Source organism: Podarcis filfolensis (genome assembly GCF_964270895.1).
Source record: "Podarcis filfolensis genome assembly, chromosome: 6".
NCBI classification, from domain to species: domain Eukaryota; kingdom Metazoa; phylum Chordata; class Lepidosauria; order Squamata; family Lacertidae; genus Podarcis; species Podarcis filfolensis.
In genome coordinates this window covers 4,276,442-4,398,337 of record NC_139609.1, presented here as the reverse complement: position 1 = coordinate 4,398,337, position 121,896 = coordinate 4,276,442, and the positions used below count along the sequence as shown (strand labels likewise).

Below are 121,896 nucleotides of genomic sequence, written 5' to 3'. Positions count from 1 at the left end.
TTGTTTGCAAGTCTGCCCTGATGTATGGACCCAGTACAGTAATGTTAAGTTACTTTAAAAACAGTGTTCTTTTTAATGTTCAAATGTGCAGATTTTCTGTTGTAGCCTTTGGCCTTTATAGGTACCAATTATATGAGGCTGGTGGGGATCTCCTGTTACACTGAAGTACCCATCTTGTGGCCAGTTTATGCAGTGGGCAGAATCAAATGGTAAAGCTTTTCCTGGACTGCACCACTAATATTCTCTGCCCATAAGGAAAAACAAATAGAATGTCAAGGAGAAGGGGGGGCTGTGTGGGGCTGGAGGGGGCCTTCAAACATGCACCAGAAAAACAACAACAACAACGTTACTACTTGACTCTGCCGTTCACATAAACCAGAAATCCTTCTGCGTCTGGAAATCCCTCTGCATCTGACACCAAGTTTTCTGATGTCCCACACTTCACAGCAGCACGTTTTAGCTTAATGATCAGCAAATAAAAATATAATATAGATTTGTAATAAAATTATGCTTAAATATTTGCAGACAAATCACTTTCCCCTCTCTTCCCACCCCCACCCCCCGCATTTGCAAAAAAATCAAGCCCTAGACAGTGAATGAGGGTAGCTGGGCAGACTGACAAAATTCAGAGCAAAGGCAGTTGTGGGTGGCAAACCATTTATACAGTAATGCACTGAAGGCAGCCTCGGGGGCCTGATCCAGAGCCGGCTTGCCGGCAGAGCTGACAAGGCTGTGGAACAGGCCCTTGGCCAGCACCTTGATTTCGATGGGAAAGAAGCTGAACGGGTGTTGTAAGGCTTCCTCTCTGGCACTCCTTCCCCTTGCTTGCTCTCTGCCTCCTTGTCATTGCTTGCTTTCTTCCATACGCACTTATGCCTCCCATAGCACCAGGTCTCTGTGCCCCCGTGTTCCACTGGAGTCCTTCCCATCAGCCCTGCGTCCCGCTCCTCCTCAAGCCTGTGTCGTATCCTCCACTCGCTTCCCAGACGGCACAAGCGGCCCTGGCTGCTGTCACTGGTTCTCTTCTGCGGCTGGGTCTCGACAGGTGCACTCGTCCCGGTCACAGCCGATAGGAAATACGACCACCTGGGGAGAGTGGGCAAGAAGCTTGCTTAGGGAGCAGAGTGCATCCACCTGAAAGCAGGTCCCTCACTTGGTATTGAAAAAAGCCAGAATGAAAAAAGCAGGCAAAATTAGTGGAGATCTGGCATGCCTTCTCTGGCCTAGAGCCTTACACAAACCAGATTCAGTGCACTGTTTGCTGTTCTCTTGAAAGCTTTTCAGATTTTGTCATTCTGACCTGATGAAAGGGCTATTTGAGCTATTTGACCTTTGAGACCAAACTCTTTGCCTGACCTGAATCAGTTCAAATAAAACAAAAAAAGAGGGATTGACTGGGTATTTTGCAGTGATGCACGATGTCTCACTCCAGCCCTACAGAGTCAACCCTTCTCAGCTGTTTTGTTTGGCTGCTGCTCAGAGGAAGCTTCACCACCACTGTGTTTCCTCAAGCCATTGACCTCTGCCATCCAGCAAAACTCTTCCCTCCATCACCAAGATGTCAAGAGGGGAATGGGCTCTGCTCTGGGCACAAGATCCCAAGAGCTACCGGTATACTCCCAAACCCTTCTCTTCTTCCTGAGTGATGGAACAAAAAATGATTCAAGATGCACAACAAAAAAGGATGGAAGAGAAGAACCAGACTTGCACATATCTGGAGCGAGGACTGACTCGAGATCTTTTGTACAGATAACATGCAAGTGGCAAGAGAATATGATCAAGAAGAAGGAACTAAGCTGAGTCCCAACCCAAAGGAGGATGGCCATATATGATTTACAGGACTGCAGAATAACAAAAGATCCCGGCCAACATTTAAAACCAACCTGGTGTTAAAAGCCAACAGGCTGGGGTTCCCATTAGAACTCCTATAATTCCTCTTTTAAAATAGCTGCACGGGTTGCCAGTTTGTTTCTCGGTCCGATTTAAGGTACTCACACCAATGTTTAAAGCCCTAAATGTATTGGGTACCAATATCTTCTCTACAGACTTTGGTGTTAAGATCAGCAGAGAAGGCCCTCTTGGTAGCACCCTCAGATGTATTGGGGGGGCAGGGGGAGACCTGGGAGAGGTCATTTTCTGTGGGGTTAACAGCAGCTTAGGGAGGTGGTTGGGAGAATACAGACTGGCAGGGCAAGGGTTAAGCACTCTCCAAAACTAACGGACCCCCAACATCCCACCTACCTTCCTGGAGGAGACAGTGGAGGAGCAACAGTCCCCTCCATCGTACTGGCAGTAGGCCCGGTTGTTGGCAGTGTCGCACCAGCCATCAGCTTCAAAAGGCTGGAAAAAAGAAAAGGGCATTGAGTGAGCAGGAAGACAGAAGAGGAGACTGCTCTGGGGTCAAAAACAATGAAAATACTACTGACAATGAGAATAACTAGATATAATAATATATGAACATACTGCATTAATTTGACTACAAATTACATCTGATACTTCCCAGAGTCACAAAGTTTCTTGTAACTTAAGTGAATAAGCTGAGCAGTAGTCTAAGACAGACTTCTTCAACCTGATGTCTCCCAAATGTTTTGGACCAACTCCCATCATCCCTCACCACTGGACCATGCTGGCCAGGGCTGATGAGAATTGCCACAAGGAAGGTCATTTCAATAGAAAGATTAAAGAAGCTCCAAGGTCCACCAGGCAATTCCTTGAAACATTGTACAATGGCATTTGCAACCTTTACGGTCCCAAATAATCCTGGGAATCAAAGTTACCGCACACATGCCAGGATTTTATGCAAACAGAAAAGGAAACTGAACACAAAATTCAGTTTCCTAAGAGTCTTGGCATTATTGCTTTTTAAGCTGTTGGCACTTATGGCTGCAAATATGTTTGTAATGCATGGGCAACTAAGCAGAATAAGCTACGTTGTAAAATATGCTGAATTTTCAAAGTTCTGCATGTTGTAGAATTCAGTTTCGCTTGGCACAGAATTTTTGTTTGTTATATATTTCTTTAACCACAGACTAGCCCTCATGATTCTTTACCAGAGACGTCTTAGCACTTTTGTCAAAGAGTATTGGGTGATTGCTTTAGACTGATGGAGCAGGTTTAAGGTAATAGTTTTAGGGCCAATGATAAGAAAACAGCGGTTCTCATATAAGTTTACACGCTTTTTGGTTAAAAGGAAAGCCAGAGTGACACACAGATAGACAGACAGATAACAATCTACATTTTACACACATTACTGAAGTAATCCTCACAAAAGCCCTGTAAGGTGACTATTATCCCTGTACTGCAAGCATTGAGAGTGAAGGGATCTGACACTAAGTGATCATGGTTTGTCCAAGGCTACCTCATACGCTCATGGCAGAGACAAGATTTAAACCATCAACCTCCCAGCACCCTCTCTCACAGAGCAATCCTACACTTGCCTACTCAGAAGTAAGCCCTTTTGATGAGGCTTCCTACCAGGAAAGTGAACACAGGGCCGCAGCCTCATTATTACACCAGCTGGGCAGCATTCTGCCTCCAACAGCAGCTGATCAGATGCCCCTGGCCAGCTTCCAAGGAGACGTATGAGACAAAGAAAATCCCCTGTGTTACAACACAAAACAATCTGATCAACCAAAGGCAACACATGGGCCAATAATGCATTGGCAATATTTGTGAAACACTATCAATTGTTTCTTAATTCATAAACAAAAGCCATATAATATGTGCAAGAAGTCACGGACTAACAGAAGTCAAATGAATATTCCATCAACAGGAATGCTTAGAATGGTGTGTAACCACAAAGAAACACTGAAGTTGAGGCACAAAGCCTTTCCACAGTTGATATCTATATCAAAGTTTGCTTGAGAATGAAGTGGGGCCGGGTGGTGCTGTAAGCACAGCAGCAACAAACAGCAAACAGAACAGTTCTTCCAGGATAATGAACTGCTTCAATGATATTTCTCCATCAGCAAGTTAATAGTCCTCAAAGGTACATAAAGTGATCGTGGATCAGCTCTCACGCAAAAGTTGCTGTTTGTTGCTGCTGTGCTAACAGCACCACCCAGCTCCAGTTCATTCTCAAACAAACAAACTTTGATATACCGTATTTTTCGCCCCATAGGAGGCACCGGCCCATAAGGCACACCTAGTTTTTTTAGGGGGGGAAATAAAGGGGAAAAATTCCCCCCCCCCGACCCCAGCCCCCAGAACAGGCAGCTCTCTGCAAGCCGTGGGAGCCCAGTGCCGGGCTCCCACAGCTTGCGGAGAGCTGCGCAAAGTTTGAAGCCTGGGCGTGCTGAGCTCAGCGCGCCCAGGCTTCTGCATGCAGGCAACTCTCCGCAAGCCATGGGAGCCCAGCGCCGGGCTCCCACCACTTGCGGAGAGCTGTGGGAAGCCTGGAGAGCGAGAGGGGTCGGTGCGCACCGACCCCTCTCGCTCTCCAGGCTTCAGCAAAAGCCTGCATTCGCCCCATAGGACGCACACACATTTCCCCTTCATTTTTGGAGGGGAAAAAGTGCGTCCTATAGGGCGAAAAATACGGTAGATATCAACTGTGGAAAGGCTTTCTGGTTACATAAATATTTTCAATACATTATTAGCCCACCTGTTGCCTTTTGTTGATCAGGAAGCTTGCATGTAGAGCAAGATTAAGACAGCCGGCTGCCTCTGCCGCTTGACCTCCAGGTAAATGTGGCCTCTAGTAAGTGTCATAAATGTTTGCAGTTAAGCTGCCCTGACTACCACTGATGTGAGTTTGCTGAATCCTTTTTAACAGCCATATAAGCAGGAGGCCAGGCTTGTCCTAATGGAGTCCATATGTTAAAAGTGTGTATTGTGTGTAGCACTTTCTTTTGTGAAGAAGACTTCAAAAAGTCAAGACTCAATACAGGTAAATACCATCAAACAAACAAAGAAATGTTAATAAATCTTACAATTAAGAGTGTGTCCCTTCGAATCTACCCTATGATCTTGGATATCTGTAGAGCATCGTATACCTGTGCATACATTCAATGTACATTAGGAGGAAGAGCCAAACACAGATGCTGTCTAGCTCCTCACATTTCTTTCTAGGAATACACGATTAGATGGTCACTGAAATAAACATTCCAGAAGGATTATTCAACTCCCAACAGCTTGTACAAAATATCTGGCACCCAGGCACAATTTTCCCTTTCCAGCTAGCCCTTGCAAGAATTCCTGACAATGCTTGTCTCCCGCTTATTGAAAATGACAGAATCAGGCACACAGAGTGCTTGGGATAATTGTCAGCACCAGGATAGCAGGCAAAGAAGAAAACAGCATAACTAGAGAGAGGGATAATCTGGGGACCATCTCCATATTCCCCCCCACACACTTTTTTGCAGAGTTCAACGTGGCAAGGATTTTTCCTCTATCCGTATCATGACTCATTGGCAAAACCAAAAATGCACTTTTTATCAAGTTTCCATATAATTATTGCAAACAATTGCCTGTTGCCCCGGATGCTAGTCCAAAATGACTTCCAGATTAACATCTGTGGAGAGGAGGTGCTGGGTTGGGGCGAAGATGGTTTGTCCTCATAGTATATACATATGACCACTAATTGCTCCCCTCCCAACCACTTCAAGCCACCAAAAACATATCCAAGCTGGAACAAACACGGACTCATAAGACAGCTCTGGAGAAATATGACAAGTCATGTTAAAAATTATTTGGGGTGGGGGTGGTTGGTAAAATATGAGAGAGGCTGGCAATTTGGGCTGAAGCATCCAGAGAGAGAATGGATTCCAGTCAGTTTGCAATGCAAGATGTCTGCATTCTTGGGTGGTTCCTCCCCCCCTCCAATTGCAGCCCCATAGAAAAACAGCCCACAATATTCAGTGGGTCCAGACTAAACCTCTCTGGAGAGGCTTTTGGTGCTTTTCATGTACAGCAGGGGTGTGCTGGTGGAGGGTAGGGGAATGATCCATTGCAGGAGATGGCCTTCAGCTCACATAAGATTTGGTAAAAGTTATTGTGCTCTTTCATTATTTCACTGCTGGATGATCTAGGGAGAGTTTTAGTATAGCATCCTAGCTGGATAGGTATGAATTCAGAGAGCATCCCCCCCCCTATTTTCTCCTCTCATACATGCACCATCTTCTGAAACTACTAATCCCAACCCTTGCCAGAAGACCTCATAACCAACAGCCACGCATCTTGCTACCATATGTGAGAACCTGTTGCTCAGAGCAGACAGATGGAACAAATTGTTCTAGAATAAAGACCAGTTTCTTCTCTCACCCTTCACCTCCTGTGTCTTGCTTAAAAACAGGACCTACTTCTTCCACCAAGTGCTTGTAGAGTTTCGATTCAGAACTGCAGAGAAAAAGAGGACCTCCAAGCTTCCAGCAGAAGCGAATCCCAGCTTTCATGCCCAATCCCACATCAAGCAGAGGAAGTCCTGAACTGTCTTTACCAAACACAGCAGCCTGCCAGACCTCCTGCATGTATCCTTCTAGACTTCCTTCATGCCATGGTCACCTGCTCATCTGTAGGTTGAAGCAGGTAATGAAACTCTTGGAAACTGTATAGGAATTAGATTCCTGTTTTTCATGCTGCTGGTGTGCCACATGGTATTTGTGAACTTTTTTGTGGGCTACCAACTTTTGTGGACTTATCCGAATGGCTATAATTGTTTGCAGCCTGTAGTATGAAAAGGGAAGAAACAGTTCAAGAGGTCTACAAAATATTCTGAAGTCTCATTATTACAAGTCACTAAGAAGTTATGGTTTTTTTGATTTGGAGCCAGGCCTAGCACAGTCTGGCAAGTGTGAATGACTGAGCACCAGAGGAAGGAAATCTATCTGGCTCAAATACCCTGGAAAAAAGTTCTGATAAGCACAGACTGGGAACATCTAGATTTCAACTCCTGGCACTTTGTAGGTGAGACAGGCCCTCAGAAAGAAGCAAACATATGCTCTCTTGTAGTGAGTACCACATGGTGGTACTTTCAAGCAATGCACTGGCAGCACCAAACTGATGTGGCAAAAACTACAGATGGCTTTAGCAACAAGATCTCACTTCTGTTTCATGCTGAGATATGATAATGCAAACCCAATAACTGGATTTCCATATTTGAGTTCACACTACAAAAAGCAACACAAGTGGCCTACGAATGGCAGGAGCAAGAAATCATGCAACTTTTCATGACCAAATGCACATGGAGCAGCTCACCAGCTGACACACTTTGGAAGTTTGGAGTTGCCTAAGGCCCATGGCATAAAACAGCTGAGGCAAGTTTGCGGCTATGGGCTTCCAGCCTTACATCATTGCACTAGGCCTCTCTGTGTACACCATTCTCTTTCTTACTCTGACAAACACACACACACACACACACACACACACACACACACACACACACGTGTGCCCATGCAAGTTGATGAGGCAATGAGCCCAAGATTTCTTGGCTGCTTCTGACTCCCCACTGGAAGATGACTAGGGAATGCAGCCTGTGAGACAAAATTGCCATGTTCATTGTTTGGATTCAGTATTTTTCTTGGCCATCTGATGGCTGCAGAATTCCTTTCATTTTATCCTCTGCTTCTCACCTCCCTGCTGTCTTTTTTCACTCTTCTGTGTTGAGATGCACAGGAGAAAAGTAAACTTGGGGACAACACAGAAGAAAATGAGAAGAGAAGATTACTGGGTGTTGCACCAAGGCTGCTGCACTGGGTGTTTGTTGTGAGGGAGGAAGGGAAAGGAGAATGTGAGCCGCTTTGAGATTCCTTCAGGTAGTGATAAAGCGGGATATCAAATCCAGACTCCTCTTCTTCTTCACCAAGGCTGCTGTACTGGGCACACAACTTGGGAGGCAACTGGAGATGGTGGAAGCACCTCTATAAATCTGCGTATCAAGATTAACACCAGGCTTACAGTAACAATCTGCAAGAAGCCTGTTCAGTGCCTGTTATGCAGTGGGACGTTTCAAGGTAGCCCCATCAGTAGATGTCTTCCCAATACCACACTCTTTGAGAAACGCTGAGGGCCTCAGAGCAGGAAGTATTGGCCTCATCGTGAGGCACCTGTCATTAAGGCTGGCAAACTGGAAGAGAGGCTCAAGTGGCTTCATTCACCAGTAGGAGATGTTCTCTGCACAAACCACATTGGAATGAATGGGTCTACTTCACCAGGGTTTCTGCAAGGGAACTTCCCGGTGTTAATGCTAATTATGTAAGATGGTGATGGACTTTATGCCTTTGGAAACCAGAATGCTTTGGGCAATCTCTGGCAGTACCCACTGGGTCAAGTTTCCTTCAGAAGCAATTTGTCAAAATTCAAATGCCAATATGAGAATGTAAGGGCTTGTCCACACTTGCGCTTGCCCCGTGTCTAGGAAGCATGGGTCCAAGTGGTTTTCTGCTTGCCCCATTCCTTCCCCAGGGAAAACCTGCTCTTTAGCTCTAAATCGGAACAGACAGCAATCTGCGGGAAACCTGAACTGCCCTTTGCTCTGATTGAGCACTAAAGCAGCAAGAGAAGAGGAAGTGTGGCTAAACCCTGACAGTATCCCTATACTGGCTCAGACCAAAGGCCCACTTAATGACTCTGGGAGACTCACCAGTGTGGCATGAAGGCAACAGCTCGCTCCCCCCCCCCCATATGCCTTCCTAAGATATTCAGAGGTATTTTGCCTCTGGACATGGAAATTCCACTTCACTATCATGGTGATAACTTTTTTAAAAAAAGCAATTAAACCATTTCATCGAAGATCTGCCTGTCAACAGCTATCTAACCAAGCAGTTTTCCTTCCATGCATTAGTTAATAATGTGCAATGTGAAAAAAGTATCTTGCTTTCCTTGAACTTAGCACCAACCTAGTTAATTGGGATAACCCTGAGTTCTGGCATTATGAAAAAGGGAGAACAGTTTCCTTCCATGTGTTCGCTCAGTACCATGAATATTTCTATTCACTTGCACTAATTTTAAATTGGAAGGCACAGGCTCTCTCCTTACAGATTGTAGGACAACTACTACTCTGGATCCAGGACCTTCCTAAAAGGTAAAGGTAAAGGGACCCCTGGCCATTAGGTCCAGTCGTGACCGGCTCTGGGGCTGCAGCGCTCATCTCGCTTTACTGGCCAAGGGAGCCGGCGTTTGTCCACAGACAGTTTTTCCGGGTCATGTGGCCAGCATGACTAAGCCGCTTCTGGCAAACCAGAGCAGCACACGGAAACACCGTTTACCTTCCCGCTGGAGCGGTACCTTTTTATCTACTTGCACTTTGACGTGCTTTTGAACTGCTAGGTTGGAAGGAGCAGGGACTGAGCAACGGGAGCTCACCCTGTCGCGGGGATTAGAACCGCCGACCTTCTGATCGGCAAGTTCTAGGCTCTGTGGTTTAACCCACAGCGCCACCTGTGTCCCAGGACCTTCCTAGCTGGCCTCTAATCCAAGAAAAAAAAGAACTCCAACTTAATAACAAGAACTCCAACTTATTTAACGTTAGTATCATGGCCTCTAATCCAGGCATGACACTTTCAGCAACTACATTAAGTCAACAGCAGCCAATTCAGCAACAGAAATGCCGCCACTCGCGGCTCATATTTTTTGATGCAGCTCTCATTTGGTGAACAAATTGCCAGCCGAGTTGCCAATAATTTAACTTTATCTGTGACACTAAGACACAAGATTTCAGCCCTGTGCTGCTTTTAAGAGAAAGCTTTCCTCCTCCTCAATCTGCCTTTTGCTCAAAAATGTCAAAAGTAGACGCACTTCCATGCAAGGAAACAGCCTCTGCCAAAAGCCAGGCAAACAAAACTATCCGTAATCTTTTATGCCATTTTTACTTCGAAGCTTAGATCATTTTTTTAAAACACTCCCCCCTCCCCAAATTAATCTGCAGTGAAAACAGTTATTAAAACACTGATTTATAACACTTTCCTGGTTATTTATTTTGAAGGTAGCATAGATGAAGTTGCAACACTTAACCAGCTTGAACAACCTAGAGCCAGCAGAGAGCAGCACTGGCAAAGCTTTTCGAAAAAGCGCCAGTCCTTTCCTAATAGGGTTTTCACACAATTAGACTTAAATCACCCATGAACCTCTCTTGAAGTATTTGTATGGCTTTGTGATTCTCATTAACAGAGAACAGAGAACCAAGTGGAAGCATTTGTAATTAAAATGTGCTTTCCGGTCAATGCAGTCCTAAAGTAAGGTAGTTTTATTGCAAGTGGAGAAGTAGGGGGAAGGGCCTCCACCTTCATGGTAGAGATATGATTCTGACTAGAGCCAGCCTGGTGTAATGGTCAGAGTGTTGGACCAGGACCTGGGAGAACAGGGTTCGAATCTCCACTCAGCCATGAAGCTCCCTGGGTGACCTTGGGCCAGTCACCATCTCTTAGAGACTGAGTCTAACCTTCCTCACAAGCTTGTTGTGATGATGACATGGGGAGGGGGAGAACCATGTCTGCCACCTTGAGATGCCTGTGAGATAAAGGTGGTATATAAACGTGATTAATAATAAAATAAATAAATAAAAACCAGCAATGTTTTGAGTCTTAGGCAATAGGCTGCTATTCTACCTCAGTTCTCTTTGGAAATTATTAGGTAGCCACAGTGGGGACCAGCCATCATTTATACCTTTACAAGACCTCTGTGGGACGGGTGAGTTCCAGTAGCTCAGGATTTTGAAACTGAATCACCGACATTCAAACACAAATGTCATCAAGGAAGGAAGGAAGGAAGGAAGGAAAGGGCGCTTTCTCATGGATTACTTCTGCAGATTTCTTTTCATTCTCATTCTGCTTCTATCAGAATATGCAATAACACAGCCCAGCTCACATCTTTGCAACTTTGCAAATGTTCACATCCTTAGTATCCCATCCACACCAGTGGGCAGTGCATGCCAAGTACCTATTGTGTTCATGCTCCTCACCACACGCTACCTGTCACACCTCACTGAGCATGCGGACAAAGTTAGAAGCAGGGTGTGGTTTTCGCAGTTGTCCAGCCACAGGAAGTATCTGATGGGACACTTGTTGTGCATTTGTTGTGCATCACACTTGCTGCATCTGCACTTGGGTTGTTTGTTTGTTTGTTTGTGTGTGTGCATGCAAAAATTTTATTAGCTCATTAACGAATATACCAGAACATCATACAGAATATAAAGGAAAAGGAAAACAAAGTTAAAGCTATACTTTTAAAAAACCATTAGAATTAGTTTATTACTCTTGTACCTTGTTGCACCATTTTTCAACCAAAAAGATCAGCAGGTTGTTTCCCCCCACTAATTCTCACAATATTTGTCCATTTTTACATCTTTACAACATCCCACCTATCCTTTCTTCCAAGGTGTTCTGATCAGTGGCAGAGTTTCATGCTCCGGTACAGCACAGGGGGATGGAGAGCAGGTGGGGCTGCCGCACGTCCTAGGGGCGTGACACGCATCCTGGGGGCATGGCATGCTGCCTGCAGGGGTGTGACACCCAGCGCGGGCAGGGGGGCAGCTGCGATGGCACCCCACTGGGATTGCGCTCCCGTGGGCGGTGCACTCCCCCCGCACTCCTCTTCCTCCTCCAGTGCTTCTGACCCCCCCCCCCCCCCGCCATTACAATAAACAGTTCCCTAGTAGCTAGCTGTCAGGAACTGCTGAACTAATGACCTGTCTTCTAATAATATTTGATCCTTTGTTAGCCCAAACAAAACGTTAAAAGATCCATTGGCACTATATATACTGCTATTATTTCAACATTTTTCCCCCACTATACCAATCCAATTTTAATTGTTATTCTGAGACATGCGTAGAATCCCAGCATCAGACGCCTTGCACCTCCAGCATAAATCACTCACTAAGCTGCTGTGGTGTTCAACGCCAACGGAAGAGAAATTCATAAAAGCTTTCTTTGAGACTCAAACTACCCAGGCTTTCTGATGGTGAGCAAGCCCCACAATAGTATTAAGATTAAAAATAAACAAACCCTATGCATAGTAAGATAAGCACCCCTCTTTTCATGAAAACAAAAGGAACACCCTCCCCGTATTTCCTGGAAATGAAACGGCTAAGGCAGTAAAGGACTCTTGGACAGTTAAGTCCAGTCGAATTCGAATTTGGGGTGCGGCGCTCATCTCCGCTTTCGGGCCAAGGGAGCCGGCGTTTGTCCGCAGACAGCTTTTCCAAGTCGTGTGGCCAGCAGGACTAAACTGCTAATGGCTCAGGCATCCCCAGCTGAGTCAAACTGAAACTGAGGAGGCATGGAAATAGCTCATCCCCACTCCCCACCAAAGAAATACCACATGTTGCATCACAAACAAACAAACGAAACATAAATGGTTCCGCTACACCTTTAGAGTTTTCACATCTTTACAGGACTCAGTGGATATTTTTTTTCTGGCAAGGAAAAATCTGCATTAACCGGGGAGGTGGGTGGGTGCATTGAATGCAGAGCTCAAGCATGGTGCCATATGGACTCCCATCCTCCTGCCCTCAAATGAGTGCCTGGGACACAGCAAAAGAAAGAAAGAAAGAAAGAAAGAAAGAAAGAAAGAAAGAAAGAAAGAAAGAAAGAAAGAAAGAAAGAAAGAATCCGTCTTGGTCTTTGTAATATTAAATGAATCGGAGTGCAAACAAGAGAGGAAACCAGAATGGGGAAGTTTTGGCCAGTTTCCTTTTGCCAAGGCTATTGTGAATGCAGTGGCTGGTACTGCTGACTCCCTAAAATAAACCCCATCTGCCTCCAGTCAAGTGGTTTTGTTTTTTTTACATGTGTGTGTTCGTGCGTGTAAGGAAACACCAAAGCTTTCTATCTGGATAACAAAACAAAGCTGTAATTTGGCCTCTGATGAAGGATTTGTGGAAACAGGTCCAATGACCAGGAATGTTGTGGACTTCCAGATATAGCCATTATATGGCAGCGTATCAGATTAACCAGGGAATTTCATTTGGGAATTTTGTAACTTTGCAATGCCGTTGTTTGTTTAAAACCAGCTAACCAACCAACCTTGTGTAGTGGGGACGTTAGGAACATTGATTGCTCCATTTTCGTACCTCGCTTGAGTAATCCCTTACATTGGTTGTTGTCTCTGGTGTTTTTCACCTTTGGGGTAATGGTTTCATCTTGACAACACCAGGCTGGGTTGCTACCCACAGCAGTCGGCCTTTTTAAACCTCTGCCCAAGCCAACACTTGCTTAAATATGCGACAGGATAGAATGGGTTATGGAAAACAAGCCTCAAAGCCACAGGGCCCTCCTGGCCCATTTCGCATCTGGTTTCTGCCAAGTTTATATTGCAGGACTTAAAAAGGGAGGAAAAACCGTGCTGGATGGTAGATGGTGGAGGGGCTACGGCGCTTCTGACTGCTCCCTTCAGCTGAGGGGCTTATTTCAGCAGGAGGCATTCTTGGAGCTTGGCTCCCATTCAGATCAAAGCTTTAAAAAATGTCTACCTGTTTCTTCTGCCTACTTGATATTTGCCAGGAGAAGACACAAAAGGCTGCACAAATGCAAAGCAGCTAATGTAAATACAGGGGGAGTCAGAAGAAGCACTGCGGCAAAGAGTAAGAAAGAGGAGGGGGCCCTCAAGCTAAGCAAACACACTGAATGACTCTGGGCTCCTCCACTCTTCCACTTACTGGGTAGGTTTTCTGTTCGCCCTGATGCTTCCCCCGGGAGTCCTGGTCTTTAGTGCCAAAACCAGAGCAAACATCAATCTGCATAAAACCCAGTTGATGTTTGCTCCGATTCAGCAGTAGAGATCTGGTTTTCCTGGGGGAAGCAGCAGGGCAAGTGCAAGCCCAGATGATCCATCAGACAGCAGTAAGTACTGTGACTCTGTGAGCTTGTTGCTGATCCTCCGCTGGTGGATGATTTGCAGGAGAAGAGGACCGAGTGGCAGGTTTGTAACTCGTCCTCTGCAACCCCTCTCCCCAAAGCAGTTTCATGCTTGGTGGTGTCTAAGAAGTGCAGGGGTGGGGGTGGTTGCATTGTGGAAAGTGGCCGGCTGAGAGAAGATTAAGGAATTCCCTCCCACTGCTTCTGCACTGAAGATCTGTGTTGCAGCAGAAAGGCAGCAACCCAATTCCCCCCAGGGCCATGTTTGCCACTGTCAGTGTGATGACCAGTGCCAGATTTACATATAAGCTAAACAAGCTATAGCTTAGGGACCCACTCTCTTGGGGACCCCCCAAAATTCACTATTAATATCTTCTTCTTAATTGTATTTCAGTTCAACAATTACTTTGATAAAATACATATTTTGTTATCTGCAAATGGCTTTAGATACCTATTAGGTCCATAAATTACCATGTAACATATATTCAACACACAAAAACAGTGACAATTTATTGTTGACAAAGGACAGCTGGATGTATAAAGGGCCCCATTACCTTCAGCAGCTTAGGGCCTCATCAAACCTAAATCCAGCCCTGGTGATGACACCTCCTGCCCTCTGTAGCTCTTTATTTCCTTTTTAGCAGAAGCGTTATTCTACCACTCACAGAATCATAGAGTCATAGAACTGTAGAGTTGGACCCCAAGAGTCATTTAGTCCAACCCCCTGAGGAATCTCAACTAAAGCATCCATGACAGAAGGCCATCCAACTTCTGATAATCACCTCCAAGGAAGGAGAGTCCCAAAAGAGACCATTCCACTACTGACAGCTCTTACTGTCAGAAAGGTTTTCTGAATGTTTAGTTGGAATCTCCTTTCTTGCAACTTAGAGCCATTGGTTCAAGTCCTACATTCCAGAGCAGGAGAAAACAAGCATGCTCCCTTCTCCATGTGGCAGCTGAGATATTTGAAGATGGCTATCATATCTCCTCTCAGTCTCCTCTTTTCCAGGCTAAACATACCCAGCTCCTTCAAGTGCTCCTGTAAGGCTTAGTTTCTAGACCCCTGATCATCCTGGTTGCTCTCTTCTTAAATTGTGGTGCCCAGAAACAGACACAGTATTCCAGGTGTGGAAGGCAGAATTGAGTGGTACTATTACTTCCCTTGATCTGGACTTCTGTTGATGCAGCCTAGAATAGCATGCACTTTTTTGCTGCTTCTGCTGCTGTTGAATCATATTAAGCTTGTGGTCCACCAAGACCCCTAGATCCTTTTCACATGTACTGCTAGTAAGCCAGGTGTCTCCCATCTTGTATTTGTGCATCTGGTTCTTCCTGCCTAAATGCAGAAACTTACATTTGCCCCTATTGAAATTCATTTTGTTAGCTTGTGCCCAGTTCTCCAATCTGTTAAGGTCATTCTGAATTCTGAATCTGTCCTCTGTGGCATTAGCTACCCCTCCCAGTTTGGTGCCATCTGCAAATTTGATGAGCATCCCTCAATTCCTTCATCCAAGTCATTTAATGAAGACATTGGACAACTACAGGCCCGGGACAAAACCCTGTATATGCTTTGCAGCTGAGAGTTGGCACAATCTTTGTCTCTCTTCGTTACTTTTTGACCGGGTTGATGACAGTTGGAAAAGGTTCAGAAAAAGACAACCAGAATGATCAAGTGTGTGGAAGGACTCCCCTATGAAGAAAGGCTGCAGTGTCTGAGACTTTTTGGTGTGGAGAAGCAAAAGGCGACATGATAGAAGTTAATAACATTATGCGTGGTGTGGAGAAAGTGGCTAGAAAAAAGCTTTGCTCTTTCTGTCTTAACACTGGAGCCCATGAACATCAAATGCAACTGGAAGATTCAGGACAAATAAAATAAAGGACCTCACCATGCAGCACCCATAAGAGTCAGTGATGGCCACCAACCTTGGGTGGCTTTAAAAGAGGATTAGATAAATTCATGGAGGAGGAGAGGGCTATGGATGGCTATTAGCCACAATGGCTCTGCTCTGCCTCCACAGTTGGAGGCAGCCGTGCTTCTGAAAACCACAAGAGGGGAGAACGCTCTTGTGCTTGTGTCCCGCTTGCTGTTTTCCCACAGGCATCTGGCTGGCCACTGACAGAACAGGATGCTGGACTAGATGGGCCCTTGGCTTGATCCAGAAGACTCTTATGACAGATGCTTGGCTTTAAAGCTCTCCAAAAGCCCCACGCCCGATGCCAAACCCACATACTGTCTGAAACCTATATCTCCCCATTGCCAGCCCCCTGCTAGCCTGCCCACAATTATAATCCAAAAGCCTCTTCCCTGTGAGTAGCTGGCTTCAACTTTCTATGCTGCACTCAGGGTGGCTTCAGGTTTCCCATAGAATTTGGTAAGAATTTGGAGCATTTGGGTAAGAAATGGAGATGGCCAGTGAAAGGGGAAGGTCTATGGTCCAGTGGCACAAGCTTTGCATGCAAAAGGTCACAGAACCATAGAATTGTAGAGCTGGGAGATACCCCAAGGGTCATTGAGTCCAACCCTCTGCAATGCAGGAATCTCAACTAGTTCAACTAGTCCAGGCTTCCTCAACCTCGGCCCCTCCAGATGTTTTGAGACTACAATTCCCAGCATCCCTGACCACTGGTCCTGCTAGCTAGGGATCATGGGAGTTGTAGGCCGTAAGAAAACCCAGAGGGCCGAGGTTGAGGAAGCCTGAACTAGTCTCAGGTTCAATTCCCGGCATCTCCTGGTAGGGCTGGGCCTGTCCCCTGCCTGAAACCCTCAAGAGCCTCTGCCAGCGTAGGTAATACTGGGCAAGGTCAGGCCGAGGGCCCATCAAGTTCAGCATCCTGTTTTCACAGTGACCAACTAGATGCCCACAGACAGGACCCGAGAAGAAGAGCCCTCTCCCCTCCTCTGGTTTCCAGCAACTGGTAACAGATTGGAAACAGAGCACAGCCATTATGGCTAGGATTCATCAATAGCCCTCACCTCCATTAATTTGTCCAATCTTTCTCCATTAATCCTTTCTGGAAGCGAGTTCCAGGGTTTAACTATGTGCTGTGGGAATTAAGTCCTTTCTTTTACTTGCCTTTTTATCATCTGTCCACCATATGTCCCCAAGAATCCTGGAAAGCATAAATTACTCCTCACAAAGCTACAATTCCCAGCATCCCTAGCAAATTACAGTTCCCAGGATTCATTGTGGGAAATCATGGGCTCTAAATGTGTTTTAAATGTATGGTATGTATACAGCATTGATCTATTCTGGCAGTTGTACACATTCATGTCACCCATTCAGTTGTGCTTATGTATCCCCCTCTTAAGGGATGTGGGTGGTGCTGTGGTCTAAACCACAGAGCCTCTTGGGCTTGCTGATCAGAAGGTCAGCGGTTCGAATCCCCATGCAGAGTGAGCTCCCGTTGCTCTGTCCCTGCTCCTGCCAACCTAGCAGTTTGAAAGCACACCAGTGCAAGTAGATAAATAGGTACCGCTCCAGCGGGAAGGTAAACAGCATTTCTGTGCACTGCTCTGGTTCACCAGAAGTGGCTTAGTCTGGAAGCTGTACACAGGCTCCCTTGGCCTATAGAGCGAGATGAGCACCACAACCCCAGAGTCATCAACGACTTGGCCTAACGGTCAGGGGTCCCTTTACTTTTATCCTCCTCTTAAAGAAAATCCATAATGATCTGTATCATCTGCTTAATAATGAACTATAACCATAGAGAGTATACGGATTGTTCCAAGGGATCCACACAATTGTCAGTTACTCAAGTGACAGAATTGAGCTATGCCAGCTTGTTTCATGAGAACCTAATGAAAACCGGCCTCCTCTTGAGCTGTGACAGTTGATGCAAGCAGAGTATTATCACTTCTGGGTGTGCATCTTTCAGAATAATCTGCCTGAACTTAATTGTTAAAGGAAGATGGTGCTGCTGCTGCATCCTAGACAATTTTGTATTTTGAGGATGACATTTGTGTAACAAATATGGCAAGGCATTTGAAATGTATTTGTTAATCACTAACTTTATTCCTTCATTAATCTTTTCTGCCTCGAGACCTTCATTGTCTATTGCTATCCTCATCCTTCACTTAGTTGCTGCATGCCAGTTTCTTCTCCACCTGCTGTTTTCCCACATAGATATCACTACTCGAGTGTAGAAATGTCACCACACATGGAGCAGCCCTCAGGCCTCTTGACTGCAAAGAGAGGATGCTGCCACAGAAAGGAAGAGCCAGTTGGAAGACCACCAGCTGTCAAATTCTGTCATAAACCCAACCCTCCAGAGCCAAAGACAGCGTCAACCGCAGTGGGATTAAAAGGAGACACCACCATGCTCTGAAACAACTGGTACCAACCACCGCTGGAGACCAGAGCATGGGGGAAGATCAACCACAGGATCCTGATGTGGCCTGGCAATTGCTCTCCTGTTAAGCTTCCAGGCATGAGGAAGGGAGTCTTCTGTGTGGCATCATTCTCCCCCATTCCCAGCTCTGGTCATTTTATTGAGAATCTCATCCTTGCTTTTGCATGACAATGCCAGAGCAACTCACTTTACATGTGCTCTTCATAAACAGAACACACTGAAGTTGCCAATAGAGGAAGCTTACATTCTGAAAGCACAGACCCGTGCCTTTGGGCACTAGTGAAAGCCTTCCAAGGGCTGATTCAAGCGTGACGGCTGAAGGGCGAATGGAATTCCCACAACCCAACCAAGAGCACATTCACATCACGTATTTGCAGCATCATGAATACCACTTTAAACAGCCATGGGAGCTGCATTTTGCTAAGGGTGCTGAGCACTGCGACGAAACCCCTATTCCCCTCACAAAGCTACAATTCCCAGAGTGCTTTATCAGTCTATCCCTTTTTCTAGGGACATCTGTGAATTGCAGCTGGGGCTGCTACTAATTCTGAATACACATGCTATAACATCAAATGCAGCCCTATACAAGTTGCACGCTTTGGGTTTCTTTGGAAATAAGCCTTCATATCTGACAAGACCAGTGTCCTCCCCAAAAATCTTACTTACATTTTGGCCACAAAAGAAAACAGAGCAGGGGATGACAATGACCCAGTGTGTGATCTCTTCAAGGTAAGTGGCAGGGCAGGAAACTTTGTTTGTTTTGCAGTAGAGAAAGAAGAAAAGACTGGGGAAAGATACATTCGAAAGGATGGGGAGGAAAGAAGCACAGCAGTTGACAGTAAAATGCAGAGGATCAAAAAGGACTTCTGCTCAGGTTGAGACATGATCAAAACTGGAAGTATATAGAGGAGTGGAAGAAGTGATGAAAAAGTTTCCTGGGCAAAGTGGAAGGGGACGATTAACCCACAGTAGGCTGGCTTGCATTCTGCTAGGAAAACAGCAGTTGGGTCCAGTTGCATTAAAGGCCTCCAGTGTGTAGAAGTGAAACAAAAGTTCTCAAATGCAAAAGCAATTTTTCAAAATAGAGATTTCAAGGCCGAGGCTTTGTATGTGGAGATATGGAATGTGAATACCTTAGGACTAATTGTGATACCACTGCTCTCCCCTAAATTAATCATCCTCATTAGGAACTTGGCACACTCTTTTTTGTGTTAAAAATATTTTAATGCATCTGTGCCACCTTCAGCAGCAGCAGAAATTCAAATTGAAGCGGCATCTGTTTACCATTAACATTGGGGTGAATAACTCTTGTATTCTTAGAGGGCTTTCTTCTTGCATAATACAGCCCCTTCAAAGGCAAGCTCTATAGAAAGACTGGTATGACCAGGGGCTGAAGGCTTCATAATTATACAGAGTGCACAGCTCCATGAATACAAAAGCCCAAACAAAGACAGAAACTTGAATATCTCTGCAATTTCCTTTCTGTACAAGTAAAACACTGCAGTGTTTGTACTTAAGTGATGGAGTGGATAGTGGATCCAAGTGTGCAATAGCAGACTGAGAAGACATGGACATGAATGCCACCCTGAGTGACTTGGAGGATGGGTGAGATAGCAATGTAAATAACAATAAAGAATACTCTCGTGCTTGGAGGGACCCTGGGGAGGGGCAAATAAAATGCATTTTTAAGCTGGCTTTTGCTCATGCCAGTTGACTACCCTTTGTCTAGTTGCCAGGCCCAAGAGCAGGCTACAAATCTCTCCATTCACCCAATCAATAGCTATCCAGGCAAAATCCAGGGACTCAAGCTACTAGACTATATCAGGAACTGTCAACAGCTCTAAAATTGATCACTGGTTTCACCTCATACTTCCCCAGCCGATTGCTTCCAAGTCACTCTGTGCTCTGGCTATCCATCCCTCATCCAGCCATTTTAGCATTTTTGTCATCTGTTTTTCTCATGATAGTACTAGGATGAACTTTGCGGGTAGCTTCAGTAATTCACAGTCCATTCCACCACCAGCTGACATCCCTGATGAGCTTTCCAAATGCCTTTCCCTTTCCCCACTTTTTTCACCCTTCTTTTTGGGTTTCCAAATGCCTCATCCCTCACTACCCCCAACTCCTGGCAAAAAGGGACTGAAACGGACAGAAGATTGATAGGCCAAGGACAAGAGGGAAGCTGGGAAGTTAAGCTGTTCAAGCACCAGACACAGGAGAGAGAGAAAGAAATCTAGATGACATAACTAAATAGCCTGAGGTATATGTTTCCCCACCCCCTTTACAGCCCAGGGTCTTCTGTGGAACACAACTCAAACTGTCATGGCAACCCCTCCCTCCAAAGAATTCTCAAAATGGTAGCTGGGTAACAATTCACAGCCTTGGTCAGACCACACCTGTGTCCAGTTCTGGGCACTACAATTTAAGAAAGATATTGACAAGCTAGGACATGTGCAGAAGAAGGCTGCAAGATGACCAAGGGTCTGGAAACCAAGCCTTATGAGGAATGGTTGGGGGAGCTGGGTATGTTTAGCCTGGGAAAGAGGAGACTAGATCAGAGAATTTTAGAGTTGGGAGGGACCCTGAGGGTCATCTAGTCTAACCCCCTGCAATGCAGGAATCTCAGCTAAAGCATCCAGGACAGATGGCCATCCAACCTCTGCTTAAAAACCTCCAAGGAAGGAGAGCCCACCACCTTCCAAGGGAGACCGTTCCACTGTCAAACAGCTCCTCCTGTCAGAGATATGATAGCCTTCTTCAAATATCTAATGGGCTGTCACATGGAAGAACGAGGAAGCTTGTTTTCCACAGCTCTGGAAGGTAGGACTCAATCCAATGGATTCAGGTTACAAGAAGGGAGATTCCGACTCAACATCAGAAAGACCTTCCTGACAGTAAGAGTTGTTTGACAGTGGAATGGACTCTCCCAGGAGATGATGGATGCTCCTTCCTTGGAGGTTTTTAAGCAGAGATTGGATGGCCATCTGTCATGGATGCTTTAGCTGAGCCAGTGTGGTGTAGTGATTAAGAGTGGTGGACTCGTAAACTGGTGAACCAGGTTCGTGTCCCCGCTCCTCCACATGCAGCTGCTGGGTGACCTTGGGCTAGTCACACTTCTCTGAAGTCTCTCAGCCTCACTCACCTCATAGAGGGTTTGTTGTGGGGGAGGAAGGGAAAGGAGATTGTTAGCTGCTTTGAGACTCCTTCGGGTAGTGATAAAGCGGGATATCAAATCCAAACTCCTCCTCCTCCTCTTCTGTCAAGGGTGCTTTCAACTAAAGCGTGCATTGCAGGGGGTATGACTAGATGAATTTTTGGTGGTGGTCTCTACTTTGCAAAAACATAAACATTCAAACCTCTGCATTTCAGAAAATGGGATCTTTAATTTTGTCAGCCTGGTGTGTCACAAGAGAAGATGCAAAGACACTAGAATGTGGCACCAAACATCCATTCTGTATAAACGTCCCCCCCCCCTTACCTCGCATGAAGAAATACAATGAATGGCTTTCGGATCTGGATGCCACTCCAGTCTTCCAGTGCACACGATACTCTGAAGAAAGGAAAAAGCAGAAAGTTTCATGTGGTGCAGGAAGTAAGGTGTGCCTCTCTACAGTATCACTGAATGTCAGAAATTAGGAACCTTTGGCCTTTCAGATATTGTTGAATTTGCAGCTCCTTGGCTGGTGGTCAGGAAAATGGGAGATATAGTCTGGAGGGCTGCAGGTTCTTCATTCCTGCTTTAAGTAGTAAAGATTAAGTATTACCAGAATGACCAATGATCTGCAATGTTTGCATTCAAAGATTCCACCTGTGAAGTGCTACAGATTTCACATGCAGTCTTGCACTTGGGACAAAGCTTTGCAGACAGTCAGGTCCAGGAGGAAGAGAAGTGAATCAGAAATGTACAAAGCGTTCAAGGAATTGAGAAAATAAACAAAGGATATGTGTCTTAGCAACTGGTGTTGGAGAACTCCAACTCAAGGCCTTCTTTCCAGTTCAGAATGACAGACCCTGCAGAGCAGGGCCACAAAACAACCCCCTCCCTGCTGCAACATATCCCATATGGCTGATTCAACCTAACACACAGCAGTGTCCAAATGAATGAAACCCTGAGCATTCCCACACTTCCTGAAAATTCTTCGGAGGAACAGGGTAATCTTGGTTTGAAACGCTGGCTCTTGAAAGTACTCTCTGCTTTTATTTTCCCTTCCACTGTGCTTTCAGTATGCTTCAGTTTTACTTTCAGAAATATCATTCTTGATAGACCCAATTAAGGGAAAACAAAGAAGTTATAATATCTGAGGCATTTTAGCCATTCCATGGAGGGGAAACAGGGCAATATTTCCTAAGTCAGCCATTAGCAAGAAGTTGGAAATCCTAGCCAAATATTCAGACCAAAACCAGCTTGGATCAAGACAGCTTGGAATGGAACCACAGCTGAAGAGAAAAGAGGGAATCTGCAGTTGTTTTCAGACTAACGCTCTTGCCACATTTAATTTACCCCTTCCTGATAGAGTACTCATGTCCATCTTTTCTGTACATCCTCTTCCCAGAATCACGTGAACTTTGGAGGATGTCAGAGAGTTGCAACATCTGCACCACCTGTTAAGCTTCATTCAAGTGAAACCCCTGTAGAATACTCTTTACATTCATTCAATCCCCTCCTTCAAAACAGTGGTTCTGGGAGGACAGAATGAGAATTCATTAATCCCTTATTTTTTGTGATTGTTTGCAGCCAATAATACCCCAGTGCTGACACTCTTTGTTGCTACTTTAGTGGTCATTCCTCTGTGCTCTTGTAACTTTTTGACTGATCTTGGCTATTCAGGGACCATGTACTAGAAGTGATGACATCAAAATGGTATGGAGTCGGTGATGTTTAGGTACGTGCTGACATTACTATGAGCAAACGAAGCTAATTCAAGTAAAGTGAATGGCTTCCTGACCAAACATATGGATGACCCTAAGTGTAGCCAGCCAAGGATCACTCAATGTATGACCTGAATTTTCAAAAATCATCCAAGGTGGGAGGGGGGGTAGAGAATTAGAGCCTGGCAGAGCTTTTTAACAAAAATCTCTCCCATTTTGGTTCTGCATAGCAACTACCCAGATCACCAGGGAAGCTTCTTGCATAGCAACAAGCCAGAACACATAAGGTGGGAATGGCTGGTGGTAATACTTCTAGCACAGGTTTACTTTACTTTACTTTTGCTAATTTATATACTGCCTTCCACATCACCTGGGCCACTTTACCTGGACTCTAGCAGGCTTCAATCTGTGGTCCATGGTATCTGCAGTGACATTTTCAGGCAGTGTTACCGGATCCTTCGGGAGAATTAGACAGGAAGGTGTGCACACAGCACCTGGAGGGTAAAAGAGCAGGTAATTACCTTTTGCTCCTGAAGCCACTGAGATCTCTTGGGCATTGTGAAGCTCTACCTAAGCTCTTCATGTTGCTCCCACTTTGAGACTCTAAGAGGCTACATTGCATTCATGATACCTGTGATCCAAAAGCCACAGAAAGTCATGTGCAAAGATATGAATAGTTCTAAAGTTTGAACTGTTCTGCATTTAAGATACACAGCCCAAACTTCTAGGCTGTTCAATAGCCTTTGAATGAAGGCTGTGAGGTCCAAAATTCTTCTCCAGCTCAGATGAAAACCCAAATCCAATAAAAATTGCTGGCTTCCATGCCCTGCTTCTCTCTGGGCTCATCCACAATGGAGTTTAATGTGAAGCTGCATCCATCAATATTTGATTTATGTATTTATTTTTGTAGCATCCAGATGATATCCTCCTCACTGAAAAGGCACTTAACTCCCCCCATCTCAAGACAATTTTGGGTTCCTCCAGTCCTCCAATAATGAGACAAATCAATTAGAATTAAAATAACATTGTTGAATTAATCCATAGACCATTATAGCAGCAATTAATCTGAAATGTACCATTAATTAAATCACTGCTGACTCATGAACTCTTTCCTAATTTTTGAAGAAATTGAGAGACTTGGCTTTTTGCAGGGAAGGGGGGAAGCTTTCTTCCAAGAACCTGAAAAAAGGTGGCTGCAGAAGATAAGGGGAGAAGTTCTTACCAATTCCATAGCCTTCCTCACACTTGTACTCCACTGAGTTCAGCTCTTCAGGTGGTGAACATTCCCCCTGCAGATCTTCACACAATTTAAATTCCTCTGTCCACAAGCCATCTTTAGTGCAAAGGATTGGGACCTGAAAGTACACAGGATGCAGAACTCATCACCCAGAAGACCTTCTTAAGTTTGTCTGTGGGTTGTTAACAACAACAACAAAATTTTTATTATTTATATGCTGCCCATCTGACTGGGTCGGCCCAGTTAACACCTTCCCTCAGCTAATACAGCTCTGGACCCCTCAGTCACCCACTGTGACTGTTTTGCAACTTTGATGCTAAAAAATTTTCTTCTGCAGACATTGCGATGCTGTCTTGAGCAAAAATCCAGATGAGGTGCCCAATCTAGTTCTATTCTATGGGATCAGTTTCAGTTGAAGTGGTCTGGTGATGTGGATGAATGTTTTGTAATAATGTGGCCAACCACTTGCCCTCTGGACCTTTATTACCCTTCTTGGCTGCTTAAAGTGAACATTCTCTCTCTCACACTGTGTGTGTGTGTGTGCATGAGAGAGAGAGAGAGAGAGAGAGAGAGAGAGAGAGAGAGCGCAGATGGGTTCAGGAGGGGATGAGCGTTCCAATGAGAGTCTGTCAAGGCTGAGAACAGTGAGACTGTTGTGGCATCCAGTCCGCTTCCACTGTGCCAACCTGCTTCTCCCGGCTACAACAGAGTATCTTGCACAGCGGTGTGCCTGTGTGGAAGGAATCTCAGCCATGCAGTAAAACCCTCGTACAGCAGCTTCCTATTCTACAAAGCTTTATTGTACAGCACCAAAACAAACAGCCAGGAGAGAGCGAAGACATGCTTCTCCTGTCGCAGCCAAAACAGAAAGTAAAAACGTTCACATATCAAAGATGCAAACACCCCCCCAGTGACAGGACGTCATTGCCCTCGAGCTGTTAACTCTGTAACTCTGAGTGCAGCTTTACACAGGGTGTTGTCCTTGATGCCCTTAAAGGGGTATATGACCACTCCTGGGGGGCAGGGCAGACAACCTGGATCAGAAGTTGTGAAAGAAATACTCATCTAGTCACTAAAATCCACAAAACTGCAAAGCAATTTTGGAAGATACTGATTATTTAGACTCATTTTAGTCTGGATTCCAACATGGATTTGGGATTTGATTGGATTTTGTCACCCTGGAGGATGACTCTTATAGATACCCCATTTCCCATCTTGCAGAGCTGTTCCAGGAAGATACATTCTCTGAAGAAACAGGTAGCTCAGTGTGCCAGATACAGCGATTCCTGGACAGGGATAGCCTGCCTACTGTGGCTCATGCAATGGTAACCCTAGAGCCAAATTACTGAAATGAACTCTGTATGAGGACGGCCTCACATTTGGTCTGGAGGTTGTGGTCAGTGCAGAATGAAGTGGTCATGGTTGCCGTCTGACAACACCTAGCACCAGCACTGAGAAATGCACTGCCAATGCACTGGCTTAAGGTCTTACTGTTAATGTCAGAGCCCTAAACAACTTGGGACCAGAGGAAGATCACCTGACCCCCCTTATATATCTCCCCATACACTGCAGCCATCCATGGAGTCCTTTTTGTGGTGCCACATACATTGTAAGTCCTATTTGTAGCCTCTCAGACTTGCTCCAGTGGCTCCTTCCTTGTGGAACAAACGCTGGCCATTGGACTTAGCCAAGCTCCAACATAATATACTTTTCTTTTTTCTTTTTAAAATGCTTTATTAGTTTTAAAGCATTTATATAGATAGATAGATAGATAACTGCTTTTTATCCATTTATATATTTTTTGTATTGTTGTTCACCACTATGATGTTTAGTTACGCTAAGCTGCCTACAAATATTTCAAGTAAGCAAACAAACAAACACACACACACCTCGATCTTATCCAGATTCCTTATCAGTGATTATGAGCATAAAACTAGGGACAGAAGTATTCTAGGTTAATTAATAAGCAGTTCAATGATCTGAATTTGGACATGCAGTGCAATAAATCCATTCCAGGGGAAGCAGGAACTACAGTATTTTTCGCTTTATAAGACTCACTTTTTCCCTCCTAAAAAGTAAGGGGAAATGTGTGTGCGTCTTATGGTGTGAATGCAGGCTGCGCAGCTATCCCAGAAGCCAGAACAGCAAGAGGGATCGCTGCGCAGCGATAGCAGCGTGAAGCCTCTTCAACAACATTTGATTCAGAATAATTTTTTTTCTGGTTTTCCTCCCTGCTCCTGTTTCCACAGGCTGAACTGCCCTTCTCTATGTTTCTCTATCTAGAGCAAAATAAAACCAAACTCAACAGCAGGGGTCGCCAAGGTTTACCTCACTTGGGCTGGTTCACTCCAGCAGAGATCCTTCCATGGGCTGAAGCGCGCGCCTGCAATTTCTGGCATCTGTGTCTGTGCAGACCCAATTTCTGGCACCGCAGAAGCGAGTGTCAGCACCGCGCTGTGCTGATTTAGTGCAGCATGCGAGGACTCGTTGAGCGGGTGGCTCGGTTCAGGGGTGGCTCATGGGCCAGTTAAATGACCCCATGGGCCGCTTGTGGCCCATGGGCCTTAGGTTGCCGACCTCTGCTCAAGAGATAGCAGCAAGCAAGGCAAAAAGAGGCAGCCAAAATGCTGAACTGTCAATTTTGCTATTTCTGCCCTTCCATTGAAATCTTAGATGCTCTGGGCTATTTAGTAAATCAGCCACTATACTGAACGATCCTTACCTTCTTATTCTGTGGGCTGCAGCTGAGAACACATTGGCTGTCAAGCTCAAAGCCATTTGTGCAGTTGTATATTCCCTCAAAGACGGGTGGGGGTGGCTTGCACAGCACTGGAACACAGCTGCCTTCTTCCCAAAAGCCACTTTCGAGACACTGAATATTCAGGAACTTTCTAGGAGGGGAATTAAAAACAGAGGAAAAGGCTGGTTATGTCACTGCATAGTATAGCACTGTTTGGAGGGGGGTGTCTTTGTTTTAACCTTTGCAATAGAGAGTGGTGATCAACTGGCCAGCTGCTTAAAAACTGATTGCAAAGTACTTTACTTTGGGGGGAGGGAATTGAATTTGCCATTATATTTATAGCTGTTTGACTACAGAACAGGAAGCATGAAGTGTGAGCTAAGGGAGAATAAAGCCAGAATATGTTTGAAAAGTGAGAAGCAGGTGTTGCTTTTAAGTAAATGGCAACAAAAGGACGAGTCAACAGAGCAGAGGGGCAAAGCAATGGCACATATCTAAAGCACATGACTTCCCCCAAAAGAAACCTAGGAGCTGTAGTTTCTTCCCCACAGAGCTACAATTCCCAGCAGCCTTAATGAACTACAGTTCCCACTATTCTTTAGGAGAAGTTGTAGGCTCATTTCCTCAGGCTCCCTTCCTGTGGAAGCTTGTTCAGGAACATGAATTTGCCCTGTATCTTCCCCTGTGAGGACAGGTGCAAATAACTCATTCTGTGATCTCTTTAAGCATCCTTTGACTCTCTTTTCATCCAAAGGCACAACCACCTCCCTTGCTAATCTCTTGCTACTGAGGTACGTCGGTTTGTCTTTTTATTGCTGGTCTTCATGTTTTTAGCAACGTGTTCCTCAAATTTAGCCTTTCTTATTGTCCACTTGCATTTCTCATGCCAAAGTTTTTGTTTCTTTTTGTTCTCACTTGGACAAGACTTCCATTCTCCAAAGGAAGCCTTCTTAAATCACTTACTTGATTGCTTTTTAAGCACACAGGCACCCTCTTGGCCTTGGTGGTGCCTGCCTTGGTCTGTGACCTACATTCTAGCTGAGCTTCTAATATTGTGGTTTTAAACAACTCCCAAGCATTTTGGAGAGATTTGACCCTCTTGACCAGGGGTCAGCAAACTTTTTCAGCAGGGGGCCGGTCCACTGTCCCTCAGAACTTGTGGGGGGCCGGACTATATTTTGGGGGAAAAAATATGAATGAATTCCTACACCCCACAAATAACCCAGAGATGCATTTTAAATAAAAGCACGCATTCTACTCATGTAAAAACATGCTGATTCCCGGACCGTCCGCGGGCCGGATTGAAAAGGTGATTGGGCCAGATCCGGCCCCTGGGCCTTAGTTTGCCTACCCCTGCTCTTGACTTTGCTTTTCAGCTTTCCTTTTAACAATACCCTCATTTTACAGAAGTTTCTTCTTTTGAAGTCAAAAGCAACTTTATTTATTTATTTATTTATTTATTTTCCAGCTGTCAATCTGCGCACATATTGAACTTGATTACACTATGTTCGCTGTTCCAAATCAAATCAACAACACTTGCTTCAGGTCCCAAGTGCCACTTAAGATTATGTGGCATGTGATCCAATGCCGTCTGAAAATAGCAACAGTCTGAAAAAGCCCTGGGATTCCCATATCTCAACTCAAATTCTTAGGAACTACAGTATTTTTCCATGTATAAGAAGCCCCCATGTATAAGACGATCCCTGGTGTTTTTTTTAACCCTAAATTAGGAAATCAATATTCCCTTGCTGCCGCTGAGGGAGGCTGGCACGTTCTTGTTTGTTAACTGTATTCAGGTATGAAAACCACTGAAGGGAAGATGATATGCATCACATATTTTACTCAGAATATGTTAACATTTGAGGACATATGTGCCTTTCAAGCTGAATCGTTTTCCTTTAACTTGATTGTTTGGATTTTGGAAAATCTGGATAATTTTATTTTTATTTTAAATAAGCTGTCTGCAGTAAGTAATATATCAGAACAGGCTGAAAAAGTGCTGCTGAACATTTGCAGATACAAGCTGCATAGCTCATCACCCCTTCCCAAGGCTCGGGATGAGCAGATCAGTTTATTTCCACTTCATGCCAATTCTACATATGTTCATTCATTAAGTCCATTCTATATTGTTTCCACCATCTGTGATGTTTTAAAAATCCATTCAAAAAAGCATGTATTTTGTTCTAACATATTTCTCATATTTCCTTAACTCAACATATTTTATCCTAAAATGCACATTTAATTGCATTCTGGCACGTTTTTTGAGCAGTGTATTACAAGATTCAGAGACATACACAATCCAAAAGATAGTTATGTTCTGATCTGCACTTTAATCTGAGCAGTACAGATTAGGTCGGTTTACATAGAAATCCCCATAAATCCAAGACCAAAAAACCTCAGAATTAATGAAAAGTAGATATATATAAATTCAAGACATCTTGGCAAATCTGCTTGTCTTGCATAATTTATACCAGTCACAGAATTCAGCTTTTGTTGTTCAGAATTTGAATTTGCACAGGTGCAGAATTCTTTAGCGTGGGGTGCATTGTTTATGTCCCTAGACATTCCAGTGGAGATGGTTCCTTGCCTGCTTGAGCCTCGTGCTTCCTGAGAATATCACATTCCCACAAAGAAGCCACTCCTCTTTGCATCCTTCCCTACAAGGCCCCCTCTCGTATTTCTCTTCAAATCCCTTGAAATCATGCAGCCAGTTACTGTGTCCCTTTCCCTCCATCAACCTAAAACTCTACAGCTTTGAGTCTTACAACAGAGCCTCAATCAAGTCAGTCTCTCCAGGCCTTTTGTCATTTCTGTGGCTCATCTCTGAATTCTGTCCAGCTTGTCAAATACTTCTGGTAAAGAAAAGTGAAATTTCTGCCAGAAAATACACCAAGGGCATCAAGCAGTAATAAAATAATGCTGCTTAAGTTTGAACACTTTTCAAGAAGAAGTATGTGTTGATTTTATCCTTGTCAATGACTAAAAGCAACTCAAAAACTTTCTGACCAGTTGGTTATGTTGGCCATCATCACTGATGATCAGCGACAACCCATGAGAGAGAAGCTAATAATAAAAGTATCCACTCACTGAGCCAATGATAATGCACAGTTGATCATTTTTAAGAGCAATGAGAGGCACTCTCCAGTACCATAAAATTAGCTTTAATCAATCATTGGTAGCCGTATAACTACAAATGTAACAGGATAGGAAGAGGTGGGAGAAGCTTCTCCAGAGGAAAAAAGCCTTCCTGCTTTCCTCTTAATTCTTAATAAGGCAGCTATTCCACCTAGTCTAGGCTGAGTAACTTATGAGCCACCAAGTCTATCACTGTCTATGAGTCATGTCTATGAGGCAGGAGATCCCTTGTGTTCCTTCTGGGTTGCCATACAAGGATGATAGGTCACAGGTTCAGAAGTCTGCTTCAGCCCCAGACATTTCAAATGAGATGTAAATTGACTAGACCAGAAAACCAAACAGCTTCTGTTCTAGCCAATCAAGTAAAACCATACACATTTTCCACTTTGCAAAGGGGAAAAGGCTTACTTCAGTCCACCCAGAGATGTGCAAAGACCCTTTCAAGTTCTACAGTTTTTAAAGATTTTCAGGTATGATTCTTGTAGTCACAGGCACTATTCAACAGGCAGCCACAACAGCAACTGCAACACATAGGGATGCGTCTTACAACGCTGTTGGCCATAGGTATGAGACTTGGCTTTTTGTAAATTCTGACTGAAGCGTTATAAAAATTCACCAAACTCTTTTGGCGTAAGAGACTGAAAGAACACGAACAATGAGAATATGTACTGCAAGCAGTGGAAATTTGAAGGTACTCTCTCCAAGATTCGGTTCCTTTCTGTGGGACCAGACTAGCCCCTCCCCCCACCGCTTTTTTAAGAAAAAAAGATGCCAGTGCTCACCATGAAGTTGCCACACTTCTGAAAACTGGGAGGAAAGGTACTGATACAGTGTACTCTTGAGTACCCCCAGAAAAAAAGCACTGGCCCCAACAACTGGATCTAAGTTGGATCATTGGTACATTTACCAGATAGCATCCTTTCCATGCCCTCATAAACTTCAGGTATCTGAAGAAGTGTGCATGCACACGAAAGGTCATACCAATAACAAACTTAGTTGGTCTCTAAGGTGCTACTGGAAGGAATTTTTTTTTATTTTGTTTCTCATAAACTTAGAAACTAATAAGAACATATTCAAATCCTTTCTTACACTGTGTTCTTATTCTCTACCCCCAACCCATCAAGCACATCAAGGGGCATGGGCATAGTCAGGATTTGTTTAATGGGGGCAAGCTTTATGTTGGGGGGGGGGCGAACTGAGTTATCTGAGATTACTTGATTGGGGGGCAGCTTCCCTCCCCCCCCCGCTATGCCCATGTCAAGGGGGGGAGGAATCATTCTGAGTCAGGAAACTCAACTGTGGTTTGTTTTCTTGAACCAGGGCTTCTGGGAGTACTGGAGTGAAACCAGCTGCCACCTAAGCTACCTAGTTGCAAGTATTGCGGACTCATCAGACACAGAAAGTAGAGTTAGAGAAGTTCAAAACGTTCATTTTAAAACTTCTAAAACATGGGTCGGCAAACTAAGGCCCGCGGACCAGATCCGGCCCAATCACCTTCTAAATCTGGCCAGCAGACGATCTGGAAATCAGCATGTTTTTACATGAGTAGAATGCGTGCTTTTATTTAAAATGCATCTCTGGGTTATTTGTGGGGTATAGGAATTCATTCATCCCTCCCAAAAAAATATAGTCTGGGGGGGCCACTAGGTGGCGCATCAGAAGATGGCTGACAATAACATCTCTCCGACCCACACGAGGTAATTTGGAGGCTATGATGGGGGTAATTAGCCTCCTTAACCCCCCCCCCCAGGATTGTGGGGGGGCGGCCCTTGCCTGCTGTGCCCTATACCACCCCCGAATTTGTGGGGGTGGGGGCACCAGGCACAAAGCCCTCCTGTGGGATTCCGGCACTCCTGGACGCCGTCCCTGATTCGCGCCGCTAGTTGCAAGCATCTTCAAAAGAAACAATTTGGACGAGATAAATTGCACATGCTTCAAGGAAAAAGGGGAGTAAAGACTAGACTGCTGACAGAAGAGATCTCTGATAACAAGACAAGAATAAAATATGAGAAGATACGTCAAGATACGTTAAATGACTGAGGGGGGAGGGGGGAAAAACCTGCCTTCCTTTTTCTTATGTGATTTAACAAGAATCCCCTCCCCTAATGACTCAGAAACTAAGGACTTAAGCTGTGGATTTAAGGCTGTGTGGAGATAAACTTTCGAACCAAAGCAATGTTTCAAGATGAAGCTGGAAAGCTAAGAGTTTTGGAATGACGCAGTTAAAAATGCCGTCGCCATTTTGGGAGGCATTGTTGGAGCTCTTGGGTCTGGGAGGAGAAAGAGAGAAATAGAGTTGTTTACATATCGTGGACCAACTTCTCGGTGGGACTTAAGAGCGACAAATGCCAAATTTATGATGGAAAGAGCGATGCTATCTACGAAGGAGATATATGGAAACCATCTGGACTTAGTGGAGGAACGGGAAATCCACACAGGATTATTATTTTGCTTATCGGCTTAAGGAGACTAACAGAAGAGATCGTAAAGGAAAAATAGAAATTATATGAACAAGATATGATGTGGAAACACCAAGATAAGACTGGATAGAATTATGAACTTTGTCTGGACTGATTGGGACTGATTTGGACATTAACGCAGTAATAAGAAGATGATCTGAATCCCCCTTTGGATCTTGAAGTATGGGTTCCCCCAACAAAATTTAAAAAATTGGCTTTGTAATTTGGAATTATGTGATGTGATTTAATTTGATGTGATTGGCCAGTTAATAAAAATTATATATATATATATATATATATATATATATATATATATATATAGTCTGGCCCCCCACAAGTTCTGAGGGACAGTGGACCGGCCCCCTGCTGAAAAAGTTTGCTGACTCCTTTTCTAAACAGTTCCCCCCCCCACACACACCACAGGAATCTGATGCAGCCACTGGTTGGCACTATTGTTCCTTCCCAGAGCTGCTTCCATACGAATGGAAACAGTCAACGGAAACCTAGCTCCCTAAGAAACTAGAAACGTGTTTCTACAGTGGCTGATTTTAATGTACCGTTGGATTTATTTTGGGTTTAAAATGTTCACAGCCTTACATGAATGCATCCTTATGCTTGTATTTTGTTTGCAGACTTGGTCCAGAAAAGCAGCTTAGAAATATTTCAACATAAATTAAAATAATATAATGAACTCCATTATATCTGAGATCCTAGCTGAATGTTACAAACATCATTAGAAAAATAAAAGGTAAGTAAAGATGCACTCATTGGCCGATTTCCAGGATGTGTCACTTTCTAATGTGTTCGCTCTTTGTCCCATTAACAACCCACCCACCCCACACACACAGAGGGAGGGAGGGAGGGAGAATACTGCAATTAAGTGTTTATTTTGGAACATACTTTCTCTGAAAATAGGCATTGTAAATGCATTGTGATACTTATCTGTGCCAAGAACTGGATTACAACATTCAGAGAAAGGTGAATTCCAAAGGATAGCTGAATTGTGGTCTGCACAGTAGTCTGAGCGGACAGATCAGGTAGTTTTCATTAGGCTTTGGGACAGCATGGCATGAATTTTAGCTTATTTTTATAATTTTATTGTTCATCTTTTAATAATGTTTTATGGTATTTTGTGTAAAGGCATGGACCTCACAAATCTAATAATAAACTTGTAAACTTGATTTGCAAGGATTGGATTCTTCAAGCATTCCTACATACCCTGCCACTGCCCCGTTTAAAATGGATCCTGGAATGTCTCAATTAAGGCTGGCACCCTGTCTTCTGGGATCGCTTTGGCAATCATCAAAGGGGCGCAGCAAAGCACCTCTGCTCTGGCACAACCTTTTCATGACCGCCTTCCAGGAAGGCACTTTGGCGACCGACAAAGGCTCACAGAAAAGCACCTCTCGGAGGCTGCAGAGGAGGAAGAGGCAGAGATCCTGCCTACAAGTGGTGCTCATCATATAGAAAGTATCTACATGTAAGCCACGCTCTGACTCTCAAGTATTCTGAAGCTCCGGAGCCCTAGAGCTGGAAAAATCTGGAGAGGGGTGGAGCACACAAGCCTCACATATAGGGAGGAAGAAGAAGAAGAGTTTGGATTTGATATCCCGCCTTTCACTCCCTTTAAGGAGTCTCAAAGCGGCTAACATTCTCCTTTCCCTTCCTCCCCCACAACAAACACTCTGTGAGGTGAGTGGGGCTGAGAGACTTCAGAGAAGTGTGACTGGCCCAAGGTCATCCAGCAGCTGCATGTGGAGGAGCGGAGACGCGAACCCAGTTTCCCAGATTACGAGACTACCGCTCTTAACCACTACACCACACTGGCTCTCCAGGGATTCTCCAGTTCAATCACACTTGTAGCCTTCTGAGTTCAACCTTCAGGAGAAAGTTGTTTTCTGCTGCTCCAGAGAAGCGGACACGGAGCAATGGATCCAAACTACAAGAAAGAAGATTCCACCTAAACATTAGGAAGAACTTCCTGACAGTAAGAGCTGTTCGACAGTGGAATTTGCTGCCAAGGAGTGTGGTGGAGTCTCCTTCTTTGGAGGTCTTTAAGCAGAGGCTTGACAACCATATGTCAGGAGTGCTCTGATGGTGTTTCCTGCTTGGCAGGGGGTTGGACTCGATGGCCCTTGTGGTCTCTTCCAACTCTATGATTCTATGATTCTATGATTCTAGGTGCCTGCAAAATATACTTGTCCTTACCTAACCCTGAAACAGAGTGTTTGTGTCTGGGGAGAAGGGAGGGGAGTTAAGTACCTGTTCACATAGCCAGCTAAGCAGCCAGTTTACTGAGAGGTACTGGGAAAGGATGAAGCAAGGGGTGGGGGGAAGAGAGAGACTTAAAAAACTTTGCTCTTAACCCTCCTTTGTAACAGAGCCACGACCACTTCTTCTGATCCTACAAAACTGACATTTATTTAGGATTAGCAGTGGAGCCAAAGCAAAAAAATAATAATCAAGGGTTTTAAAAAAAATTTCCAACATTTAAAGGGCAAAATTTGAAAGCCTCAGGAAGACATGTGAGGCACTGCAAGAGGTGTGTTTGATGTGAAGGCCTCAACATCAATCTTGAAAACATCACAATCCATACAGCAGGGGGACTGGCCCTCCCCCAAGTGTGTATTAGCAGTAGCCAGCTTTAGGTGCCAAGGAAGATGGCAATAAATTAGTCCAAAAGCTTCACATTATCTGCCAATGGCAGGAGATTCAAGGATTCCAAGTAGCAAAGCAGGAAAGAGGAGAGGTATTTACTGGTAAACTGGATGGAAACAAAACTGTAGCCTTAAGGGTTAGTATCCTTGTTTTCTCAGTGAACAGCAAAAGCATCAAAACAGACACCTCTCGCTCTTCACTACGAGACAGATAAACACCTCTAGTCTACAGCAATATTCCCTTCCTTCATGGTAGACTATGGGCCGAACTAGATAATGTATGAAATGCATGCAGAGCTGACCCAAGACATTTTGGCACCTGAGGCGAAGCACAAAATGGTACCCTCATACCCACCAGGAAAGAAGGGGTGAATAAAGATCTACATCAGGAATAAGGGGTGAATCCCCATGAATCCTGCCGCCTGAAGCAGTCACCTCACTTTGCATGCTGGGTGGGTGGGCCAGCCCGGAATGCATGAATAAATTTCAGCATCTGTGGATCAGGATTGGGGTTGTGCTGTGAGGGTTTTTTAAAAAAACCTTTCCTCCATGCAATAGTTCTGGAGTAAATCCCCCTCCCTTTTTATGCCAGGGCTTCAACACAGGGTGAGTTAACTCATATTAATACAGATTAGTTACCCTTAGAGTATATTTTTTTAACCTCTATTTTGGTACTTTCAATGAAGGTAGCTAAGAGTATACAACTGCTAGACTATTCTCAATGTTTGCTAATGACCAAATTATGATTATCAAGGGTATAATTGTGTGTGTGTGTGTTTCTGAAGTAAACTGTTCCACATAAAAAAAATCTGACAAATTGTTTTGATGTCTGAATCTTAACTGACAAACCATAGTTTTTGCTTCATTTTAGATTTCGGCATTACCCTTCTGTAGAGCTGCTCCCAGGGCAGCTAACAGATGAGTAGAACCATGAAGATGTCCTGGGTTTGTACAATTTTTCAGCAGGGTGGGATCTCTGCCCATAAGCTTTGCTTACTATCCCTTCCTCCCTGAAGTTTTCTATCATTTTGGCTAGGAAGCAGGATATAAAAGTTTTATACTGCTGTGTTTGTGGGAGTAGAGGGCCCAAACTCCGCTCAGTTTCAAACATTTTACATTTAGGTTTCTCTTACTGTGGAGTAAAGTGGAGTCTTGCCTGCTGCAACAGGAGAAGGGCTGGGGCAAGGGGAGCAGTGGCTGAATCTTCTCTTACAGCCTTGTTCATTTTTAAAGGTTTTCTGGGTGGCGCAGGATCCACCAACCCTTTCATGTGTTCAAAATAAATCATGCAAACTGAGCAGACTTACTCTGCAAGCGCAAACATACACGAAGAAGATGATTTTCATAATTTAGCTGGAGTGCAGCCGGTTGAGTTTACAGGGCAAAGAATTTGGGTTTAGTTGGCACGGACACTGGAATTATTTTGGTGCAAAAATATGAACAGGGCTGCATACATTTCCAGTTAATGTTAGGTGGCCTGCGGCCAAGCTACACTCTTGATCATCCTAGCTCTATCCTCATTCACCCACAGTGGCCTTTCTGAAGAATTTCCAGGTCCCACCCTGCTGATTTCCATTTCCATTTCCCTTCCCCACATCCACCTCTCTCTACACTTTTTATGATCTAACTTCAAATCAACTGCAATGTTTGGATAATGTGGGACCTACTGGCGGGAGAGGGATATACCAAGAAAGGAAAACAGAGGGTGAGGATAAGATCAGCCTTTGGTGCAAAGGCACGGGGGCCTGTAGCTTGCTCATGTTCTTGTTCTTATTCAGAATGACCACTGCTCTGGGCTGGCATTTTGTTCACTAGAATAAGTTCACCAATGGCAAATAACAGCTGGTATAAAGGATCCTCAAGTGACAATTTGTTTACCTACTTCCAGATTCTCCTGCCTCTGGCTCTGAAAGATGAATGAACCTTGAATAGGATGTGATCCTGCAAACAATTTTTTTTTTTTATTTGGTACATCTGAGTAGGAATCAAGATGGGGGGAGGGGGGATTATTACTATGTTTTTCTTTCTATTTTTATTACATAGTTTGTCTTTTTTATATTGTGATTTTATGTTGTGAGCCCATCAGGGTGCCATCTTCCTGGTTCATCCTCTCTCCTGGACAGAGGTCAGTCTAGCCAGTTCTCCATGCCCTGGCAACTTCCTGATTGGATTACTATGGTATGTTATATGTGAGGCACTGTCTGAAGACGGTCCAAAAGCTTTAGTTGGTTAAGAACACAGCTGCCAGGATTTTGACAGGTGTAGCAAAATCAGATCATATCTTGTTAGTGTCAAAAGAGCTCCACTGGCTGGCTGCCTACTTCTGAATCTAATTCCAAATACTATTGACTTATTAAATCTCTCTAAACAACTTGGGACCCAGGTATATTCTACACATTAATGTGCATACAGAAAAATCACATCTGAAGTCTTCATTTGCTATATAAGGTCACCATCTGGAAACATCCTTGCAGTGCAATCCAATGTCTACTAAGAAATAGGGTCAATTGAGTTTAATAGAGCTTATAAAGTAAGTGTAGAATTGCAGACATAAAAGGCGGAGAATGAAGCAGGCTTACTGTGAACAGAAACTCAAATTTATGCCACAATGAAAGCCAAATTCTGCAAACTTGTCAAGATAGCAAGTAATGCAATTTTTACTCATGCACACACTATTTTGTAATTGTGAGCATTTTTTCTATCCAGAAACAATATTGTTAGGGGAAAAAATAAATGTTGTTGAGAGGGTAGAGTTCTACATTAAAAAAAGAAGCTGGAGAGGTACAGTTTTGACATTTAAAAATGATGAAGGTTAGCATAAATTCACTTATGTACTATTTTAACTGTTTTCTTACCAAATGCAGATTTTTCATTTGGTTTAGAAAAAGGGGGTGGAGAGGGAAGGACTGGATTTTCATAGCACTGGAGGATAACAAAGCTGTTTCCATGAGGTAGGACAGAAAACTCAAGACTCGAGGGAAAGGATGAGAGGATCTGTCTGTTTTGGCTTTGCGTGGTGAGGCCCCGTGACCACCCTGTTCCCTAAGGTGCAAATAACTAGACAACACACAGCATATTTAAAAAACTTGATTATTCAGAAAACTGAAAGGAATTAAATAATTGTGGAGTTGGAAGGGACCCTGTGGACCATCTAGTCCAACCCCCTGAAATTCAGGAATAGGCAGCTGTCCCATGCAGGGATTGAACCTGCAGCCTTGGCATTATCAGCACCATGCTCTAACCAACAGAGCTATCCAGGCTGACATGCCTCACTAGAGTTACAGATGTGAAGGTTTGGCCATAGGCACTGAGGTAAGCAACTGCACATTTCACTCCTGCCCACCCGCTGGGAGCCAGCAAGTAGGGGCTGCCCTATGACCTAGGTCAAATTGGGGCATCCCCCAAGCGGTCCCCATTGATGGAGTGGCATGGCCCTAGCCCTATAACCTTCCCATGAAGGGGCAGGCAGAGGCTACAACCTCCCCTCCAACCAAGACTAGGCTTACCCAATGGCCATCCACCTTACAAAGTTACAAAAAATACACCCTGTTTAATTTGTATGCAGCCCTTCATCCGAAGAGCCCAGGGTGGTTCACAACAGAAAAACGCAAAATAAGAATACAAAATACACAATGAAACAAAAATTAAAGCAAACGAATAACGTGCGCCCCCTCACACAAACACATTTAAAAGGGAAGCCATGGAATGTTAATCAGCCTGATTGAAGAGAGACATTTTTGCCTGCCACCTAAAGATATGCAGTGAAGGTACCAGGGGAGCCTCTCTGAGGAGGGCATTCCACAAATGGGGGGGCCACTGCAGGAAAGGCCCGTTCTCTAGACCTCCCCTGGAGATTATGCCATAACGTTTTACTGGAAGTAAGGTAAAGGTAAAGGTAAAGGTACCCGTGCCCGTACGGGCCAGTCGTGTCCGACTCTAGGGTTGTGCGCCCATCTCACTCTAGAGGCCGGGAGCCAGCGCTGTCCGAAGACACTTCCGGGTCACGTGGCCAGCGTGACAAGCTGCATCTGGCGAGCCAGCGCTGCACACGGAACGCCATTTACCTTCCCGCTAGTAAGCGGTCCCTATTTATCTACTTGCACCCGGGGGTGCTTTCGAACTGCTAGGTTGGCAGGCGCTGGGACCGAGGAACGGGAGCGCACCCCGCCGCGGGGATTCGAACCACCGACCTGGCGATCGGCAAGTCCTAGGCGCTGAGGTTTTACCCACAGCGCCACCCGCGTCCCTTACTGGAAGTAAGTCTTGTTAATTAAAAGTCCTCTGCAACCTTAAAGCTGCAAAATACTATGGACAAGTCCAAGAACAGCAATTCATTCATATATATATATATATATATATATATATATATATATATATATATATATAAAAAAAATCTCACTTCCTTACCTTTTCTGGAAGACCAGAAGTGACCCTGGGTTGTGTCAGTGTTAGCCATACTCAAGAGTAAAAGCAATGAAGTTTATTTATTTCTTGTATTTATATCCCATCTTTCCTCCAAGCAGCTCACGGTTCTCTTCCCCCCCATCACAACATTGCTATGAGCTAAGTTAGACTGAGCCCATTGTGACTGGACCAAGAACATCCAGCAAGTTTCATGGCTGAACAGGGATTTGAACCCTGCCCTCCCAGATCCTAGTCCAACACTCTAGCCACTACACCACAGTGGCTCGCTGGCTACCACCCATTAATTTGAATGCATCCACTCTAAGTAGAACTTAGCTGGCTATGCACTGACTCACGAGACATCATCCCATAACTCTGGCTCTAAAGGACAGCCTTTTGGATTCTATCAGCTTTTAACTCCAATCTCTTGCAAGTCAAACAGCCTTATGGTGATTTCAATTACCGTACCAGCCATTCTAAACCTTCTCTGGGCTAAGTCATGGCTTATATTACCTTCCACCTCACTCTCTAGAGAAGGTCAGAGGCTGACCTTACTTTCTCCTGCTTCCACTCCTCCACCTTGCCTTCTGCACCTGTTCCTGGACGCCAACGTTGAATGACCTTTTAGCCACAAAAGCTGACATTCACAACACACTAGTATGCTTGGGGGAAATGCCAGATCTCCCAGCAGGAGCGGGACTGGCCACCATCAAACCCACTGGCCAAGTGCAAATACTCCAGTGGCAACATCAAATCCAGCCAGTGCTCTAATAAGACTGAAGTGCATATGCTAAGGTGGAAGAGGCAACAGGGAAAATAGCAAAGGGAGATAATATATTTCCTTTACTCACTTCCTGGGCTTCTCCTCTGTGGTTTCCGCCACGTGGTATCCAGGCTTACACTTGTAGCGGCAGACAGAGCCCACATCGTGATTCCCTTGTAAGCATCGGGGCACCAGCAGCTTAGCATTGGGAACTGGGCGTGGAGTGTCACATTCAAGTTTGCAGTAAGCTTCCGGGAGTGACCAGAGGCCATCGTCCAGGCAGGTCAGCCACTGACTCATTCCTGACTCCAAGTAAGAGAGGGAGAGGGAGGTGAAGAGAGCGAGAGAGAGAAGGGAAGGGAAGGGAAGGGAAGGGAAGGGAAGGGAAGGGAAGGGAAGGGAAGGGAAGGGAAGGGAAGGGAAGGGAAGGGAAGGGAAGGGAGGGAGAAGAAGCACCCACTCAGAAAATTAGACAGAATTATTTGCAAAGACAAGAGCATAACTTTCTGAAGCTCCAGTGCATAATCACAGCTGCCTAAGGGAGAAGGGTCATCAAGTAAAGCTCATCGGCATACCTTGCAGCTTTGCTGGCTTGATACAGGAGAAGAAGCATCGCTTCATATAGGTGGTCCCTTTAGGGCAAGAGAACTCTGCATACAGGACATGTGACTGGTCTGGAAACTGGCAGTCGATGGGGTCGCAAGTCACAGACCTGTCCCAACGCCCATAGTTACAGGTCAAGAGAATTTCTTTCTGAAGGGGAAAGAGGGGAAAGGTTGCTGTGAATTTCTACTGATTGTCGCAAGATTGATACAGCAACCTAAGAGCTGTCCTTGGCTCAGGAATCAAGCCAGAGTCCAGATGGGAACAGCCAGGAGGTTGGCCTCTGCCTCTGGGCTGGCAGGTGCCTGGTCTTGGTTTACAGCACTGACAATTGGCAGATCATGAGAACTGTTTCCCCAAACTGACTCACATCAGTCAAAACTCCAACGCAGTGCTGGTGGCAGGCGGAAGTGAGAATCATGCCCTGACCTCAGGCTTGCAAATGATGGGAAGCGAAAAAGTGGTTGTCAGCTAATGATGTGTTGTTGTTGTTTTACAAAATGAGTTAAACTAGGATAATTCCCTCATTTCATACAACTGTGATTTTGCGTAATTCATGTCAATTTCAGTTGTGGAAAACCCTGCCTCCCCAACCTCCCCTCTGACTCCCAAGACATCAGAATGCTGTACACTCTCAGCATATTATGACATTCAAGAGGTTCACATTAGAAACATTTTCTTGTTAAAATAGAATCATAACTGAAAGCTGAGATTTTACAAAGCCAGCTCTTCTCCCCACTTGCTGCTATCTGGTAACAACCAGGAGTCTCCCTGCACCAGGCATTTAATTGGAGGGGGGGGGAATGAGACATATGTCAAGAGTGCCAATCCCATTGTGCACTTCTGCCCTAACTTGCCTCACTTGTGATGCTAGCAGTGCCTCCTCCACAGCAAGGCACAAGAGCAGGAGCCCTCAGGCAGTCTTTTCTGCCAAGATGTTTCCTGCTTGAGTGCCAAACATGGAAATGTTAAACGAGGCAGGTTTATTTTGCTGGTGTGTGTGTGTGTGTAAAATTAAAGCAAAAAGGATACTTTGTTTCACCCGAGAACACAGTGTGTGCAAGAGAGGACCCAGGGCCCAATCCAAATTGCATCTGCCCACATCTGGATTAACTGGAGAGTCATATGATTAACCATTAGAGAAGATGGAAGAGAGACCGAGCCACCCGGGTAGAACCACCTAACGCATGGCTCTTTCCAAGCCACTGACAGGCCTTCATAAATTTTGATCAAGTATCCTTTTAATTCTTTTCAGACTGGCTTCCTTTCCTAGTGATATCCGGACTGCCCTTTCAGTGGCAGGGACTAATTCAAAAGCCTTTAACAGCCTGAATAACAACTATTTTGGTCAAAAGGCTATGCTAAAAGCAGCAGGCTTAGGCCACTGGTCGGCTGTATCTGTTACCCAAACCACACGCCATTCTTGCCTCTGGGTTGGAGATTTGGGGGTTAGTCACCCCCGCTTTCAGGGGCTGCATGTATCACCCCAGGGGGCTCTCAGTTGCTGAAACCAACAACAAATTGTAAATAAAATGGTAAGTTTTTCACATATGGGCAGCCACTTTTCCTGATGATGAACGAATGGCATGTGATGGCACAATTCCCAGTTTAGATGCTTGGGACACCGAGTTGAATTTGTGCATCTATCAGTCTTGTGACTTGATCTGAATGAAAATCAGTCAAAGAAGAAGGCAGCATCCATCACCGGTCATTTCCTGCTGGACCATATTAATGATAGTAATACTTAGTATCTACCTAACCCTTTAAAAGTATTTCATATGTTTTATCTCTATTAATCTGTTGACATGTCATTTTATTATCATCATCCCATTAATGCAAATTGGATAGCACCGTGGATAACAGAAAGTAGCTTGCCAAACCTATCTGGCAAGTTCACGAGAGAAGCAAAATATGAACCAGACACTTCCTTCCTAGCTCCCAGCAAGGTTTCTTAGCTATTGTACTATAATGGGTCTATTAAACTCCTCAGAAAGCCCACTAGCTGACTCAGTGTTACATCAGAGATCAATTTGGCCTAAAACACAAGTAGATTATGTGGCAAAGGAACCATAGTCTGGCACAAAGGAAACTGAAGTTTCTGCATTCAAAGTAAATTCTGCAAATAGTTATCATTTGCAGGAAGTTCTTTTCTTTCCACCCCAATATTTCGGTCTCGCCTTTTTTTCTTTTCTTTTCTTTGCCAAACATTAAAATATTTTTGGCAGGGAGCAATGTGGTAACTGGAGAAAAAGAATGGGAAAATGAGGGAGAACAGGGGTCACTCAAAGGCAGCAATCATAACTGGAGACCATTCGAAAAAGCACATGAAGCTACGATGATAAGCTTCATGTAGGTCTTCAAGCTTATCTTTACAACCATAAAGTCCACACATTTTTGTTTCCTTCATCACAGCCACCACCTGTGAATCATTGCCACAAGACTCCTTAGTACTGTACAATGTATCTACTGAGTACACTGGGAAAGATAAATAAGTGGTGGGACTGCAGTGGCAAGGCCTGTCTGGAAGCCCCATCTACCCTCTTGCTGACGCATGCGTGCAATAACATCACAACCCCATGTACCCACCTGTCCTGGGCGCAGCAGCTGCCCATGGCTGGCATGGAGGACAAAGCCCTTTTCACAGGTAACAGCACACTCCATATGCCCCTGGCTGCTGGGACTGCAGTTGACAGCAGCAGCATGATGGATAAATGGCTGCACACAGCTGCCATCCTCTCCACAGGTGTGTTGGGTGCAGCTGTGGAGAGAAAGGGAGGAGAATCAAAATGCAGCTTCTTGTATTGCAAGGTGGGACTGCATTCTCCTTTTAGCACTGTGACAAAACAAGCTTGACACAAGGGAATGCAGAGTGTCACCCATACACCCTACTGTCAACCTTATTTTTAATCCAAACATCCAGAACCCCCTTGGTGTGGTATCAAAGAAGGAGGAGAAGTGAGAACATGAGGCTTTTCTCCCCTTGGAGCAGCCTGGCAGAATGAATAGATCCGGAATCCTTAACTATGTTGTTCAGTCTTTTGGCAAGAAACAGCTGAAGATTCTGTTACACACAGGGAGGGGTTACTTGAGACAAAAGGTGATCGAGGCTCTGCCTGCCACTGGTAGGAAGTGATAATGGGATAAAGCTGATTCCAGAGGGCAGAAGCAGATGTCCAAGATGCTCACAGAAGTTCCTTGTCGCAAGTTAGAGAGGGATGTCTTAGGAAACATGGGTGAATATGCCACAGAACCATCACCACAGAGTATTTTAAGTCCATACCATATTTGCATAATAGATGAAAGGTGCCCCAGGTGGAGAGGAGGACATTATCCTGATGGAATGCAAAAGGCTATTGATTAAAGTTACTGGCAGATGTGTAGGTTTGGCCAGCCAAGCAGAAGGAAGTTCCACATCATCAAGTCTAATTAATGACAGGATAGAGTTGTGTACTTGTGTTAGCAGCTGGCAAATGCCTTAGGTCCCAGGATACAACTAAATTTATGGCCTCCCCTTCCACTGACAGCAGACCCCTTTCAGATCCCTTTCACTGACAACAATCAGCCTGCACCAAAATACATTTTCTCTTTGTGCTTGCAAAGACCCCACACTCATTGCAGTGTCACCTGTAGAGCAGAGCTAAGAGTCAATGAGTTCTGGAGCATGTGCTGAGTGCCAGCTGAACTGAGCACCTCAGTAAACACTAACTTCATTTCAGAATTTAATGAACCGCTGCTCAAGCGCCAATAATGTATGTCTCTCCCAGCTCCCTCAAACTCCACATCTCTTCCTAATGTTTAGTACAAGTTGTATACAAGTTATATGTGACACAGGGCATTCTTTCAGTGGTTTAGTTTTGGTTGGTGGGTTCACAGTGCTTTTTTATATCAAATGTGCTGTTGTTGTGCCCTCCCTCCACCAATACCCCATGCCCTGCTTGCAAGTTATTCCCTGAGGGCGCTGGCCATGAGAGACTATCATTACTAGTATCCTTTAACAATAAATCAATGTGTTTTAAAGAAATTTCATCTGCAAAGCTGATTTCTGAATGGAAAGCACGAGAACAAATTATTCCCACTGTTGTTTTAGAAAACCTTCATTAATAACAGTTGTCAGGGGGCCAAGCTATGCACCACTGATTCTAAGAAAGAGTCATAACAAATTAGTGCTGCAAAATGCTTGTGCCTCAAAATTCAAAAGTAGGCCTTTTTATACTGCTCTTCATTAAGAAAAACGCCAGAGCAGTTTACAGATAACGTAATCAAATCATTACAAAGATCAGCACATTATAATATATATAATATCCACAGTAGCTAAAACAAACACTACAAGCTTGATATTAAAAACCAGCCAAATGTTTTAATACACACTTAGAACCAGTCAAGGTTGGCAAGGGACTGTCTTATGTCAAGGGGCGTTTCATTCCGTACGCTGGGCTCACGGTGCACAACCAGGAGGGCCTGATCTCAATGAGCGAGCAAGTCTATACAGGCAAGTCTACACAGGTAACCTGGTCCTAAGTTGTTGTAGGAAAGGACTTAAATTTTGATGGACCAAGCCTGTATTACTTTACGTTAAACCACTTATCATAACTTACTGATTTAAGCCAGAGATGCCAACTTCTAAATACCAGGGGGTCAGGTGGAAGGATGATTCTGTTCTTTCAAATCACGGAATTGTATTTTGCTACATAAATTTACAAGATGGTGGCATGAAGCCCTTTCTCTAAGTCGGGGGTAGTCAACCTTTTATACCTACCACCCCCAATGCATCTTTCTTGACGGTAAAATTTCCTTACCGCCCACCGGTGCTCGGTGGAAGGAGGAGTCAGCTAGTGCCGTAGAACCACCTACCGCCCACCTAGAATCCTGAAACACCCACTAGCGGGCAATAGGGACCAGGTTGACAACCCTTACTCTAAGTGGTATTGAAGATGTACAATATATTCTATACCACTCACAGTCAGTGATCAGTCAGTATTCCCTGCAAAAAGGGCTATACGAGAGGAACATGATCATGCTGGAGACAAAAACACATAACGAAATATGAAAGCATGGAATATGTCACGGCTCAATTGAATTGTTATTTTGGAAGCTTAACTATAGTTTGGAGACAAACCATGGTTTGCAACTGGCCAGAATTGTAATTGCGGTTTGATGTGCATTTGCAAACGGTTGATTGTGCAGACTAGTTTTGAGTGATGACTCATTTAACAATTACCAAAATGGCCACCACAAAGATGAGAGGATGTAGTTCTAAACCGTGGTGTGCCTGCTGCACACCTGATAACTGAAAGAACAGGTGTGTTGTTTTTTTAAAAAAAGTTAATTTTAATACAAATTATTATAAAAGTAAAGAACACTATCTCAGAAGCAATATTCTTTCTTCTCTGTCACACGGGAAGGAATACAGCTTCTAATATGCTAGTTATGATGTTTGCATAATCTAAAAGTAATTGATCTTGACTTGCTGTCATGAGGGACAATGGAGAGCACCACCACCCGGAAAAGAGAAGAAGAGGAAGTTCTGCAGGAGGGAAGCAGCCAGAGGACCTGCCCAGCATCAGCTTAGCAATGGACAGCCAGGATGGAGCCCCCCTGGATCCAAACCATATGTGTAGAAAGAGCATTGCCAAGACTAGTAGTCCAACACTGAAAAGGAACAGACTGTTTTGAAAGGGTTTCCTTTTGGGGGAGGGGGAGAGGCAAGGACAAGTGAAAATGGCAAGAAAAGGGACCGCAAGACAAAATATTTCTTTTCTCCCTACACGCAGACATGTTTATGAAGTGAGAAATGGTTTTAGGGCAGCTGCTAAAAATTCTTTCACTAGCTTAGATTTCCATTTGCTTCTTTTTAATATATATTTTACAAGCACATGTGTTTGTCAAATCGTTGAGCTTCTGGGGACTTCAACAAGGATCAAATGCAACACAGATCTCCCCCTCCCACCCACACTTCCTCAAGACTCCATTACTGCAATGAGCTCTTCGTGAGGCTACACTTGGGCCTAGTCTGGAGGCTGCAGCTGGACGGTGGATGGGGGACAGACTATTGCCAGCACAGAACTCCAGCGCTCAAAAGCATGCACTGGCTGCTCATATGCTACTGGGCCATGTTCAAGGTCTTGTATTAATTTACAAGGAGCCAGTGTGGTGTAGTGGTTAAGAGCAGTAGACTCGTAATCTGGTGAACCGGGTTCGCTTCCCCGCTCCTCCACATGCAGCTGCTGGGTGACCTTCGGCTAGTCACACTTCTTTGAAGTATCTCAGCCCCACTCACCTCACAGAGTGTTTGTTGTGGGGGAGGAAGGGAAAGGAGATTTTTAGCCGCTTTGAGACTCCTTCGGGTAGTGATAAAGCAGGATATCAAATCCAAACTCTTCTTCTTCTTCTTCTTAACTAACCCCTTCTCTCGCTGACCAATCCCTGATGTATTCAGGGGAGTCCCTGTTGGTTCCATGGCTCGGGTGCCCAGCTTGTATCCACCAGGACCCATGCATTTAGGCCCAGCAAGAGAGGGGAGAATTGCATCTGGGAACCTGAAAAGCTTAAGCTGACAGACCAATGGTCATAGCAGTACACTGGCTTCCTCTCCAGGTGTGGGGCAGGAGAAGGATGTGGCTCCGTGCCAAAAGCAGGGTTTGAGGGCACTGCTAATCAGCTGAGCCTGCAAAGTCCTGTGCCTTTGCCTAGATGGTTTAATTTCAAGGCCAAGGAAGTGGGGTTTGAAAGTGCTGCCAGTAAGTGGCACTTGCAGTGCCCTGTACCTTTGCCTGTGCCATTTGACTTCAAGCACAGGTCTAAACCACTGAGCCTCTTGGGCTTGCCAATCAGAAGGTCGGTGGTTTGAATCCCCATGACGGGGTGAGCTCCAGTTGCTCTGTCCCAGCTCCTGCCAACCTAGCAGTTCGAAAGTACACCAGTGCAAGTAGATAAATAGGTACTGCTGTGGTGGGAAGGTAGATGGCATTTCCGTGCGCTCTGGCACTTGTCATGGTGGCGCATTGGGCCAGAAGTGGTTCAGTCATGCTGGCCATGTGACCTGGATGTTTGTGGATAAATGCCGGCTCGCTTGGCCTCAAAAGCAAAATGAACACTACACCCCATAGTCACCTTTGACTGGACTTTACCATCCAGGGGTCCTTTACCTTTACCTAGATTTCAGGGTAGTTCACAACATAAAATCACAATATAAAAAACAGAAAATACAGAATAAAAAGAAAAACAAAGCAAACCCCTCTTTCACAATACATTTTAAAAGGGCATAGGATGTCAACCAGTCAAAGGCCTGGTTAAAGAGGAATGTTTTTGCCTAAAGGTGTATCATGAAGGTGCCAGCCAAACCTTCTTGAGGAGAGCATTCTACAAATGTACTGCACACTTTCTTTTACCATACCTGCTCTGATTATATGTGTCTGGAATTTTGAATACCCCATAAACACTGGGGTTCTTTTATATGGGACATATATACATGCTGTGGCAGTGACAAAGAGGTTTTCTTTCAAGTAAGTGCTGGCAGCGGCGTAGCGTGGGTTGTCAGCACCCGGGGCAAGGCAAGTAATTTGCGCCCCCTAACCCGGGGCAAGGCAAGTAATTTGCGCCCCCTAACCCTACAAATCTATGCCTATGAATGATGGTCCCTCTCTCTCTTTCTCATATTCCAATTGATTCCCATTTCCGCCGATCGATCCCCGAAGCTCTCACCCAGCGAAATTCGTGCGTAATTACGCTTCGCCATCCCTAATTCTGCCGCTTCCACCAGGAAATCATGACGGTGCGTTTCTCCTCTCCAAACTTTCCCCGGCCCTTTGCCGGCCGGCGCAGCCCTTTTGGCTACGAGCTCCCCTCCTTCTCTGCCCGCTTCCGACCCCACCTCCCCGTCCAGCCTCCCTACCTCCTGAAAAAAGGCGCCGGCGCCGAGCAGGACACCCCCGTGGCCATCGGAGAGAGGCGGGGCCGAGGGAGGCAAGCCAATGGGCGAGGCGGGGGTAGGTGGCCACGGGGGCGGGCGCTGCCGCAGTCCTCGGGTGGGCAAGGTAGGAGCAGGCGGAGGCTGGCCGGCCGCTCTGACAATAGGGGCGGGCCGAGGGCACGACGCGGCTGGGCCCTCTGGACTCGCGCCCCCCCCAGATGTTGCGCCCGGTGCGGCCGGCACCCCTGGCACCCCCCACGCTACGCCACTGAGTGCTGGTCTCCACAGCTCCAATTTTTTAAAAAAAGCTTTTAAACTCCCACTGAGCATGTCCAAGCACTGGACACTCCCAAAGTGGCTCTATAGTTCCCCTTGTTTACATTTTTGATTTACTTACAGCATCTTAGGCATGTGCCTGAAATACATAATGACCAAAGAGTCTCCAAATTCTGTTTTGCAAGCTAAGTGAGTTCTTTTATACAAATTTTAAAGTGTAAGCTGCAGCCCTCCATGAGCGCCCGCTGTTCTCCGAGTGAAACTGAACCTAGTTGGGCTTCATGGAATTTTCCATGTATCAGAGAAGAGGGGACACAAAGGCTATTTATTTTTCATTCCAAGCATCTGTTCCCACTTCTGCTTTGGGAGTATGGGCTTCTACTGCCCCATTCCAGAGTGACTTCCTCTGCAACAAGCTTTACAAAAAGGGTTGTGTGGTACGAAGAAGCCATGAATGGGTAAAGGGGAATAAGCACTGACCAAGAAAGCATGCAGTGAAAAGAAATCCCCTTTACTCCAGTTGCAGAGCAGCCTGCAACTGAACCACAACCCGTGTGATCTCGCCCCAAATGGATTGCGATCTTGCCCAAAAATAGCACCAATGGCAGCGCTGCTTCTCTGCAGAGGGGGTGGGGCAGGTGGGGCACCTGTGGAAGTGCCGCCTAAGGGGCTTCTGCCGTTCCCTCCCTCATCATTCACATGGTGCAGTTTTCCTCTTGTCTTCTGTACCCAGCACAAACTCTAAAGCTCTTGATGGCCTGATTGCACCATGCTTTTCTGCTATTGTATTCCAATATGCTCCTGGTGGTTCCCCTCACACCTTTATCAACTCAAGTTGCCCCAAAGTTTCCTGCTCTCTTAAAAACACTCTGCTGTTGTCTCTTGTGCCTTCTGGAACATGAAGTCAGTACTTCTCCCTCACCTCTGACTTCATCCCTCAGCCCCTTCTTACACACTTACCCTGGATTTGCCCACAGGACAGAGCAGCTCCTGATGGTTACTCTCCACTTTCTCAGCAAGGGAATAAAGTAGCAGACTTAACAGTGCAATCCTAACCATGTCTACTTGGAAGAAAGTCTTACTGAATTCAGAGAAGCTTGCTTCTTGCCAATCCAAGGCAAGGAGCGACGTCAGGATGACACCCTTAAGCAACTGTCTCTTTGCAGGGGTTTGAAGTGACAATACCAAATCCTGAGGAGTTACCTGAGTCTCTGGTGGCCATGCCCCTCGTGCTCTGGGAGGCAGTTGCTCGGGTTGGGAGGGTCTGGTGGCGAACGTGTCCGCAAGGCCACCGCAGAGATGCCCACGGAGAGGGAGGAGAAGTTGAGCAGGGCGGATGTGATTTGGCGGAAGGAAACGTTGTCACTTAAGTTGATGACCAGTGGATTCTGCTGGCACGACAGCTCGTACGTTGCTAAAGGTGATTAAGGAACAAAGTAACTTTGGGTCCCTGTGAAGTCCCTCTAAATTAGAGAAGGTAAGCCCTCTGAGTCTCTCCTCCTCAATCTGGATTGAGATTTGTCTCTATTTCCCAGGAAAAAAGGCGAAACCTGGAAACACCTCAAAGCCAAGCCAAGGGCTCAGAGTGATGCCACACACACTCTGCCATTCTCCTTGGCCAATGTCCACTGTCTCACAGTGGCCAAACACTTACCCCTTCCCCTTCATTCAATGGTGAAGGGAACAGTGATAAAAGCACACGAGGTGGAAAGAGAAGGAAGCAGCATGCAGAGAGGTCCCTAAAGAAATCCAGCACAGTACCAATCTCTCTCTACAGCATGTAGCTGCAAGGGAGTTCAGTATGTTTTGTGTCACACATGGGCAACAGTAAGGCCCAAAGGCCACGCCAGCGCCCCGCAAGAAACTAGTGTGTGTTTTTAGAAAGCACACCAGGATCTTCTGCTGTGAAACAGGGCTTGGGCATCAGAGCTTCACAGCTTCCTCAGTCAACACGCAACTGCGGAAAGAGTTCCAAGGCAAGTAGGAAGTCTGAAAACCACTGTTCTGAAGGAATGCAATGCCCTGTCAACAGAGTAGCAAGTGATATAGCGCATTTGTGAAAACCCTTCTTCTCTATGAAGCAATTTAGACAGGCAGGGGCACAGTGAGGGCTATGCTGTTTCCGACTACAGGTAGGGCTCCAATGTTTCAATGCTCCCCTCCCTACACACATTTTTAAAACTCCATAACTCTACAAAGCTATCAAGAAAAAGGTTCTAGGCAAGACTCTTCCCAGGCAAGCTAGTTGTTTATGTGCAAGGGGTCTCGGTGGGAAGCAGCCAGACATTCAAGCCACCACAGGTGGTCTGAAAGGAGCCAGCACAGCAACAGACACATCTGACTCGTGGTTTTGCTTTCCACTGAATTGTACACACATATTTCTTTCTTCCCAGCTCCATTGTGGTCTCTGGTCAAACAGGTTTTGCAGGTCTTATAAAAAACACTTTAAAAACTTTTTAACAGAGGCAAAAACAGAATTAACGTATACATCATAAGCAATGATTCTGCTGCCAAACCACCTACAGCTCCCAGGGAGTGAGGGGAGGTTGGAAAGAAACAACACTCCTGTCTGCCTGAAGTCCACTAAAATAACCTTGCTCTTTACAAGAAGCAAATGGTAAAAACAGCAAATAAATGTTAGAACCTAATGACACACAAGAACCTGGATGAAAACCAAACTCACTGATTGCGCACTCACCAAGGAAGTGGCTGTGCCCACTGATGTCACCCAGCTGAACTGTCACAGTAGACTTGGGCTGGTCATCCATGGAAGTGCCATCGGACACCAGGAAAACAAAGAGTGAGGTAGCTATGCTGGGTCTGTTGAAGCACACCTGGGCGCCAGGATACCGCAAAGGAGGAGTGCATTATGGAGTGTGAAAAAGAAACAGGTACATTACATAGATAGGCAGACAAGCAGAAACCCTCCCCTACTGTATTCCTCACCCCAATTGACACTGGCCAGCAGCCCTGAAGTTCTTCTTCATTCCACTTGGCTCATTTGCTCCCTGGATTGTCTTCTGAAAGATCCCTTAAGCAGGGCTGGTACTCTTCCATGGGGAACTTGGCACATACTCTGCTACTACATGGCAACCCCATCTCTTCCTCAAGAAAGCCCAACTAATAAAGGACCGTATACAGTACAGTGCTACGTAGTCAATTAGATTTTAAGGTAAGTGATGCATCGTTTCAGGCAACTGAAACTTATTACAGGGCAACACTTCCTGTATTGGTAAATGGACAAACCCAGCTGGTCACAGATCATTCTAAGAATCCCCTAAATTTTAAACATCAACAAGCTATAGTGCCTTCTTCTGATGCTCACAAAACTGTTTGCCAAAATCCATCTTTTCCAGTTTAACTCTGCAGTAGTATCAGTGAACACTTCAGGGTTATCAAGACCCCCATCTCTGAACCAAAGAGGAAAGGAAATGGGCCTCGTGTCCACAGAATCACCTTCACCTTTGGGGGAGGGGAGGAACTGAATCCCTATTTTATCTCATGCAGGTGGTTGAGCACCTGTGCTCTTCTTGCCATCTCTTGGTCATTTTTTAAAAGAAATGCACCATTGTTGTTGTTGTTGCTGCTGTTGTTGTTGTTTAGTTCAACAACAAATTCCACAATCCAGAAATTCTGCTGGTTCTCAGTAAACAAGGTAACAAGGGCATTCACACCAGTTAGTGTAACTTAGCTATTCTCTTAATAAATTTATCCGACTGCTTTATTAGATTTTAAGCATAAATATCATCAACAGAACTGGTAACAGTTATTTGACAGTTATTTGAGAAAGGTTGTTTTCTGCTGCTCCAGAGAAGCGGACACGGAGCAATGGATCCAAACTACAAGAAAGAAGATTCCACCTAAACATTAGGAAGAACTTCCTGACAGTAAGAGCTGTTTGACAGTGGAATTTGCTGCCAAGGAGTGTGGTGGAGTCTCCTTCTTTGGAGGTCTTTAAGCAGAGGCTTGACAACCATATGTCAGGAGTGCTCTGATGGTGTTCCTGCTTGGCAGGGAGTTGGACTCGATGGCCCTTGTGGTCTCTTCCAACTCTATGATTCTATGATTCTATGACACTTCGCTACACAATGGTAACGATTCTATATTCATTGCGGAATAGTCCAATGGTAGAACAGGAAATGATCTATTGACTTATTGCAAGACAGAGGGCAGAAGAAGAGACACATAAACTTTGAGAAGTTCTGTTCCATAAGCCTTGCCAGGTCCTGCCTGATTCACCCCTTCCATCCTTAGGGCCCTTGCTGCCTTCACTTGTTTCAACTTACTGTCCCAACAGAGAAAAATGGGACAAATCTGCGGAACACTTCCTCCCTACGAGGCCACAATGACCAACCATTCTGAATAATTTGGGGGTCTCCGGAACCTCAACTATATCCAAGCTCATGCATTCGTGAGGGTTCAGTAGGAACCCTTGCGGAGGTCCAGCCTCTTTCTGGGCAAGCAACAGGATGGCCATGAACCCTAGTCAGAACCTGCCAAGATCCTGTCAGAGGTTGCTCAAATGAGTAGGTTCACAGCACTCTAATCTTCCTCAGATGTAACAGCAAACCATAGTTTTGTCAAATTAGGAAATAATTAATTATTATGCTGTTTATGTCAGAGGGAGAGGGAGAATGCAAGCACATTCCTGATCCTGTAAATCAGCCTTTCCCAACCTTGGGTTTCCAGATGTTGTTGAACTACCACACCCATCATCCACAGCCAACAGGGGAAGCAGTCAGGGATGGTGAAAGTGGTGGTCCAATAACATCTGGGAACCCAAGGTTGGGAGAGGTTGCCTGTTGTCAAAATGCAGCCCACCTCTGTCTTCTCTACCGAATCTACTTCCCCCACTTCTCAAAATTCAGCATCACAGCCCAAAGCCATTTTCTTTTAGATTTACCTAGGCATTTCAATAGATTTTACTGATTCACAGCACAGTCCTATCCACATGCCCAATGAATGTTCTACTGGCTTCAACACAGACTAAGCTGCAAGCCCTGCTGAGTTCAACAGAACCTACTTCCAGTTAAATATCTGCAGGGTTCTGCTGTTAACAGAACAAGTTTTAATCCATTTGAAGAGTTTTATCTGCTGTTTTCTTGTTTCAGTTTGCATTTGTTTTATGTTGCAGCACCCTGGAATCTAATATGACGGAAGGGTGATATAAAGGGTTTTAACATAAAATAAAGGGAGGTGAGGCGAGGGGGAGAAACAGACATTTTTATTGCTTGGCCATAAATTTATGGATGGAAAATAATAAAGTATGCAAGCAGTGCCAAAAGTGAGAGTTTTTAATATAAACATCCATGGATGAAGGGAACCGACCATGAAATGTCATAAAACTAGAACGTGCTTTAATCTCTGGTGAAGAGTGGAACGCAAACCTCCCGCAAATTCTGCAGAAAGGGAGCATTCTCCTTTGTTTCTGCCCCGAAGGAGCGAATGCCGGGAAGCTGCTCCATCACGTTCACAGCTGAGACGAGCAGGAGAGTTTGGGGTGCGGGTGGGCAGGTCATGGCATAAGGAAAGAGAAACAAGCAAAGAGGCAAGATGTGTTGGCAGTCAGCAACTTTGACCATTTGGGCCTCATTTGAATATTTTTAAATATTTTGGTGGCATAATCATAATGCTGCCTTTTTTGCTTTTAATACCATTATGATATAGTTTTGCTGCTTTGTAAGGGTTAAACCACTGAGCCTAGGACTTGCTGATCAGAAGGTCGGTGGTTCAAATCCCTGCGACGGGGTAAGGTCCCGTTGCTCGGTCCCTGCTCCTGCCAACCTAGTAGTTCGAAAGCACGTCAAAGTGCAAGTAGATAAATAGGTGCCACTCCGGCAGGAAGGTAAACGGCGTTTCCGTGCACTGCTCTGGTTCGCCAGAAGCGGCTCTGTCATGCTGGCCACATGACCCGGAAGCTGTACGCCGGCTCCCTTGGCCAATAAAGCGAGATGAGCGCCGCAACCCCAGAGTCGGCCACGACTGGACCTAATGGTCAGGGGTCCCTTTACCTTTACCTTTAAGGGTTTTTAAACAAGTTTATTTTATTGTATGCTGTGGTTGCAAATTGCTTTAGGAAGACTTGTCCTGAAAAGCAGTACACAAATGTATTAAATAAATCAGGGGAAAAAATAAACAGATATCACTCTTTTTAATGGTTTGGACACATTTACAGAAGGGTGGATTTATTAATGGTCATTAGATATAACAGCTGACTAGAAAGACAGCTTGCCTATCTGTACCAAATGTGCTTCCCGTGGTCATATATTTGGGTACTGCACTGTGAAGTCCATAAAACTCAGGTGTAAATATGTGCAAATAAACCACATTTCTTAAAGGCACTACAGTCTCTGTCATGCCTCATTCCAAAGGAACACAAATGCTGCTTAGGTACCAGACCCCTGGAATCTTCCTACTGCTCAGCAGAGACTGGGGTGTCTGGTAACAGCACCGTTCCATCTCCAAAACTTTTTAGAGCTCCTCACTTTGTGTAGCGAGAGAGCTAGTCTCACTTGCATGTGGCCTAGGAGAGACTGCCTTCCCACCCAGTGCCTTCTGCCTAAATGTAAAAAGGCCCACAGGGTGGCTTCCCAAGAAAAAAAGAAAACAATAAAAACTGAAACCAAGTGAAAACAGCAGCGCCTGGTGAAGTCAGTAATGAAGGCACCCGAAGAACATGTCTAGGTAGGGCATTCTACAGTAGGGGAATCAGATCCTCCACTGGTTGTCTTACCATGTGGGCAAGTGTTTGCAGGAAAAGCAGGCCATCCCAAGATCCTGATCTCAGACTCTTATAGGTCAAAAAATTGTGCCTGACCATGAACTAGAAGCAAGAAGATCTTTTGTAACTGGTACAATATGCTCACCATAGTGAAGCCCAGTGAATGACCTGGTTACCATGTTCTGAATCAGCTGAAGTTTCTGAATGGATTTCATAACCTGAATGTTACTAGAGCATGGATAACTGTGACATGATTGTGTTTATGCAGAGAAGGTCCCAGTAGGTGGGCTACTGAGAAGACGCTAGATGTTATTTAGCAAAGATAGGTGTGTGCCAAGCCTTCAGGATGTCAACACCACACTGCAACAACTGAAACTCATATGAGAAAAAAGAACAGGTCTAGTACATCCTGTACTTTATCCAAAGTTACATCCAAGTTGGAGCAGATTTGAGTGGTTTTATCCCTGGAGCTCCCACTGCATAGAATTTGTGCAGACACAACTGTAGTGGTGAAGTAAGCTTTCTTTACCGCCATTGTCAATACAAGACTAGGCCCCAAAGGAGACTCAAGTATGCATTTGACAGACTCATCCTGGTTCTTTCCCCACTTGTGTTCCAGCCACTGTCCCTGTTCTGTCCATCATGCCACAGAGAACATAACTGTGGGAAAGAGTGCCTAGAGGTAACTTTGTTTACTGCATGGGTCATCAGTCAGAACTTTGGCAAACTTCTAGCCATGCCAGCAAGAAAATCCCCTAGGGCTATCTGGAAATTTCAAACTTCCTCAAGCCACATGGCATGCCACATGAGAGAGGTTCTTGCTTCAAACACCACAGGGCCTGATACCAGTTGTGTGAAAATTGGGATCTGAAGGCACTAAGTCTAACCTCCAAGATTCACTTCTGGGAACTGCTACGGAAAGGAAAATCTAAAGTAAATCTGGAAGGTCCTGCTCAGACAAAACATCTGTAGGATTTTTGAGTTTCTGTGAGACTGGCAAAATGTGCAGATAACTAGAATAAAACCTTGTGAGGGTTCAGCAAATCCCTACTTTTGGAAAACTGTACGTATTACCTGCCACATCCTCTCAATGTACCCTTGATACTCTGAGTGCCCAAAGCACTTACTTTTAGCCAAACTCTATCGTCCAAGAGCATTTTCTCCCTGTCCACATCTTGAAGGGCGCCATGACTGGTACAAGGGAACCAAGCCGCATGGGGGTGATGCTCCAGTGTGTCCTGAGGATGAGGCTTGCACACCTGGAAAGGAGGGGTTTTCAGAGCAGGGAGAGGGGGGTTGGGAAAGGAAAATAAATTTCAGTCACATTAGAAGAAGGGAAATCAGAAACACACAAGTGAAGCTCAGCACAAAACAGTCCCTTAATTGTACCACCAAGTTTGTCAGCAGTGGAAAGGGGTGAGGGCATAAAATTCTCCAGTCGTTTCAGTTCTCCTACCACCATTTTTGGTAGTAGCTGTCACTTTCCCCACATGGTCTCTTGGAACAATGCATCGTGTGAGATGGCAGCTGGACTACCAACACAGAACCTGTGCTAAGCCGTCATGTGGTGGAAGCTTCAGCAGTGAAAGTTACAACACACAGAATTAAAAAAAATTAAGAGGGGGGGAGCCTATTAAGAGAAATCCTGCTTAGCCCACATCCAGCTTCCCAGAATTCCCTTTGAATGTTTTCATTTTCTGATAGCCATGGCTGCAACTAACTGGGGTCCAGAGACCTCCCACTTGTGCATACGAAGCCATATTTTATTCAATCAAACTTCAGTTCCAGTACTATCAGCCTGGTGGTAGCTTTCTGTGGCTCAGCCCTCACTGAGATGGTAAACCCACACCTGGGCTATACCACTTTGGAATGCTAAAAAAGGGGGGGGGCTCACATCATTGAATGTTCCACCATACAAAAACCTTCACAGAGGACATAAGCCTATCAGGAAGAAAATGAGAGTAGAACCTGGCTGCCTAACATCTAGTTTTCCGGGTGGCAGGAATGTTGTTTTTTATGGCATGCAAGTCTCCACCTGGTCTCTGAAGCAATAATGGCAAGACACAGGTTGCCCAGGACAAAGTTCATTGCCAGCATTTTGACCTTTCTGAGATCCTTTAACTGGGGATGCCTGCAAATTGTGTGCTCTGCCACTGGCTCTATAAGCCTTACCCTCACTTCTAAGAGAGAAACGAGGAAGATCTTCACGATTGCCAAGAAACAGACACAGAGGTAGAAGTTCAGGAATGGCTGAAGTTAACCGGCCTCTCCATAGACCTCAGTATCTATGGAGAAGTACTCTATAGTTGAAAGGTATGCATGAGGGGTGGGAACTTATCCACTGATGTTGCCAGTAAAGTTCAGTTCATCCCAGTTCAGAGCAGAATCAATAGCTGGCAGACTTGGGAAGATCACAGAGGTTTGGGACATGTTCTTCTTCCAGGAATAACATAAGGGCTTGAATATGAAATAAAAATTCCCCTCACCCTCACAAGAGGTTCTCCTGTCACCAGGGAAACTGGGCATGCCTTCTGGTCCTGGAGGGAGGCATAAGCCTCTGATGCCCACTGATCCACGTACTCTTTGGGGGTGTAGAGACCACAATCCACAATGCTGCTGCTTTTCTCAAACGGCTCACAAATGCCATCGCCATCAGATACATAGCACAGGCTTGGCTCTCCTGCAGATTTAAAAGAACAGCTAAGATGGTGCATTTGTAAATTTATTTTGTGTTATAAAAACACTCGTGATACTTTTGGATTCAACATAAGAACAATTCACTAACATATATGCATTTGCCTGCTCTCTTTCACTTCTCCCTATAACAGAAATTAGTATCTCCTGGTTTATAAAACCAATTCACTCTTTCTTCCTTTTAAAAGATAATTCAGAGCATGATAATTAAGTTATGTTATATTAGGCTTAGTATATGTTGGATATTTGATTGTTCCCTTTTCCATTTACCTCCCCCCGCCCTGCTGCCATTTTTAGAATTTCCTCTGAATGATTCTATGAATGTTTGTGTAACACCCCTTCCAGTGTTCCTCTATTACGCTTTACGGCCTGGGTGGCCAATTTGGGGCACTCGGGCTGATGTTGACTTCAGCTTCCATCATCCCTGACAGTTGGACATGCTGATGGGAGTTGTTACCCACATTGGCTATCCATACTCTAAGACCCATGGGCAGCTAGACCCATGTGTGTTCTCCAAATCAAGTGTCCCTGAGGTACACTGATGAAGGCCTATAGTCGATGAGGCAGAAGATACTGGTTTTCTGATATGGAACAAGGCAAGGACAAGGTTTTGAGTATTTATACCAAGCCTGGCCAGTCCAGAAGCTTGACACTGCTTCTCAATTACAGGGACTGATTTTGCGCCCTTGTTGCCTCCCATACAGGAAGAGAGGTCTGAGACCAAAACTCAGGTAGCCCATGTGACTAATCCCCTGTCTCAGGCTACGCAATTTGTGATTGATGTCCCTGGCACACTTTTTCCTTCTTTCCTCTCCTTCCATAACTTTGTTATCCCTTCATAATGCATTTCTATATACTTATGGGCAGTTGCAGACTAGGCTTAGGAATAAAGTGGGCATTTTTAAAAAGAAGGAAGCTCTGTTGGAATACCAGACTTTCAAGTATTTCTATACATTTTTCTATAAAACAATTAAAAAAACTTGTTTTTATATAAAAACAGAGAACAAAAACTAGAAGTGGATATTCTGTAAACATGCTGTCTGGAGAGAAGAATGTCAGCCTGCTGTTTCTCGGATGCTATTATATATGTGGTAAGCAGTCCTGAATCCCTGACTTTTCAGTGTCTAAAGTGATTTTTAAGTCTGCCAACTGCAACCGTGTGAGGTAGGACCTGAACAGAGGCTGAGAGAAACTACCTTCTCAAGGCCACCAAGAGAGTTCATGGCATCTGTACAGCATCTGAAGCCAAGGAGACCCTGGTCCAAGTCCAACACACTCTCGACTACTTCATACACTGGTCAATGGGAATGTTGCCACTGATTTTAATGGAATGTGGCTTTTACCCAAAATGCTTTACAGACCCATGCCAAACGCTTGACAAATGCTCCAGTGGTTCCAATATTTTGAAAATTGCTTCTTTTTTAAAAGAAGAAGAAGAAGAAGAAGGAGGAGGAGGAGGAGGAGGAGGAGGAGGAGGAGGAGGAGGAGGAGGAAAGAAATGGCACACACACCCCTTCCTCCAACATTTCCTGATATATAAAGGTAAAGGTAAGGTAAAGGACCCCTGTATGGTTAAGTCCAGTCAAAGGTGACTATGGGGTGCTGGCCACATGACCCAGAATGTTGTCTGTGGACAAACTCTGGCTCCCTTGGCCTGATATATAAAATGCAATGCCTGCTTTAAGGAAAAGGTTTGCAACACCTTAATCAACTGGCTTCTGAGCTAGAATCTTTCTCAGAACCTGAAGTACCTGCAATGACTTAGAATCTGACAGGGAGGTGGGGACCACCCACAGAAAGCAGCACCACCTGCAGAAGTACGAGCTCTGGGCCCTGAAACTGAACCCAGATTTAAAAAAACTGGGGGCTACTGGAATTCAAGACTCCCAACAACTGAGGTAGAACCCCCAGAGACTGTAGCCCCTAATTCAGGCCACACCGAGAAAGCAATATCATTGTCCCCAATAGACTAGCATACCAGAACAGTATTTTTATGTGATGAGCCACCCCGAGATCTATGGACGGATGAATGAATGAATGAATGAATGAATGAAATAAAAACTCCCCACCAATGCCCACAGTGTGCTCAGCAAGAAATGATAGAGAGATAATGGAGTGCAAAGATCCAAGCCAGAGTCCTGTCCCTGTAGGGGTCTAAATTTTTCATAAAGGGGAAGAGCCTGGGAAGATATGAAATTACTAAAAACAAGGCAGGTACATAAACCAGTCAACCCAAACACCAATACTGGCATTAAATTCCACTAAAAGCCTGGACAAACAGCCTAGTCTTCAGCTAGGTGCCGAAATAAAGAACAATAAAAGGCAACCACGTCATAATTGGGAAAAGAATTCCAAACTGGGGTGCCACCACCAAGACAGCTCTCTGAAAGGGCCTCTGTTAAAGATTGTACAGTAGGAGAATGCTCCCAGCAGATCTTAACAAAATGGAAATCCATTTTTTACATTTCTCCAGTAGGAGAACTATCTGTCCATTTTCATGACATTTCTCTCACTGTTAATTTCCACATTTTATTTGAGCTTTCACACAATGTAAGAGCCATTTCCAGAACTATAGTGGAACTACAGTAGAATACAGCACAAGTTTAGCACTCATTTCTGTATTATTTGCAAACAGATTGTACCTAGAAGCAAATAACATGGAAATGAAATCAAGGAGGCATCCAAATGTGGAAATTAATTTCATAATTTTATTTCATAAAGTTTATATACCACTTGATTGTAAGAAACCTGAAAGTGGTTTACAATAAAATAATTTAAAAAAAACAGGAAATTTTTGTATTAAAACATACAAGAAGTTAAAATACTGCTATGATAATTTCAGTTACCCTTACATAGGCTGGGTACATACATGTTCCAGTCATGACAAAAAGGCAAGCTTTTTAGGTACCCTAAATGACTGTGTCTTAGAAGAGTTGGTCATAGAACCAAGCAGAAAGGCTGTGACCCTGGACTTCATATTAATGGGGCCCTGGACGTGGTATGAGATTTAAGTGCTGAACCATTTGGAAGAAGTTACCATAGTGCTATCAAATTCAATGTACACACAAGTCAATAATTGCCAAGAATATCCAGTGCAATCACATTTGACTTCAAAAGAGGAATATGCTGCTCATTCTCTATTTCCTTAGCTGATTACTTTTCAGTCAGTAAATTCTGAAACAGATATATAATCTTCTGTAAAAACATCATCTTTATAACAGAGATGTGGCCCAGCCAAACAAGACTAAGGATCCTCCAAAAGCAAATATCCCTCTTTAATTTAGCAAGGGGGTTATATAATTATGCTTCCTGAACTAGCAAAATATCTCTTGAGAGTAGGTTCCTTAAGCACTTAAAGCATGCATATGGCAATCACAGGTTAGTTTTTGTAATGCTCTTTGGTCTTCTCATGTTACATTAAAACATATCATGTGGGCTTTGGCATAGTGAATCTCTGCTTTATCCCCCTTGCCAGTTCAAGCAAGGGCAAGTCCATTGCATTAACTCTGGTGCTTGCTCTTAATCTGGAGTATAACTGATGAAAGTCAGAAACCATTGCCTGAATTTCAGTTTAGTAAGTACTTTCAGCAAAAAAGAAAAAGAAAAAGAAAGGCCATTCAAGACTGTCAAATGCCTTTCAAGCATCAAAACAGAGGAACGTTTCTGTATTTGTCCACGATGTAGAACCTTTAAGTCCCTTTACATCTTGGTTTACCTGGGAAATCTGCTGATACCAGCTAAGATCTGTTGGATCCTTGCCTAGCTTGTCTCCATAAGGCTGATATGCCTCCCACATCAAGAATCTTGTTAAGCAATAATTTTAGACGTGGGACTAAGATGTCAGAATGGACTTTAGAAAAGTCCCCTGTGAATCTGTCCATCTCTAGAGCATTCCCCTTGTTCAGTCTGTCATTTACGGACCACATTTCCTTACCAATTATGAATTGGTTCAGAAACACCCTGTTGTTTTCAGATAAAGCTAGAATGGAAAGGTCCTGCAAATATTTGTTTATAGTAGTCAGATATCGATCACTGGATATTTATAACTTCTCATAAAAAGTGAATAAACTGTTAATTGTTTTAGTGCCACATTTCATCTATCCTCCCTTAATTTTAATTCCTAACAAATGTTCCTCTCTGCTTTTTTTCTTAAATGCCTCAGTTAAATTTCAAACTTTTGTTGTGAAATTCATAGTAATATCTATTTACAGACCATCATTGCATTTTTATTTCCCATCTCTAATATCTTCCGTTCATTACATCTGCTGTTCTTTAAACAAATGAATTTTCTTGAGAATCTTTTTTCTCTCTCTTTGTGTTCATTTATGCATGGTACTCAATTCATAAATGCACTGACCACCCTACCCCCCAAGTACTGTCTTCATGGAGTCTTACAAAGAGCCCTCCATAGTAATACTGGCACAATATTGTTATGTTTGGGATGTGTTTTTGCATTTTTATAGTGCAAGCTGCCCTGTGATCTCCAGATGATGGGCAATATAGAAATTAATCAATTGATTGAACTCACACTTCTGGCCTGCCATTATGTTTGAGTAATGCTTTGACCTCCTCAACTGAGTCCATCCACCGTCTCTTACTTGTTTTTATACTGTCAAACACAGTCACCAGGTGCAATTGTGCTGGTGACTGTCACTAAGTATTATGTCACCAGTTACTGGAGCGTCCTCAGATATCTCCAATGTCTAAATCCCTGGCTATTTCCACCAACTGTTTAGGAGTCAAGGTCTTTCCTAGGTTTCTCAGCACAAAAAATGTAATGTCCTCTAGCATCTGCAAGAGTCTGTAAAACAATAAACTGACATTTACACAGCAAATTGGCTGAACCTCTCAAGGGGTCTGTGCCCCATTCTGCTCTCTAAGCATGGATTCCTAAGACGTTCTTGCACCCTCAAAATACTACTTTAAAATAGACTGGCAAATCTCAATTTCTCCCCCAGTTCTGCTGTCCTATCGATAGAGATCCAGCCTCAATCATACGGATTCAGAGGTACAAATAGCTAGCAGGGCCTTGAGGTAGTCCCTGGGACAAATGAAGCCCTGCCCCACAGTTCCCAAGCTTCTTCACCTGCAGAAATAAATTTCCAGGTTCTGTCAAACCTCAAATACTGGATTCGGAAGAGTGTAGACAAATAAGGCAAAGATACGACAATGTGATTCTGTGTTTTAATTTTTTGTCCTCTCCATCCACCCACCCCACAAAGAAATTGAACAAAATGAACAGTCATTTTTTAAAAACAAACAAACAACAACAACAAAGAACAGACTAGCGTTTCTAAACTCACCAACACAGTGGAATCCCTTTTCTTTTTTGCAGGTTCGAGAGCAACCATCTCCTTCTATTAGATCTCCATCATCACATTCCTCTGCAAGACTTCTAAGAAAATAATAATACTTTGCACTTGTAAAGCATTTTAACATGGACCAAGAGCTTCATATACTTTAATGTTTTCTAATCCTTTACAACAGCTCCTCCATTATGAGTTCCCACATGTTGTGCAGCCACTGATGAAATCTTATCAGCTTGCATTATATTTTTGCTGCCACGAGAAGGAATGTAAAAAAAATAAAATAACGGTGCAACTTTTTTACTTCTGCTTATTTGTTTTACAGTTAGGATCTTTTTATTTTTAAAAATCTGTTAAAACTCGTTTTTTCTCTTATTTTTATCTAGGCATTAATTTTGTTAGGCCTTTCTGGTTGGTCTTTCTTTATTCCAAAATGGGTGTCTATTTTCCACTCCACAGCTCATCTTTCTTGTTAATATATAGGACCATGTTCCTTCTCATCTGCTCTCTTTGAACTGGCTAGCATTCCCTTATCACGTTCAATTTAAAATTCTACTGCATACTTTTATATGCTTGCACTTCATTATTCCTGTTTATCTCTCTCCTTTCCATTTGTGCTTCTTCCAGAGCTTTACATTCTCCTGACCCCTATGAAACTAGGTCTTTTGGTGGGACGAAAACACTCACAATAGAAAAATGGGATATAAATGGTAGTGAATTGATTGATTGATTGATTGATTGATTGAAAGGGGTCAGCCCACAAACCTGAAAGCTGCAGGGCAAGTACATAAATGAACAAAACTATTATTAATTTGAAATATTAAAGGGGAAGGAAAGTGAGCTCATCCTCACAAGGGGACCCCCGAGATAAGATTATTCTTGAGGGGTTTGGGATTTTAGGTTTCACACACCCTCCCATTCCCCACTCCAGGAAGGTCCTTCAGAGCAGCCCCACAAAGAAGTTATTCTCCACTGATGCAGACAATTTCATAGAATCCACTTCCACAGAAACGATTTAGGTTTGATCTAATCTAATTTCTCTGGCTATGCAAACTCTTCCACAAGCTATCTAGGCATATAAGAATGAGGATGAAAGTAATAAGTGACAGGTGGCAGCAGTATCCCTAAAAGCAACTGATGGCATCTTCATTTGGAGATGCATTCAGGTGTGCATCTGAACGCTCATCCACCTCCTGTCTGCAATTCCTAAAAGCAAGGCTATCCAAGACAAAACCATGAGTTGCTGTGGGTGTCTAGGAAAATGGAATATGAAAGCAGAAAGCTTTGTGGAATTAAGAGAAGAGGTTCTGCATATCACTTGACAATACAGATCCCACCCCCACCCCCTATACTCACATGAATGAATGGAAAGCAGGAACACTTTGATATATGAGGCTGCAATTGCTGGCTCAGTTAAAATGGGGTGAGTAAAAGAAAGAAAGCTCAGCATTTTCAGATCTCAGGGCTCCTCACCTGCTTACTTTCCCATCCCCGCAATAGGGAGAGCCATGGATGTGGAACAGAGGAGGGGAGGCTTCACCTACAGCAGCTCCAGACACAGCCTGCACTTGGTAGCGATACAGCTGGCCTGCCATGACTTCCCTGCAGAAGCAAACAGAAGTCAAAACTTAAGACAGAATACTTTCCTGCCTCTTCCTAAGCTGAATTTCCCATGTATGCTAGGGATGGGCAACTAACGTCCGAAAGGCTCAAAAGCCGCCCCCCCCCCCGATTTCCAGCTGATCCCCAAATGCAGCACCAGGTTCCAGGAACTTGATTCTTATTATCCGACAGGGGCTCTTTAATTTACAGCAGTGGTTCCCAAAGGTTGTAGCACACCAAACTGGTGTGGCAGGAAAGGGTGGCAAGGGGGGGGGGGGAGTTCAAGGACAATTAAATAAACATTTAAACATTTCAGTGTAGTGTAGTATAGTATCTTCTTCTCTTTTTTTGTAAAATACTGATAAATATATTTTCAAAATCAAGCACTGCTATGAGTTGTTGTTTTTAGTTTGCTAATGTATTTCTTTACAATGTAAAATTTGGTGTGGCGCCAGCAAATTGTTACTCTCAAAGTGTGGCCCAGAGAAGAAAGCTTGAGAACTACTTCTTAACAGGGTGAACACTAAGGTAAAGGGACCCCTGACCATTAGGTCCAGTCTTGACCGACTCTGGGGTTGCGGCGCTCATCTCGCTTTATTGGCCGAGGGAGCTGGCATACAGCTTCTGGGTCATGTGGCCAGCATGACTAAGCCGCTTCTGGCAAACCAAAGCAGTGCACGGAAATGCCGTTTACCTTCCCGCCGGAGCGGTACCGATTTATCTACTTGCACTTTGACGTGCTTTTGAACTGCTAGGTTGGCAGGAGCAGGGACCAAGCAACGGGAGCTCACCCCGTTGCGGGGATTTGAACCGCCGACCTTCTGATCGGCAAGTCCTAGGCTCTGTGGTTTAACCCACAGCGCCACCCACGTCCCTCGAACACTAGCATACAGCTATTTTTGAAACACCACTTGCTTGTCAATCATCCCATTGCTTTTGTATTCACTGGTTAAGACACCAAAACCAGAAGTGGCTTCAGCTTAGCAACTGGGCAGAATACTTCCCACATGTTTCCCCTCATAGCTGAGAAAGCTAGTCTAATTTAAGCTTTTAAAAGGGAAAGGGGCCTGGTATGTCCCTGAAGAACCAGCAGCTATGACAGCGTTCCTGAACACTAACACCTTCACTCACATGTCAGTAAACTTTCGTCCCGGCTGCGTCACCATCGCTGGGGATCCATCCAGAAACGGCGGGTCCCGGAGAACCCTGTACCTTACAGGTTTGCAGTTGGAACAAAGCGGGCTCTGTGGCATGGATATCAGAAGGGCAGCATCTATCTCCATCTGCTCATCAAATGTGTAGATCTTTACGCCAGACACCTTCTTGTTAAGGTTGAGTTTAACCGTGAGGGGGATGTCACAAAAAGTGTCCATGGGCCCCAGGTGCACAGAGTCCCCGTGCTCTGTCAGGATCTCAATGTCTGACAGAGCCTTGGGCGAGTCCGTAGAGAAGTAGGTTGTCCATACCATTAGAGACTCCGGGTAAACAGGATGCAGAAAATGCAGCTCCAAGATGCAACCGAGCGGCTGAGGGCAAGGGGTGGTCATGCTCACGTTGAACAGATTGAACTCAGGGCTCCAAGCTTGCAAGCTGGGCTCACAGGGCTGGTCCACATCTGGAGGCCCTTAAAGAAAAACAGAACAGGGGAGAATTGGGTGAACTGGGCAGCTCACAACCTTAGGGGTAGGACTGCATACAAGGACCAGGGCTGGACGAAAATGAGGAGGCAAAAACCAAATATCTGTGCCAGCATTAGAGGGTGTGTCCATGACTACAGAAGCAGATACAAACATCAAAAGGCTTCTGCCTATATGAAGAGGCGAGATTTATGTTTGTGTGTATTTAGGGCTGCAAAACTATCTGAAATGAATGTTTGAAACACGGAGGGTAGACCTTTTTTAAAAAAAAAAAGAAAGAAAAATGAAACAGACAAGGTTATCTCTAGCTCCCATCTGACAATCCCTCTGTCACAGGAAGAAGGGCTGGAAACTTTACCTACTGCTTCTTCTGGAGTCCAGTAGCCAGAAGAATCACAGATCCGAGGCGAGGAGGCCTCATGTACGTATTGGCTGAATGTCCCATCTTCAGCACAGTCTCCACAGAGGTTCCCTGTCTCTCTAAAAGAGAGAGAGAGAGAGAGAGAGAGAGAGAGAGAGAGAGAGAGAGAAGGGGAAGAAGGGGTGGGAGGAGGAGAGAAAAACATACTCTGTTCAATCTCTTCTAAGTCAGACTTTGAGCGACAAGCTACACAGTTACAATGGCAAAACTTTTCAGGATGTAAAGCAGAGGTCTTCTGCTGTAAGTACAACAAAATGGCAACTGCACAGACCTCCCCTCACCCACTTTATTGGAGTGTGTGATGTTTTTACTGGATCCAGGACCTTTAGGGTGCAAGGAGAGAGGGAGGTGAAAAGGCCCTCATCTGCTGCCCCAGAAGCACCTGCAGTTCCAGATCCTGAACAGGTTCACATCTTATTCTTCCAGTGAATGTTTGGCCCCAGCCTGGTGGAACGCTCTACCGCAGGAGACCAGGGCCCTGCAGGACTTGACATCCTTCTGCAGGGCCCACAAGATGGAGCTGTTCCACCTAGCCTTTGGTCTGGGCCCAGTTTGACTTCCCCCCCATGGGACCCTGTAAGTTACCTCTTTGGTCCTTTTATCGGGTCATGTGGGACCAACATGGATAGCTGGTCCTGATGAATACTTGAGGTTCCTGACCCCTATGGTTGCAATTCATGGGCAGTCATTTAATTTTATCCTGATTCTAATTTTTAAGCTGTATTTTAATCAATTGTTTGATTGTGTTTTAATGTATTTGATATTTGATGTTAGCCGCCCTGAGCCCGGTCTTGGCTGGCGAGGGCGGGGTATAAATAAAAATTTACTTACTTCCTTACTACCTTGTACTGAAGAATGGAACTGGGGAGACACTACATACAAATTGGGGGGGGGCGTGTTCCTATCTCTCTCAACCAGCCGGACTAGAATGGTAAATATGGATAGAAAAATAAGGTCAACCCAGGTCATAAAAAAGCTTTAAGACAAGAAATGTGCACTGGAAGGGATAGGGATCAAGCACAGAGACATGAGGAAACCAGATGTAGCGATGACCACCAACTTGGATGTCTTTGAAAGGGTTTTGGGCAAATTCATGGAGGATGGATAACAGCCACGATGGCTGTGTACTCCCTCCAGTCTTGGAGGTGGTTTTGCCTCTGAAGAGCAGAGGGCTGCCCTGCTTTGTGGGCTTCCCAGAAACACTTGGTTGGCCCCAGTGAAAGCAGGATGCTGGACTAGGTGGGTTAAGCCAGGAGGGCTCTTCCTACCCTCTTAGACAGACAGGCACCCCATGGTCCTTGAGAGACGAGACAAGCGGACGGTTTTGGTAGTAACATTCTAGATAAATGTCAGAGTGCGTTGAGGGAAAGGCAAAAAAGAGGAGGTTGCTACAGAAGTAAATAAGTGGATTTTTTTTTTTAAAAAATGCTGTTTACTTTTAAGTGCTTAAAATATGGTGACTCTCCTTCTTCGAATAGGCCTTTCAGTTATCTTAAGTGAGGAATTTTCACCCAGGAAAAAATTTCAAATTCCTACCGATGGCACTAGTCACTTGCCTCTGGACACCCAAGGACCTAAATGTTCCATGACTCTCAAGTCAGCTGTCGCAGATGGGAAAGAGACCTTCAAAGAACAAAAATTAAGCAAGCAAGTGCATGCATATACGTTTAATTTAATCCAGTTGCCCTACAGGAGGAGAAGGGCATGCATTGTCCTGGCCATGAAGTTAAAGCAGGGCTGTGGGTGGGTGGAAGGGAAGGCAAGAGTTCCGAAGTACACAAGCACACTTATCACTAAGGCTGCCTATATCTTATGCTGGTTACGGCAGAAGGATCAAGATCAGGTTTTCTGTTGTACTAATACGTTTCGTCTCTCCTTCCTCCCCCCCCCCAACTTGACTCAAACATAAAGCCTCAGAGAAGGTTTTGCCAACTGGCAAACAAGTGAGAAGAATTGCCAGCTCATCTTTATCACCTTCTTTGCATTCTGGAATTCCTACGCTGGAGGCCAAGTTCAGCTTTCCCTGAGGTACACATGCTCAAATAAACATTTTCCCATCAAAACAAGTACGTGCGGGTAGTATGGGAAGGAACACCATACACAGAGAGGGTGGGGGAAGGTCAAAAGGAAGATCTGCAAAATGTATCTGCCATGGCAGGCTGTTCCAAGCAAGAGCATTTGCCTACACAGGTATTTTCACATAGGAAAGCCACATGTATTTCACGACATTTGAGAAACATACATGCAGAGCCACAGTCCTACCATGGCACATAGTGAGGAACCTGCCTCACCCTCTGACTACAGATTTTGGGCTTCATTAAGGATCAGAAAAAATGATTATTTATTCCACCCACAAAGCATTAAAAAAACACACAAAGTAAACAAAGTGATACTGTTTATATACCCTCACACTGGCACAAAGAGATCAGATGTTTTGGCTTCCAATTCTAAGTAACCACTATTTAGCATTCTTCACCACCTTCACTGCCACTGGGTGGACTCGATGGTGAGCCCTTGCCATTGTTCGGTTGCATTCAGATGGATCTTTCCTTCACTTGTGTTCAAGCCGTCTCCCAGCTTGTTTCATCGTCCTAAGCTCTGGAGTATACCAAGGAGCCAAACAGGCTCCACAAAGTGAAAGAGGGCGCACAGAAGTGATTGTGTCGCTGCCCTGAGCCATTCGGTTGTTCCAGAGGGTCAGCCAGAGTTTCAACAGGAGCACCAGTCCTATCGGGCGGGAAATCCCCCAGAGCTGTCTGGAAGCCCATTGACTCTTATCAGTCTCTGTGGGCAGACCATCCTAATAGGTTCCCTGCCTCTCCAGAGGGGAAAAGGTGCTGAAAGCCTAAAGGTCATCAGGAAGTGATCTCACCATGGTAAGAGACTAATGTCAATATCCCTCAGATCACCCTCTTCCTGCCCAGTTGAGAAAATAAGGTCCAGAGTGTGGCTTGCCACATGTGTTGGGCCACTGACATGTTGGGACAGCCCCATGGTCATCATGGCAGCCATGAAGTCCTGAAACACCCCAGAGCCGGTCGCCTCAGCAGAACCAACAGTCTGGGAGTCTTCAGCACTGCCTCCAGGACCAGCTCTGTCAGCTTAGGCAGGGAGACTGCTGGGCAGCAAGGCAGTTGGTAAACCAGCAGAATCCCTAATCTGTCCCGATTGCTCAACACCAGGAACACACACTCTAGCTACACTTTGCTGCTGGCATCCTATGTGGCATGAGGGCATCTCCCCACACTTCCTTCAGACACAGAAGCGGGGCAAGCGAAGACAAAGGGATGCCAGCAGTTGGGGAAGGGAAATATTAAAGGCAGAGGTTGCAAAGCTGCATGGTATTGGGGAGTGTTCACAGCTGCAACAAAGGAAGAACAGAAAAATATGACTCATGGAAACAAAGAATAACAGGTGGGGAGCAGGGGGACTGGCAGTCCTTGAAACCTCTGCAAGACTAATTCACAAAGATGTTCTTTTCCCCTTGAGTACACACTCAGCTACGACTGCCTTCCTCCCCTTCCACAAAGATTCCTCTCTTACCTTTCATAAAGCACCCCACTAAGAGGGGGCGGCCAGTGTATGGTGAGGGTTTCCTGGCTCTGCCCAATGACCACCGCTGGCATGGGGATAGGGGTGGGCCTCCTGCCCTGACTCCACTGCTGGTACACCAAATCCAGATAGCAATGCATCCGAGCCACTTGGTTTGGAGTGAAACTGTCTGTGCAGTTGTCATCTGTGGGAGAAAGAGAGGCAGCTGGTGAAGAAACTGAAAGGTAGTGCTAGACGGCGGGGAGGCGAGGGTGGGGGAGCCTGGGCAAGAGATCCCTTGGTGCAAGGGGGCCAGGTAGGCTTTGTGTGCCTCCCACAGTGACCTGGTCTTCCACCCCTGCGCTCCTCCCAGAATACTCTGTGCATCAGAGAAGATTCTGGGGCAGCGCAGTCCTTCACATCACACGTGTTTAGGAAGACTGGAAGCAGCATGACCCTCTGGCTTAGCTCACACTGAGGCCCCATCCGCAGCTTCCATTTAAAGCAGTATCATACTACTTGAAAAGGGACGCGGGTGGCGCTGTGGTCCAAACCACTGAGCCTAGGGCTTGCCGATCGGAAGTCCAGATTCTGTTCATGCAAAGCAGATAGAAAGCTGCTCCTCATACTGTTTTTAAAAGTGAAAAATTATGTAGGTTTGCCCATAAATGCTAGCTGAATGGAATTCCTCCCTCATCCCTAGCGAATGTAGAGTTTCCACATCTGAAAGTGACACAGACCAGAAATGGAATGAACCGTCCATCCCTCTCCTAACATAAACATATCCCTTCCAACTCTACAGTTCTATGAATCTATATCTATGTCCACTCTGGAGAGTACAAATTCTCCGAGCATGTTATGCCATCCATTTGCCAACAGATGGCAGTCCTTCAGCAACTGCTTTAACTCATCACAGGTGCTAAGTAAACTCAAGACTTCTTCTTCATGAATAGCCAGGAATGCTGCCCTCAACATCAAGGAACACTAAAGACGCAGGGCAGGCATTTCGAAGAAGGAAGCTCAAAAGCTCAGCGATGAATGCATGAAACAAATAGTTGTTATCAGCCAGGATGAGAGAAGAGTCAACCCAGCCCCAAAGCTCAGAGCCAGGGGAGGCCACCAGCACTGGGCAGCGGAGCTAAGAGGGCCAGGCTTGTTGGGCAGGGAGAAACTCAAATACATACTTTTGACGTTGCACTTACAAAAACATAATCCATAGTTCCTGGCACTAACTATACATAGGATCTGCTCTCTAGCTTCCATCAGGTCACTCCTACAGATTAATCTTCTCCATTAGGTTTAAGCCCATAATCCTCATACGCTTCTCTGCTTATTCCTACAGATCAAGCTGCCCAAAACAGCAGAGAAGTAAGACAGGTCATCTTTTTTTTTTTCTTGGCAGGCCTACCAACGAAGCCAAATTATGTGTAATTGCATTCATGTCCATGCTACCCTTTTCTGTCCTCTCCCTCCCTCCCTCCCTCCCTTGTCTTCCACACGACTGAATGAGGATTGCTAGCTCATTGCATCCATAGACCTGCTGTCTTCTTTCCTTTGGCTTTTTGGTTCCTTTAAAGAGCTTGCCAAAGAGGAATGCACATTTGCTGAGAAATAACACCCACTCTGTGGAGCTTGCTTCTACATAGAATTGTGACCTCAAAAGTGTAGATGCCTTGGGCTGTAATACTTTACACACTTACCTGGGAGATCTGGAAACAAAATGCATGTGATTCTTGAACGATTTGCCTTTTGATTACTGAGATTTTCAAAAACACAGCCCTCTTTTCTTCACCTAATGCTTCTCTGTGAAATCATGAGACCTTCCAACTTACTATTCTGAAAATGAACGTAGAGGTTCTCAGCATCTCACTGGATTCAGAGGCTGACATGCCATTCATCTGAAGCCCCTCTCTGAACCCCATGAAGCAAAAGTTCTCCCCCTCCCCTTCCTTACCTGTGTAGCTCATATAATTGTTGAAGGGAGTTCCAGAGAAGTGGGTCTGGCCACAGGTGTCATTGGTTGGATCTGGATCGCGACAGCGTTTGCTTTTGGGAGTAGGTGCAGTATCGGCACAAAGATCTCCAGTCTCCATGGATGGTGTCGTCTCCCTGCACAGGTCATCACAGGATTCCCTTTCATTTACTCCCTTAAAGACATGGTAGAGTCCCAGGATGTGTCCCACTTCATGGATCATGGTATTTGTATGACCCGGCATACCATAATAGGCCGGATTGAGGACCACACCGCCTGAAACAGCAAATGCATTCAATGTCACTCAGAGAGAGGAGTGGAATCCTGAGCTAAAGTAAATGCCAGCTTTTCCAGTGAGAAGTTCCAAATAGTGTTCCTCATCATGAGAAGACTGGCTCTGCTGCTGCGGCTGCTGCTGCTGCTGGGAATGGCCTCTGTAGAGCTAACCATCTTTAGCTCCAACCCTAGGTGAGCACCCTATGACAGATCAACAGATGGGAGAGGAAGCCCACTCAGCTACCTTAAACAGAGTATCCATGCAGCGGACTAGAGTCCTTCCTGCCAGCAGAACTACTTATGAGTAAGTATACCAATCTGCATGCCAACTCATAAGCAAGAAGGGATTCAGGTCGAAGTCGTTCCCAGTCCGCTGTTTTGCTCCTGAGGATGAGCTTCAGCAACAAGATGCATTCTTTCACGAGTAGACATGTTTCAAGCAGCAGGCTGGACAGAAAGGTGATTCTACTGCTGCCTTTCAAGGCGTACACACCCAAAAAGTGTGAGTGACAGCAGAACTTATTTTAGGGAGGGGGGGCAGAAGTCTGCTTCTCCTCCCAAAAGGAAGTGGCTACAGCAAAGACACCCTGAAAATTAACTGCCACTAATGTGTGTGTTACAGACATTTCCACAGGCGTTCTTCCCTCTTTTATTCATGATTATTCTGTCCTGTAAGAATAGTAAAGGTAAAGGGACCCCTGACCATTAGGTCCAGTCGTGACCAACTCTGGGGCTGTGGCGCTCATCTCGCTTTATTGGCCAAGGGAGCCGGCATTTGTCCGCAGACAGCTTCCGGGTCATGTGGCCAGCATGACTAAGCCACTTCTGGCGAACCAGAGCAGCACACAGAAACGCCGTTTACCTTCCCGCTGGAGCGGTACCTATTTATCTACTTGCACTTTGTGCTTTCGAACTGCTAGGTTGGCAGGAGCTGGGACCGAACAACAGGAGCTCACCCCGTCGCGGGGATTCGAACAGCTGACCTTCTGGTTTAACCCACAGCGCCACCTGCGTCCCTGTAAGAATACTTGTCAATTAAGCAGCCAAACATTCTCAAAGTGAACACCAACTATTTGACCGTTATCAAACACTGTCAAATATGGGGGGGGGCTGATGCAGATGCCCCCTTCTTTTCATTATTCCATCTTTGTTTGTAATATCTTAGGCCATGGGTTACAGACCAGGAACTGTTCCATCTTTTAAATATCATACATGCATATTGAAACACTGTTGCCTATAAATAATAATTCTTTTTTGTTATAAAAAGTGAACTTGGGTTGCTTTTTTTCATAATGACTAAGTCACACTATTTAGAATTCTGAAAAACCAATGTGTTCATATTTTGCCATAAATATTTCTGGTGAAGTGGGCTCTCCTCCCCAAAGTTTTGGTCACAATAAATGCCTTAGCTGTTAGGGTTTTCTTTGTTACAAAAAGGATAACACAGTTCTCCCCTTGGCAAATCAACCTTATCTGACAGTATTTGACCCTGCTTAAAGAAACACTTTTTGACAGATCAAGTGGCCAGGCCACCTTTCTCTGCCTGGACAAGATTGTCATTTTTGCATGGCAAGACGGCAAGCAGGAGAGCTCCATTCACTGAACGGGGAGCTCCTTAGCTAACGAGCAAAAATTAAACCAGGAAAAGAAAACTGAGGCTGATTTCCCAGCCAAACCCCAGTCTGAGACAGGAGGCTCCCTTGCTGAAAGCAAAGGAGAGGAATGTGAGTGAGTGAAGAAAGAAAACCTTGCTAATAGCTAAGTTAATGGGATGTTAGAGCCCAGCCATAATCCCGCTGTGTCAACCGCTAACAGCAAACAGCAAAGTGAGTCTGATTGCTGAGGGCACGAGGGGCCTCAAAACCTACTCTTCCCACCTTCAAGGAGAAACTTGAAACCCTTTCCACTGGAGAAAATATGAGCGGGAGAGAGCCAGCTACTGCTGAGAAGTGTCTTGGCAACCTTGTGCTCAAGCCCCCCTTTCTCCAAGACTGCGAGCTTGTTTTCAAACTGGGTGAACACAAAAAAATCCATTTAATGGGGGAAAGGTTGCCCGTTCTCTGTGATCCCTCTCCTGTGTGAACATTTCTGCATATTGCAAGGGCCAAATTGGCTGCCCAAGGTCTCTGGGAAAGTGGGGGTGGAATAGTTTTTAAAGCTTCTGCTGCCCTAGGATATCATCTATAGCAGTCACACCTCCCCCTTCCAGATACCATGCTGGCCAGCTCATTTACTTTACTTGTGGACTTGTTATGAATCAGCTTTGATTTAAAAAACAAGAACTTCTAAGGGGTCAGCAAGTGACTGCACAAAGGCCAGGGCCACCCATCAACCATGGAAGTTAAGAGGTGTGGACTGAGTTCATGATGGCCTTTGCTTAGAGATCAAAACCTCAGCAAGCTAATAATCCTAGCTTGTCAAAGGCCAATGCTTTGGCTTCTCTTCAGGAACAGAGAATTTACCACATAGGAGCTTAGGCCTTCATAAAAAAACCCAGCAGGCTACATGTACTTAAGCAAGCACTTTGCCACACAAGTCAACACCCCTGAACTTTTGGATCTAACCAGCTAAGCTGAAAGGTCAGTTCTGATGGCTGCAACAAGACCTGGTGTTATGGCCCTCAAGTATCTGGGTCAGTAGAATGTGCTATAGGACGATCAACCTCTGCGTTTTCAGGATTCACGCTTTTCTCCAGCCTGGGAGTCTAAAGTATATTGTGCCAAACAAAACTGATTTCTCTTCAGATGACAAGGCTCTGTAGTAAAGTGTGTGGCGTCTAGCAGTAAGTGGTAAATATGGGGGACTTTCTCCCTCTCTCTCCCTCTCTCTCTCTCTCTCTCAGATTCAGTTAAAAGAAATATATTGCTTAATAAGTAATATACGGCATTTACTGCCTCAAGTTGTGTTGACGGCCATTGGATTGGATGACACAGATTATAGGAAGGAGTATTCAAATTAACAGCATAAAGCTCTATCAAAGCCCATGAGAGACAAAAAAAAAATTGTCTCAGATTTTAATGTGTTATTTCTCAAAATTGTTAGTGTTAATTTGAGGCTTGAGACACTGAGTGTTTTGTTATTATTCAGATGATATTTACTGATGTACAGAAGGGCTAGGGTTTTTTTTTAGATCTTTTAACAGCTGCCAATGATGTTTTGGCTCAGCAATGGAAAACAGCCACACCTACTTAAGGAACGGCTAATTAAAAGTTCTGGAAATGACCAAAATGGCTATGCTTGTGATCAACACCAGAAAAATGGCTTCTCCCGTCTGCCCCCAATTAAAGTGGGGAAAAAATGGGTTCCATTTCTCTTTACTCCACTGCGATACTAAAAAGAGTATTTTTGCAATATTTAATTTTTGAATTTAAAACAAGAGGAAAGAAAAATCGGTGACTGTTTAGTCAGATTTGTTACTGTATTTGCTATAAATATTATGAGGGCATGCAGGAGCCAGAAAAATGGTTTTGAGGGCTGTATTTAGCCCACAGACCATCAGCTGGACATTACTGCCCTAAGTAGGAAGAAAAGGAGATAAAGGGTCTCCAGGGGGCTTTGAACCTTGGAAAGTTGTCACTGAGGTGAAGTGTGGTGTGCTGGAGAAAAAGAGTGAGAATCAAGAATGGGAAGCTTGCTCAACATTCAGGCAGCTAAAGAAAACGGTGAACATTTTTGTGTAGCTGTCCGGTGTTCAACTTTGTAAGCAGGTATCTTGAAAAGATCTACAAGATTCCTGAGAAACCCAAGCCACGTGCATTGGAAAATGCTTCCTAAAAGGGAATGAGGAACTCTTGAAGTCTCAGAACTAGATCTCTGCTGCAAAAATTCCCACATCACAAATCTGCTTTTGAATCAAAGGCAAAGAACTCTGAGTGGAACCAAACGTATTACGTGCATTTTTTAAAAAAATGCAAATCCTGTGCCAAGAATTATATACAACACGCACATTACTGGAGAAATAAATCCAATACATTTCCGTTGGATTTTCTTCTAGGTAAGCATGTTTACAATTGCAACCCTGTCAGTGGTAACACGCAAAGAAATGAGGGGGGGGCTGGTGGCAAGAAGCAAGTTAAGGCAGCAGGTTAAGGGCACCACAAGGAGCAGCAAAGGTTCACAGTCAGCTCCGGAGGATGACCAGGTGGAGAAGCAATTGGAACCCACCGAGAAAGCTGCAAAACATCTTCTAACAAAGAGGGGCTGCCCCCAGGGGGAAGGTCAAGTAGGGGAAACTGTGCTTTGGGGGATCCCACATTTGGAACCACCAGCCATGGACACCAGCCCCACTGCCTGGCTCACCCTGTCGCCATCCACCCACCCGAAGTTCTCCACCTCATCCCTACCAAGCGCAAGGCAGCAAGGGAGAAGGTGCAGGCCCTCAGCGCCATTCCTAATAGGACAGGATAGCACAGATTCTGCCTGCAAGTCTGCATGGAACCTTCTTTGCAAAGGTCAGTGGCAGAGGGCAACCCCCAATCCAGGTGCACCCAAGAGCGAGGCTTACCAAGGTGGCTGAGGGCATCCTTGTCCCAGGGCCAGGTGGCAGCACCTGCCAGCTCCTCTCGCACAGAGCTAGCAAAGTAGACATTCAGGAAGTGAGTGCTGTTCAGCTGAAGCATCTCCTTCAGTTCCTTCACACTCATATATGCCCTGCAGAGAGAAGGAGAGAGGTAACACAAAACAGTACAAATTAATTGTTGTAGTAACTACACTTCGCATTCATGCAGGCCTTTCCCTGGGTGCCCATCTCAGTGGTAGGCCATGTGGCCTGATGCTGAATCCCTAAAACCTCTTCTCCTTTGAAGTGGGTCTTGGGAAGCACATGAGTACACCCCAGTATCTTCATCAGTGTCTCTCCTAGGGACAGCTTCACACCAGCATGATGACGCACTTTCAGGCAGACTGTATATTTGGAAAGAGTGGCAGAGAGAAAACGTTTTAAGAAACCATTCAAGAAAACCTGTGCTCACCCTGGCAGATAGCTCTTTGCACACAGGCTTCCAATACTTCCTGGAATGACCATGTGAAGTTTTGCGGTGGTGACATGGTCATTTCAGGAAGCGCTGCTGGGCCAGACGCCTTCCACAGCTACAAGTGGGCTTTAAAAGAAAAATGACCTGCAGAGAAGACCCCCACAGCCACCTTGTTCACTTAAATAAAGGTAAGCACTACTCTTGCTGCAAACCAACAAATTTTGAACAAAGTTTTTCTGCTTCCTGTGAAAGAAGCAGAGAGAAAACATACCTCTTTCACAGGGAGCAAAGACTTTCACAAAAATAGGAGGCGAGGTCTAACCCAGCATTATTTCATACAACCCCTGAATCAACTTGGATTTCCCTATTCTAGATCACTATACCCTGGATTAACTGACTCCACTGAGAAGAACTGGATTTTTAGTTGATGCCAAACTTCCATCTGTGTGGTGAGATCTGTGGTGGCCACATTCTCACATGCAAACCACTGCTGGATGCCTCCAAGTGATAAGCACACACACACACACATAAATAATCCCTAAATAAGAGAACAAGGAATAAAGTTCCTATTATGGCACAATTCTAAACAGACAAGCAAAATGTAATTTCCTCAGGGGAACTCAGAAACGCCGCTCAGTAGCCTCAAGTCTTAAAATAAATCTTGGTTCCCAACCTGTGTGCATCTAGGAAAAACCACTCCAAAAAAACCACTCCAAAGGCTTGCAAGCCATCCAAATTCCATGGACTGAGGTCAGTCATGTTTGAAGGGATATTCCTGCCACTCTCCAGGGGAGACATTTTTCTCACTGCCGCCTGGAGGTCCCTTGACACTAGTAAAATGTTTCCCGCCTCCCCATTCGCTTTGACTTCATTATCAATCACCCCAGGGTTGTTGGCTTTTTCCATGAAGTTGGGCCAAGCAGATTTGATCTGATCCAAAAAGAAAAAGGAAAAAAAGCAGCTAGATGTGAGGAAGGGGGAAAACAGACCTTCAATTACAGTGTGAGAGGAGCTGCAGACATCCAGTGATGAGCGGCCCAGTGAAAGACCAAACAACATGGAACAGAGACCAAATCAAATTTGGAATGACCGACTCCCTTGGGCTTCTTCTTTTGCTGGTGTCTCCACTGGTGCTTTCATCCGTCATAAACAAGTGTCAGTGCCAATGTTACTCTATTCCACAGTTATTCATTCATATCCCTTAGGCCTTCTGCATAGACTTCTCCCCCACCCACCCCATCCCCACAATGGCTCCTAACCCGAGGATTCTGTGACACATTGTCTGCACATTAATGGGAAGCTGGAAACGACTCTGTATTCTATTTCTGATCTTCTAGGAAGAGTGTCTGTGCTTAAATAGACAAATGACAGCACCCACTCACAAGAGAGGTTTTGGCAGGCTCAAGGAAACTCGAAGGTTTGCAGAAGTACAAAAATATCTTCAGGGGAAATCCTAAAAGGGGGAGACCCACAAAATTAGACAAATAAGGACTGAGTATCATAAAATGCTTACTGACCATTGTGAGGAAACAAAAACCTGTTGGGATGGAGAGGCAAGAAAATGGTGTGGCTGGAAAATGAGCCTGGAAGAAGAGGGTAGAGACAAGCATCCTATTCCCTGGATAGGTCGTGTCCTGGCTCACACTATTTTTAAATATCTCCGAGGACAGAGGTGAGAGCAGCCCATAAAAATCAATGGAGAAATCCATTTTCTTAAACACAGATGGGATTTAAAACCAGTGTGTCTACCCCACGCCCAAAGAGTAGAAAGCAAAGACGATAGTTCCTGCTCTTTCTTATTTAGTTTCTTATTTAGGGCAAAACATTTGTAAAGAGCAAGGCCAATCCATCTCACTGTCCCAATATTGCAGGTTGAAAGGACTTGCATCTGCTGTCCAGGTGGATCAGGTGCCCAACAGGGGCTGGGATAAAGATGAGAGGGTGGCTTACAACATCCCTGCAATAATATGCATTGCTCCTATCTTCGCATTGGGTTGACCACCGTGAGAACAGGATACTGACCACTGACCCAGCAGGCTCCTCTTATGTTTACATTGCAGGCTGAGCTGAGAGAGTCATGTTCATTCTTATTTATTTAAAACAATTAGCTGTATCCTGCATTTTAGGGCGCCAAGTCTTTTAAGGTGTCTGATAAGTAACACCAGAGCACAACAGAATATTGACAAAATAACAATAGCTATCAAAAATATACCGTATTTTTTGCCCCATAGGACGCACTTTTTCCCCTCCAAAAATGAAGGGGAAATGTGTGTGCGTCCTATGGGGCGAATGCAGGCTTTCGCTGAAGCCTGGAGAGCGAGAGGGGTCGGTGCGCACCGACCCCTCTCGCTCTCCAGGCTTCACGCAGCTGTCCGCAAGGCGCGGGAGCCCTGCGCTGGGCTCCCGCGCCTTGCGGAGAGTTGCCTGCATGCCGAAGCTCAGCTTCACACAGCTCTCCGCAAGGCACGGGAGCCCAGCGCCGGGCTCCCACGGCTTGCGGAGAGTTGCCTGTTCTGGGGGCTGGGGTCGGGGGAAGCTCAGGCTTCCTCCGCCCCAGCCCCGCGCCTGGGGGGGAATAAATTTTTCCCCTTTATTTCCCCCCCAAAAAACTAGGTGCGCCTTATGGGACGGTGCGTCCTATAGGGCGAAAAATACGGTAAATGGGTTATTTCACAACCACTTATTCTCATCCTTACACTGGTGCAACAGCCCTTGCGTTGACATCCAGTGACAATCAAAATCGGTTTGCTTTGAGAGCACTTGTTGCAGCCCGCATTTATTTGTTTTATTATTTATTTATTGCATTTGTATCCCAACCTTTTTCTCCAAAGAGCTCAAGGTTGTGTTCAAGGTGGTTCTTCCCCTGTTCATTTAATCCCCTAGGGTAGGCTGAGAGGCACTGATTGGCCCAAGGTCACCCAGTGAGCTTCATGTGCGAGTGGAGATTTGGACCCTGCTCTTCCAGGTCTTGGTCCAACACTCTAACCGCTGCACAACACTGCCTCTGTTTCATGACACGCTTTCCTAAAAGCAAAGGGTTTTACACTTCTCTCACATGCATCCATTTCACTGTGCTTGAGACATCAATGGGGGGGGATTATCATCTTTGCACCTCCCCACGATTGTCTGAAACTAAACTCAGAAGCAGGGGAAGCGTATGTCTCAATGTCAACTTTAAACCTACAGAGAGAGCCTGTTGCTCATTCTGATGAACACAGCAACAACACAGTATTGAAGTTGGGGCAGCAGAGTCTCACAGCAAGCATGAAGTAGGTGAATCAGTTTGAGAGGAAAAGGTTAGAGACAAATGACTTGTGGGAGAGAGCTGGATTCAGCCACCCCATTCTGCTGGAAGAAGCCACCACAAGGACTCCCACTAGCATAACAGGGTTTCCCTCCCCTCTCCTCCCCCCGTGTGTCCCTGTGCCTCCCCCAAATCCACTCTGGAGGGTGGGGGGAAATCCCAGAACAGTGTGTGGGGTGAGGAGAGATCATTAAGTTGGGCAAGCTTGTGCTAAGAGAACAAATGACATTGAATTCCACCCTTAGTTACAATCCAGTCCTGGGCATGTTAAGTGGAGCTTAACCACACATAGGATCACAGCCTGCACCAATCCTGTGTCCTTCAAGACACATTGCAGTCTTTCTGCAGGAGTAAAAAGGGAGAAAGCTGCCACTGAGCACCCCTTCCCCCAAATCCATCTTTCTGGTCCTTGGCAGTTACAACTACCAACTCTTTCAAGAGCTACTGATCTCAAGATAGCTGCTGCCAGAGAAACTGGTCAACATGTTTCCAAAGACAGCCACAACACCTGAGGACTAACTGGAGCTCCAACACCAGCTTCTCCTCCTTTTCCCTCCTAGAAACCGTATGAGATGGGTGAAGATGAGCTAAACTTGCTTCTCACAGTAGGGCTGGTAAAATTATTACCTACCATTTTTTAGCACAAAATGCAAGATCTCTGTAACTATGGGACACAATTTCAGGTTGCCCACCCCATAGGCAGCCAATCTGGCTATGCAACAGGGTGACTCTCTTTCAGGGCTGTGCTGTGGAGGCGAGCAATGAGTCTGCTTCAGCACAACGTGGGATAGCTAAGTTGGTAGAGCATGAGACATTTAATCCCAGTGTTGTGGGTTCAAGCTGCATGTCGGGCAAAAGATTCCTGCGTTGCTCGGGGTTGCACTCGATGACCCTGGGGTCCCTACAATTCTACAATTCTATATATGATCTAGTTAAACTAGATTCAGAGTGTGTTTTGTTGTTGCTGCTGCTCATCTTCTTCAAAAACAAAACTGCAGCAAAACATGAGCGACATGAGCAGGACGAGACGGACAGGAGTCTGAATCAGGTTGTGAGGATTTTGCATCCCAGAGAGATCAGTCATGCTGGTCACTTAAGTCTTTGGACAAAGGGGTCAGCAGCTTCAGAAGATCAGCCTGCTTCTTCTGGCACTCACCATCAAAATGCCATCCAGTTCATCATTTTAAAAAAATTAAAAATAGGTTTCAATGTTATACAACACAGTCACGAGCATGGCATTAAGATTATGGTGTCATTTCACATGGTGTTAAAACACGGACAGTCCATGCAGGCTCTACACAGACAGGTTTGTGAGGCTGGTGGAAGAGCTTTACTTGCTTTTTCCCTTACGTATGGAAAAAGGGAGACCAGGTTTGAACCCTGCATCCCTTTATGCAAGCGGGGCTATAAAGGAAAATACCTTTGATGAAACCTGGTTTCCCAGTTCATCATTCATCTAGTTCATGTCCTCCAGGGACAGCTAAAAGCTGTTCTCTCAGACGTTCCCAGAAGCTACATGGTGGATAGCAAGCGCCCAGATGCTGACCTGGGTGGTGAGGTTCTTTCTGACCCAGATTCTTCTCTATGGCTGAAGTCATACATAATACTGAAAGGGCGCTGAAAACACATTCTTCAGATGTGCTGCCAGTCCATTCTCACAGATGTAGACAGTGAGGCCCCTCCCCGATTTCTGCCTCTTCTTCCTCTTGCTCCATCTGGGGGAAATTAACAAGGCAGCCAGATGCAAGAGGCAGGCAGGGCTCCCATACCTTTATTAGTTGCTTAAAAAGAGGATTACAGAATAGGAAGCTCCTTCCAGCGGTGCTGTGTTTATCTGACAATTATTCACACATGCAAGACGGTAGAAAGTGGCAAGATTTTCACTAATTTGAAACACTAATTTAGCAACTTGGTAACCCGGAGAAGAGGATAAAGACACAACAATTGTTTTTAATTGAGCTTAGAACAAAAAAAGCAAAATTGACAATAATTCTTCTACTTGTTGCCAGCCTGGGGCGCATCCCCAGATGGAAGACAGCAATTTCCAGATGCACCGTGCAAAGCTGGGAAGAGCCTCCTAGCCGTGGAAACATCTGTGCAAGGGAATAAGGGAGTGAACAGCTGGAGCCAATTAGCATATTGTGCCTTCTTGGGTTCTCTTTCAAATTTCACTTCTGCACTACAATATAACTTTGTAACGAAGTGCACAAACACACGTTTGCATGAACAGGCACACATACACACCAGAGACAGATGTTTTGCTCTAAAGTCCATGACTGGCAGCAGTGGGCACCTTGAGATAAATCCTTTCCTTTGCTATGCCTGGTATGTTGTACACACATTGAGTCTCTCCCTGCGTTCCAGCTCTTATTCTGGTTGTTGGCTTTAAGCAGAAGGAGGAGGGTAAGGTGGTCCGATACAGAGAATCTCAGGGCTTCTTTACTTTCAACAACTGTATTGAAGAGGAAGTCTCAGCAGGTGCACCTTCTTGCATGCCTGCACGACAAGCTCCCCCGGTCAAAAAGAGAGAGAGAGAAATCCTCCCTCCACTAGGAGGAAGGAATCTTAAAGGTCCAAGAGTTCTGTGCTCCCTTGCATCTCACCATTGCCTCAAGGCAGAATTAAGATTACACAAAGGCATTCTACTCAGGTGTAAAAGAATGGAGAAAACATTATGCCCACCAGCACCAGTCACACACCACAGGTTGGAGACACCCTGGAAGATCACAGGTGTGTGCTGCTTTTACATGTGAGTAGAACACTTGAAGTGTCCCAAAGAGACTACCAACTCAGCGCACCCAATTCAGAGTTAAGGGTCACTACTTCACTCCCCTGCCGGAGCGGTCATCCCTTTAAACAAGGGTTTCAAACTTTCTGTCTTCCGACATCAATGTTATCTACTGAGGAATCCCTTGCAAGTCCACCCAAGGACCCTGAGTGCTGCAGAGGATCCAGGGCCTTTAACCAGGCCCAGCCCACTCATGAGGTGGACTGAGGCAGCTGCCTTGGGTGGCAGAATCCTGCAGGGTGGTCGCCCATCTCCATTGCCACTGCTAGAGAAGCAGAGGTAGGCACTGCTTCTGGTGAGATCTCACGAGAGCACCAAGCTGCTGCCGTGTGACCTAGTAAGCAAGGCTTTAGCAGAGAGGTAGGGATTGTTGAGTCTACTACAACAACTGTGCTTACTTACGCACCCGGTTCTTGCACAGGGATGGTGCCTTCCTGTTTTGCCTGTAACTCTCCTAGGTTGTGCATTGCATAAGAAGCTCAGTAATAATGGGAAATAGTTTTCCCCCCGAAAAGCATGTCTGCCTTTACTTATCTGCTCACTGAGAATCCCCAACCAGCTTCTGAGGAACTTCCTGGGGCAAGTGTCTGAAAACTGCTGTCCTAAAGTGAAGGAGCAGCAGGACTTCTGATTCAGTCAAAGCTCTTCTAACCCTTTAGTGGTTCATCTGCAGTAGGGGGCACAGGACTCCCACCTCCCCTCACAAACATTCACCCTCATTTCCCCTTCGCTATGGACCGCCATGAAAGAGAGCCAGCAACAAGGTCTTCACCACTCTGGTGCTTCTCTGGTGCTACCAGTGCCTTTGGAAGGGCCAGCTGGATCAGGACAACAATGGGGTGGGGTGGGGGGAGACTGAGCACAAATACATATGAGGCTACATTTTGGAAATAGAGAAAACTTTGGGAAAGCTGATCATGGATCTGACCATGTAACATGCAGTTTCCCCCTAGGTCCAGCACCTAGGGCACCCATGTCTTCTACAAGCAAGCCATCTGAAGGGACATCCCACCTCTGGTTGTGTGATTTGCAAAGCCTTTTGTTCTCTGCCCCTTGCTGCTCCTCACAACTCGGTGCACATCTTGCCACACTCTCCTCTTACTTGCCCTTCTGCGTGCCAGGACTTACGATCACTTTACGAGCAACAGATGGGATAGACATTCATCATGTGCTTAGATCTCTGGACAACGTTGTTATTAAGTCTGACTTAATTTCTACCCACCCTCCTATAAAACCGAATTGATAACAGCTTCTAGGCTGTCCCCTTTCCGTTGCTTTCCCAGACTCCTCAAACATAGGAGTCTCCAACTGTCAGGATCCGGGCCAGTATATGGCAGTGCACACATGGGCATGAGTCAGAGACTGGGCTTGGGTGCAAGAGATCCATCTGGCTGTCAGCAGTTCACAGATCATGGTGGTGTCATAATCAATGTCAAGAGAGATTTTGTAACCAAATCAGGGCAGGAAAGCAGGTGCAAGAAAGGAAGGAGTGCAGACAAAGGCACAGGAAGAAGAGTGAAGAGCGGGCAGGAGGGGGAAAAGGCAACAGGCACCCTGTCACAATCCTTATTGGCCACATTCTGGAGCTTTGTTCCTACTTTGTCGTTTCTGAGCACCCTTTCGTACTCACCATCCGCATGGTGGGAAAACGGTGGCATTTTGCCAGTAATCCAAATCATGGTCAGTACCCGGTTTAATACATAGGAAGCGCACCTCTTCTCGTGGCAAAAGAGGGTCTCCCAGAGCTCCTGCAAGTTTGAGATTCCTTTTGAGAGCAGAGGGTCTGGTCTCAGGACCACCCCACTGAGCCCTATCACGTTGCAGCATGAGCAGCAGAGAGGCCCATCCTCTCTATTTTTATTTATTTATTTATATTTGCATTTTTCAAAAACAGGAGCAGAGAGTATATTTAACCCCCCTCCCCCTCCCCTTCCACTGTCCCACTTACAACTTCGTACCAAATACAGCATATATACATATACCATATGACGTCGCTTCCACACTTTTCCTGGTTCCTTTGCTTTTCTACTACTCCACGTAAGCCACATCTTTTTAATCATCCAACTTGTTATCTATTAAATTATCTATTTCAACTCTGCTGGATTCACTGGAGACCTGCAAAGCTATGTATCTGTCTATACCGGTTCTTAAAATATTCACTAAACATTTTCTATTCCTCCTTATATTCTTTATCTTCATTTTCTCTTATCCTGTTCGCAAGACCAGCCAGTTCAGCACATCTGAACAATTTGCACTGTCATTCTTCCTTAGTGGGGACTATATTTGTTCTCCACCTTTGTGCCAATAAGGTTCTAGCTGTGGTGGTGGCGTATAGTAATAAACTCTTTTGGGTTTTGGGGGGACCTCCGTTGTTACCACCCCCAAGAGGAAAATCTCAGGTGTTTTTGGGAGAGACCCATCTGCTCTAGAAGGGAAGGTAAGAAGGACCGCAGGTTGGAGCCAGAAGTGCTGGCCAAGGAGGGAGGCTGTGAGGCGCAGCCCTGAACTCCAGCCACACACACTTCCCGCCCCCCTGGAAAAACAGAGAGGAGAAAAGCAAAGCTAAGAATGATGGAAAGGAAAGAGAAGGGCAAGGGACACCAACTGGAAGCAAAATGACACTGATTCAAAGAGACATGTCGGAAGACAGACTAATAAAGTCTGAGACACGTCTCAAGAGGAACCACCTGACCTGTGTCTGAACAGGACGCAGAAGTATTTGGCTGACCCTAGTCGATAGCCACCACATTGCAAATGTTCTTTTCAGCACAAAGGGCAGCGTACTGACAGCCTCTTCACACACTATAAATCTCCTGCATGGAAAGCAGCTCAGCACAGAAAAAAGCACGCCCAGATAACGTGCAAACATACGTCCCACACATATTTCATTTTGGGTGTGTTCTACAATAACACTCAATGAACAGGTCCTCTGGAGGAGCCCTCAGTGCCTTTCACTAGGTATAAAATACATTTTGATCACTCGTGTGTTCTTAAAATGGCGAGTCCCTGAATCTCAGCATTCTACACACCATGGAACATGAAAGAGGACACTGACCAATAAGAGGTTCTGGGTAGTCTTCCATTGAGAAACAGAAAGATTCCTCAACTCTGCTCTACACAAAGCAGCAGAAATAAAGTGTGGTGGCCCATGCCCTTTAGTTTGTTAACATCACACCAATGTCTCACATTGGGGAACTTCAGTCTTTCTCTATACCAATGAAAGCCAGGTGCCCATTGCCACATCTACCACATCACTTCAAAATGCCAAGGCCCCTGTCACCCCAACTGGCGCACTTGCCCACTCCAAATAATCTACTTATTTTCTGAACCAGCATCTACTGAGGAGGAATAGAGACTATATACCAAGTGCTGACTAGCTAACTTAGTGGCACTGTAATCTAAACCACAGAGCCTAGGGCTTGCCGATCAGAAGGTCAGTGGTTCGAATCCCCACAACGGGGTGAGCTCCCGTTGTTCAGTCCCAGCTCCTGCCCACCTAGCAGTTCAAAAGCACGTCAAGTGCAAGTAGATAAATAGGTACTGCTCTGGTGGGAAGGTAAACGGTGTTTCCATGCGCTGCTCTGGTTCGCCAGAAGTGGCTTAGTCATGCTGGCCACATGACCCGGAAGCTGTACTCCAGCTCCCTCGACTGGGCCACGAATGGACCTAATAATCAGGGGTCCCTTTACCTTTAACTTGCTACGCTGTGCATGACACCATTTTGTAAGCCTGTCATTTTGTAAGGCTTGCCACCTCCTGGAGAATTAGGCTCCAGGTTACTCACTGTGCTACAAAACCCAGGAAGAACTTAAATCCGAAGTTGATGGTCTATCCACAGCTCTACCCCAGCTGCCTAAATACTTTACAGTTACATAAAGTAAAATATAAGGCTTAAGTTCACCTTCCCAATTGCCCTGTTGTTAACTGCTTTGCTTTACTCTGGCACAGCAGACCTTGCTGAGTCAAGAATATAGCTAGCTAAGCCTCCACAAAATGTGCCACAATCATCGTGGTGATCATTCCCACCTAAGTAACAACCCCCACAACGGTCTCTCTCAGGAGGTGATGGACTCTCCTTCCTTGGAAACCCAGCCAGATGGGCAGGGTAATTTATTATTATTATTATTATTATTATTATTATTATTATTATTATTATTATTGGTTTTTATGCAGAGGCTGGATGGCCATCTGTCATGGATGCTTTAGCTGAGATTCCTGCCTTGCAGGGGTTGGACTAGATGACCCTTGGGGTCCCTTCCAACTCTACAATTCTCTGATTCTCTATCAAGCTTAGAGTTTGTGGGGATATGGATTATGTTTATTTAATAATGAGCTGGTTGTATGTAAAATTGAGGATTAAATTTGGCGAAATGTGAAGGGTGGGAGACGCTGGGAGATTGGTAGTGTTTTAGATGGGTGGAATGCATATTATATATTTATACAATATATATATATATATTCTAGGGGTTTCATTTTCACCCTCTGCACGCAGCCCCAGTGAGGATGAATTGTTTATTACTGGGGCCAGATGCCAGTCAGCCCTGTTCAAGGCCAGGGAGGAATTTGTGTGTGTTGTCTGGGAGGAGGCAAGGTCTGTTTTTCTCAGGCAAAATGTTGCTCAAGAGGTATCAGAAGGAAATGTTTCAAAATGCATGAATGACCATTACTGATAGGTAAAAGAGGATTTACTCTGCTCGATTATTTTGAGGACAGGTTATAGCAATGTATAAAAGCCATAGCAGAAACTGCCAATTGAACAGGGTGATGTTTAGGGAGAAGGGGTGAATGTATTTTGAAATGATAGTTGGAAAAGTTATTTTATTGCCTGCCCTTGCCCCAGTGGCTATGCTCTTTTTAGTTGGCTACATGTTGTACAAGCCTGCAAAAGACTTATGTTTGGGCCATGAAACACCTTGAGCGACACTTGATCTTAGCCAAAAGGCCGAGAACTGTGCACACGGCCCTTAGCTTCTTGAAATTAGGATGGGATGAACTGTGATTATAATAAAAAATACATTGTTGTTGTTGTTGTTCCACATGTGTCTGCATGTGAGATAATGAGAGAAACTTCAGTTGCAACCACATAATGGAATATCGTTTTCCTCCGGCGATAAATCTAGCCCAGTCTGCTCTGGCTCCTTGGGGCTTGTTTTGCTTGGTGTTTTTTAATGGTAGCTGGTAGACAGAATCAATCACACAAGCGGTAATCCCCTGCAAATGGAACTTAATAGATTTTTTAAAAGGCAGCCTATTGACCCAGAGACCTTAATGGCTCAGGAGCTGCTTGAGTCTGGCGTGCAAATTCGCCAGCAGACAGTTTATAAATGCACACAAATCGAAAAGGGTAGTAAAAATCCTTTTAAGTGGCAGGCCCTCCAAAAGCACAACAGAGAATTTCCAGCATTAGAGCTCTTGGTATTTACATTATAGCCTCCCATGGTTGCCTCAGTGAGATGCTGAATGGATAGCCGGCAGGGAGCCAGCCTCTTCCTGCCACAGCTGAAGAGGATGACATCACCAGAAAGACAAGCAGGTGTCCAGCAAAGTTTTAGGACTTCGGATTAAGTGAACTGGGCAATAGATATCAACATCTTGAATTGACCTTTTATTTTAGGTGGAACTATCACCATGTTTTGCCATATGTGAAATTCTGGTGAGAAACTAGGAGGTCCCTACTTGAGAAAAGAATCAAAGGAATTTTTTTAAGCCTTGCAAAGTGAACATCTCAATATTGCCACCAGATTTTGCATTAAGTAACATTTCAAAGCAAAATGAAAGACTCCTGCTTTAGCAAAACAACCATGGAATTTTGAGGGAACCCAAAAAGATATTTGCAGTTCCGTTCTGTGCATTGTTTCTTTTTCGACTGATCAATGTGAATCATTCTGTCAGGCAGTGTGAAATGTGGGATAGAGTCTTGCACCTCTGAGCCTTAGGTGTGAGCCCGGCTCTGCCTTGGGATCACTGTCTTGGCCTCAGGCAGATTCAATTCCCACTCTTTGCACAGGAGAATCAGTGACCCCAAGAATAGTGCATGGATTAAATGAATGCAGGTTATAATGCACTCTGCAAATGAAAAGTGCTATATTAGATTCATGATTATGACAACGCCCACCTGCATAGTTCAGTTTCCTGGGTCATAGATGTTGTTTTTTAATTTAGGATGGCCATAAACGTAAAGGTAAAGGGACCCCTGACCATTAGGTCCAGTCGTGGCCGACTCTGGGGTTGCGGCGCTCATCTTGCTTTATTGGCCGAGGGAGCCAGCGTACAGCTTCCGGGTCATGTGGCCAGCAGGACTAAGCTGCTTCTGGCGAACCAGAGCAGCACACAGAAACACCGTTTACCTTCCCGCTGGAGTGGTACCTATTTATCTACTTGCACTTTGAGGTGCTTTCGAACTATTTGCAGTACTGTTATCTCCTGCAACAAGACTCTTCCCTCGATTTATTTCTTATGAAATGAATTCTCATCCACATATATATTTAGATCCAAGGCACTGAGCATTCCAGGTAGCAGAAGACTGTATACAGGCCAGAAGTCTCTTTTTCTCTGGGATATGAAAGGGCACTCATTATTATTTTTCTTGGGGGGGGCGGAGATTTGTAATGTAAGAATCACATTTTAAACTCTGTACCAGAGAAATTAAAAAAAAAAAGTTAAACCCCAAGCCTGCTTCTCTCCCCACAATGTTACCCTTGGCAGCCGAGGGTCTCTGGCTCTTGGAGTCGTCTCCCCCACGGCCTCTTCCAGGCTTGTTTGGACTGCAGGGCTATGGAGCCTTCGGGTTCCATGGCCTCTCACTCTGAACAGGAACAATTCCTATTTCCTAAAATAATGGCCCTGACCAAGCCAAAGAAAACTAAAAACAATATATTCATTTAACAACACTAACAATTTCACCAGAACTTGCCAACTCAAATGCTAGCTAAATCATTCCAGGAAGGCTTTCTACTGGACCTGAAGAAATCCCAAAAACTCCTCTAGCTGACACTCATCTTTACTTTTGGACACGAGCAGGCCCCTTGGTGGCGGTCGGGATGTGTGTGTGTGTTTGTGCGTGTGCGTGTGTGTCAATATTAGCAGCTCTATGCGGAAGACTTCCATGTCAATTGGCAAGGAGACGCACATCGCCGTTTAAGGAGTCTCCACATTCACTGGCTGAGTCTACAAACAACACGAGGGATATTCAAATTACAGACATGAAATCAGCTTCAACAGTCATTCTCCCTTCCCATGAGAGCTGTAGCGCTGCGAGGAGAGCCCAGAGATCTCTAAACAAATAATTATGTGCACCATTGCCAAACTTAAGTTCCAATACAGAGGTGGTGAACATTTTAAGTAGTATAAAGCCGTTAAATGTCTGAACGTGAAATAGGGCAGAAGCAGGTATTGGAAACCTGTGAACCTCCAGAAGCCATTGGACTACAACACCCATCACCACTGGCCATGCTGGCTGGAGCCAAGGGAAGTGGGAGTAACAGAAGAGGGAGGACCACAGGCTCTCTGCAGGTAGCCAGCCTCAGGCACATTTACTCCTTTCTCCTGCTCCCACCCACCCCACCCCCCATCAGCAAACATCTCTCTCCCTTCCACTGCACTGCTAGCACTGCATCAGCAGTTGTCAGCGTGGACCACAGTTCACATTAGCCTAAACCCAGAGAAATGAATAGTATGAGAGGGGAATCAATAGGCATGATCCTGTGGACTTCATTACAATGGGCTTTAGTGCCTAGGAGTCTCCAGGCAGGAGGGCAGGGCCCTCCCTCCCTCCCTCCCTTGTCCGCCCATAACTTACCGGTGTGGAGATTCGGGGTCAAAGCACGTCTTCTTCACGTTGGTCACTCTGGGGTTGCAACAGTCCCCGTCGTCAAAATTGTCAAGCATGTTGTTGCATTCCATGTTGCAAACCCCATCCCGGCGCACCCAGTCGTAGCAGCGCCCCAGCCGGCGGCAGTCCCCCCCGTCGTAGCCAGTCAGTGGGTGCTCACACTCGGGGTCACAGTATTCATTGCCAATCTTGCCGGGCTCACAGTTCATCAGGACCACGCGGTGGCGGAGCAAGGAGCTCTGCACCTTGTGTACGCTCAGTTGCCAGGTGATGTTATAGCGGCCAAAGGCCCCGCTCAGCACCCGGTGCTGGTGGGCAATCTGCTCCTGGCTGACAGTAGGATGGAGCCCCTCATCGTCATGAATGTTGACGACCCGGTAACGGACCACCTTCTCATTCCTCAGTGGCCAGTGGCTGTTGTAGTAGGAGATCAACTCCACGTTGTCGCAGACGGTCTGCCCACAGAGAGGGGGCACGAGCGGTGAGAAAACCGGAGGCTCTGGTGCTTGGAAGGACTCCACCAGTGGGTAGGCACCATCTTTGAATGTTACCCATTGCTGCTCCAAGCGGCTGAACCTTGCACTGAGCACCATGGTAGCTTCTCTGTCTTCAACCTTTCTCAAGAAAGCTCTCTGGAGTTTCTCCTGGGGTAAAGCAGCATTCCAAATGGCCAGCAGAGCCAGGTGGCCACGGAAGTGGTGCCCATCCTCCGAGCTGTCACCTCCTAGAATCAAGGTGCGGCAAGAAGCCATGAAGGGACTGTGGAGGGCCCCAGACTGCTGGGAACTACGAGCCACCCGTTCCCCATTCAGGTACAGCAGCATCTGCTTCCCGTTGTAGGTGGCGGCCACATGAGCCCACGTATTGAGTTCATAGCGGTGTGGTACCGATATGGTGGAAGATCTCTTGAAGCGGTCTGTCCGGAGTGAGAAGAAGAAACGGGCATCCTTCTTCCCAGTGTTCTCCTGCGTGCGGATGCCAAGAGTCCAGCCCCTGTCACTGGCAACGTGGGAGCAATTGTCAAACACACCTGAGTGGAGGAGAGAGAGAGAGAAAAGAAGAAAATTCAGCACAGGGGATGCTGGTACAAAGACCACACTACCTCTCAACTCCAGAACAGAAGGAGTGAGTTTAGGATGAATCCACACTAGATCTTCAAACTGGCTTGGATCCAAGGGCACTATAGTGGCTTCCCTCAAAGAACCCTGGAAACTGCAAGAGATGTGAAGAAGTCTTTGTTTAAGAGGGACGACAATTTCCAAGATTTCTTGCTAGCAAATCTAAACCAAAACAGGTTGGAAATGCATTTAAAATTTGGTCCACCAGACACCAATTCAAACTGGGTTCTAATTTGTAGCCACAACGATAGTATCCAACACTAATCATTAACCTGGGCTGTCTGGAATCTGCTACATCAGTCATGGTGCTGTGCAGGCAGCGAGAAAGGGCACATTCCCTGCACCATATCCATCTAAAGATCTTATTGGAGAAAGAAGTGCTTTGTTCCAAATCTGAGGCAAGAAAAGGAGGAAGACAAGCAGTGTGGAGGCGCCCCCATCACATATCTTCTCCAGCACTGAGCTGTTTTTTTTTTTTGCGGGGGGGGGGGGGGGAGTCTCCCAGGTTTGCAGCAAATGCCAGTGGTGACAACTGGCCAGTCCCTGCAACTACCACTGAGAAACACACACACACCAAATCCCCGTAGCTGTTCTGAAACTTTTTTTTCAGATTGCTTTTTTTAATTCCTAAAAAGGAAGGTGAACACACTGGCCGGAGCATGGCAAAAATTATGGCTGAAACAGCATTAACCTCAAAAGAATATAATTCAGTCATGCAAACTGCAAATCTGGGAGAAAACTCATACTGTGAGTGAGCGCCACCACGGTGACTTCTCTTTAAATAATACGCCAGTTTTCTTGACCCTGCACTGCGAAAACTTCTATAAACTGGAAAACAGTGATCAATGCCTTCCTGCTGTTGTACAGCTATGCACAATATCATGTTTCACTTTGTAGAAGCCTAATCCTTCTGCACACAAACATTCTACTCCTCCTCTGTCCACGATATTGTCACCAGGCACCGGTCATGGGGTGGGCAGTCATTCCATAAGACGACTCAGGCATCTCCAACTCCTGAACTATGCAAAGCTCATCATTATAAGAACTGTGCCTGAGTTTTATTCCTCTCCCTCTTCCTTCTCTGTCACATTTCCCTTGTGTGTGAACTTTTCCCCCATTTAGATTGTATTATTATCATCATCATTATCACTATTATTTATTATCAATAAAATGTATTCTTATTATTACTATTATTTGTATTACTAGATCAGGATCTTTGCTTGCAACTGAAGGCAGTCTGTAGTCTTCAAGGTCGCAGCAGCAACCAAGTCACGCTGCATCCAGGGATCAGAACCTGCTTTGTTCAGCTTTGTTCCCTACCAGTGGAGCTATCCAGAGAATCAGTGCTGACTGAGCAACTAAGCCCCTAGGAAAATCACAGCGGACAGCCCCTGAGTGGCTACGCTTGCTCTCAGTCTTGTCTGTGTTGAACCGGCTTATTTCTTGCCTCTTCAACAGAACAATTACTTTCTGAGCTGGCTTACTGGGAGAACTGAATGTAGCCTGGAGAACCACCCTAGCTTCCATTCTGCAACCAGGCCACTCATATTCTGCAGACTGGGTATTTGCATGCATTTTGCATAAATTAATTGGCTGAAATCACCCATGTTTGAGGATACTTAATTTTTTTGCAGGTGAAAAGTTGCAGGTAAGTAATTAAAGGAGAATGACATGGAAATGTTTCTATGCTCTTGTCCTCTTGTGCACGAGGGTTAGAATCATGTGTTACTAAGTGTGAACAGTTGCAGGAATATCTTGTCAGGGGCTCATTGCCAGCTCCAAAATTCCCTTCTTGTTGTCAGGGACTCTGAAGCTTGAAGTGGGAACCTCATGGCCTGAAACTGGAGCCCAAACTAGCAAACTGTCCAGTGGGCCTGAATGCATTCAACTGCAAGAATCCTCTTAAGGCACAGAAAGAAATAAGAACACGCAACACTGGCCCCGCCTGAAGCCTCTAGGTTGGCCATTCACAGTAGCTCTTGGCCAGGTCAACAGAAGAATGCCTTCTGCTCAGTGAAGCTGGAGAATATATCCACCACATCTAATGAAAGGACATTTTAGCTGTACATTTAAATTTTTTTTATAGCTTGAGGAAATGCTTTCATTAATGTTCTTACCCATCCTGAGCCTTCAAGGTGAGGAAATGTTACGTATTTTAAACACATACAAAAATACTCTGCTACCACTGTTCTAGAAGCATCCCTTCCCAGAAGTTCTCCCTCAAGAATCTACTTCTGTTCACAGCCCCGAAATCTCTTTTAAGGATGAGTTAGCACGAAACAACCACAAGGATGCTTTTTTGCGCTCTCTCACTGCATGTTTCTCACCATCCAGAGGAGGAGCTTCCACACATTCAATTTCATCAACAAGTGTCTGCCTGGAGCTCTGCATTGTTACCAAAGAGCTTCCACATCTGGAGTCTCATCTGGCATTGGCAAACCTGCTCCCTCCCCTTGATGGTGTTCCAGCTCTTTGCATTTGCCCACTGCCATCCGAGACTTCGCCCTGCTAGAGGCCCAGAAACTACTGCTCCGGAAAGGTCAAGAACATTTTCCGGGCCCCTGCGTCAGAAGCCCAGCCAGCAAGTAGGAATATGCCCAGGAATGTGTCTGATGCTGCAATCTGAGAGCTCCACTCCAGCATCTCTTCAAACAAGCAAGCAATTCCCTTTGTCAGGAAGCCAACATGTGAAACCATCCAACATAGGAGCAAGGGGGTGGAAGCAGGAACTGAGGGGGCCCCGGTTCAGAGGCACCTGTAATAAGGGCTTAGGCTCAAGCAGAAAGGAGAGAACCCAGAGGCCCTCCAGAAGAGCTGTGCAGCAGAAGGTGGCATCTGTTGCAACAGGGCATTGCCATGAGGTTAGGAAGTGGGAGGATCTAGAGCACAGGTGGAGAACCTGTGGCCCTCTGGGAACTTGCTGGACTCCTAGGGGATGATGGGAGTAGGGAGTCCAACTGCACACAGAAAGCCACAGGTTTTCTCCGCCCACAATTTTAAGGCTTTGCTTCAAAGCATCATCCTTGAGAAAAGCTAGTTATGGCCAAGGTTCTAGCATCACACCATAAGAATCAAGAGAAGGCCTAGTCCTAAGATACACTCAGCGTAAGATACATTGAGTGCTGCTGGTCCCAAAGGCAAGCTGCTAAGCCTGTGGGTGGGGGCTGCTCCCCGAGCCGTCACAATCACCAGTTTTGTAACACCCTGGACTGTTTGTCTGCATGCTTCTGGCCACAATTCAAAGTGCTGGTTTTAACCTTCAAACCTGTAAATGGTCTGGTGCCAGGATATTTGACGCCACGCCTCCTCCAAGGTCTTCAGAGGAGGCCCCATTGATGGTTTCCCTCCTTCAAGGAGGTTCTGGCAATGGTTAGCAAGACCTCAACCCTCCTCTGTGGTGGCTCCCTCTCTTTGGAACTGAACTGCTTTTGCAGAGCCAGTGTGGTGTAGTGGTTCAGAGCGGTAGACTCGTAATCTAGTGAACTGGGTTCGCTTCCCCGCTCCTCCACATGCAGCTGCTGGGTGACCTTGGACTAGTCACACTTCTCTGAAGTCTCTCAGCCTCACTCACCTCACAGAGTGTTTGTTGTGGGGGAGGAAGGGAAAGAAGATTGTTGGCCGCTTTGAGACTCCTTCGGGTAGTGATAAAGCGGGATATCAAATCCAAACTCCTCCTCCTCCTCCTCTTCTTCTTCTTCATCTTCTTCCAGCAAATACCTTCCCTGGAGACCCTCTGGTCTATAAATCTTTGGACTGTGAAGCTCCCTACTGTGGTGAAAGGGGATAGCTAAAAGGGAAAATTGTCTAGAACTCTGGGGAGGGGGGAGACATCTGTAACGATCAGCTGTTATTGCATGTTGCTGTGTTCTGAACCTTGAAGGCTTCAGCCCACCTAAAAATGATTGGCATTTAATCCCCTCCCAGGGGAATCTCTATTGAACAGAGATTCAGCCCCAGGTTCCCTTACCCCCTTTTCACTGGTTCTGGTGCCTTTCCATTATCCCATAACACCTGTTCTCCCAGCTCTCCACCTGTTTTCAGAACATCTTGATAATTATTCTTGCAGAAGAGGGTAGGAATGAGAAGACTGGGTCTTGGCATAGGATTCAGAAGTCGGTTCCTGACTCAGATCTGGATAATTTATAAACCACACACACAGAGAGAGAGATCTTTTTTAAAAAAAAACCCACACAGGCCATGTGGTTTGAATTACTGTTACTGATGCGGCTCTCTGTATTGTACTTTAAAATAGGGAGGGGCAAGATGAAAATGCTTAATACAAGTTTTATTATTCCTCTTGGTGTCATCTTGCCTACTTTCCTTGCTCCATGGTCAGTGAGGCTCCCATCCTTAGATTGCTTTGACTCCTGGATATTACTATCATATACTGTGCTAACAATCCTTCTCTGCCATGCACTCCCACCAGGGTGGGGGTGGAAAGGGCAGGATAGGACCCAGAGTGAGGTGGCAGACTGTAGGTGGTGGTCCACTGGCCAATTGCCAGGAGACCACCTAGAGCCTGAAGGTTGTTGAGATTCTTGCAAATGATGTTGACACAGCATGGCTGTTAAGCAAGCATAAAATATTCACTGTGGGCTTCCGGAGGCGGCGCCAACGGCAATGGCGGTCTCCTCCTAATCTGGAGGGAGAAGCTCCGCGGAAAGTGGGTCTGTCCGCTACGGCGAAGCGGAGACCCTTTTGAAAATCACAGGCAGGAGAAGCCTGTGAACGTGGGACTCGGCGGGCACCCTTAGCACCCCCCGAATTGGCGAAGGAACCCCGCAAGGGGCTCCAGAGCGTAACGGGAGCTTGGCGCGGTGCTGAGAGTCAATTGCTCCTTCCGTGGGGTGAAGCCGCACAGCTGTTGCCGGAGAGCGCTGACCTTTTTCCTGTGACAATTCGGCTGCTAAACAACTACCCGTGAGTAGGTGAAGCTTAAGAAATTGGGACTAAAGGAAGAAAAAAGGGATTAATTTGGCACTGAAGCGGGAAGGCGTAAACAGGAAGTCTGCCTTCCGTTTCTGTACACAGATCAAAGCAAAGACGCTTCTAAGCTAAGACCTGGAGAGCGGTGCTTTTAAAGCTCTAAATCCGAACGTTAAAGTGAAAGAACTCCCCGCCCCAGGTTAGTGGAGGGGGGGGGAGAGGGAAAAGTGACTTTATTTCTTCTGGGAAAAATAGAGACAATTATTTAACTCCTGGGAACGGACTGCCAGGTTCACTAGAACTGTTGCATTGAGAGTCGCACTATTTATAGACATTGTAACTTTTTAATGGTTAACTCTGCAAAGGAGATACTTGTTGAAGGTCTTCTCTGGACTTGAAACTGTTGCTTGTTTTTTTTTTTTGAGGGGACTTAAGAAAGCTGGAAAAGATTCTTTATTGTAACTTTAATGACTGCTACAGTGTCCCCCTAGAGGAACATTGAAGCTGTACACCCAGCTGGGGGATTTTTCCACTCTGGACTTTGGGGATTTTCCACGGCAAGATTTGACCGTGGGACCGACCTTGATTCATAGACAAAAGTGTGAGGACGGATAGGACAACAAGATCGGGCAAGGCCAGAGTGCAGCAGCCCAGTATAGTTTCCCAGCAACGCAGACCATCTGTTCCCGGCCCTCCTGTGACACAGGGGGAAGATTTTGCACAAGCTGAGTCAAAAGGAATGGCTTCAGAAGCGGATTTTACTTCTGTGTTAAATAAAATTTATGAAAAATTGGAAGGCCTAAGCAAACAAGTTACGGAACAATCAACTAAAATAGATAATCTGGGACAGAAGGTGAACTCCAATACAGAATCTATTGAAAAATTGCTGGAAGAATCTGCGTCTAATCGAAAAATAGCTGAGGAAGCAAAGAAAAAGCAGTGGCTGTAGAGGAAGAAATAAAACCTATGCGCAAACAGATTGGGGATCATCAGTCACTTCTGTCTATGATTGAACTGAGGGAGAAACAGACCAATCTGAGGATCAGGGCAGTACCGGAACTTGAAAAAGATAACCTGACTATTTTACGCAGGAATTTGGAAAATTTTGGAATTTGGAGCTGGAGAAAGACTTCAAGATAGTAAGTGTGTTCAGACTTGGAAGAGGAGGGAGAAAAAACAGGGTGAGAGACTGTTTGGTTACCCTCCGAACGAAAGAAGAGAGAGATAAAATACTGAGTGCGCACTTCCAGAAGACTTTGGAGATCAACGTCTCGAGAGTGGAGATTTTTAAGGATATACCGAAACATCTATTGGATCTTAGAACCAAATACGGAGATCTGGTGGCCCTACTGAGAAGAAACAGAATTGTTTTCAGGTGGGAATTCCCCCAGGGACTATCTTTTACCTTTAAAGGGAAAAAGTTCAAAATAAGATCAGTGGAAGATAAGGAAAAATTTTTGAGAGACCACGAAGAAGACCTGCAAAAAGAAGTACTAGAAGAGCTAAGAGCTTTAAGATCAGGAGTACTAGACATAGCACCACCACCTTTGGGACTGGACAAACAAAAAAAAGTGATACCACCGTCAGAACAAGAAGAACTTTTGGGAGCAGTTGGAGGAAAATAGAATAACCACATCATGTCTCTGCAATTATTAAGTTGGAATATTCATGGATTTAATTCCCCGGAGAAGAGGAAGAAAGTCTTTCATTTATTGAAAAAGGAACAATTGGACTTAATTTGTTTACAGGAAACTCATGTGATAAGGCTTCACAGGAAAGTACTGATTAATAAAAGATTGGGTCAAGAGTTTATTTCATCGGACAAGGTTAAAAAGAGAGGAGTTGTTATTTATGCCAAAGAGAGCCTATCACCGAAATTTGTTTTTAAAGATGAACAAGGAAGATTTGTGGCAATTGAGATTCAATCACAAAGAGAAAATTTTTTGATTGTAGGAGTTTATGCACCAAATGAGGGGAAATCTGAATTCTTCAGGAAATTGCATGAGACATTGCTTGACTACATGGACTATAACATTATTTTGATGGGAGATATGAATGGAGTGGTATCTACAAATATGGATAAGTCGCAGAGACAGGTTGGCAGACTACCAAAAACCTTTTTTGAACTGACTGACAATATGGACTTGATTGACATTTGGAGAACCAAGAACCCCCTTGGAAGAGAGGGAACATTCTTCTCTGAAGCCAACATGACATGGACAAGAATTGACCAAATATGGATAACTAGAGGACTGGCACCTAAGACTCGAAAAGTGGAAATTTGCCCAAAAACTTGCTCCGACCATAATGCGGTGAAGATGGAGATGAAACTAACACCAATCGGTTCCTTCAGATGGAGGATGAATGACACCTTATTTAGAGATCAAGAGGTTACCAAGAAGGCCCAAAAAATCTTGAGAGATTACTTTGAGATAAATTTGAATACCACGGTTGAAAAAAGAGTAATCTGGGACGCAAGCAAAGCGGTCATGAGAGGGTTTCTGATTCAACAGAACGCAATAAAGAAGAGAATTCAAAATGAGAAAAAAGATAAAATCTTGGAAAAAATAAAAGAAGGAGAGAAGAAATTAAGAGCGAAACCAAAGTCGCAAGAGATTCTGAGAGAAATAAAGCTATATCAAGTACAATACATGAAAATGATAAATCAGGAAGTAGAATGGAAAATTAAGCAGATGAGACAAAAGACATTTGAATCGGCTAATAAATGCGGGAAACTGCTAGCCTGGCAGATGACAAAAAAGACAAAAATTAAACACCATTACAAATTTGGATGTGGAAGGAAAGAACATACAGAATCCATTGGAGATTAGAAAGTGCTTCCAGAGATATTTTAAACAACTATGCACACAAGGGCCACAGAAAGAGACTGATTTAGATCAATTTTTAAGAACAAATGGATTACAAAAAATCTCTCAAGAAAATAAGATAATGTTGAATCACAAAATTACAGAACAGGAGGTTGAAGGTGCCATCCAGAACATGCAGTTGGGTAAATCTCCAGGGCCGGATGGTCTTACCTCCAAATACTATAGATCTCTGAAAGACTGGTTAATTCAGCCACTAAAGGAGGTCTGTAATGAAATTTTGGAGGGGGAAAAGGCGCCAGAGTCGTGGAAGGAAGCTTACATTACACTCATACCGAAAACTGAGTCTGAAAAGACACAACTTAAGAACTACCGCCCCATATCCCTGCTTAATGTGGATTACAAAATTTTTGCTGATATCTTGGCTAATAGATTAAAAAAGGTATTAGTTGAAGAGATACATAAAGATCAAGCCGGCTTTCTCCCAGGTAGACATTTGTCTGACAATACGAGGAATATAATTAACATTTTGGAGAAGCTGCAAGTGAACATCAATACCAAAGTAGTTTTAATTTTTATAGATGCGGAAAAAGCTTTTGATAATATTTCTTGGAATTTTATGAAGAAAAATCTTCAGGAAATGGGGGTGGGCCAAGGGTTTGAAAATGGTATAAGTGCAATTTACTCAGAACAAAAGGCTAAGTTAATAGTTAATAATGTGATGACAGAGGAATTTAAGATAGAGAAAGGGACACGACAAGGCTGCCCAATTTTCCCATTGCTTTTTATTTCGGTTCTGGAGGTTTTGCTGAATATGATTAGAAGGGACCGTCTGATTAAAGGTATTCAGGTTGGAGCCAAACAATATAAATTGAAAGCTTTTGCAGATGACCTAGTTTTGACGTTACAGGAGCCAGAATCTAGCACGAAAAGAGTATTAGAACTGATTCAAGAATTTGGTCATGTGGCAGGATTTAAGCTGAACAAGTCAAAAACTAAAGTGCTTGAGAAAAACTTAACACCGATTGAGAAAGAGAGGTTTCAGAAGGAGACTGGTTTAACATTAGTTAAGAAAGTAAAATATTTGGGGGTTAATATGACTGCTAAGAACTTAAACTTATTTAAAGATAACTATGAGAAATGTTGGATAGAAGTGAAAAAAGACTTGGAAATATGGTCAAGTTTGAAGCTTTCCTTGTTGGGTCGAATTGCTGCTATAAAGATGAATGTATTGCCAAAAATGTTATTTTTGTTTCAATCATTGCAAATATTGGACAAGATGGACTGTTTCAAGAAGTGGCAGGGAGACATTTCCAGATTTGTCTGGCAGGGCAAGAAGCCTAGAATAAAATTTAAAATATTAACTGATGCAAAGGAAAGAGGTGGATTTGCCCTGCCAGACCTTAAACTTTACTATGAATCAGCAGCATTCTGCTGGTTGAAAGACTGGCTGCTTCTTGAGAACACAGACATTTTGGATCTAGAAGGATTTAACAACGTTTTTGGTTGGCATGCATATTTGTGGTACGACAAGGTTAAAGCACATAAAGCATTTAAAAACCATATTGTCAGGAAAGCATTGTTCAATGTCTGGATAAGATACAAAGATTTACTGGAAAATAAAACCCCAAGGTGGTTGTCACCAATAGAAGCAAAGGCTCAGAAAAAGCTCAATATGGAGGTCAAACGGCCGAAATATTGGGAAATATTGGAACAAGAAGGAGACAAACTGAAATTACAGAATTTTGAGAAATTAAAAGATAAAGTGCGAGACTGGCTTCATTATTATCAAATAAGAGAGGCCTATAATTTGGACAAAAAAATTGGCTTCCAGGTGGAAAAATCAAAATTGGAAACAGAACTGTTAGATCCCAAAACTAAGATACTTTCAAGAATGTATAACTTGCTGTTAAAATGGAATACGCAGGATGAAACGGTTAAATCTGCTATGATTAAATGGGCACAAGATATTGGTCATAACATTATGTTTGCTGACTGGGAACAGTTGTGTATGAAATTTACGGCATGTAATGACTTAAGAGAGAATATTATGAAAATGATGTACAGGTGGTACATGACACCAGTCAAGCTTGCAAAAATTTATCATTTGCCCGATAATAAATGTTGGAAATGTAAAGAAAATGAAGGTACATTCTTTCACCTTTGGTGGACGTGCCCAAAGATTAAGGCTTTCTGGGAGATGATATATAATGAAATGAAAAAGGTATTTAAATATACCTTCCTGAAGAAACCAGAGGCCTTTCTCCTGGGCACAGTCGGCCAATTGGTGCCAAAGAAGGATAGAACTTTCTTTATGTATACAACAACAGCAGCAAGAATACTTATTGCAAAGTATTGGAAGACACAAGAGCTACCCACCCTGGAAGAGTGGCAGATGAAGGTGACGGATTATATGGAATTGGCGGAAATGACTGGCAGAATCCGAGACCTGGGAGAAGAGTTGGTGGAAGAAGACTGGAAGAAATTTAAAGACTATCTTCAGAAATACTGTAAAATTAATGAATGTTAAAATGATGTTGGATTGAAAATAAGTGGCATTAGCAACAAAGTTAATAAGAATATGCAAAAATGAATTGATAATGGATGAAAATATAGAGTTATAATATGTTAAGATACAGAGTTAAGATAAACGAAAGAGGGTAAGGATTTGCTGATTTGATTATTTAAATGGGAATACTAAAAGGGGAGGTGTGAGGAGGCCAAGGAAATAAGCTAATGAGTTCAAAGTTACAAAAAATGGATTTGTTTTTAACTCTTTTTTAGCTATTTGTCTTTTGTCTTTTGTATTTTTATTCCTTTTTTTTCATTTTCATGTATTTTTCTATGTTCTCTTTTTTGTATCTTTTTCTTTTTATATGACCTTTTTTATTTTGTAACCTTTTTTTGTAAAACTTCAATAAATATATTTTTTTAAAAAAACAAAATATTCACTGTGCGTCTTCATTCTGTAAATCTAAAACATGCGGGTGGACAAGAGGGACTTTGATTTTTAAAAAGAGAAACAGGTAGACTACATAACAATGAAGTTAGCCCACCCCTGATACAAGTCATGCAGAATGCTCTCCATAAACAGTTTCTAGTATTTTAAAGTGACAAGGGAAGGGTATTATTTATACAGAATACCCCCAGAAATGCCATTTTTGGATGACAACCCATCCTATGTCAAGGTGTGGGAGAATGACTAGGGCAAGCCTTTGAGAGGAGCAAAATGCATTACATCAGCTCTCCACCTGTTTTCAGAACCTGGTGATAATTATTTTTGTAGATGAAAGGAGGAATGAGAAAACTGGGTGATGGTGTAAGAAAGATGGCAGAAATATAAAGGGGAAAAATACAAGTCTCATAGCTGGCACGCTGGCCCTGTAAGGCTTCACCTAATACATCCAAGCTATAGTCAGTATTGTTGGAATGTGTGTGAACAAATTGGTTCATGGCTTTGCTCTTAGTGCGAACGTGCAGGAGTTTTGGATTCCTACACAAAAACTTCAAGCAAACCTATACGGAAACAAAATCAAGTGCAGCACATATCTGGAAGTCCCCCAAACAAGCTTCTAAGCAACACTAGGGTGATAAAATCTGCTTCCCTTTAGGCTACTTTATGTTGTCTCACAAACTTACCTCATGTTATTTGGGGAGCGGGGATGCAAGAAAAAGAATATCACTAGCTATATTTTACAGACAATAATAAGACTAAAATCAGAAAGATTCCCTTTTCTCCTTAAAAATGGCAGTCTCGTTATGTTGTTCTTTGCAGTCTTTATTGTATTTTTTAAAAAAAGAAAGTGAGGAACTGAAGCACAGAATTAGCAGCCCTGGGTTTGGAAACGGTGACCTGAAATTCCCTCCCTCATAAACTTTAAACTTCTCTGGTCAGCTGCCAGGGGCTGAGTATATAAATGCAGAAGCTCCCAGGCAATGGCTTTGCCATCAGCTTTCCTGCCAGTCACTCTCTTTCCTTCCTTCTCTAACCAATCAAAGCACTGCCTGGCTCCCATCCAGGGAAGACTTTGCGTGACAGAAGTACCTAATTGAGAGGGTCTCCCCAGGACTGACTCTCCAGAGGAACAAGGTCATATGCCCTGGAGGCTTCCGACTTTCCTCTCCTGTGCAGCTGTACAGCCCAACAGCCATTCTGAGTAACCCTTTGTGTTCCTTGTCAGGTTGCCCACCTATAATGGTTGCAAAGGTCCTGCACCTGGCAGACCCCAATGCATGGCAGGTGGACCACATTCAGCTTGGGGAGTTGGGTTCCATGTCATGTTGGTCTACTCTGGAGATATTTCCACATAAGTGCTTGGCTCAAAAAGAGCAGGTGGGGTTTTAAAGCTGGATTATGTGACTTCGAACTGTAGGTAACAGGCCAAATCGTTTAATGTTCCTCCATCTAAAAAGCTAGCTGTCAGGGTTATAATGTAACTTTTTCTCTAATCTGCTATCTTTCTATGTGTAGGGAATATGTTTGTATAGAAGAAAATTCACCTTGGGAACCCCCGTTCCTGGCCTGAAATAATACTTTCTAGAAACAGTTTTGCCATATCAAATCCTGCAGTGTGAACTAAGCCTGAGCTTTAGAGGTTTCAATCGAGAGATCTTTGAACCTTTCTGTTCTACAGTTCCTTGCTGTTTTAAGGCTGGTGGAATATGTTGTGTTGCACGTCTCAAACACAAGCCATCCTCACATACCAACATATTTTGAAAAATCTGAAAACGCTAACAAAGGGTCTCTAGAAACAGAAGCTAGAAAAGCACCTCAGGAAAATCTGGGCTAGAAAACACATCATCTTCCCCCCAAGCTCCTCCTTGCAATGCTGCCCCCGCCCCCCAAAACACATTCCTATAATTATCACATAATTAGCATGAAATGTAATGCAATGAAGAGTTCTGAGAAGTTCGGGCCAGAAACTTTTGGCTCACCAGTGCAAACACAGCTCACCCATCATTTGCACAGTGGCTCTTTTTCTGAGAGCCCAGTAAACTTATTGTCTTTGCCAATGGCCTGGGATTGCAGAAAGGATGGGGCCTGGCAAATGGCAGGTGGACTGAATTCAAATCAGTGGACCACAAGCTATGCAGACCAGGAGGGAACTGTCCTAGAAGTCTTTGGAACGGTCTCCTTAACCCACCTGGTGTTTGTGGACTGCCACGGTGGTAGGCACTGGTCAATAAATAAATAAACAAACAAATTTATTATTTGTACCCTGCCCATCAAAGTCTGGTCAATATTGCTTTTTAATTATTATTCTAGGGCTAAGAAAAGCGGAATTCTCCCCTGCACCAATTTTTCTTTATTAATTTATATATTGCTTTATATACCAAAATGGCTTCAAAGCGGTTTACAACTATAAAATCAATACATAATTAAGATACACAATAAAAATAATTTTTTTTAAAAAAAACTGTTAATACAGTAAGACCAGTTCAGGGGAATGCCTGCCTAAACAGGTGCATTTTCGGGAGCCAAAAGAAATCAACACGGATGGGTCATCTCGCATTTCAGCAGGGATAGCATTCCTCCACACTGGTGCCACCCCTGGAAAAGCCCACCCCCGTATTACCACAAGATGATACTTATCAGATCATGGCAAAATCTACCCTGGCCCCTTTAGCTGACAGTGGTGCCCTTACTGGGCAGTGAGGAAGAAGATGGTCCAGAATTATTTGAGGCTTTGTGTGTAAGTAGCATCACCTTAAACCAGCTCCGTGACTAATAGGCAGCAAGAGCAGATCTCATAATGTATGCCCAATCAAGGAGCACCACTTGTGAGTTCTGCAAAAGCTGCAATTTCCAGACCAGCTTCAAGGGAAGCCTCACCTACAGAGCGTCATTAAAATAGCCCAGATGTGAGGTTACCAATCCACATGTAGCAGAGGCCAAGCTTTCCTGTCCAGGAAAGGGCACAGTTGGTGCAGCAGCTGACGCTAATGATAGGTGCTCTTCAGAGGGAGGGCATTCCCAATTGTAACAGGCAGACTCCCCAGTACTTGGGGCCCACTTAGCCACAGGGTTCAGCTTCGGCCTGTTAACCCTCACCCACTGTACCACTGCACCCAGATACTGGTTCAGCTTAGGCACCACCTCTGCCAACTTGGTTTCATTGGGAAAGCAGAGCTGAGCTTCATCAACCTTCTGATGATTGCTCCTAATGGCCTCATATAGCATTGGCCCAAATGCAGACATGTACTGCCCCACCTCTAATCTCTGGAATCACTGTAAATCAGTGCCAACCCATGGAGATGGTTCAGGGAGACAGCACATTCAATGGTGTCCAAAGCGGCTGACAAATCTCACAGCAGCAGGAGGGCTGAACTCCCCTAGTCTCTCCCTCAAAAAAAGGTTATCTGTCAGGGTGGCCAGGGCTAGCTCCAGGCCTGAACCCAGACTCACAATCTGTTTCCTCCAAGAGTGCCAGTCAGTTAAACTAGGAAGCCTTGCCAGGCTTACCTTCGTGTACTCCAAGGGTGCCCCCCAGTGGCAGCAAAGCCAGTATTTTCTGCTGCTTTGACTCTTTCAGCAGGGCTTGTTTCACAAATGTTTCGAGTTAGACTCAGCTGCTGGCTCTATAATCCACAGACCCACACTGAGGGGGTGATGAACCTCTTAACCACAACTTAGCACTTAGGCAGGAAATCTCATCAAATTAATATTTCTAGTTTTGCACAGTCTTCGGGAAGCTGATGTGGTGAGTGACAAAACAGGCGGCTTACCCAAGCTACATGGTGAGAGCATGTTCATGCGAAGCCGTTTCATGCTATGAGGTAATCCACAAAGCTTCACAGGCACTGTGATGAGCCTTCCCTGGTCCAGATTCTACTCAGAGCGCTTGAGATCACAGGAAAGCAGCAGGCACCACAAGAACTTCAGCGTGACTTGAAGCTTGCTCAGCAGTTGGGCTTCTCAGACACCCCGTGTTAAGACTGAGCGCATATATAACTTTTTAACATTCAAAAAATGCTACACTAGGTTATGTAGCCCAACCTGAAGCAAAACAGGAATCCAGAATTCTGCAAGCTGCAATTCATTCTGGAAATGTGGAAGTCTGGTTCAATCCATGCAGTGAATTTTGCCAAGGCTATCCTACTCCCTCTCCCAGGAGGTTGGTCTAATCCCTATTCTAGAGGTTTCCCCAACTATCAGTTGAGACTGCCTTGCTTTTAATGCCCTTGGTCTTGTCTCTTGGGTGCTTGCCCTGCCCTGGCTTTTATTGTTCTGTTTTATATGTCATCATTACGCTGCTGCCACTCAGCTGTGTTGCTTGCGTTTGTATTACATTTCAATGTTATTTTTGGATTCTATCTATTTTATTCTGGGAGCCAGTTTGGAAGCCTATGGGTAGAAAAGCAGTCTAGAAATACTAATTCTATATATAGATATATACTATTCCTGTAAATGTTGTTGTTGTTGTTTTAAGTTCTGCATTACCACCGCAGAAAACGATTTCAATCAAGGACTAGCAGAGAGGCAAGGTCTTTGAAGGCAGTAAGGGTGAGAGTGAGGAATTGTATGCACTCGTAACTAAAGCAGGGAACAAGGTGGGACATTTGAAAGGATGTCCCTCCTGACCTCCTCTCATGGAGATCACCAGCAGGCTTGTGACCTAATGGATATCGCATGTAGAACTGGTTGCAGGAACAGGCATCTCTAAGCAGAGCCAATGTGCCTGGCCAGAACAACTAAGGCGGCTTGGAAAAGGACCATCATGATCACGTAAACTGCAGTGACCACATTAACACACACATACACACCTCAAAGCAGCGCTCCATACAAATCAGCCCTACCACACAAACTATTGCAGATCACAAAACCTCTGGAACTCCTGCAAGAGACTGGTCCCCAGTACCTACTGGATTTATTTTAAGAAACTGCGGGGAAATTGACACATGCAGGTATGTCAGAAAATAATACCACTTGGGCCACAAATATCCAGTGCCTGCATTTGGTCCAATGCCAAACTGTGGTTTACTGCAGCCTTCCCCAACCTGGCGCCCTCCAGTGGTTTTGGAATACAATTCTTGTCGGAACATTTTATCATATGTGGTGGGAATGTAAGAAAGTAAAAAACTTCTGGGAAATGATATATAATGAGATGAAAAAGATGTTGAAATATACATTTCTAAAAAAACCAGAAGCATTTTTACCAGAAGTAAGAGTATTGTTGGCTCAGAAATGGAAGCAAGAAGAAATACCGATGAAAGAAGAATGGCAGACGAAATTAATGGACTACGCAGAATTGGATAAAATGACAGGAAGGATTCGAAACCTGTGGGACCAGAGATTTACAGAAGATTGGAAGAAATATAGGAATTATCTGAAGAGCAACTGTAATCAACAAATTACGCTAGTAGGACTACAAGAAGTTTTGTAAGGAGAAATATTGCAAAGAAGAGAGCTATTAGTTATGAGATTTAGATGTAATAGTGAAAATAAGAACTGTAAATTAAGTGAATAGATTGGAAAATTTTCAGATGTGATTGATGGATGTAAAAAAAACTGTATAAGATGTAAAAGTATGTTTAATTACTGTTGAAAATGATATGTTGAAAACTAATTAAAAAATTTTTTTAAAAAAAGGAATACAATTCTTGTCGGTCTCGGCCAGCACAGCCAGCATCAGAGATGACTCCAGCTAAAACATGGAATCACAGAATCTCAGAGTTGGAAGGGACCACGAGAGTCATCTAGTCCAACCCCTTGCAATGCGGGAATCTTGTGCCCAATGTGGGACTCAAACCCAGAACTCTTGAGATTAAGTGTCTCATGCTCTCCTGTCTGAGCTATCCCAGGCCCAGGAAGGCAAAGGTGTATGGTTCTATGGCAGAGCATCAGACTCTTAATCTCAGGGTTGTGGGTTTGAGCCCACGCTGGGCAAAACATTCCCGCATTGCAGGGGGTTGGACTAGATGACCCTCATGGTACCCCTTCCAACTCTACAATTCTATGATTCTAAGGCTGCTTTAGTGTTCCATGAAGAAGCCTTGGGCTTATGCACTCCCTTTCCACTTTTCCTCCACCACCACAGTCACGAGGAGCAGACTGGAAGCTTTTGCTTCCGTTTTAAGATAACTGCATTTTGTGGCCATGTCTCAAGGCAGTCAAGCTGTGGCTAGTCTTAATTATGGCTTGGAGGGCAAAGCCAACTTCAAATTGTGGTTTCAGATCCTGGCTTGTTTCCTTAAACCATAGTTAAGACAAACCACAGTTCTGAGTTGCGACATAACAACAAATCACAGTTAGTCAAAAATGGAAACTGAAGCTTCGTGTTTCCTCCTTGTGGCCACTCGGGAGAAGGAGCACCTAACACAAAGCCAAAGTTCAGAGCTGAACTCAGCCAGGGGCCATGCTCAGAAGTAATGGTAAACCAGGAAGGATGATTTCTCTCTGCACCCAGAGGGCTCCCACTTTGCTCCTCTTTTAGCTGGGGAGGGAAGCAAACCACAGGCTTAGCACTGAATCCAAACCAGTTTTTGAGGTTTGCTTCTCCTCAACAAACCTAGATCAGGAAGCCAAGAACAAACCTTGATTTCAGCTGATGGCTTGTTTGGCGAGAAAAGTTCAGATGTAACGCTAAGACTGCCACTCTGTGGTTTGTTCCATCACTTTTGAAAACTTAAAAATGGTTTATAGCTGGGTTGTTGTTTTTTAAGTCAGCTTGTTTTTAACTTCAGACTTGTCTCAATGGTTGTGATGCTTTTACATTTTAAGTAAACGGCTGAAAGCTATTTCTTTTCAATTAAGCAGCACACAAATTCTGTTTTGATAGAATAAATAAGGGAGGAACAAAGTGGGGGAACTTGAGCTCATGCACAGCACAGTTAAACAAGCCATACTTTGTGCCCTAAGCCTTGGACACATTAGGTTAGTGGCTTGAAGTCACACTGTTTTACAGGTCAGAGGAGGGGCAGGGATGTCTTCACCCGATGCCCATAAGCTGGCACAGACCTGTAGCGAGTGGGGGCTAAGGGGGCCCTGCCCCCCCAAAAAAGGTTCCCTGCTGCTGCTCGCCCATTTCCTTACAAAGAAATCATTAAATCAACAGGAAGGCTTTTGCCTTCCTTTCTTAAAGGTAATCCAATCCCCCCACCCCAGCCTAGCATTAATTAAACTATACATTTCTTCCTGCCTATTTTATTCTTTGCTCATAACTCTTATTTGTACTTTTCACTGCGCAAGCCAGCTCAAGCATCTTTTTGGAAAGGCAGAGTGAAAATGATGTGAGTGAATGAATGAATGAATGGACGTCTGCATTACAGACCAGACTGCGTAACTCCACCCTGGAGCTCAAATTAGTTTGACCCCAAATGTCCAGTTCTGTACCTCCAATATTCATCTGTAAAACAGGAAAATATCTCTGCTCACATGCACACCAGTTGTGATTTAACTGCTCAAGTTGCACGGCATGGCAACTTCTGACAGTTGCATCAGAAACCACACAGTATTACAGCACACCATTGGGCAACACCCCCTGGATGAGACCATAAGAACCAAAACAATTATTTGGCAATAGTGTTTGGTGATGTAGGAGTTGTTTGTCCCTCCAACCACCACTGGCATCAACCTGTCTCTAAGTTTCAGGCACCTGTGTACGTGTGATGCAGAAGAATCCAATTTCTGGCAGAGAGGGAATTTTTGTAGTTGTGGCAGCTGGAAGCATGGTTAAAACTCCTGAAATGCAAGATGCACACACACTATACATTTAAAGCATATTCAAAGCACAGTTTTCCCCTCACCCCCCCCCCAGTAGAATTCTGGGCACTGTAGTTTGTTAAGAGTTGCTTGGAATTGTAATTCTGTGAGGGTTAAACTACAGTGCCTAGAATTCTTTGATGGAAAGAATGTGCATTGAATGCAGCTAGTCTTTTCTGGTGCTTAAGAAATAAGCTTCCCATGATAGTTTGGAATGAACCAGCATTGCTCTGGTGGTTTTTGAGCAGGAGTGGGCAGACTTTAGGGTTGAGTGGCTGACTTTGCTGGTGTTGTTGTTGTTCTTTACTAGAATACCACAATCTTTCTATCAGAGACAAGTGTAAAAGAAACACAGTTAGAATTAAAGAGCAGGACACACGGTGAGTCCGGGAATTTATTTTCAGTACCAGAGCTAAATGAGCTCAAAATCCTTTCACACCAAATCTACTTCTAGTTGGCTTTCTTCATTTCAGCAATGAATTTAGGTGACAAAAGTCATTTTGTGGTTGCCTTGTTAAACAACTGCAAAGTCAGAAACCTTTGCTCATCTACTGCAAATAACCCTGAAATCTACCAGTAGTTCCCAATCTACTTTCTGGGCACCTGGGTCAGGAAAGAAAGAGAGAATTCTCTTTCTTGCACCAATTTCTGCTGTTGCAAAGGCACAGTGGAACTCATAACCAAGTAGAAACCTGCACTCTCTCATGGAGGCCCACGACAAGTAACATCACTGTCTCATTAATTCCATGAAAATCTAAAGAACTTGACATGTGAAAAACCCAGAAAAATTCAGAGCCTTCCATATGTCATATATTCCAATGGTCCCCATTTACCTTGGACAGTGTATATTTTCTGATAAAGATGATAAGATGCATCCATATAATTTTGTTGGTCAAAACTATTGGGCTGAAAGGGTTTAAACCTATACCTACTTATTTGGAAATAGGTCCCAGGTGATCTCTGTGAATTCAGCAAGACTCACCCTATAAGCTGTTTATTTTAAAGTTATGTTTTTATTATGACTTTTCTGTATTGGATCAGATTGTTATTAGGTGTATGATCTTTGTTGTCTATTTTCTTGTTCCTTCAGCTTGTAAACCACCTTACGCATAGCAATATAGAAAGGCAGGAGACAAATTAAAAGGGAAATGGAAATGAAATACACAGGCCAGCTTCAAGCCATGCATAGTGCAACAACTCTTGTTGATTTGAAACTGTTTTCCTTGTAAGTTAAAAAGCTTTCCTTGCTCTGTAGCGCAGTACATGCTTCAGCAATGTGAGCAATGTGTAGAACACAAGGAAGAGCTGCATTCAGCACTCAATCTTGGTGCATTATCAGGAGTATCCACCAGTAATCAACTACTCCCATTTTCATCTGTGAAATGTTAGAGTGTAAAATATGCTTGCTGTCAGGGCAGTGGCGTAGCGTGGGGGGTGCAGGGGGGGCCGGCCGCACCGGGCGCAACATCTGGGGTTAGGGCAAATCCATGGGTTAGGGGGCGCAAATCCACGGGTTAGGGGGCGCAAATTACTTGCCTTGCCCCGGGTGCTGACAACCCACGCTACGCCACTGTGTCAGGGTGCTTCCAGACCAGGGCTTAGTACTGCAAACCGGTCATTCAAGATACTGCAAACAGGCCGTTGGCATGACACTTTCCCCCCACTTATTGGTTATCCAGATTCATTGGGGGGAGTGGGGAATACTGGCTGACTTTTTGATGCTAGTGGCTTCCCATCTGTGTAACCGCTGCAAAAAAAGTGTTCGTATGCATGAACAGCACCAAACCTGCACCAAACACCCATCTGGAGGTACTCTAGGAATAGAAATTTGCTGGACAGTCCGGTTATTCATCAAGTCAGAAAGGTGAAGCGAGTAATGTATCAAGGGGTTCAAGGGGAACCGCAAAAGAATCAGGAAAATTGACTCAAATCATTCTGAATACAGAGTTGAAGAGCTTTCCGGTTATTAGTTGCCAAGTTGAGAATCGTAGAATCATAGAACTGCAGAGTCGGAAAGGACCACAAGGGTCCAACCCCTGCAATGCAAGACTCTTCTGCCCAACGTGGGGCTCCAACTGACGCCTGCTCTACCTACTGAGCTATCCTTCCTTCCTTCCATTTCAGAGTGGGTGTGGCAAACAGAACAAAAGCTTACTTCTACCAGGAAAGGTGAGCATTCTTAACAGTCTGACCCTCTGCCTATCTGCTGTGGCTCTTTGTGGCCAGTCTTGGCCCCTCCCTACCCCCACCCAACACTTTGTCGAAACTTCTTGAAAAGTAATGGGCAAAGGATATCTGTATTTGTTTAATTTTCCCCCGGGGTGGGGCACGTTAGATCGATAAAATCTAACTTCAAGTACCACCAGGCAGCGCCATCCCTCGGGTCCATCTGGGAGTCCCTCGAGCCTAACTTGACGGAAACAGGAGCGTCGTCGGGCGCTCGGATCCCGCGCATCTCGGTTTTCGAGGGCGCCCGCCTCCTCCCCGCGGACCTGGCCCAGCCTTCGGCCCCTTCCCGTCCCAGCGCCCCTCCCGCTTACCTGCGACGACGGCTGGGTTGCTCTGGCCGCCCTCGGGCTTCAGCCACGCCTCGACGGTGAACTCTAAGCGGGGCAGCTCGGCCACCACCCCCGGGCGCAAGAGCAGCTGCTCCCGCCGGCCCGAGAAGTAGAGCGCGGCGACGGCGCCCGGAGCAGCAGGCCCGGCTCTGGCGCGCGCGCGCCGCGGGAAGGGGCTGCTCTCGCCCCACGTGTCCTCCACGCTGCTGCCCTCGGCGCTCCGGGCGCGCCTGGGCTGCCCCGCCGCCGCCGCCGCCCGCCCGGGACGCGGGTAGGTGGCGTCGGGGCGCAGCGGCCGCGCGGCAGAGCGAGTCCTGCGCAGCCAGCAGCGCTCCCCGTCGTGCGACTCCGGCGTCGGGCTCCCACCCAGCAGGCCCGCGGTCGCCACCAGGAAGGCGGCGGTGGCCACCAGCGGCGTCCAGCCGGGACGTGCCATCCTCCGGCGCGCACCTTCGGGGCAGCCGCTTCCTGTCCTTGGGTCCGTGCCGGTCCCTCGGCTCCCTTTCACATGGGTCGGCGTCGGGCGCGTCGGTGGCTGCCGGGCTTCAGCTGCTGCAGCCCCTCTGCTCCGAGCGCCGGAGAGCGGTCAGGTGCATCGCCTCGCCCGGCCAACTTCTCCCCCGAGCGCCCGGCCCAGCGGGGTCCCAGGACCGAGGGGGCCCTCAAGGGCTTCCTTCGAGCATCCTCGACGCCTCGCCTTGGTCCAGCCGCTCGCCCGCTTCTCTCCGGTGTCGCCCTGCCCTCCTGCTCCGTCCGGAGGTCCCAGGCGGCCGAGCGCCGTGCGCTGCCCCTCGTTTCCGGAGCTCAGCTTGCGCGGGGCACCCGCTTTCTCGCCCCGTGGCCACCCCAGGTGCGGCTCTCCTTCGATCCCGCTGGATTCCTGCGAAAGAGAACGGGAGGCAATAGGAAGAAGCGTGCGTCTGGAGAGCTGCTCGCTCTCGGCTTTGTTTGAAGAGGATTGATGCTGCTGCTGATGGCCAATCTCATAAATTCTGCACATCACTCCACCTCCTGCCTTTCTCGGTGCCCCCTCCCCCCTCGCCCCCGCCTCCCGTCATCCTCTCTCTCCTCCCCGCGCGCTCGGAGAGATGCAGGGTGGTACCCCTTGGGGATGCCGGGAGTGGTTTTGCGACCGGATCCCATTCACTCTTAGAAGCACTACCGTGCTCGGGTGGGCTTACGCCCAAGTAAGTAAGGTCAGCCACTGAAACAAGTAGACCTTACTTCCGAGGAAGCGTAGGCGTGTGGGCTGCTTTCCCGTTACCTTGGCCTTGCTACCTGCGTGGCAGCCCGGCAGTCCCAACCCAGCGCCTCCATTTCCCCTTCCGATCCCGCCGATAAAGCTCCAATGCTACGCACAAATCACTTGAGGGTAAATCCCACCCACCTCTATGAGACTTATTTCTGAATCAACATGCCCTTAGGATCGGGCTGCGTGACGTTAAACTCGGTGCGGACTACTGCATCAACATGTTCAGGATCGGGGCTTTTGGAACCGAAGTCGTCTGAATTTAGGGATTTTCAAACGCAGCATCCCAACCTTACACACATCCACGTGAAAGTCAGTTCCTTTAGTTTGCGTGGAACTTAGTTTTCCAGCAAAACCTTGATGCTGAACACAGCATTACGTGGAAATCCGTGGCTTCTGAGTAATATCAGAACCGGGATGCCCGTGACGCGGGAGACGATCCCTCCAACACGTTTGCTCTTAAAGCCAGACCCACTTGCGTTCAGTGCAGATCATCCGCTTGACACTTGTGCGCATTGCTGCACTTCTAACCCGAAGCGACGTCCGAGTAAAACACGCTCGGGCGCTTGGACTCGCGCTCGAATTCGGAGTCTCCACTTCCAGGTTCCCGAAGCGTTAAGGAAAACATTGAAGGAAGAAGCCTTGTCATTGGCTCCAGGAGGGTGCGGATATCGCTCCCGAAATGGATTTGGGCGGGACTCCAGTCGACGAAAAGAGGGGTGGGTGAATGCGCTTTGGAGGGAATAAATTAATATTATAATTTGGCTGCCGGCGGGGATCAAGAACCCGCCGGCTTCCTCAATTTGGGGCACTGCGTGGTAGCTTTAATCTCCTGCGAGGCTGGCCCTACGAATGATTTGGAAAGGCCCTTTCCAGTGCGCCCACGGGGGCGGCAGGCAAAAGGGGCGGTTGCGCCTGGACGGTATGGGCTACTAAAAAGACACAGAGGCAGATGATGTTGAGCAGCCTTCGCCAAGTGGGCGCCCTCAGAGACTGATGGGAGTTGTCCAAACACCTGGAGGGCGCCCAGTTGGCGACGGGTGTTTTGTGCAGGGGTGGGGAACCCGTCGTCCCCCGGACGTCGCCGGACTTCCAGCCATTCGAGCCAGGGGTGAAGATCCAGCTGCATCTGGAGGGCCGCACGTGCCCCCCCCCCCCCGCCTGGGGCCTGGGCGCAAGAAAGGAGCCGAGCGGCTCTGTGCCGATTCCAGGCCTGCTCCTCCTCGCGGAGGTTTCCCTTGTCGGTAGACAGACCTCGTGCTTAGCAGTTGGGGCGCTTTGCCGCGCGTTCCCAGTGCGCCACCTCGGTGCCGGACTGGACGCGCAGCAGCGCACCGGCTCTTCCTTCCGCTCACGACCTTTGCCGGTTGGCCAAGCGGGCCAAGCGGGGCCTTCTGCCAGGATGCGCCGGGCGGCCCGGGCCTCTCGCTACGAGCCGGGCTTGGAGCCACGCCAGCGAAGGGACCCCTCGAGGGACCTCCGCGCCATCCGAAGCCACCTCCTCCTCCCCGGGTCTAAATGGGGGGAAAGGGAGCAGGGTTGCCGAGTTACACCCGGCGCTTCTTCAGGAGGCCGCGCGTCAAAGCGACAGGCTGCCAGGTGGCGAGCAGGGAGTGCAGAAGGAAAGGGGGGGCGGGTCGGGAAGGAGAGCAAGCGAGATCACCTCGCTCCCTCCCACCCCGCACCGGGGAAGGACCCCAACCTCGAAGTAAGAAAAGCGGATCTCGCAAGGGCCTTCCCGCCTGGAGTAAAAGGAAGCGACAGCGACAGGGGATCTCCGACGGCGGCTGCCTGCCGATCGCCCACCCTGCGCGTCTCCTCCGTCTCCATTCTTGGCACCCCCGAAGTTGGGGAGAGGGTGGCTTGCTTTCTTCTTCTTGCAACCTCCTCCCTCCGAAATGGGGTCCTTCCCCCCCCCCCCGCTATAACGCATCACCTTCCTAGCTCTTCAGCCCCCACCCCTCAGCTTCTCCCCATCGCGCCCTCCAAGCCGGAAAGGGGAGAGACCCACAGTGTCTAGAACCTGCAGGAGCCCCCCTCACTTTTATTCGGTGAAAGTGGCTGCGCGAGAACCTTTGCACGCAGAGAGATCCAGCGCAAAGGTTTGGACAAAGACGGGGCTCTCCCCGCTCGGCTTTTGCGTTTTCTTCTCAAATGTATCAGCCACCCCGACCTCTTCTGTGTGACATGTGCGGGAAAGGTAAGCTATACAAAAGTCCGATCGGCGTGAATTAAGAAGATTGGGAGCGGGTATCAAATTTTATTTGAAGCCTACCTGCCCCCTCGCTTCCCCGTCCCACACTTACCCCACACAGATCACCGCCCTCGGAGGAGACACACAAGTGGATTTTGAGTTTTTTGGTGTGTGTGTTTTTAAAAGCGTATAAAAACCCACCCGCAGTGCCAGAGGGAAAGACTCGCTCCGTGCCAAAAACAACCCATTTAATGGAGGGGGGGAGACTTTAGAAAGTTGCTTATTTGTTTATGAAAAGCCCACCTCCCACCATTGCTCCAGTGAGGGTCCACAAAGGCTGGTAGGAGCTGTTTTGAAATCTCAACGTGAACTTCTCCCCCCCCCCCCCTTAACTCCTTTCTTCACTGCAAAACACTATCTGTGACGATCAGACGAAAGCAAAGGTTGCCAGCGAAAAGCTGGGAGTGGGAGGCCCTTCTAGGGTACAAGCTTTCAAATCAGGAAAAAAGAAAGAAAGAAAGAAACTTGGAGGGAACGGGTTTTAAGGAAGCACAGCAGGCACTGCCTGGGGAAGAAGAAAAAAAGATATTTATTTATATTACGATGGGGTCGGAGTAAGGGGGGAAGTGGGGCTGACACAACATGTTGGAAAAGCTCAAAGGATGAGGAGAGGGAGGCGCAGAACTCAAAGCAGGAGCGGGATCGCCTTGGATGCAGGTAAACTTATAAAGGAAAAGGCACTGGAAGAGACGACTGGATAAACAGCCAGAGAGAAGGGAGAAAACACAGCGCTATAAGGCAGGGCAAACAAGGACAGAAAGAATATTGAGCTGGAAATCTGAAGATCAGGAAAGAGAGGAGGATCTAAGCGCCACCAGGAAACCTCTGGTGGAAACATACAGACAGCAAGCCGGAGAAACACACACAGGAATATTACAAAAAGATGGTTGCAGATTTCGTTCTTTTCAGAGAAAATGCCCACTCCCTCTTTGAAGTCAGAGAGACTAGATCCAAAGCATCCTCAACGTGGACTGACATGGAGGACATCCATTTAGGAACAAATTGTGTGGTTTAGTAGTTAAAAGACACCCCCCTCCACTGCCTTTCAAATCTCATCTCTGACATTAACTCAAGAAATGGCCTTTGGGAAGCTGCTGGGCCTTAAGTCTCCCCTTCACAATACGGGGAAGGTGGCTTTAAGAATCACTGAGGCAATGTAGGTGACATGCCTTGAACCCAACACACACACACACACCTGCAATGGTATACATTGCTGTGTATTATGTTTGTTTCAGTCCCTGCTGAAACCTCAGGCAAACTGGGATGGTCTTGGGGGAACATTGGCTGTTTTCATCAGCATCACTGAAACTGGTTTTAAAGGGTCCTGTTTTTGTAAGGGCATTTCCACATGTGAGACATACATCAGTATTTGTGCGATTCTTGCCTCTGGAAAACATGCCCTGGTAGGAATATGCCATGTGGACTTTCCATGCTGCATTAACAAAATCCACACGTGCACAAACAGGAAAGAAATAACAGCAGTTCTGTCCAAGTGCTCTACTCTGCATGGGGCCAAGATACACCTTTAGTGTTTTTTTATGCATCTGCTCTTGCTTTCTGCAAAACATCAGTGATGTTCAGAAGTGATGCATTCCAGACTTAAAGGCATTCTTATCATCACTTGTGAAAGCTCCATCAGTCTCCCAGCCTCAAATTCTCCATCTATAATAAGGGATTAATTAGTAAAGACTTGTCTCTCAGGGCTGTTTGGCAGGAGAAAGGCCATCAAGATTGCAAAGGATTCTGCCTGGGTGTTGGGAGTTCTCCACAAACCATTTAAGAACCCCAACAAATGATGCAATATCTAAGATGTTATCAATCTGGCCTCTCCTTAATCAGCTACCTAACAGGCTATTTATTGCATCCATCGGAGAACTGCAAACATGTATTGTCTAGGAAGGTATACCAAATTGCCCCCTGATAGCACGGTGAGCCAAGTTTGCTGTGAAATGTGGGGTGTTTGGTTTACCTGGCAAGCCCATCGTGTTCCTTATTTCACACTGTGAAGGTTATTAACTGCTCTTCTCAATCATCATCATCACAGCACAAAAAAACCAGGATAACTGCATTGAATCACGGGGGTTGAACTAGATGACCCTGGTCCTTGCAGCCACAGCAGGCACTGTGATTCTGCAGTGGTTTGACTTCACCCCTGGAGGCGCACTCCATTACGTTTCAACATACAGATGCAACAGTCCTACCCTTCTTCCACATGGAATGGATGCTTCTTCCACTCCCCATTTCATCTACCCACAAACCCTGTGACATAAGTTAGGCCAAGAGACAGTGAATGGTCCAATGCCACCCAGTCAGTTTTATCACTAAGTGGGGGCTTGAACCCTGGTCTCCCAGGGTTCTTGTCTGACATCTTTGCCATACGGGCCCCACATCCATAGACTGAACTGCAGAACTGTTGGTGCCCAGATTTTGATGAATGAATGTTATTTTATCCTTGAAGGGCTTTGCCAAAGGTCACCTTAACCTCCGAAAGTTCTTCCCATAGCTTTGTAGGCCAGATTGAAGAAGGCCATGAATGACTCAGAGCGCTCTGCTGGGAGGCATGACACAAACTCCAATTGCCAGGGAAGTGCTGCTTCTTTGAAGTCACCATTGCTATAGAGGAGACTCAGAAATGTTACCTATGTTTGGTCAGATTTGCACTGAGCTGTCTACCCCTTGCCTACCTGTCCCTACCTGTCCCTCACTACTGCCTGTTTTTAATGTGGATTTGAAGCTGCTTGTGACGCCCACCTCATCCAAGGGTTCAGCCTTCACGTCTCCATACTGAATGTAGATGAGGAAGTTCTAACTGAAGGGAGGGGAAAACAATGCAAGCATCCCATCAAGCACCAGCCAGTAGTGCAGATGGGAAACATCAGTATAGATTTCAGACGTATAAAACTGAAAGCAGTCGTGCATGGACAAAAGCAAACACAGGAACCCACGTATGCATTCATATCCTGGTGTAGATACAGCCCAGGCCCTGCTCCCTAGAAAATGCTCCCAAATCTTCTGTGCTGTGCAGATGTGCAAAAGTTTCATTAGCAGACAAGCTGCTACTGTGCAAAATGTCCCAATAAAGGGAGAAGGTTTGGAATCCAAAAAATTTGAGCGTTGCTGTTTTGTTTTTAGCCTCCTTGTGCTTCCTAAGCTACTGTTGATTATTTCATTTTATTTATTTTAAATATTGCCAGACTGCTTTTCAGTGCAGAGCCCTCACAAGAGAGCTTACACAGAATAAAATATAATCATGTAAAACAACAGTCTAAAAAAACTTAAAGACCAGCAACGCACCATTGCAAATTGGCGAAAGCAAATTAAAAGCAGCACTATGATTCCTTCGCTTACTGACCCGTCTTCAAACCCGTCTTCTCAGTGAAAAGCAGCTTGAGGTGTGTGGGTTTTCAAGGCCCATTTAAAAGTTTGCACTGGTGGGGCCATATCCATACCAGCTGGGAGGGCGTTTCATAACTGGGGGCCACCACCAAAAACATGGAATCCTCTCTCCTGCCCAGTATTCTGACAGTTCTCTTTTCTCTTCTCCCTGTTGCTATCATCACCTCATTTCTAGCTGTAAGGTTGCCAGACTGCTTGGTGTCTGTCTGTCTGTCTTTTTTTTAACAGAAGAGATGATGGGCCAAACAAGTTCAATAATTCTTCCAAATAAAATCATACTTGGCTGGAACAAGGTGATCCATCGTCTGAGTGTTCATGTTAGGCAAAGAAAGGCCCCCACATGGCTGCAAAATATTGTGGTGACTTGTAAATTCATGAATCAGCTACTTCACAGAAATAATCTACAGCATATTTTTATACTACACAAGTAAAAGTCAAGGTATTCTCCCAGTCCTGGGTTATAGTTCAATGGGCTGTGACCAGGAGGAATATAATCAAAGATGTGAACAATACAGTGTTAATTGTCTCCCTCAAATATGGAGAGCAGACCTAATTTTGGGTCGTTAATCATCTGTTGTCCCTTTATTTTTATTTCATAAAATTTATATACTACTTGATTGTAA

At 45.4% G+C, this 121,896-nt stretch overlaps 1 protein-coding gene across 1 annotated transcript; it reads right to left on the bottom strand.

Moving 5' to 3' along the window:
• Positions 1-640: 640 nt before the first annotated feature.
• PAPPA2 (pappalysin 2) lies at positions 641-115,359 on the bottom strand. The gene is made up of 22 exons (XM_083621524.1): positions 114,357-115,359; positions 92,213-93,275; positions 77,854-77,999; positions 73,056-73,349; positions 71,114-71,306; positions 67,508-67,629; positions 66,644-67,136; positions 65,384-65,512; positions 63,908-63,999; positions 58,397-58,590; positions 57,038-57,169; positions 51,888-52,023; positions 50,393-50,603; positions 43,591-43,762; positions 40,977-41,154; positions 40,490-40,703; positions 26,966-27,134; positions 24,229-24,361; positions 23,391-23,500; positions 21,616-21,687; positions 2,242-2,340; positions 641-1,086 (listed from the first exon to the last, which is right to left on the bottom strand). Exons 1-22 carry the CDS (start codon positions 114,808-114,810, stop codon positions 1,012-1,014), a joined length of 4,881 nt encoding a protein of 1,626 aa, XP_083477650.1. The 5' UTR covers positions 114,811-115,359; the 3' UTR covers positions 641-1,011.
• Positions 115,360-121,896: the final 6,537 nt, after the last annotated feature.

Coding starts and splice junctions, on each gene's coding strand:
- PAPPA2 (XM_083621524.1), bottom strand. CDS start 114,810: ATGGCACGTCCCGGCTGGACGCCGCTGGTGGCCACCGCCGCCTTCCTG. Junction 58,591..63,907: donor AAAGGGATTCCACTGTGTTG/GTGAGTTTAGAA, acceptor TTAAATCTGCAG/GAGAGCCAAGCCTGTGCTAT. Junction 2,341..21,615: donor ATTGTATTTCTTCATGCGAG/GTAAGGGGGGGG, acceptor TCTTTTTTCCAG/CCTTTTGAAGCTGATGGCTG.